Consider the following 138,233-nt stretch of genomic DNA (forward strand, 5'->3'; position numbering starts at 1 on the left):
GAGACCACCTCAGGGATACAGTGGATACCTGATCATGGCATTGTACACCAGAAGCTAAACATTAATGAATGCCAACAATAATTTTATATATATAATGTGATGGTTCAGTATGAGGTCGGAGGGATAGTGGATGGGGTTGGGGGGTTCAAAGTATGAGGGATATAAATGATGAACGTCTAAGTATTACCTTGTTTTGTACACCTGAAACTAATAAATAAATTAATTAATAAAAAAATAAATAAATAAATAAAATAAAAAAAAAATGAGCAGCGGACCGGCCTGCGTGGTGAGCGCGAACCAGGCTGCCGGGCTTCTCCCGTCCGGAGCATCTCCCCGCTGGCCGGCTCCGCCAGGGCCCCGCCTCCCGCCTGCTCCCCCCCTCCTCAAAACGCCGCCTGGGTGGACTGCCTTTTCCTCCTTGCCCGCAGCGAGGCCCCTTCGCGCCATCCGAGACTCCACGGGGCCTCTACCACTTCCCTGGAGGTGGCAGAAGACAGACAGACAGGGGTTGGTAGTTGGGGAGGTGGGGGGACTGACGCACAGGATGGGACACCGACTGGGACAGAGGCACTGAGGCTGAGTTGAAGTGGCGGCTTCCCCACAGGAGTGCGGTGGTGCCCGGGGCTGGGCTCCGTTACGGAGGCAGTGCCCGGGCGCTGGCAGTCACCGTGGGACCCCGGGGCAGGCCTCCAGGGTCCGCGGATCGCCGCCGGGCTCCGAGCCCCGCCCTGGGTCCCGCATGCGGGAGGAGAGGAGCGGCCCCAGGCACCCTCCTCGTGTGGGTTGTGTGCATGTCCGCCTGCCTGCTTTACCCTGTGCTGGTCTCTCCTGGAGCCGGAGGGCACGTGCGCTCCCAACTCCTGCCGGTTTGTCCCTGCTCTTTTGGTGCTGTGGGTGGGGCCACCGAGTTCTGCGGGAACGGAGGGCGCCTGGTGCTCCGGGGAGATGAGAGGGGGGCGGGGAGGGGTCGCGGTGCCGGCCATCAGAGACGGAGCTATCCGGTGGGGTGGGGCTGGTGGCGTTCCCCTTGGTCCGGTGTCGGGCGACACCCGGAGTCTCTGTCTAGGGGCCCAGGGGCAGGCAGAGCGATGGTCGTGCCCTGGGCTGGGTCCCGAGGTGTCAAGCACCAGCACGTCCCTGGCTGGAGAAAGCCGCCCAAGGCCGAGGCAGGCCTGCGCCTGCAGGCAGATCGGGGCTTGGGCCTTGGGGGCGGGGCGAACGGCTGCTGGCAGACGGCTTGCGGGAGGGAAGGGGACTAAGAAGGTGGTGGGGGGGAGGGGGGAGCCCGGGCCGAAGGGCCTGGCGTGGGGCCGGGGCAGCGAGATTGTAGTGCTGTGTGGCGCCACCCATTCCTCTCCCCCTGCCCACTAGCCCCCCCAGCGCCACCCCTGGCCTGGGTTTATTAGGCGGGCTGGGCCACTCCCGAAGGACGAGGGCCGGGGCGGCCGCAAAAGGAGTGGCGGGCGGAAGCAGAGGGCACCCGGTATTCCCGGGCGGTCCCCCATCCAAGTACTGACCAGGCCCGACCCTGCTTAGCTTCCCAGATCAGAGGACATCGGGCGCGTTCAAGGTGCTGTGGCCACAGACGCTGGGAGCAGGCCCCCGCGCCACAACCATAAAATATCTAGAAGAAAATATGGGAAGAAACTTCATGGACATTACCCGGAGTAAGATTTTTACTGATATATCCCCTCGCGCGAGCGAAGTAAGAGAAAAAATAAACATGTGTGATGACATCAAACTGAAAAGTTTTTTCACAGCAAAGGAAACCATCAATAAAACAAAAAGGGATCCTACTGTATGGGAAAAGATATTTGCCAATGATATATCTGATAAGGGATTAATATCACAAATCTATAAAAAACTTACTCAACTCAACTCCAAAAAAACAAACCAGCCAATTAAAAAATGGGCAGAGGACTTGGGGAGACATTTCTCTAAAAAGGACATACAGAAGGCAAGAAGACATATGAAGAAATGCTCAACCTCACTAACCAGCAGAGAAATGCAAATAGAAACCACAATGAGATACCACCTCACTCCAGTCAAAATGGCTATTATCAATAAATCAACAAACAACAAATGCTGGCGCGGATGTGGAGAAAAGGGAACGCTAGTGCACTGTTGGTGGGACTGCAGATTAGTGCAGCCACTATGGAAAACAGTATGGAGGTATCTCAGGAATCTGAAAATGGAACTCCCCTATGATCCAGTAATTCCACTCCTAGGCATCTACCCGGAGAAATCCAAAACTCCAATTCAAAAATCTGTATGCACTCCTATGTTTATTGCAGCACTTTACACAATAGCCAAGATATGGAAACAACCAAAATGCCCATCGGTAGATGACTGGATTAAGAAGCTGTGGTACATTTATACAATGGAGTATTACGCAGCCATGAAGAAGAAAGAAATCTTATCATTTGCAGCAACATGGATGGATCTAGAGAGCATTATGTTAAGTGAAATAAGTCAGAAAGAGAAAGACAAGTACCATATGATCTCACTTATATATGGAATCTAAAGAAAAGACTATGTGAATGAACTAATCAGAGACAGTTTTGGGGAAGCAGACAAAAAACCGAGAGTGGTTAGATGGGTGTGTGGGAGGGGGTTGGGCATAAGGGGAAAGGTGAAGGGATTTGGAAGCAGCTGGTAACCACAAGATGGCCTCAGGGTTTTTTTGAAAATTAATTTGGGGAAGGTATTCTATAATGTTGTAAAGATTTTGTTGGGTATCCGATGGACATGCGTCCTATTTGGGAGACCACCTCAGGGATACAGTGGATACCTGATCATGGCATTGTACACCAGAAGCTAAACATTAATGAATGCCAACAATAATTTTATATATATAATGTGATGGTTCAGTATGAGGTCGGAGGGATAGTGGATGGGGTTGGGGGGTTCAAAGTATGAGGGATATAAATGATGAACGTCTAAGTATTACCTTGTTTTGTACACCTGAAACTAATAAATAAATTAATTAATAAAAAAATAAATAAATAAATAAAATAAAAAAAAAAATGAGCAGCGGACCGGCCTGCGTGGTGAGCGCGAACCAGGCTGCAGGGCTTCTCCCGTCCGGAGCATCTCCCCGCTGGCCGGCTCCGCCAGGGCCCCGCCTCCCGCCTGCTCCCCGCCTCCTCAAAACGCCGCCTGGGTGGACTGCCTTTTCCTCCTTGCCCGCAGCGAGGCCCCTTCGCGCCATCCGAGACTCCACGGGGCCTCTACCACTTCCCTGGAGGTGGCAGAAGACAGACAGACAGGGGTTGGTAGTTGGGGAGGAGGGGGGACTGACGCACAGGATGGGACACCGACTGGGACAGAGGCACTGAGGCTGAGTTGAAGTGGCGGCTTCCCCACAGGAGTGCGGTGGTGCCCGGGGCTGGGCTCCGTTACGGAGGCAGTGCCCGGGCGCTGGCAGTCACCGTGGGACCCCGGGGCAGGCCTCCAGGGTCCGCGGATCGCCGCCGGGCTCCGAGCCCCGCCCTGGGTCCCGCATGCGGGAGGAGAGGAGCGGCCCCAGGCACCCTCCTCGTGTGGGTTGTGTGCATGCCCGCCTGCCTGCTTTACCCTGTGCTGGTCTCTCCTGGAGCCGGAGGGCACGTGTGCTCCCAACTCCTGCCGGTTTGTCCCTGCTCTTTTGGTGCTGTGGGTGGGGCCACCGAGTTCTGCGGGAACGGAGGGCGCCTGGTGCTCCGGGGAGATGAGAGGGGGGCGGGGAGGGGTCGCAGTGCCGGCCATCAGAGACGGAGCTATCCGGTGGGGTGGGGCTGGTGGCGTTCCCCTTGGTCCGGTGTCGGGCGACACCCGGAGTCTCTGTCTAGGGGCCCAGGGGCAGGCAGAGCGATGGTCGTGCCCTGGGCTGGGTCCCGAGGTGTCAAGCACCAGCACGTCCCTGGCTGGAGAAAGCCGCCCAAGGCCGAGGCAGGCCTGCGCCTGCAGGCAGATCGGGGCTTGGGCCTTGGGGGCGGGGCGAACGGCTGCTGGCAGACGGCTTGCGGGAGGGAAGGGGACTAAGAAGGTGGTGGGGGGGAGGGGGGAGCCCGGGCCGAAGGGCCTGGCGTGGGGCCGGGGCAGCGAGATTGTAGTGCTGTGTGGCGCCACCCATTCCTCTCCCCCTGCCCACTAGCCCCCCCAGCGCCACCCCTGGCCTGGGTTTATTAGGCGGGCTGGGCCACTCCCGAAGGACGAGGGCCGGGGCGGCCGCAAAAGGAGTGGCGGGCGGAAGCAGAGGGCACCCGGTATTCCCGGGCGGTCCCCCATCCAAGTACTGACCAGGCCCGACCCTGCTTAGCTTTCCAGATCAGAGGACATCGGGCGCGTTCAAGGTGCTGTGGCCACAGACGCTGGGAGCAGGCCCCCGCGCCAAAACCATAAAATATCTAGAAGAAAATATGGGAAGAAACTTCATGGACATTACCCGGAGTAAGATTTTTACTGATATATCCCCTCGCGCGAGCGAAGTAAGAGAAAAAATAAACATGTGTGATGACATCAAACTGAAAAGTTTTTTCACAGCAAAGGAAACCATCAATAAAACAAAAAGGGATCCTACTGTATGGGAAAAGATATTTGCCAATGATATATCTGATAAGGGATTAATATCACAAATCTATAAAAAACTTACTCAACTCAACTCCAAAAAAACAAACCACCCAATTAAAAAATGGGCAGAGGACTTGGGGAGACATTTCTCTAAAAAGGACATACAGAAGGCAAGAAGACATATGAAGAAATGCTCAACCTCACTAACCAGCAGAGAAATGCAAATAGAAACCACAATGAGATACCACCTCACTCCAGTCAAAATGGCTATTATCAATAAATCAACAAACAACAAATGCTGGCGCGGATGTGGAGAAAAGGGAACGCTAGTGCACTGTTGGTGGGACTGCAGATTAGTGCAGCCACTATGGAAAACAGTATGGAGGTATCTCAGGAATCTGAAAATGGAACTCCCCTATGATCCAGTAATTCCACTCCTAGGCATCTACCCGGAGAAATCCAAAACTCCAATTCAAAAATCTGTATGCACTCCTATGTTTATTGCAGCACTTTACACAATAGCCAAGATATGGAAACAACCAAAATGCCCATCGGTAGATGACTGGATTAAGAAGCTGTGGTACATTTATACAATGGAGTATTACGCAGCCATGAAGAAGAAAGAAATCTTATCATTTGCAGCAACATGGATGGATCTAGAGAGCATTATGTTAAGTGAAATAAGTCAGAAAGAGAAAGACAAGTACCATATGATCTCACTTATATATGGAATCTAAAGAAAAGACTATGTGAATGAACTAATCAGAGACAGTTTTGGGGAAGCAGACAAAAAACCGAGAGTGGTTAGATGGGTGTGTGGGAGGGGGTTGGGCATAAGGGGAAAGGTGAAGGGATTTGGAAGCAGCTGGTAACCACAAGATGGCCTCAGGGTTTTTTTGAAAATTAATTTGGGGAAGGTATTCTATAATGTTGTAAAGATTTTGTTGGGTATCCGATGGACATGCGTCCTATTTGGGAGACCACCTCAGGGATACAGTGGATACCTGATCATGGCATTGTACACCAGAAGCTAAACATTAATGAATGCCAACAATAATTTTATATATATAATGTGATGGTTCAGTATGAGGTCGGAGGGATAGTGGATGGGGTTGGGGGGTTCAAAGTATGAGGGATATAAATGATGAACGTCTAAGTATTACCTTGTTTTGTACACCTGAAACTAATAAATAAATTAATTAATAAAAAAATAAATAAATAAATAAAATAAAAAAAAAATGAGCAGCGGACCGGCCTGCGTGGTGAGCGCGAACCAGGCTGCCGGGCTTCTCCCGTCCGGAGCATCTCCCCGCTGGCCGGCTCCGCCAGGGCCCCGCCTCCCGCCTGCTCCCCCCCTCCTCAAAACGCCGCCTGGGTGGACTGCCTTTTCCTCCTTGCCCGCAGCGAGGCCCCTTCGCGCCATCCGAGACTCCACGGGGCCTCTACCACTTCCCTGGAGGTGGCAGAAGACAGACAGACAGGGGTTGGTAGTTGGGGAGGTGGGGGGACTGACGCACAGGATGGGACACCGACTGGGACAGAGGCACTGAGGCTGAGTTGAAGTGGCGGCTTCCCCACAGGAGTGCGGTGGTGCCCGGGGCTGGGCTCCGTTACGGAGGCAGTGCCCGGGCGCTGGCAGTCACCGTGGGACCCCGGGGCAGGCCTCCAGGGTCCGCGGATCGCCGCCGGGCTCCGAGCCCCGCCCTGGGTCCCGCATGCGGGAGGAGAGGAGCGGCCCCAGGCACCCTCCTCGTGTGGGTTGTGTGCATGTCCGCCTGCCTGCTTTACCCTGTGCTGGTCTCTCCTGGAGCCGGAGGGCACGTGCGCTCCCAACTCCTGCCGGTTTGTCCCTGCTCTTTTGGTGCTGTGGGTGGGGCCACCGAGTTCTGCGGGAACGGAGGGCGCCTGGTGCTCCGGGGAGATGAGAGGGGGGCGGGGAGGGGTCGCGGTGCCGGCCATCAGAGACGGAGCTATCCGGTGGGGTGGGGCTGGTGGCGTTCCCCTTGGTCCGGTGTCGGGCGACACCCGGAGTCTCTGTCTAGGGGCCCAGGGGCAGGCAGAGCGATGGTCGTGCCCTGGGCTGGGTCCCGAGGTGTCAAGCACCAGCACGTCCCTGGCTGGAGAAAGCCGCCCAAGGCCGAGGCAGGCCTGCGCCTGCAGGCAGATCGGGGCTTGGGCCTTGGGGGCGGGGCGAACGGCTGCTGGCAGACGGCTTGCGGGAGGGAAGGGGACTAAGAAGGTGGTGGGGGGGAGGGGGGAGCCCGGGCCGAAGGGCCTGGCGTGGGGCCGGGGCAGCGAGATTGTAGTGCTGTGTGGCGCCACCCATTCCTCTCCCCCTGCCCACTAGCCCCCCCAGCGCCACCCCTGGCCTGGGTTTATTAGGCGGGCTGGGCCACTCCCGAAGGACGAGGGCCGGGGCGGCCGCAAAAGGAGTGGCGGGCGGAAGCAGAGGGCACCCGGTATTCCCGGGCGGTCCCCCATCCAAGTACTGACCAGGCCCGACCCTGCTTAGCTTCCCAGATCAGAGGACATCGGGCGCGTTCAAGGTGCTGTGGCCACAGACGCTGGGAGCAGGCCCCCGCGCCACAACCATAAAATATCTAGAAGAAAATATGGGAAGAAACTTCATGGACATTACCCGGAGTAAGATTTTTACTGATATATCCCCTCGCGCGAGCGAAGTAAGAGAAAAAATAAACATGTGTGATGACATCAAACTGAAAAGTTTTTTCACAGCAAAGGAAACCATCAATAAAACAAAAAGGGATCCTACTGTATGGGAAAAGATATTTGCCAATGATATATCTGATAAGGGATTAATATCACAAATCTATAAAAAACTTACTCAACTCAACTCCAAAAAAACAAACCAGCCAATTAAAAAATGGGCAGAGGACTTGGGGAGACATTTCTCTAAAAAGGACATACAGAAGGCAAGAAGACATATGAAGAAATGCTCAACCTCACTAACCAGCAGAGAAATGCAAATAGAAACCACAATGAGATACCACCTCACTCCAGTCAAAATGGCTATTATCAATAAATCAACAAACAACAAATGCTGGCGCGGATGTGGAGAAAAGGGAACGCTAGTGCACTGTTGGTGGGACTGCAGATTAGTGCAGCCACTATGGAAAACAGTATGGAGGTATCTCAGGAATCTGAAAATGGAACTCCCCTATGATCCAGTAATTCCACTCCTAGGCATCTACCCGGAGAAATCCAAAACTCCAATTCAAAAATCTGTATGCACTCCTATGTTTATTGCAGCACTTTACACAATAGCCAAGATATGGAAACAACCAAAATGCCCATCGGTAGATGACTGGATTAAGAAGCTGTGGTACATTTATACAATGGAGTATTACGCAGCCATGAAGAAGAAAGAAATCTTATCATTTGCAGCAACATGGATGGATCTAGAGAGCATTATGTTAAGTGAAATAAGTCAGAAAGAGAAAGACAAGTACCATATGATCTCACTTATATATGGAATCTAAAGAAAAGACTATGTGAATGAACTAATCAGAGACAGTTTTGGGGAAGCAGACAAAAAACCGAGAGTGGTTAGATGGGTGTGTGGGAGGGGGTTGGCCATAAGGGGAAAGGTGAAGGGATTTGGAAGCAGCTGGTAACCACAAGATGGCCTCAGGGTTTTTTTGAAAATTAATTTGGGGAAGGTATTCTATAATGTTGTAAAGATTTTGTTGGGTATCTGATGGACATGCGTCCTATTTGGGAGACCACCTCAGGGATACAGTGGATACCTGATCATGGCATTGTACACCAGAAGCTAAACATTAATGAATGCCAACAATAATTTTATATATATAATGTGATGGTTCCGTATGAGGTCGGAGGGATAGTGGATGGGGGTGGGGTGTTCACAGTATGAGGGATATAAATGATGAACGTGTAAGTATTACCTTGTTTTGTACACCTGAAACTAATAAATAAATTAATTAATAAATAAATAAATAAATAAATAAAATAAAAAGAATAATGAGCAGCGGACCGGCCTGCGTGGTGAGCGCGAACCAGGCTGCCGGGCTTCTCCCGTCCGGAGCATCTCCCCGCTGGCCGGCTCCGCCAGGGCCCCGCCTCCCGCCAGCTCCCAGCCTCCTCAAAACGCCGCCTGGGTGGACTGCCTTTTCCTCCTTGCCCGCAGCGAGGCCCCTTCGCGCCATCCGAGACTCCACGGGGCCTCTACCACTTCCCTGGAGGTGGCAGAAGACAGACAGACAGGGGTTGGGAGTGGGAGAGGAGGGGGGACTGACGCACAGGATGGGACACCGACTGGGACAGAGGCACTGAGGCTGAGTTGAAGTGGCGGCTTCCCCACAGGAGTGCGGTGGTGCCCGGGGCTGGGCTCCGATACGGAGGCAGTGCCCGGGCGCTGGCAGTCACCGTGGGACCCCGGGGCAGGCCTCCAGGGTCCGCGGATCGCCGCCGGGCTCCGAGCCCCGCCCGGGGTCCCGCATGCGGGAGGAGAGGAGCGGCCCCAGGCACCCTCCTCGTGTGGGTTGTGTGCATGCCCGCCTGCCTGCTTTTCCCCTGTGCTGGTCTCTCCTGGAGCCGGAGGGCACGTGTGCTCCCAACTCCTGCCGTTTTGTCCCTGCTCTTTTGGTGCTGTGGGCGGGGCCACCGAGTTCTGCGGGAACGGAGGGCGCCTGGTGCTCCGGGGAGATGAAAGGGGGGCGGGGAGGGGTCGCGGTGCCGGCCATCAGAGACGGAGCTATCCGGTGGGGTGGGGCTGGTGGCGTTCCCCTTGGTCCGGTGTCGGGCGACACCCGGAGTCTCTGTCTAGGGGCCCAGGGGCAGGCAGAGCGATGGTCGTGCCCTGGGCTGGGTCCCGAGGTGTCAAGCACCAGCACGTCCCTGGCTGGAGAAAGCCGCCCAAGGCCTAGGCAGGCCTGCGCCTGCAGGCAGATCGGGGCTTGGGCCTTGGGGGCGGGGCGAACGGCTGCTGGCAGACGGCTTGCGGGAGGGAAGGGGACTAAGAAGGTGGTGGGGGGGAGGGGGGAGCCCGGGCCGAAGGGCCTGGCGTGGGGCCGGGGCAGCGAGATTGTAGTGCTGTGTGGCGCCACCCATTCCTCTCCCCCTGCCCACTAGCCCCCCCAGCGCCACCCCTGGCCTGGGTTTATTAGGCGGGCTGGGCCACTCCCGAAGGACGAGGGCCGGGGCGGCCGCAAAAGGAGTGGCGGGCGGAAGCAGAGGGCACCCGGTATTCCCGGGCGGTCCCCCATCCAAGTACTGACCAGGCCCGACCCTGCTTAGCTTCCCAGATCAGAGGACATCGGGCGCGTTCAAGGTGCTGTGGCCACAGACGCTGGGAGCAGGCCCCCGCGCCACAACCATAAAATATCTAGAAGAAAATATGGGAAGAAACTTCATGGACATTACCCGGAGTAAGATTTTTACTGATATATCCCCTCGCGGGAGCCAAGTAAGAGAAAAAATAAACATGTGTGATGACATCAAACTGAAAAGTTTTTTCACAGCAAAGGAAACCATCAATAAAACAAAAAGGGATCCTACTGTATGGGAAAAGATATTTGCCAATGATATATCTGATAAGGGATTAATATCACAAATCTATAAAAAACTTACTCAACTCAACTCCAAAAAAACAAACCACCCAATTAAAAAATGGGCAGAGGACTTGGGGAGACATTTCTCTAAAAAGGACATACAGAAGGCAAGAAGACATATGAAGAAATGCTCAACCTCACTAACCAGCAGAGAAATGCAAATAAAAACCACAATGAGATACCACCTCACTCCAGTCAAAATGGCTATTATCAATAAATCAACAAACAACAAATGCTGGCGCGGAAGTGGAGAAAAGGGAACGCTAGTGCACTGTTGGTGGGACTGCAGATTAGTGCAGCCACTATGGAAAACAGTATGGAGGTATCTCAGGAATCTGAAAATGGAACTCCCCTATGATCCAGTAATTCCACTCCTAGGCATCTACCCGGAGAAATCCAAAACTCCAATTCAAAAATCTGTATGCACTCCTATGTTTATTGCAGCACTTTACACAATAGCCAAGATATGGAAACAACCAAAATGCCCATCGGTAGATGACTGGATTAAGAAGCTGTGGTACATTTATTCAATGGAGTATTACGCAGCCATGAAGAAGAAAGAAATCTTATCATTTGCAGCAACATGGATGGATCTAGAGAGCATTATGTTAAGTGAAATAAGTCAGAAAGAGAAAGACAAGTACCATATGATCTCACTTATATATGGAATCTAAAGAAAAGACTATGTGAATGAACTAATCAGAGACAGTTTTGGGGAAGCAGACAAAAAACCGAGAGTGGTTAGATGGGTGTGTGGGAGGGGGTTGGGCATAAGGGGAAAGGTGAAGGGATTTGGAAGCAGCTGGTAACCACAAGATGGCCTCAGGGTTTTTTTGAAAATTAATTTGGGGAAGGTATTCTATAATGTTGTAAAGATTTTGTTGGGTATCTGATGGACATGCGTCCTATTTGGGAGACCACCTCAGGGATACAGTGGATACCTGATCATGGCATTGTACACCAGAAGCTAAACATTAATGAATGCCAACAATAATTTTATATATATAATGTGATGGTTCCGTATGAGGTCGGAGGGATAGTGGATGGGGGTGGGGTGTTCACAGTATGAGGGATATAAATGATGAACGTCTAAGTATTACCTTGTTTTGTACACCTGAAACTAATAAATAAATTAATAAATAAATAAATAAATAAATAAATAAAATAAAAAGAATAATGAGCAGCGGACCGGCCTGCGTGGTGAGCGCGAACCAGGCTGCCGGGCTTCTCCCGTCCGGAGCATCTCCCCGCTGGCCGGCTCCGCCAGGGCCCCGCCTCCCGCCAGCTCCCAGCCTCCTCAAAACGCAGCCTGGGTGGACTGCCTTTTCCTCCTTGCCCGCAGCGAGGCCCCTTCGCGCCAGCCGAGACTCCACGGGGCCTCTACCACTTCCCTGGAGGTGGCAGAAGACAGACAGACAGGGGTTGGGAGTTGGGGAGGAGGGGGGACTGACGCACAGGATGGGACACCGACTGGGACAGAGGCACTGAGGCTGAGTTGAAGTGGCGGCTTCCCCACAGGAGTGCGGTGGTGCCCGGGGCTGGGCTCCGTTACGGAGGCAGTGCCCGGGCGCTGGCAGTCACCGTGGGACCCCGGGGCAGGCCTCCAGGGTCCGCGGATCGCCGCCGGGCTCTGAGCCCCGCCCGGGGTCCCGCATGCGGGAGGAGAGGAGCGGCCCCAGGCACCCTCCTCGTGTGGGTTGTGTGCATGCCCGCCTGCCTGCTTTTCCCCTGTGCTGGTCTCTCCTGGAGCCGGAGGGCACGTGTGCTCCCAACTCCTGCCGTTTTGTCCCTGCTCTTTTGGTGCTGTGGGTGGGGCCACCGAGTTCTGCGGGAACGGAGGGCGCCTGGTGCTCCGGGGAGATGAAAGGTGGGCGGGGAGGGGTCGCGGTGCCGGCCATCAGAGACGGAGCTATCCGGTGGGGTGGGGCTGGTGGCGTTCCCCTTGGTCCGGTGTCGGGCGACACCCGGAGTCTCTGTCTAGGGGCCCAGGGGCAGGCAGAGCGATGGTCGTGCCCTGGGCTGGGTCCCGAGGTGTCAAGCACCAGCACGTCCCTGGCTGGAGAAAGCCGCCCAAGGCCGAGGCAGGCCTGCGCCTGCAGGCAGATCGGGGCTTGGGCCTTGGGGGCGGGGCGAACGGCTGCTGGCAGACGGCTTGCGGGAGGGAAGGGGACTAAGAAGGTGGTGGGGGGGAGGGGGGAGCCCGGGCCGAAGGGCCTGGCGTGGGGCCGGGGCAGCGAGATTGTAGTGCTGTGTGGCGCCACCCATTCCTCTCCCCCTGCCCACTAGCCCCCCCAGCGCCACCCCTGGCCTGGGTTTATTAGGCGGGCTGGGCCACTCCCGAAGGACGAGGGCCGGGGCGGCCGCAAAAGGAGTGGCGGGCGGAAGCAGAGGGCACCCGGTATTCCCGGGCGGTCCCCCATCCAAGTACTGACCAGGCCCGACCCTGCTTAGCTTCCCAGATCAGAGGACATCGGGCGCGTTCAAGGTGCTGTGGCCACAGACGCTGGGAGCAGGCCCCCGCGCCACAACCATAAAATATCTAGAAGAAAATATGGGAAGAAACTTCATGGACATTACCCGGAGTAAGATTTTTACTGATATATCCCCTCGCGGGAGCCAAGTAAGAGAAAAAATAAACATGTGTGATGACATCAAACTGAAAAGTTTTTTCACAGCAAAGGAAACCATCAATAAAACAAAAAGGGATCCTACTGTATGGGAAAAGATATTTGCCAATGATATATCTGATAAGGGATTAATATCACAAATCTATAAAAAACTTACTCAACTCAACTCCAAAAAAACAAACCACCCAATTAAAAAATGGGCAGAGGACTTGGGGAGACATTTCTCTAAAAAGGACATACAGAAGGCAAGAAGACATATGAAGAAATGCTCAACCTCACTAACCAGCAGAGAAATGCAAATAAAAGCCACAATGAGATACCGCCTCACTCCAGTCAAAATGGCTATTATCAATAAATCAACAAACAACAAATGCTGGCGCGGAAGTGGAGAAAAGGGAACGCTAGTGCACTGTTGGTGGGACTGCAGATTAGTGCAGCCACTATGGAAAACAGTATGGAGGTATCTCAGGAATCTGAAAATGGAACTCCCCTATGATCCAGTAATTCCACTCCTAGGCATCTACCCGGAGAAATCCAAAACTCCAATTCAAAAATCTGTATGCACTCTTATGTTTATTGCAGCACTTTACACAATAGCCAAGATATGGAAACAACCAAAATGCCCATCGGTAGATGACTGGATTAAGAAGCTGTGGTACATTTATACAATGGAGTATTACGCAGCCATGAAGAAGAAAGAAATCTTATCATTTGCAGCAACATGGATGGATCTAGAGAGCATTATGTTAAGTGAAATAAGTCAGAAAGAGAAAGACAAGTACCATATGATCTCACTTATATATGGAATCTAAAGAAAAGACTATGTGAATGAACTAATCAGAGACAGTTTTGGGGAAGCAGACAAAAAACCGAGAGTGGTTAGATGGGTGTGTGGGAGGGGGTTGGCCATAAGGGGAAAGGTGAAGGGATTTGGAAGCAGCTGGTAACCACAAGATGGCCTCAGGGTTTTTTTGAAAATTAATTTGGGGAAGGTATTCTATAATGTTGTAAAGATTTTGTTGGGTATCTGATGGACATGCGTCCTATTTGGGAGACCACCTCAGGGATACAGTGGATACCTGATCATGGCATTGTACACCAGAAGCTAAACATTAATGAATGCCAACAATAATTTTATATATATAATGTGATGGTTCCGTATGAGGTCGGAGGGATAGTGGATGGGGGTGGGGTGTTCACAGTATGAGGGATATAAATGATGAACGTCTAAGTATTACCTTGTTTTGTACACCTGAAACTAATAAATAAATTAATAAATAAATAAATAAATAAAATAAAAAGAATAATGAGCAGCGGACCGGCCTGCGTGGTGAGCGCGAACCAGGCTGCCGGGCTTCTCCCGTCCGGAGCATCTCCCCGCTGGCCGGCTCCGCCAGGGCCCCGCCTCCCGCCTGCTCCCCGCCTCCTCAAAACGCAGCCTGGGTGGACTGCCTTTTCCTCCTTGCCCACAGCGAGGCCCCTTCGCGCCAGCCGAGACTCCACGGGGCCTCTACCACTTCCCTGGAGGTGGCAGAAGACAGACAGACAGGGGTTGGGAGTTGGGGAGGAGGGGGGACTGACGCACAGGATGGGACACCGACTGGGACAGAGGCACTGAGGCTGAGTTGAAGTGGCGGCTTCCCCACAGGAGTGCGGTGGTGCCCGGGGCTGGGCTCCGTTACGGAGGCAGTGCCCGGGCGCTGGCAGTCACCGTGGGACCCCGGGGCAGGCCTCCAGGGTCCGCGGATCGCCGCCGGGCTCCGAGCCCCGCCCTGGGTCCCGCATGCGGGAGGAGAGGAGCAGCCCCAGGCACCCTCCTCGTGTGGGTTGTGTGCATGCCCGCCTGCCTGCTTTTCCCCTGTGCTGGTCTCTCCTGGAGCCGGAGGGCACGTGTGCTCCCAACTCCTGCCGTTTTGTCCCTGCTCTTTTGGTGCTGTGGGCGGGGCCACCGAGTTCTGCGGGAACGGAGGGCGCCTGGTGCTCCGGGGAGATGAAAGGGGGGCGGGGAGGGGTCGCGGTGCCGGCCATCAGAGACGGAGCTATCCGGTGGGGTGGGGCTGGTGGCGTTCCCCTTGGTCCGGTGTCGGGCGACACCCGGAGTCTCTGTCTAGGGGCCCAGGGGCAGGCAGAGCGATGGTCGTGCCCTGGGCTGGGTCCCGAGGTGTCAAGCACCAGCACGTCCCTGGCTGGAGAAAGCCGCCCAAGGCCGAGGCAGGCCTGCGCCTGCAGGCAGATCGGGGCTTGGGCCTTGGGGGCGGGGCGAACGGCTGCTGGCAGACGGCTTGCGGGAGGGAAGGGGACTAAGAAGGTGGTGGGGGGGAGGGGGGAGCCCGGGCCGAAGGGCCTGGCGTGGGGCCGGGGCAGCGAGATTGTAGTGCTGTGTGGCGCCACCCATTCCTCTCCCCCTGCCCACTAGCCCCCCCAGCGCCACCCCTGGCCTGGGTTTATTAGGCGGGCTGGGCCACTCCCGAAGGACGAGGGCCGGGGCGGCCGCAAAAGGAGTGGCGGGCGGAAGCAGAGGGCACCCGGTATTCCCGGGCGGTCCCCCATCCAAGTACTGACCAGGCCCAACCCTGCTTAGCTTTCCAGATCAGAGGACATCGGGCGCGTTCAAGGTGCTGTGGCCACAGACGCTGGGAGCAGGCCCCCGCGCCAAAACCATAAAATATCTAGAAGAAAATATGGGAAGAAACTTCATGGACATTACCCGGAGTAAGATTTTTACTGATATATCCCCTCGCGCGAGCGAAGTAAGAGAAAAAATAAACATGTGTGATGACATCAAACTGAAAAGTTTTTTCACAGCAAAGGAAACCATCAATAAAACAAAAAGGGATCCTACTGTATGGGAAAAGATATTTGCCAATGATATATCTGATAAGGGATTAATATCACAAATCTATAAAAAACTTACTCAACTCAACTCCAAAAAAACAAACCACCCAATTAAAAAATGGGCAGAGGACTTGGGGAGACATTTCTCTAAAAAGGACATACAGAAGGCAAGAAGACATATGACGAAATGCTCAACCTCACTAACCAGCAGAGAAATGCAAATAAAAGCCACAATGAGATACCGCCTCACTCCAGTCAAAATGGCTATTATCAATAAATCAACAAACAACAAATGCTGGCGCGGAAGTGGAGAAAAGGGAACGCTAGTGCACTGTTGGTGGGACTGCAGATTAGTGCAGCCACTATGGAAAACAGTATGGAGGTATCTCAGGAATCTGAAAATGGAACTCCCCTATGATCCAGTAATTCCACTCCTAGGCATCTACCCGGAGAAATCCAAAACTCCAATTCAAAAATCTGTATGCACTCTTATGTTTATTGCAGCACTTTACACAATAGCCAAGATATGGAAACAACCAAAATGCCCATCGGTAGATGACTGGATTAAGAAGCTGTGGTACATTTATACAATGGAGTATTACGCAGCCATGAAGAAGAAAGAAATCTTATCATTTGCAGCAACATGGATGGATCTAGAGAGCATTATGTTAAGTGAAATAAGTCAGAAAGAGAAAGACAAGTACCATATGATCTCACTTATATATGGAATCTAAAGAAAAGACTATGTGAATGAACTAATCAGAGACAGTTTTGGGGAAGCAGACAAAAAACCGAGAGTGGTTAGATGGGTGTGTGGGAGGGGGTTGGCCATAAGGGGAAAGGTGAAGGGATTTGGAAGCAGCTGGTAACCACAAGATGGCCTCAGGGTTTTTTTGAAAATTAATTTGGGGAAGGTATTCTATAATGTTGTAAAGATTTTGTTGGGTATCTGATGGACATGCGTCCTATTTGGGAGACCACCTCAGGGATACAGTGGATACCTGATCATGGCATTGTACACCAGAAGCTAAACATTAATGAATGCCAACAATAATTTTATATATATAATGTGATGGTTCCGTATGAGGTCGGAGGGATAGTGGATGGGGGTGGGGTGTTCACAGTATGAGGGATATAAATGATGAACGTCTAAGTATTACCTTGTTTTGTACACCTGAAACTAATAAATAAATTAATAAATAAATAAATAAATAAATAAATAAAATAAAAAGAATAATGAGCAGCGGACCGGCCTGCGTGGTGAGCGCGAACCAGGCTGCCGGGCTTCTCCCGTCCGGAGCATCTCCCCGCTGGCCGGCTCCGCCAGGACCCCGCCTCCCGCCAGCTCCCAGCCTCCTCAAAACGCCGCCTGGGTGGACTGCCTTTTCCTCCTTGCCCGCAGCGAGGCCCCTTCGCGCCATCCGAGACTCCACGGGGCCTCTACCACTTCCCTGGAGGTGGCAGAAGACAGACAGACAGGGGTTGGGAGTTGGGGAGGAGGGGGGACGGACGCACAGGATGGGACACCGACTGGGACAGAGGCACTGAGGCTGAGTTGAAGTGGCGGCTTCCCCACAGGAGTGCGGTGGTGCCCGGGGCTGGGCTCCGTTACGGAGGCAGTGCCCGGGCGCTGGCAGTCACCGTGGGACCCCGGGGCAGGCCTCCAGGGTCCGCGGATCGCCGCCGGGCTCCGAGCCCCGCCCTGGGTCCCGCATGCGGGAGGAGAGGAGCAGCCCCAGGCACCCTCCTCGTGTGGGTTGTGTGCATGCCCGCCTGCCTGCTTTTCCCCTGTGCTGGTCTCTCCTGGAGCCGGAGGGCACGTGTGCTCCCAACTCCTGCCGTTTTGTCCCTGCTCTTTTGGTGCTGTGGGCGGGGCCACCGAGTTCTGCGGGAACGGAGGGCGCCTGGTGCTCCGGGGAGATGAAAGGGGGGCGGGGAGGGGTCGCGGTGCCGGCCATCAGAGACGGAGCTATCCGGTGGGGTGGGGCTGGTGGCGTTCCCCTTGGTCCGGTGTCGGGCGACACCCGGAGTCTCTGTCTAGGGGCCCAGGGGCAGGCAGAGCGATGGTCGTGCCCTGGGCTGGGTCCCGAGGTGTCAAGCACCAGCACGTCCCTGGCTGGAGAAAGCCGCCCAAGGCCGAGGCAGGCCTGCGCCTGCAGGCAGATCGGGGCTTGGGCCTTGGGGGCGGGGCGAACGGCTGCTGGCAGACGGCTTGCGGGAGGGAAGGGGACTAAGAAGGTGGTGGGGGGGAGGGGGGAGCCCGGGCCGAAGGGCCTGGCGTGGGGCCGGGGCAGCGAGATTGTAGTGCTGTGTGGCGCCACCCATTCCTCTCCCCCTGCCCACTAGCCCCCCCAGCGCCACCCCTGGCCTGGGTTTATTAGGCGGGCTGGGCCACTCCCGAAGGACGAGGGCCGGGGCGGCCGCAAAAGGAGTGGCGGGCGGAAGCAGAGGGCACCCGGTATTCCCGGGCGGTCCCCCATCCAAGTACTGACCAGGCCCGACCCTGCTTAGCTTCCCAGATCAGAGGACATCGGGCGCGTTCAAGGTGCTGTGGCCACAGACGCTGGGAGCAGGCCCCCGCGCCACAACCATAAAATATCTAGAAGAAAATATGGGAAGAAACTTCATGGACATTACCCGGAGTAAGATTTTTACTGATATATCCCCTCGCGCGAGCGAAGTAAGAGAAAAAATAAACATGTGTGATGACATCAAACTGAAAAGTTTTTTCACAGCAAAGGAAACCATCAATAAAACAAAAAGGGATCCTACTGTATGGGAAAAGATATTTGCCAATGATATATCTGATAAGGGATTAATATCACAAATCTATAAAAAACTTACTCAACTCAACTCCAAAAAAACAAACCACCCAATTAAAAAATGGGCAGAGGACTTGGGGAGACATTTCTCTAAAAAGGACATACAGAAGGCAAGAAGACATATGAAGAAATGCTCAACCTCACTAACCAGCAGAGAAATGCAAATAAAAGCCACAATGAGATACCGCCTCACTCCAGTCAAAATGGCTATTATCAATAAATCAACAAACAACAAATGCTGGCGCGGATGTGGAGAAAAGGGAACGCTAGTGCACTGTTGGTGGGACTGCAGATTAGTGCAGCCACTATGGAAAACAGTATGGAGGTATCTCAGGAATCTGAAAATGGAACTCCCCTATGATCCAGTAATTCCACTCCTAGGCATCTACCCGGAGAAATCCAAAACTCCAATTCAAAAATCTGTATGCACTCCTATGTTTATTGCAGCACTTTACACAATAGCCAAGATATGGAAACAACCAAAATGCCCATCGGTAGATGACTGGATTAAGAAGCTGTGGTACATTTATACAATGGAGTATTACGCAGCCATGAAGAAGAAAGAAATCTTATCATTTGCAGCAACATGGATGGATCTAGAGAGCATTATGTTAAGTGAAATAAGTCAGAAAGAGAAAGACAAGTACCATATGATCTCACTTATATATGGAATCTAAAGAAAAGACTATGTGAATGAACTAATCAGAGACAGTTTTGGGGACGCAGACAAAAAACCGAGAGTGGTTAGATGGGTGTGTGGGAGGGGGTTGGCCATAAGGGGAAAGGTGAAGGGATTTGGAAGCAGCTGGTAACCACAAGATGGCCTCAGGGTTTTTTTGAAAATTAATTTGGGGAAGGTATTCTATAATGTTGTAAAGATTTTGTTGGGTATCTGATGGACATGCGTCCTATTTGGGAGACCACCTCAGGGATACAGTGGATACCTGATCATGGCATTGTACACCAGAAGCTCAACATTAATGAATGCCAACAATAATTTTATATATATAATGTGATGGTTCCGTATGACGTCGGAGGGATAGTGGATGGGGGTGGGGTATTCACAGTATGAGGGATATAAATGATGAACGTCTAAGTATTACCTTGTTTTGTACACCTGAAACTAATAAATAAATTAATTAATAAAAACATAAATAAATAAATAAAATAAAAAGAATAATGAGCAGCGGACCGGCCTGCGTGGTGAGCGCGAACCAGGCTGCCGGGCTTCTCCCGTCCGGAGCATCTCCCCGCTGGCCGGCTCCGCCAGGACCCCGCCTCCCGCCAGCTCCCAGCCTCCTCAAAACGCAGCCTGGGTGGACTGCCTTTTCCTCCTTGCCCGCAGCGAGGCCCCTTCGCGCCATCCGAGACTCCACGGGGCCTCTACCACTTCCCTGGAGGTGGCAGAAGACAGACAGACAGGGGTTGGGAGTTGGGGAGGAGGGGGGACTGACGCACAGGATGGGACACCGACTGGGACAGAGGCACTGAGGCTGAGTTGAAGTGGCGGCTTCCCCACAGGAGTGCGGTGGTGCCCGGGGCTGGGCTCCGTTACGGAGGCAGTGCCCGGGCGCTGGCAGTCACCGTGGGACCCCGGGGCAGGCCTCCAGGGTCCGCGGATCGCCGCCGGGCTCCGAGCCCCGCCCGGGGTCCCGCATGCGGGAGGAGAGGAGCAGCGCCAGGCACCCTCCTCGTGTGGGTTGTGTGCATGCCCGCCTGCCTGCTTTTCCCCTGTGCTGGTCTCTCCTGGAGTCGGAGGGCACGTGTGCTCCCAACTCCTGCCGTTTTGTCCCTGCTCTTTTGGTGCTGTGGGCGGGGCCACCGAGTTCTGCGGGAACGGAGGGCGCCTGGTGCTCCGGGGAGATGAAAGGGGGGCGGGGAGGGGTCGCGGTGCCGGCCATCAGAGACGGAGCTATCCGGTGGGGTGGGGCTGGTGGCGTTCCCCTTGGTCCGGTGTCGGGCGACACCCGGAGTCTCTGTCTAGGGGCCCGGGGGCAGGCAGAGCGATGGTCGTGCCCTGGGCTGGGTCCCGAGGTGTCAAGCACCAGCACGTCCCTGGCTGGAGAAAGCCGCCCAAGGCCGAGGCAGGCCTGCGCCTGCAGGCAGATCGGGGCTTGGGCCTTGGGGGCAGGGCGAACTGCTGCTGGCAGAAGGCTTGCGGGAGGGAAGGGGACTAAGAAGGTGTTGGGGGGGAGGGGAGAGCCCGGGCCGAAGGGCCTGACGTGGGGCCGGGGCAGCGAGATTGTAGTGCTGTGTGGCGCCACCCATTCCTCTCCCCCTGCCCACTAGCCCCTCCAGCGCCACCCCTGGCCTGGGTTTATTAGGCGGGCTGGGCCACTCCCGAAAGACGAGGGCCGGGGCGGCCGCAAAAGGAGTGGCGGGCGGAAGCAGAGGGCACCCGGTATTCCCGGGCGGTCCCCCATCCAAGTACTGACCAGGCCCGACCCTGCTTAGCTTCCCAGATCAGAGGACATCGGGCGCGTTCAAGGTGCTGTGGCCACAGACGCTGGGAGCAGGCCCCCGCGCCACAACCATAAAATATCTAGAAGAAAATATGGGAAGAAACTTCATGGACATTACCCGGAGTAAGATTTTTACTGATATATCCCCTCGCGCGAGCGAAGTAAGAGAAAAAATAAACATGTGTGATGACATCAAACTGAAAAGTTTTTTCACAGCAAAGGAAACCATCAATAAAACAAAAAGTGATCCTACTGTATGGGAAAAGATATTTGCCAATGATATATCTGATAAGGGATTAATATCACAAATCTATAAAAAACTTACTCAACTCAACTCCAAAAAAACAAACCACCCAATTAAAAAATGGGCAGAGGACTTGGGGAGACATTTCTCTAAAGAGGACATACAGAAGGCAAGAAGACATATGAAGAAATGCTCAACCTCACTAACCAGCAGAGAAATGCAAATAAAAACCACAATGAGATACCACCTCACTCCAGTCAAAATGGCTATTATCAATAAATCAACAAACAACAAATGCTGGCGCGGATGTGGAGAAAAGGGAACGCTAGTGCACTGTTGGTGGGACTGCAGATTAGTGCAGCCACTATGGAAAACAGTATGGAGGTATCTCAGGAATCTGAAAATGGAACTCCCCTATGATCCAGTAATTCCACTCCTAGGCATCTACCCGGAGAAATCCAAAACTCCAATTCAAAAATCTGTATGCACTCCTATGTTTATTGCAGCACTTTACACAATAGCCAAGATATGGAAACAACCAAAATGCCCATCGGTAGATGACTGGATTAAGAAGCTGTGGTACATTTATACAATGGAGTATTACACAGCCATGAAGAAGAAAGAAATCTTATCATTTGCAGCAACATGGATGGATCTAGAGAGCATTATGTTAAGTGAAATAAGTCAGAAAGAGAAAGACAAGTACCATATGATCTCACTTATATATGGAATCTAAAGAAAAGACTATGTGAATGAACTAATCAGAGACAGTTTTGGGGAAGCAGACAAAAAACCGAGAGTGGTTAGATGGGTGTGTGGGAGGGGGTTGGCCATAAGGGGAAAGGTGAAGGGATTTGGAAGCAGCTGGTAACCACAAGATGGCCTCAGGGTTTTTTTGAAAATTAATTTGGGGAAGGTATTCTATAATGTTGTAAAGATTTTGTTGGGTATCTGATGGACATGCGTCCTATTTGGGAGACCACCTCAGGGATACAGTGGATACCTGATCATGGCATTGTACACCAGAAGCTCAACATTAATGAATGCCAACAATAATTATATATATATAATGTGATGGTTCCGTATGAGGTCGGAGGGATAGTGGATGGGGGTGGGGTGTTCACAGTATGAGGGATATAAATGATGAACGTCTAAGTATTACCTTGTTTTGTACACCTGAAACTAATAAATAAATTAATTAATAAAAAAATAAATAAATAAATAAAATAAAAAGAATAATGAGCAGCGGACCGGCCTGCGTGGTGAGTGCGAACCAGGCTGCCGGGCTTCTCCCGTCCAGAGCATCTCCCCGCTGGCCGGCTCCGCCAGGACCCCGCCTCCCGCCAGCTCCCAGCCTCCTCAAAACGCAGCCTGGGTGGACTGCCTTTTCCTCCTTGCCCGCAGCGAGGCCCCTTCGCGCCATCCGAGACTCCACGGGGCCTCTACCACTTCCCTGGAGGTGGCAGAAGACAGACAGACAGGGGTTGGGAGTTGGGGAGGAGGGGGGACTGACGCACAGGATGGGACACCGACTGGGACAGAGGCACTGAGGCTGAGTTGAAGTGGCGGCTTCCCCACAGGAGTGCGGTGGTGCCCGGGGCTGGGCTCCGTTACGGAGGCAGTGCCCGGGCGCTGGCAGTCACCGTGGGACCCCGGGGCAGGCCTCCAGGGTCCGCGGATCGCCGCCGGGCTCCGAGCCCCGCCCGGGGTCCCACATGCGGGAGGAGAGGAGCAGCGCCAGGCACCCTCCTCGTGTGGGTTGTGTGCATGCCCGCCTGCCTGCTTTTCCCCTGTGCTGGTCTCTCCTGGAGCCGGAGGGCACGTGTGCTCCCAACTCCTGCCGTTTTGTCCCTGCTCTTTTGGTGCTGTGGGCGGGGCCACCGAGTTCTGCGGGAACGGAGGGCGCCTGGTGCTCCGGGGAGATGAAAGGGGGGCGGGGAGGGGTCGCGGTGCCGGCCATCAGAGACGGAGCTATCCGGTGGGGTGGGGCTGGTGGCGTTCCCCTTGGTCCGGTGTCGGGCGACACCCGGAGTCTCTGTCTAGGGGCCCAGGGGCAGGCAGAGCGATGGTCGTGCCCTGGGCTGGGTCCCGAGGTGTCAAGCACCAGCACGTCCCTGGCTGGAGAAAGCCGCCCAAGGCCGAGGCAGGCCTGCGCCTGCAGGCAGATCGGGGCTTGGGCCTTGGGGGCGGGGCGAACGGCTGCTGGCAGACGGCTTGCGGGAGGGAAGGGGACTAAGAAGGTGGTGGGGGGGAGGGGGGAGCCCGGGCCGAAGGGCCTGGCGTGGGGCCGGGGCAGCGAGATTGTAGTGCTGTGTGGCGCCACCCATTCCTCTCCCCCTGCCCACTAGCCCCCCCAGCGCCACCCCTGGCCTGGGTTTATTAGGCGGGCTGGGCCACTCCCGAAGGACGAGGGCCGGGGCGGCCGCAAAAGGAGTGGCGGGCGGAAGCAGAGGGCACTCGGTATTCCCGGGCGGTCCCCCATCCAAGTACTGACCAGGCCCGACCCTGCTTAGCTTCCCAGATCAGAGGACATCGGGCGCGTTCAAGGTGCTGTGGCCACAGACGCTGGGAGCAGGCCCCCGCGCCACAACCATAAAATATCTAGAAGAAAATACGGGAAGAAACTTCATGGACATTACCCGGAGTAAGATTTTTACTGATATATCCCCTCGCGCGAGCGAAGTAAGAGAAAAAATAAACATGTGTGATGACATCAAACTGAAAAGTTTTTTCACAGCAAAGGAAACCATCAATAAAACAAAAAGGGATCCTACTGTATGGGAAAAGATATTTGCCAATGATATATCTGATAAGGGATTAATATCACAAATCTATAAAAAACTTACTCAACTCAACTCCAAAAAAACAAACCACCCAATTAAAAAATGGGCAGAGGACTTGGGGAGACATTTCTCTAAAAAGGACATACAGAAGGCAAGAAGACATATGAAGAAATGCTCAACCTCACTAACCAGCAGAGAAATGCAAATAAAAGCCACAATGAGATACCGCCTCACTCCAGTCAAAATGGCTATTATCAATAAATCAACAAACAACAAATGCTGGCGCGGAAGTGGAGAAAAGGGAACGCTAGTGCACTGTTGGTGGGACTGCAGATTAGTGCAGCCACTATGGAAAACAGTATGGAGGTATCTCAGGAATCTGAAAATGGAACTCCCCTATGATCCAGTAATTCCACTCCTAGGCATCTACCCGGAGAAATCCAAAACTCCAATTCAAAAATCTGTATGCACTCTTATGTTTATTGCAGCACTTTACACAATAGCCAAGATATGGAAACAACCAAAATGCCCATCGGTAGATGACTGGATTAAGAAGCTGTGGTACATTTATTCAATGGAGTATTACGCAGCCATGAAGAAGAAAGAAATCTTATCATTTGCAGCAACATGGATGGATCTAGAGAGCATTATGTTAAGTGAAATAAGTCAGAAAGAGAAAGACAAGTACCATATGATCTCACTTATATATGGAATCTAAAGAAAAGACTATGTGAATGAACTAATCAGAGACAGTTTTGGGGAAGCAGACAAAAAACCGAGAGTGGTTAGATGGGTGTGTGGGAGGGGGTTGGCCATAAGGGGAAAGGTGAAGGGATTTGGAAGCAGCTGGTAACCACAAGATGGCCTCAGGGTTTTTTTGAAAATTAATTTGGGGAAGGTATTCTATAATGTTGTAAAGATTTTGTTGGGTATCTGATGGACATGCGTCCTATTTGGGAGACCACCTCAGGGATACAGTGGATACCTGATCATGGCATTGTACACCAGAAGCTAAACATTAATGAATGCCAACAATAATTTTATATATATAATGTGATGGTTCCGTATGAGGTCGGAGGGATAGTGGATGGGGGTGGGGTGTTCACAGTATGAGGGATATAAATGATGAACGTCTAAGTATTACCTTGTTTTGTACACCTGAAACTAATAAATAAATAAATAAATAAATAAATAAATAAATAAATAAATAAAATAAAAAGAATAATGAGCAGCGGACCGGCCTGCGTGGTGAGCGCGAACCAGGCTGCCGGGCTTCTCCCGTCCGGAGCATCTCCCCGCTGGCCGGCTCCGCCAGGACCCCGCCTCCCGCCAGCTCCCAGCCTCCTCAAAACGCAGCCTGGGTGGACTGCCTTTTCCTCCTTGCCCGCAGCGAGGCCCCTTCGCGCCAGCCGAGACTCCACGGGGCCTCTACCACTTCCCTGGAGGTGGCAGAAGACAGACAGACAGGGGTTGGGAGTTGGGGAGGAGGGGGGACTGACGCACAGGATGGGACACCGACTGGGACAGAGGCACTGAGGCTGAGTTGAAGTGGCGGCTTCCCCACAGGAGTGCGGTGGTGCCCGGGGCTGGGCTCCGTTACGGAGGCAGTGCCCGGGCGCTGGCAGTCACCGTGGGACCCCGGGGCAGGCCTCCAGGGTCCGCGGATCGCCGCCGGGCTCCGAGCCCCGCCCTGGGTCCCGCATGCGGGAGGAGAGGAGCAGCCCCAGGCACCCTCCTCGTGTGGGTTGTGTGCATGCCCGCCTGCCTGCTTTTCCCCTGTGCTGGTCTCTCCTGGAGCCGGAGGGCACGTGTGCTCCCAACTCCTGCCGTTTTGTCCCTGCTCTTTTGGTGCTGTGGGTGGGGCCACCGAGTTCTGCGGGAACGGAGGGCGCCTGGTGCTCCGGGGAGATGAAAGGGGGGCGGGGAGGGGTCGCGGTGCCGGCCATCAGAGACGGAGCTATCCGGTGGGGTGGGGCTGGTGGCGTTCCCCTTGGTCCGGTGTCGGGCGACACCCGGAGTCTCTGTCTAGGGGCCCAGGGGCAGGCAGAGCGATGGTCGTGCCCTGGGCTGGGTCCCGAGGTGTCAAGCACCAGCACGTCCCTGGCTGGAGAAAGCCGCCCAAGGCCGAGGCAGGCCTGCGCCTGCAGGCAGATCGGGGCTTGGGCCTTGGGGGCGGGGCGAACGGCTGCTGGCAGAAGGCTTGCGGGAGGGAAGGGGACTAAGAAGGTGGTGGGGGGGAGGGGGGAGCCCGGGCCGAAGGGCCTGGCGTGGGGCCGGGGCAGCGAGATTGTAGTGCTGTGTGGCGCCACCCATTCCTCTCCCCCTGCCCACTAGCCCCCCCAGCGCCACCCCTGGCCTGGGTTTATTAGGCGGGCTGGGCCACTCCCGAAGGACGAGGGCCGGGGCGGCCGCAAAAGGAGTGGCGGGCGGAAGCAGAGGGCACCCGGTATTCCCGGGCGGTCCCCCATCCAAGTACTGACCAGGCCCGACCCTGCTTAGCTTCCCAGATCAGAGGACATCGGGCGCGTTCAAGGTGCTGTGGCCACAGACGCTGGGAGCAGGCCCCCGCGCCACAACCATAAAATATCTAGAAGAAAATATGGGAAGAAACTTCATGGACATTACCCGGAGTAAGATTTTTACTGATATATCCCCTCGCGCGAGCGAAGTAAGAGAAAAAATAAACATGTGTGATGACATCAAACTGAAAAGTTTTTTCACAGCAAAGGAAACCATCAATAAAACAAAAAGGGATCCTACTGTATGGGAAAAGATATTTGCCAATGATATATCTGATAAGGGATTAATATCACAAATCTATAAAAAACTTACTCAACTCAACTCCAAAAAAACAAACCACCCAATTAAAAAATGGGCAGAGGACTTGGGGAGACATTTCTCTAAAAAGGACATACAGAAGGCAAGAAGACATATGAAGAAATGCTCAACCTCACTAACCAGCAGAGAAATGCAAATAAAAGCCACAATGAGATACCGCCTCACTCCAGTCAAAATGGCTATTATCAATAAATCAACAAACAACAAATGCTGGCGCGGAAGTGGAGAAAAGGGAACGCTAGTGCACTGTTGGTGGGACTGCAGATTAGTGCAGCCACTATGGAAAACAGTATGGAGGTATCTCAGGAATCTGAAAATGGAACTCCCCTATGATCCAGTAATTCCACTCCTAGGCATCTACCCGGAGAAATCCAAAACTCCAATTCAAAAATCTGTATGCACTCTTATGTTTATTGCAGCACTTTACACAATAGCCAAGATATGGAAACAACCAAAATGCCCATCGGTAGATGACTGGATTAAGAAGCTGTGGTACATTTATACAATGGAGTATTACGCAGCCATGAAGAAGAAAGAAATCTTATCATTTGCAGCAACATGGATGGATCTAGAGAGCATTATGTTAAGTGAAATAAGTCAGAAAGAGAAAGACAAGTACCATATGATCTCACTTATATATGGAATCTAAAGAAAAGACTATGTGAATGAACTAATCAGAGACAGTTTTGGGGAAGCAGACAAAAAACCGAGAGTGGTTAGATGGGTGTGTGGGAGGGGGTTGGCCATAAGGGGAAAGGTGAAGGGATTTGGAAGCAGCTGGTAACCACAAGATGGCCTCAGGGTTTTTTTGAAAATTAATTTGGGGAAGGTATTCTATAATGTTGTAAAGATTTTGTTGGGTATCTGATGGACATGCGTCCTATTTGGGAGACCACCTCAGGGATACAGTGGATACCTGATCATGGCATTGTACACCAGAAGCTAAACATTAATGAATGCCAACAATAATTTTATATATATAATGTGATGGTTCCGTATGAGGTCGGAGGGATAGTGGATGGGGGTGGGGTGTTCACAGTATGAGGGATATAAATGATGAACGTCTAAGTATTACCTTGTTTTGTACACCTGAAACTAATAAATAAATTAATAAATAAATAAATAAATAAATAAATAAAATAAAAAGAATAATGAGCAGCGGACCGGCCTGCGTGGTGAGCGCGAACCAGGCTGCCGGGCTTCTCCCGTCCGGAGCATCTCCCCGCTGGCCGGCTCCGCCAGGGCCCCGCCTCCCGCCAGCTCCCAGCCTCCTCAAAACGCAGCCTGGGTGGACTGCCTTTTCCTCCTTGCCCGCAGCGAGGCCCCTTCGCGCCAGCCGAGACTCCACGGGGCCTCTACCACTTCCCTGGAGGTGGCAGAAGACAGACAGACAGGGGTTGGGAGTTGGGGAGGAGGGGGGACTGACGCACAGGATGGGACACCGACTGGGACAGAGGCACTGAGGCTGAGTTGAAGTGGCGGCTTCCCCACAGGAGTGCGGTGGTGCCCGGGGCTGGGCTCCGTTACGGAGGCAGTGCCCGGGCGCTGGCAGTCACCGTGGGACCCCGGGGCAGGCCTCCAGGGTCCGCGGATCGCCGCCGGGCTCCGAGCCCCGCCCTGGGTCCCGCATGCGGGAGGAGAGGAGCAGCCCCAGGCACCCTCCTCGTGTGGGTTGTGTGCATGCCCGCCTGCCTGCTTTTCCCCTGTGCTGGTCTCTCCTGGAGACGGAGGGCACGTGTGCTCCCAACTCCTGCCGTTTTGTCCCTGCTCTTTTGGTGCTGTGGGCGGGGCCACCGAGTTCTGCGGGAACGGAGGGCGCCTGGTGCTCCGGGGAGATGAAAGGGGGGCGGGGAGGGGTCGCGGTGCCGGCCATCAGAGACGGAGCTATCCGGTGGGGTGGGGCTGGTGGCGTTCCCCTTGGTCCGGTGTCGGGCGACACCCGGAGTCTCTGTCTAGGGGCCCAGGGGCAGGCAGAGCGATGGTCGTGCCCTGGGCTGGGTCCCGAGGTGTCAAGCACCAGCACGTCCCTGGCTGGAGAAAGCCGCCCAAGGCCGAGGCAGGCCTGCGCCTGCAGGCAGATCGGGGCTTGGGCCTTGGGGGCGGGGCGAACGGCTGCTGGCAGACGGCTTGCGGGAGGGAAGGGGACTAAGAAGGTGGTGGGGGGGAGGGGGGAGCCCGGGCCGAAGGGCCTGGCGTGGGGCCGGGGCAGCGAGATTGTAGTGCTGTGTGGCGCCACCCATTCCTCTCCCCCTGCCCACTAGCCCCCCCAGCGCCACCCCTGGCCTGGGTTTATTAGGCGGGCTGGGCCACTCCCGAAGGACGAGGGCCGGGGCGGCCGCAAAAGGAGTGGCGGGCGGAAGCAGAGGGCACCCGGTATTCCCGGGCGGTCCCCCATCCAAGTACTGACCAGGCCCGACCCTGCTTAGCTTCCCAGATCAGAGGACATCGGGCGCGTTCAAGGTGCTGTGGCCACAGACGCTGGGAGCAGGCCCCCGCGCCACAACCATAAAATATCTAGAAGAAAATATGGGAAGAAACTTCATGGACATTACCCGGAGTAAGATTTTTACTGATATATCCCCTCGCGCGAGCGAAGTAAGAGAAAAAATAAACCTGTGTGATGACATCAAACTGAAAAGTTTTTTCACAGCAAAGGAAACCATCAATAAAACAAAAAGGGATCCTACTGTATGGGAAAAGATATTTGCCAATGATATATGTGATAAGGGATTAATATCACAAATCTATAAAAAACTTACTCAACTCAACTCCAAAAAAACAAACCACCCAATTAAAAAATGGGCAGAGGACTTGGGGAGACATTTCTCTAAAAAGGACATACAGAAGGCAAGAAGACATATGAAGAAATGCTCAACCTCACTAACCAGCAGAGAAATGCAAATAAAAGCCACAATGAGATACCGCCTCACTCCAGTCAAAATGGCTATTATCAATAAATCAACAAACAACAAATGCTGGCGCGGAAGTGGAGAAAAGGGAACGCTAGTGCACTGTTGGTGGGACTGCAGATTAGTGCAGCCACTATGGAAAACAGTATGGAGGTATCTCAGGAATCTGAAAATGGAACTCCCCTATGATCCAGTAATTCCACTCCTAGGCATCTACCCGGAGAAATCCAAAACTCCAATTCAAAAATCTGTATGCACTCTTATGTTTATTGCAGCACTTTACACAATAGCCAAGATATGGAAACAACCAAAATGCCCATCGGTAGATGACTGGATTAAGAAGCTGTGGTACATTTATACAATGGAGTATTACGCAGCCATGAAGAAGAAAGAAATCTTATCATTTGCAGCAACATGGATGGATCTAGAGAGCATTATGTTAAGTGAAATAAGTCAGAAAGAGAAAGACAAGTACCATATGATCTCACTTATATATGGAATCTAAAGAAAAGACTATGTGAATGAACTAATCAGAGACAGTTTTGGGGAAGCAGACAAAAAACCGAGAGTGGTTAGATGGGTGTGTGGGAGGGGGTTGGCCATAAGGGGAAAGGTGAAGGGATTTGGAAGCAGCTGGTAACCACAAGATGGCCTCAGGGTTTTTTTGAAAATTAATTTGGGGAAGGTATTCTATAATGTTGTAAAGATTTTGTTGGGTATCTGATGGACATGCGTCCTATTTGGGAGACCACCTCAGGGATACAGTGGATACCTGATCATGGCATTGTACACCAGAAGCTAAACATTAATGAATGCCAACAATAATTTTATATATATAATGTGATGGTTCCGTATGAGGTCGGAGGGATAGTGGATGGGGGTGGGGTGTTCACAGTATGAGGGATATAAATGATGAACGTCTAAGTATTACCTTGTTTTGTACACCTGAAACTAATAAATAAATTAATAAATAAATAAATAAATAAATAAATAAAATAAAAAGAATAATGAGCAGCGGACCGGCCTGCGTGGTGAGCGCGAACCAGGCTGCCGGGCTTCTCCCGTCCGGAGCATCTCCCCGCTGGCCGGCTCCGCCAGGACCCCGCCTCCCGCCAGCTCCCAGCCTCCTCAAAACGCAGCCTGGGTGGACTGCCTTTTCCTCCTTGCCCGCAGCGAGGCCCCTTCGCGCCAGCCGAGACTCCACGGGGCCTCTACCACTTCCCTGGAGGTGGCAGAAGACAGACAGACAGGGGTTGGGAGTTGGGGAGGAGGGGGGACTGACGCACAGGATGGGACACCGACTGGGACAGAGGCACTGAGGCTGAGTTGAAGTGGCGGCTTCCCCACAGGAGTGCGGTGGTGCCCGGGGCTGGGCTCCGTTACGGAGGCAGTGCCCGGGCGCTGGCAGTCACCGTGGGACCCCGGGGCAGGCCTCCAGGGTCCGCGGATCGCCGCCGGGCTCCGAGCCCCGCCCGGGGTCCCGCATGCGGGAGGAGAGGAGCGGCCCCAGGCACCCTCCTCGTGTGGGTTGTGTGCATGCCCGCCTGCCTGCATTTCCCCTGTGCTGGTCTCTCCTGGAGCCGGAGGGCACGTGTGCTCCCAACTCCTGCCGTTTTGTCCCTGCTCTTTTGGTGCTGTGGGCGGGGCCACCGAGTTCTGCGGGAACGGAGGGCGCCTGGTGCTCCGGGGAGATGAAAGGGGGGCGGGGAGGGGTCGCGGTGCCGGCCATCAGAGACGGAGCTATCCGGTGGGGTGGGGCTGGTGGCGTTCCCCTTGGTCCGGTGTCGGGCGACACCCGGAGTCTCTGTCTAGGGGCCCAGGGGCAGGCAGAGCGATGGTCGTGCCCTGGGCTGGGTCCCGAGGTGTCAAGCACCAGCACGTCCCTGGCTGGAGAAAGCCGCCCAAGGCCGAGGCAGGCCTGCGCCTGCAGGCAGATCGGGGCTTGGGCCTTGGGGGCGGGGCGAACGGCTGCTGGCAGACGGCTTGCGGGAGGGAAGGGGACTAAGAAGGTGGTGGGGGGGAGGGGGGAGCCCGGGCCGAAGGGCCTGGCGTGGGGCCGGGGCAGCGAGATTGTAGTGCTGTGTGGCGCCACCCATTCCTCTCCCCCTGCCCACTAGCCCCCCCAGCGCCACCCCTGGCCTGGGTTTATTAGGCGGGCTGGGCCACTCCCGAAGGACGAGGGCCGGGGCGGCCGCAAAAGGAGTGGCGGGCGGAAGCAGAGGGCACCCGGTATTCCCGGGCGGTCCCCCATCCAAGTACTGACCAGGCCCGACCCTGCTTAGCTTCCCAGATCAGAGGACATCGGGCGCGTTCAAGGTGCTGTGGCCACAGACGCTGGGAGCAGGCCCCCGCGCCACAACCATAAAATATCTAGAAGAAAATATGGGAAGAAACTTCATGGACATTACCCGGAGTAAGATTTTTACTGATATATCCCCTCGCGCGAGCGAAGTAAGAGAAAAAATAAACATGTGTGATGACATCAAACTGAAAAGTTTTTTCACAGCAAAGGAAACCATCAATAAAACAAAAAGGGATCCTACTGTATGGGAAAAGATATTTGCCAATGATATATCTGATAAGGGATTAATATCACAAATCTATAAAAAACTTACTCAACTCAACTCCAAAAAAACAAACCACCCAATTAAAAAATGGGCAGAGGACTTGGGGAGACATTTCTCTAAAAAGGACATACAGAAGGCAAGAAGACATATGAAGAAATGCTCAACCTCACTAACCAGCAGAGAAATGCAAATAAAAGCCACAATGAGATACCGCCTCACTCCAGTCAAAATGGCTATTATCAATAAATCAACAAACAACAAATGCTGGCGCGGAAGTGGAGAAAAGGGAACGCTAGTGCACTGTTGGTGGGACTGCAGATTAGTGCAGCCACTATGGAAAACAGTATGGAGGTATCTCAGGAATCTGAAAATGGAACTCCCCTATGATCCAGTAATTCCACTCCTAGGCATCTACCCGGAGAAATCCAAAACTCCAATTCAAAAATCTGTATGCACTCCTATGTTTATTGCAGCACTTTACACAATAGCCAAGATATGGAAACAACCAAAATGCCCATCGGTAGATGACTGGATTAAGAAGCTGTGGTACATTTATACAATGGAGTATTACGCAGCCATGAAGAAGAAAGAAATCTTATCATTTGCAGCAACATGGATGGATCTAGAGAGCATTATGTTAAGTGAAATAAGTCAGAAAGAGAAAGACAAGTACCATATGATCTCACTTATATATGGAATCTAAAGAAAAGACTATGTGAATGAACTAATCAGAGACAGTTTTGGGGAAGCAGACAAAAAACCGAGAGTGGTTAGATGGGTGTGTGGGAGGGGGTTGGCCATAAGGGGAAAGGTGAAGGGATTTGGAAGCAGCTGGTAACCACAAGATGGCCTCAGGGTTTTTTTGAAAATTAATTTGGGGAAGGTATTCTATAATGTTGTAAAGATTTTGTTGGGTATCTGATGGACATGCGTCCTATTTGGGAGACCACCTCAGGGATACAGTGGATACCTGATCATGGCATTGTACACCAGAAGCTAAACATTAATGAATGCCAACAATAATTTTATATATATAATGTGATGGTTCAGTATGAGGTCGGAGGGATAGTGGATGGGGGTGGGGGGTTCAAAGTATGAGGGATATAAATGATGAACGTCTAAGTATTACCTTGTTTTGTACACCTGAAACTAATAAATAAATTAATAAATAAATAAATAAATAAATAAATAAAATAAAAAAAAAATGAGCAGCGGACCGGCCTGCGTGGTGAGCGCGAACCAGGCTGCCGGGCTTCTCCCGTCCGGAGCATCTCCCCGTTGGCCGGCTCCGCCAGGACCCCGCCTCCCGCCTGCTCCCAGCCTCCTCAAAACGCCGCCTGGGTGGACTGCCTTTTCCTCCTTGCCCGCAGCGAGGCCCCTTCGCGCCATCCGAGACTCCACGGGGCCTCTACCACTTCCCTGGAGGTCGCAGAAGACAGACAGACAGGGGTTGGGAGTTGGGGAGGAGGGGGGACTGACGCACAGGATGGGACACCGACTGGGACAGAGGCACTGAGGCTGAGTTGAAGTGGCGGCTTCCCCACAGGAGTGCGGTGGTGCCCGGGGCTGGGCTCCGTTACGGAGGCAGTGCCCGGGCGCTGGCAGTCACCGTGGGACCCCGGGGCAGGCCTCCAGGGTCCGCGGATCGCCGCCGGGCTCCGAGCCCCGCCCGGGGTCCCGCATGCGGGAGGAGAGGGGCAGCCCCAGGCACCCTCCTCGTGTGGGTTGTGTGCATGCCCGCCTGCCTGCTTTTCCCTGTGCTGGTCTCTCCTGGAGCCGGAGGGCACGTGTGCTCCCAACTCCTGCCGGTTTGTCCCTGCTCTTTTGGTGCTGTGGGTGGGGCCACCGAGTTCTGCGGGAACGGAGGGCGCCTGGTGCTCCGGGGAGATGAAAGGGGGGCGGGGAGGGGTCGCAGTGCCGGCCATCAGAGACGGAGCTATCCGGTGGGGTGGGGCTGGTGGCGTTCCCCTTGGTCCGGTGTCGGGCGACACCCGGAGTCTCTGTCTAGGGGCCCAGGGGCAGGCAGAGCGATGGTCGTGCCCTGGGCTGGGTCCCGAGGTGTCAAGCACCAGCACGTCCTTGGCTAAAGAAAGCCGCCCAAGGCCTAGGCAGGCCTGCGCCTGCAGGCAGATCGGGGCTTGGGCCTTGGGGGCGGGGCGAACGGCTGCTGGCAGATGGCTTGCGGGAGGGAAGGGGACTAAGAAGGTGGTGGGGGGGAGGGGGGAGCCCGGGCCGAAGGGCCTGGCGTGGGGCCGGGGCAGCGAGATTGTAGTGCTGTGTGGCGCCACCCATTCCTCTCCCCCTGCCCACTAGCCCCCCCAGCGCCAACCCTGGCCTGGGTTTATTAGGCGGGCTGGGCCACTCCCGAAGGACGAGGGCCGGGGCGGCCGCAAAAGGAGTGGCGGGCGGAAGCAGAGGGCACCCGGTATTCCCGGGCGGTCCCCCATCCAAGTACTGACCAGGCCCGACCCTGCTTAGCTTCCCAGATCAGAGGACATCGGGCACGTTCAAGGTGCTGTGGCCACAGACGCTGGGAGCAGGCCCCCGCGCCACAACCATAAAATATCTAGAAGAAAATATGGGAAGAAACTTCATGGACATTACCCGGAGTAAGATTTTTACTGATATATCCCCTCGCGCGAGCGAAGTAAGAGAAAAAATAAACATGTGTGATGACATCAAACTGAAAAGTTTTTTCACAGCAAAGGAAACCATCAATAAAACAAAAAGGGATCCTACTGTATGGGAAAAGATATTTGCCAATGATATATCTGATAAGGGATTAATATCACAAATCTATAAAAAACTTACTCAACTCAACTCCAAAAAAACAAACCACCCAATTAAAAAATGGGCAGAGGACTTGGGGAGACATTTCTCTAAAAAGGACATACAGAAGGCAAGAAGACATATGAAGAAATGCTCAACCTCACTAACCAGCAGAGAAATGCAAATAGAAACCACAATGAGATACCACCTCACTCCAGTCAAAATGGCTATTATCAATAAATCAACAAACAACAAATGCTGGCGCGGATGTGGAGAAAAGGGAACGCTAGTGCACTGTTGGTGGGACTGCAGATTAGTGCAGCCACTATGGAAAACAGTATGGAGGTATCTCAGGAATCTGAAAATGGAACTCCCCTATGATCCAGTAATTCCACTCCTAGGCATCTACCCGGAGAAATCCAAAACTCCAATTCAAAAATCTGTATGCACTCCTATGTTTATTGCAGCACTTTACACAATAGCCAAGATATGGAAACAACCAAAATGCCCATCGGTAGATGACTGGATTAAGAAGCTGTGGTACATTTATACAATGGAGTATTACGCAGCCATGAAGAAGAAAGAAATCTTATCATTTGCAGCAACATGGATGGATCTAGAGAGCATTATGTTAAGTGAAATAAGTCAGAAAGAGAAAGACAAGTACCATATGATCTCACTTATATATGGAATCTAAAGAAAAGACTATGTGAATGAACTAATCAGAGACAGTTTTGGGGAAGCAGACAAAAAACCGAGAGTGGTTAGATGGGTGTGTGGGAGGGGGTTGGCCATAAGGGGAAAGGTGAAGGGATTTGGAAGCAGCTGGTAACCACAAGATGGCCTCAGGGTTTTTTTGAAAATTAATTTGGGGAAGGTATTCTATAATGTTGTAAAGATTTTGTTGGGTATCTGATGGACATGCGTCCTATTTGGGAGACCACCTCAGGGATACAGTGGATACCTGATCATGGCATTGTACACCAGAAGCTAAACATTAATGAATGCCAACAATAATTTTATATATATAATGTGATGGTTCCGTATGAGGTCGGAGGGATAGTGGATGGGGGTGGGGTGTTCACAGTATGAGGGATATAAATGATGAACGTCTAAGTATTACCTTGTTTTGTACACCTGAAACTAATAAATAAATTAATTAATAAAAAAATAAATAAATAAATAAATAAAAAGAATAATGAGCAGCGGACCGGCCTGCGTGGTGAGCGCGAACCAGGCTGCCGGGCTTCTCCCGTCCGGAGCATCTCCCCGTTGGCCAGCTCCGCCAGGGCCCCGCCTCCCGCCTGCTCCCAGCCTCCTCAAAACGCCGCCTGGGTGGACTGCCTTTTCCTCCTTGCCCGCAGCGAGGCCCCTTCGCGCCATCCGAGACTCCACGGGGCCTCTACCACTTCCCTGGAGGTGGCAGAAGACAGACAGACAGGGGTTGGGAGTTGGGGAGGAGGGGGGACTGACGCACAGGATGGGACACCGACTGGGACAGAGGCACTGAGGCTGAGTTGAAGTGGCGGCTTCCCCACAGGAGTGCGGTGGTGCCCGGGGCTGGGCTCCGTTACGGAGGCAGTGCCCGGGCGCTGGCAGTCACCGTGGGACCCCGGGGCAGGCCTCCAGGGTCCGCGGATCGCCGCCGGGCTCCGAGCCCCGCCCGGGGTCCCGCATGCGGGAGGAGAGGAGCGGCCCCAGGCACCCTCCTCGTGTGGGTTGTGTGCATGCCCGCCTGCCTGCTTTTCCCCTGTGCTGGTCTCTCCTGGAGCCGGAGGGCACGTGTGCTCCCAACTCCTGCCGTTTTGTCCCTGCTCTTTTGGTGCTGTGGGCGGGGCCACCGAGTTCTGCGGGAACGGAGGGCGCCTGGTGCTCCGGGGAGATGAAAGGGGGGCGGGGAGGGGTCGCGGTGCCGGCCATCAGAGACGGAGCTATCCGGTGGGGTGGGGCTGGTGGCGTTCCCCTTGGTCCGGTGTCGGGCGACACCCGGAGTCTCTGTCTAGGGGCCCAGGGGCAGGCAGAGCGATGGTCGTGCCCTGGGCTGGGTCCCGAGGTGTCAAGCACCAGCACGTCCCTGGCTGGAGAAAGCCGCCCAAGGCCGAGGCAGGCCTGCGCCTGCAGGCAGATCGGGGCTTGGGCCTTGGGGGCGGGGCGAACGGCTGCTGGCAGACGGCTTGCGGGAGGGAAGGGGACTAAGAAGGTGGTGGGGGGGAGGGGGGAGCCCGGGCCGAAGGGCCTGGCGTGGGGCCGGGGCAGCGAGATTGTAGTGCTGTGTGGCGCCACCCATTCCTCTCCCCCTGCCCACTAGCCCCCCCAGCGCCACCCCTGGCCTGGGTTTATTAGGCGGGCTGGGCCACTCCCGAAGGACGAGGGCCGGGGCGGCCGCAAAAGGAGTGGCGGGCGGAAGCAGAGGGCACCCGGTATTCCCGGGCGGTCCCCCATCCAAGTACTGACCAGGCCCGACCCTGCTTAGCTTCCCAGATCAGAGGACATCGGGCGCGTTCAAGGTGCTGTGGCCACAGACGCTGGGAGCAGGCCCCCGCGCCACAACCATAAAATATCTAGAAGAAAATATGGGAAGAAACTTCATGGACATTACCCGGAGTAAGATTTTTACTGATATATCCCCTCGCGCGAGCGAAGTAAGAGAAAAAATAAACATGTGTGATGACATCAAACTGAAAAGTTTTTTCACAGCAAAGGAAACCATCAATAAAACAAAAAGGGATCCTACTGTATGGGAAAAGATATTTGCCAATGATATATCTGATAAGGGATTAATATCACAAATCTATAAAAAACTTACTCAACTCAACTCCAAAAAAACAAACCACCCAATTAAAAAATGGGCAGAGGACTTGGGGAGACATTTCTCTAAAAAGGACATACAGAAGGCAAGAAGACATATGAAGAAATGCTCAACCTCACTAACCAGCAGAGAAATGCAAATAGAAACCACAATGAGATACCACCTCACTCCAGTCAAAATGGCTATTATCAATAAATCAACAAACAACAAATGCTGGCGCGGATGTGGAGAAAAGGGAACGCTAGTGCACTGTTGGTGGGACTGCAGATTAGTGCAGCCACTATGGAAAACAGTATGGAGGTATCTCAGGAATCTGAAAATGGAACTCCCCTATGATCCAGTAATTCCACTCCTAGGCATCTACCCGGAGAAATCCAAAACTCCAATTCAAAAATCTGTATGCACTCCTATGTTTATTGCAGCACTTTACACAATAGCCAAGTTATGGAAATAACCAAAATGCCCATCGGTAGATGACTGGATTAAGAAGCTGTGGTACATTTATTCAATGGAGTATTACGCAGCCATGAAGAAGAAAGAAATCTTATCATTTGCAGCAACATGGATGGATCTAGAGAGCATTATGTTAAGTGAAATAAGTCAGAAAGAGAAAGACAAGTACCATATGATCTCACTTATATATGGAATCTAAAGAAAAGACTATGTGAATGAACTAATCAGAGACAGTTTTGGGGAAGCAGACAAAAAACCGAGAGTGGTTAGATGGGTGTGTGGGAGGGGGTTGGCCATAAGGGGAAAGGTGAAGGGATTTGGAAGCAGCTGGTAACCACAAGATGGCCTCAGGGTTTTTTTGAAAATTAATTTGGGGAAGGTATTCTATAATGTTGTAAAGATTTTGTTGGGTATCCGATGGACATGCGTCCTATTTGGGAGACCACCTCAGGGATACAGTGGATACCTGATCATGGCATTGTACACCAGAAGCTAAACATTAATGAATGCCAACAATAATTTTATATATATAATGTGATGGTTCAGTATGAGGTCGGAGGGATAGTGGATGGGGGTGGGGGGTTCAAAGTATGAGGGATATAAATGATGAACGTCTAAGTATTACCTTGTTTTGTACACCTGAAACTAATAAATAAATTAATTAATAAAAAAATAAATAAATAAATAAAATAAAAAAAAAATGAGCAGCGGACCGGCCTGCGTGGTGAGCGCGAACCAGGCTGCCGGGCTTCTCCCGTCCGGAGCATCTCCCCACTGGCCGGCTCCGCCAGGGCCCCGCCTCCCGCCTGCTCCCCGCCTCCTCAAAACGCAGCCTGGGTGGACTGCCTTTTCCTCCTTGCCCGCAGCGAGGTTCCTTCGCGCCATCCGAGACTCCACGGGGCCTCTACCACTTCCCTGGAGGTGGCAGAAGACAGACAGACAGGGGTTGGGAGTTGGGGAGGAGGGGGGACTGACGCACAGGATGGGACACCGACTGGGACAGAGGCACTGAGGCTGAGTTGAAGTGGCGGCTTCCCCACAGGAGTGCGGTGGTGCCCGGGGCTGGGCTCCGTTACGGAGGCAGTGCCCGGGCGCTGGCAGTCACCGTGGGACCCCGGGGCAGGCGTCCAGGGTCCGCGGATCCCGCCGGGCTCCGAGCCCCGCCCTGGGTCCCGCATGCGGGAGGAGAGGAGCAGCCCCAGGCACCCTCCTCGTGTGGGTTGTGTGCATGCCCGCCTGCCTGCTTTACCCCTGTGCTGGTCTCTCCTGGAGCCGGAGGGCACGTGTGCTCCCAACTCCTGCCGTTTTGTCCCTGCTCTTTTGGTGCTGTGGGTGGGGCCACCGAGTTCTGCGGGAACGGAGGGCGCCTGGTGCTCCGGGGAGATGAAAGGGGGGCGGGGAGGGGTCGTGGTGCAGGCCATCAGAGAAGGAGCTATCCGGTGGGGTGGGGCTGGTGGCGTTCCCCTTGGTCCGGTGTCGGGCGACACCCGGAGTCTCTGTCTAGGGGCCCAAGGGGCAGGCAGAGCGATGGTCGTGCCCTGGGCTGGGTCCCGAGGTGTCAAGCACCAGCACGTCCCTGGCTGGAGAAAGCCGCCCAAGGCCGAGGCAGGCCTGCGCCTGCAGGCAGATCGGGGCTTGGGCCTTGGGGGCGGGGCGAACGGCTGCTGGCAGACGGCTTGCGGGAGGGAAGGGGACTAAGAAGGTGGTGGGGGGGAGGGGGGAGCCCGGGCCGAAGGGCCTGGCGTGGGGCCGGGGCAGCGAGATTGTAGTGCTGTGTGGCGCCACCCATTCCTCTCCCCCTGCCCACTAGCCCCCCCAGCGCCACCCCTGGCCTGGGTTTATTAGGCGGGCTGGGCCACTCCCGAAGGACGAGGGCCGGGGCGGCCGCAAAAGGAGTGGCGGGCGGAAGCAGAGGGCACCCGGTATTCCCGGGCGGTCCCCCATCCAAGTACTGACCAGGCCCGACCCTGCTTAGCTTTCCAGATCAGAGGACATCGGGCGCGTTCAAGGTGCTGTGGCCACAGACGCTGGGAGCAGGCCCCCGCGCCAAAACCATAAAATATCTAGAAGAAAATATGGGAAGAAACTTCATGGACATTACCCGGAGTAAGATTTTTACTGATATATCCCCTCGCGCGAGCGAAGTAAGAGAAAAAATAAACATGTGTGATGACATCAAACTGAAAAGTTTTTTCACAGCAAAGGAAACCATCAATAAAACAAAAAGGGATCCTACTGTATGGGAAAAGATATTTGCCAATGATATATCTGATAAGGGATTAATATCACAAATCTATAAAAAACTTACTCAACTCAACTCCAAAAAAACAAACCACCCAATTAAAAAATGGGCAGAGGACTTGGGGAGACATTTCTCTAAAAAGGACATACAGAAGGCAAGAAGACATATGAAGAAATGCTCAACCTCACTAACCAGCAGAGAAATGCAAATAGAAACCACAATGAGATACCACCTCACTCCAGTCAAAATGGCTATTATCAATAAATCAACAAACAACAAATGCTGGCGCGGATGTGGAGAAAAGGGAACGCTAGTGCACTGTTGGTGGGACTGCAGATTAGTGCAGCCACTATGGAAAACAGTATGGAGGTATCTCAGGAATCTGAAAATGGAACTCCCCTATGATCCAGTAATTCCACTCCTAGGCATCTACCCGGAGAAATCCAAAACTCCAATTCAAAAATCTGTATGCACTCCTATGTTTATTGCAGCACTTTACACAATAGCCAAGTTATGGAAACAACCAAAATGCCCATCGGTAGATGACTGGATTAAGAAGCTGTGGTACATTTATTCAATGGAGTATTACGCAGCCATGAAGAAGAAAGAAATCTTATCATTTGCAGCAACATGGATGGATCTAGAGAGCATTATGTTAAGTGAAATAAGTCAGAAAGAGAAAGACAAGTACCATATGATCTCACTTATATATGGAATCTAAAGAAAAGACTATGTGAATGAACTAATCAGAGACAGTTTTGGGGAAGCAGACAAAAAACCGAGAGTGGTTAGATGGGTGTGTGGGAGGGGGTTGGGCATAAGGGGAAAGGTGAAGGGATTTGGAAGCAGCTGGTAACCACAAGATGGCCTCAGGGTTTTTTTGAAAATTAATTTGGGGAAGGTATTCTATAATGTTGTAAAGATTTTGTTGGGTATCCGATGGACATGCGTCCTATTTGGGAGACCACCTCAGGGATACAGTGGATACCTGATCATGGCATTGTACACCAGAAGCTAAACATTAATGAATGCCAACAATAATTTTATATATATAATGTGATGGTTCAGTATGAGGTCGGAGGGATAGTGGATGGGGTTGGGGGGTTCAAAGTATGAGGGATATAAATGATGAACGTCTAAGTATTACCTTGTTTTGTACACCTGAAACTAATAAATAAATTAATTAATAAAAAAATAAATAAATAAATAAAATAAAAAAAAAAATGAGCAGCGGACCGGCCTGCGTGGTGAGCGCGAACCAGGCTGCAGGGCTTCTCCCGTCCGGAGCATCTCCCCGCTGGCCGGCTCCGCCAGGGCCCCGCCTCCCGCCTGCTCCCCGCCTCCTCAAAACGCCGCCTGGGTGGACTGCCTTTTCCTCCTTGCCCGCAGCGAGGCCCCTTCGCGCCATCCGAGACTCCACGGGGCCTCTACCACTTCCCTGGAGGTGGCAGAAGACAGACAGACAGGGGTTGGTAGTTGGGGAGGAGGGGGGACTGACGCACAGGATGGGACACCGACTGGGACAGAGGCACTGAGGCTGAGTTGAAGTGGCGGCTTCCCCACAGGAGTGCGGTGGTGCCCGGGGCTGGGCTCCGTTACGGAGGCAGTGCCCGGGCGCTGGCAGTCACCGTGGGACCCCGGGGCAGGCCTCCAGGGTCCGCGGATCGCCGCCGGGCTCCGAGCCCCGCCCTGGGTCCCGCATGCGGGAGGAGAGGAGCGGCCCCAGGCACCCTCCTCGTGTGGGTTGTGTGCATGCCCGCCTGCCTGCTTTACCCTGTGCTGGTCTCTCCTGGAGCCGGAGGGCACGTGTGCTCCCAACTCCTGCCGGTTTGTCCCTGCTCTTTTGGTGCTGTGGGTGGGGCCACCGAGTTCTGCGGGAACGGAGGGCGCCTGGTGCTCCGGGGAGATGAGAGGGGGGCGGGGAGGGGTCGCAGTGCCGGCCATCAGAGACGGAGCTATCCGGTGGGGTGGGGCTGGTGGCGTTCCCCTTGGTCCGGTGTCGGGCGACACCCGGAGTCTCTGTCTAGGGGCCCAGGGGCAGGCAGAGCGATGGTCGTGCCCTGGGCTGGGTCCCGAGGTGTCAAGCACCAGCACGTCCCTGGCTGGAGAAAGCCGCCCAAGGCCGAGGCAGGCCTGCGCCTGCAGGCAGATCGGGGCTTGGGCCTTGGGGGCGGGGCGAACGGCTGCTGGCAGACGGCTTGCGGGAGGGAAGGGGACTAAGAAGGTGGTGGGGGGGAGGGGGGAGCCCGGGCCGAAGGGCCTGGCGTGGGGCCGGGGCAGCGAGATTGTAGTGCTGTGTGGCGCCACCCATTCCTCTCCCCCTGCCCACTAGCCCCCCCAGCGCCACCCCTGGCCTGGGTTTATTAGGCGGGCTGGGCCACTCCCGAAGGACGAGGGCCGGGGCGGCCGCAAAAGGAGTGGCGGGCGGAAGCAGAGGGCACCCGGTATTCCCGGGCGGTCCCCCATCCAAGTACTGACCAGGCCCGACCCTGCTTAGCTTCCCAGATCAGAGGACATCGGGCGCGTTCAAGGTGCTGTGGCCACAGACGCTGGGAGCAGGCCCCCGCGCCACAACCATAAAATATCTAGAAGAAAATATGGGAAGAAACTTCATGGACATTACCCGGAGTAAGATTTTTACTGATATATCCCCTCGCGCGAGCGAAGTAAGAGAAAAAATAAACATGTGTGATGACATCAAACTGAAAAGTTTTTTCACAGCAAAGGAAACCATCAATAAAACAAAAAGGGATCCTACTGTATGGGAAAAGATATTTGCCAATGATATATCTGATAAGGGATTAATATCACAAATCTATAAAAAACTTACTCAACTCAACTCCAAAAAAACAAACCAGCCAATTAAAAAATGGGCAGAGGACTTGGGGAGACATTTCTCTAAAAAGGACATACAGAAGGCAAGAAGACATATGAAGAAATGCTCAACCTCACTAACCAGCAGAGAAATGCAAATAGAAACCACAATGAGATACCACCTCACTCCAGTCAAAATGGCTATTATCAATAAATCAACAAACAACAAATGCTGGCGCGGATGTGGAGAAAAGGGAACGCTAGTGCACTGTTGGTGGGACTGCAGATTAGTGCAGCCACTATGGAAAACAGTATGGAGGTATCTCAGGAATCTGAAAATGGAACTCCCCTATGATCCAGTAATTCCACTCCTAGGCATCTACCCGGAGAAATCCAAAACTCCAATTCAAAAATCTGTATGCACTCCTATGTTTATTGCAGCACTTTACACAATAGCCAAGATATGGAAACAACCAAAATGCCCATCGGTAGATGACTGGATTAAGAAGCTGTGGTACATTTATACAATGGAGTATTACGCAGCCATGAAGAAGAAAGAAATCTTATCATTTGCAGCAACATGGATGGATCTAGAGAGCATTATGTTAAGTGAAATAAGTCAGAAAGAGAAAGACAAGTACCATATGATCTCACTTATATATGGAATCTAAAGAAAAGACTATGTGAATGAACTAATCAGAGACAGTTTTGGGGAAGCAGACAAAAAACCGAGAGTGGTTAGATGGGTGTGTGGGAGGGGGTTGGCCATAAGGGGAAAGGTGAAGGGATTTGGAAGCAGCTGGTAACCACAAGATGGCCTCAGGGTTTTTTTGAAAATTAATTTGGGGAAGGTATTCTATAATGTTGTAAAGATTTTGTTGGGTATCTGATGGACATGCGTCCTATTTGGGAGACCACCTCAGGGATACAGTGGATACCTGATCATGGCATTGTACACCAGAAGCTAAACATTAATGAATGCCAACAATAATTTTATATATATAATGTGATGGTTCCGTATGAGGTCGGAGAAATAGTGGATGGGGGTGGGGTGTTCACAGTATGAGGGATATAAATGATGAACGTGTAAGTATTACCTTGTTTTGTACACCTGAAACTAATAAATAAATTAATTAATAAATAAATAAATAAATAAATAAAATAAAAAGAATAATGAGCAGCGGACCGGCCTGCGTGGTGAGCGCGAACCAGGCTGCCGGGCTTCTCCCGTCCGGAGCATCTCCCCGCTGGCCGGCTCCGCCAGGGCCCCGCCTCCCGCCAGCTCCCAGCCTCCTCAAAACGCCGCCTGGGTGGACTGCCTTTTCCTCCTTGCCCGCAGCGAGGCCCCTTCGCGCCATCCGAGACTCCACGGGGCCTCTACCACTTCCCTGGAGGTGGCAGAAGACAGACAGACAGGGGTTGGGAGTGGGAGAGGAGGGGGGACTGACGCACAGGATGGGACACCGACTGGGACAGAGGCACTGAGGCTGAGTTGAAGTGGCGGCTTCCCCACAGGAGTGCGGTGGTGCCCGGGGCTGGGCTCCGATACGGAGGCAGTGCCCGGGCGCTGGCAGTCACCGTGGGACCCCGGGGCAGGCCTCCAGGGTCCGCGGATCGCCGCCGGGCTCCGAGCCCCGCCCGGGGTCCCGCATGCGGGAGGAGAGGAGCGGCCCCAGGCACCCTCCTCGTGTGGGTTGTGTGCATGCCCGCCTGCCTGCTTTTCCCCTGTGCTGGTCTCTCCTGGAGCCGGAGGGCACGTGTGCTCCCACTCCTGCCGTTTTGTCCCTGCTCTTTTGGTGCTGTGGGCGGGGCCACCGAGTTCTGCGGGAACGGAGGGCGCCTGGTGCTCCGGGGAGATGAAAGGGGGGCGGGGAGGGGTCGCGGTGCCGGCCATCAGAGACGGAGCTATCCGGTGGGGTGGGGCTGGTGGCGTTCCCCTTGGTCCGGTGTCGGGCGACACCCGGAGTCTCTGTCTAGGGGCCCAGGGGCAGGCAGAGCGATGGTCGTGCCCTGGGCTGGGTCCCGAGGTGTCAAGCACCAGCACGTCCCTGGCTGGAGAAAGCCGCCCAAGGCCTAGGCAGGCCTGCGCCTGCAGGCAGATCGGGGCTTGGGCCTTGGGGGCGGGGCGAACGGCTGCTGGCAGACGGCTTGCGGGAGGGAAGGGGACTAAGAAGGTGGTGGGGGGGAGGGGGGAGCCCGGGCCGAAGGGCCTGGCGTGGGGCCGGGGCAGCGAGATTGTAGTGCTGTGTGGCGCCACCCATTCCTCTCCCCCTGCCCACTAGCCCCCCCAGCGCCACCCCTGGCCTGGGTTTATTAGGCGGGCTGGGCCACTCCCGAAGGACGAGGGCCGGGGCGGCCGCAAAAGGAGTGGCGGGCGGAAGCAGAGGGCACCCGGTATTCCCGGGCGGTCCCCCATCCAAGTACTGACCAGGCCCGACCCTGCTTAGCTTCCCAGATCAGAGGACATCGGGCGCGTTCAAGGTGCTGTGGCCACAGACGCTGGGAGCAGGCCCCCGCGCCACAACCATAAAATATCTAGAAGAAAATATGGGAAGAAACTTCATGGACATTACCCGGAGTAAGATTTTTACTGATATATCCCCTCGCGGGAGCCAAGTAAGAGAAAAAATAAACATGTGTGATGACATCAAACTGAAAAGTTTTTTCACAGCAAAGGAAACCATCAATAAAACAAAAAGGGATCCTACTGTATGGGAAAAGATATTTGCCAATGATATATCTGATAAGGGATTAATATCACAAATCTATAAAAAACTTACTCAACTCAACTCCAAAAAAACAAACCACCCAATTAAAAAATGGGCAGAGGACTTGGGGAGACATTTCTCTAAAAAGGACATACAGAAGGCAAGAAGACATATGAAGAAATGCTCAACCTCACTAACCAGCAGAGAAATGCAAATAAAAACCACAATGAGATACCACCTCACTCCAGTCAAAATGGCTATTATCAATAAATCAACAAACAACAAATGCTGGCGCGGAAGTGGAGAAAAGGGAACGCTAGTGCACTGTTGGTGGGACTGCAGATTAGTGCAGCCACTATGGAAAACAGTATGGAGGTATCTCAGGAATCTGAAAATGGAACTCCCCTATGATCCAGTAATTCCACTCCTAGGCATCTACCCGGAGAAATCCAAAACTCCAATTCAAAAATCTGTATGCACTCCTATGTTTATTGCAGCACTTTACACAATAGCCAAGATATGGAAACAACCAAAATGCCCATCGGTAGATGACTGGATTAAGAAGCTGTGGTACATTTATTCAATGGAGTATTACGCAGCCATGAAGAAGAAAGAAATCTTATCATTTGCAGCAACATGGATGGATCTAGAGAGCATTATGTTAAGTGAAATAAGTCAGAAAGAGAAAGACAAGTACCATATGATCTCACTTATATATGGAATCTAAAGAAAAGACTATGTGAATGAACTAATCAGAGACAGTTTTGGGGAAGCAGACAAAAAACCGAGAGTGGTTAGATGGGTGTGTGGGAGGGGGTTGGGCATAAGGGGAAAGGTGAAGGGATTTGGAAGCAGCTGGTAACCACAAGATGGCCTCAGGGTTTTTTTGAAAATTAATTTGGGGAAGGTATTCTATAATGTTGTAAAGATTTTGTTGGGTATCCGATGGACATGCGTCCTATTTGGGAGACCACCTCAGGGATACAGTGGATACCTGATCATGGCATTGTACACCAGAAGCTAAACATTAATGAATGCCAACAATAATTTTATATATATAATGTGATAGTTCAGTATGAGGTCGGAGGGATAGTGGATGGGGTTGGGGGGTTCAAAGTATGAGGGATATAAATGATGAACGTCTAAGTATTACCTTGTTTTGTACACCTGAAACTAATAAATAAATTAATTAATAAAAAAATAAATAAATAAATAAAATAAAAAAAAAATGAGCAGCGGACCGGCCTGCGTGGTGAGCGCGAACCAGGCTGCCGGGCTTCTCCCGTCCGGAGCATCTCCCCGCTGGCCGGCTCCGCCAGGGCCCCGCCTCCCGCCTGCTCCCCCCCTCCTCAAAACGCCGCCTGGGTGGACTGCCTTTTCCTCCTTGCCCGCAGCGAGGCCCCTTCGCGCCATCCGAGACTCCACGGGGCCTCTACCACTTCCCTGGAGGTGGCAGAAGACAGACAGACAGGGGTTGGTAGTTGGGGAGGAGGGGGGACTGACGCACAGGATGGGACACCGACTGGGACAGAGGCACTGAGGCTGAGTTGAAGTGGCGGCTTCCCCACAGGAGTGCGGTGGTGCCCGGGGCTGGGCTCCGTTACGGAGGCAGTGCCCGGGCGCTGGCAGTCACCGTGGGACCCCGGGGCAGGCCTCCAGGGTCCGCGGATCGCCGCCGGGCTCCGAGCCCCGCCCTGGGTCCCGCATGCGGGAGGAGAGGAGCGGCCCCAGGCACCCTCCTCGTGTGGGTTGTGTGCATGCCCGCCTGCCTGCTTTTCCCTGTGCTGGTCTCTCCTGGAGCCGGAGGGCACGTGTGCTCCCAACTCCTGCCGTTTTGTCCCTGCTCTTTTGGTGCTGTGGGTGGGGCCACCGAGTTCTGCGGGAACGGAGGGCGCCTGGTGCTCCGGGGAGATGAAAGGGGGGCGGGGAGGGGTCGCGGTGCCGGCCATCAGAGACGGAGCTATCCGGTGGGGTGGGGCTGGTGGCGTTCCCCTTGGTCCGGTGTCGGGCGACACCCGGAGTCTCTGTCTAGGGGCCCAGGGGCAGGCAGAGCGATGGTCGTGCCCTGGGCTGGGTCCCGAGGTGTCAAGCACCAGCACGTCCCTGGCTGGAGAAAGCCGCCCAAGGCCGAGGCAGGCCTGCGCCTGCAGGCAGATCGGGGCTTGGGCCTTGGGGGCGGGGCGAACGGCTGCTGGCAGACGGCTTGCGGGAGGGAAGGGGACTAAGAAGGTGGTGGGGGGGAGGGGGGAGCCCGGGCCGAAGGGCCTGGCGTGGGGCCGGGGCAGCGAGATTGTAGTGCTGTGTGGCGCCACCCATTCCTCTCCCCCTGCCCACTAGCCCCCCCAGCGCCACCCCTGGCCTGGGTTTATTAGGCGGGCTGGGCCACTCCCGAAGGACGAGGGCCGGGGCGGCCGCAAAAGGAGTGGCGGGCGGAAGCAGAGGGCACCCGTTATTCCCGGGCGGTCCCCCATCCAAGTACTGACCAGGCCCGACCCTGCTTAGCTTCCCAGATCAGAGGACATCGGGCGCGTTCAAGGTGCTGTGGCCACAGACGCTGGGAGCAGGCCCCCGCGCCACAACCATAAAATATCTAGAAGAAAATATGGGAAGAAACTTCATGGACATTACCCGGAGTAAGATTTTTACTGATATATCCCCTCGCGCGAGCGAAGTAAGAGAAAAAATAAACATGTGTGATGACATCAAACTGAAAAGTTTTTTCACAGCAAAGGAAACCATCAATAAAACAAAAAGGGATCCTACTGTATGGGAAAAGATATTTGCCAATGATATATCTGATAAGGGATTAATATCACAAATCTATAAAAAACTTACTCAACTCAACTCCAAAAAAACAAACCACCCAATTAAAAAATGGGCAGAGGACTTGGGGAGACATTTCTCTAAAAAGGACATACAGAAGGCAAGAAGACATATGAAGAAATGCTCAACCTCACTAACCAGCAGAGAAATGCAAATAGAAACCACAATGAGATACCACCTCACTCCAGTCAAAATGGCTATTATCAATAAATCAACAAACAACAAATGCTGGCGCGGATGTGGAGAAAAGGGAACGCTAGTGCACTGTTGGTGGGACTGCAGATTAGTGCAGCCACTATGGAAAACAGTATGGAGGTATCTCAGGAATCTGAAAATGGAACTCCCCTATGATCCAGTAATTCCACTCCTAGGCATCTACCCGGAGAAATCCAAAACTCCAATTCAAAAATCTGTATGCACTCCTATGTTTATTGCAGCACTTTACACAATAGCCAAGATATGGAAACAACCAAAATGCCCATCGGTAGATGACTGGATTAAGAAGCTGTGGTACATTTATACAATGGAGTATTACGCAGCCATGAAGAAGAAAGAAATCTTATCATTTGCAGCAACATGGATGGATCTAGAGAGCATTATGTTAAGTGAAATAAGTCAGAAAGAGAAAGACAAGTACCATATGATCTCACTTATATATGGAATCTAAAGAAAAGACTATGTGAATGAACTAATCAGAGACAGTTTTGGGGAAGCAGACAAAAAACCGAGAGTGGTTAGATGGGTGTGTGGGAGGGGGTTGGGCATAAGGGGAAAGGTGAAGGGATTTGGAAGCAGCTGGTAACCACAAGATGGCCTCAGGGTTTTTTTGAAAATTAATTTGGGGAAGGTATTCTATAATGTTGTAAAGATTTTGTTGGGTATCCGATGGACATGCGTCCTATTTGGGAGACCACCTCAGGGATACAGTGGATACCTGATCATGGCATTGTACACCAGAAGCTAAACATTAATGAATGCCAACAATAATTTTATATATATAATGTGATGGTTCAGTATGAGGTCGGAGGGATAGTGGATGGGGTTGGGGGGTTCAAAGTATGAGGGATATAAATGATGAACGTCTAAGTATTACCTTGTTTTGTACACCTGAAACTAATAAATAAATTAATTAATAAAAAAATAAATAAATAAATAAAATAAAAAAAAAAATGAGCAGCGGACCGGCCTGCGTGGTGAGCGCGAACCAGGCTGCAGGGCTTCTCCCGTCCGGAGCATCTCCCCGCTGGCCGGCTCCGCCAGGGCCCCGCCTCCCGCCTGCTCCCCGCCTCCTCAAAACGCCGCCTGGGTGGACTGCCTTTTCCTCCTTGCCCGCAGCGAGGCCCCTTCGCGCCATCCGAGACTCCACGGGGCCTCTACCACTTCCCTGGAGGTGGCAGAAGACAGACAGACAGGGGTTGGTAGTTGGGGAGGAGGGGGGACTGACGCACAGGATGGGACACCGACTGGGACAGAGGCACTGAGGCTGAGTTGAAGTGGCGGCTTCCCCACAGGAGTGCGGTGGTGCCCGGGGCTGGGCTCCGTTACGGAGGCAGTGCCCGGGCGCTGGCAGTCACCGTGGGACCCCGGGGCAGGCCTCCAGGGTCCGCGGATCGCCGCCGGGCTCCGAGCCCCGCCCTGGGTCCCGCATGCGGGAGGAGAGGAGCGGCCCCAGGCACCCTCCTCGTGTGGGTTGTGTGCATGCCCGCCTGCCTGCTTTACCCTGTGCTGGTCTCTCCTGGAGCCGGAGGGCACGTGTGCTCCCAACTCCTGCCGGTTTGTCCCTGCTCTTTTGGTGCTGTGGGTGGGGCCACCGAGTTCTGCGGGAACGGAGGGCGCCTGGTGCTCCGGGGAGATGAGAGGGGGGCGGGGAGGGGTCGCGGTGCCGGCCATCAGAGACGGAGCTATCCGGTGGGGTGGGGCTGGTGGCGTTCCCCTTGGTCCGGTGTCGGGCGACACCCGGAGTCTCTGTCTAGGGGCCCAGGGGCAGGCAGAGCGATGGTCGTGCCCTGGGCTGGGTCCCGAGGTGTCAAGCACCAGCACGTCCCTGGCTGGAGAAAGCCGCCCAAGGCCGAGGCAGGCCTGCGCCTGCAGGCAGATCGGGGCTTGGGCCTTGGGGGCGGGGCGAACGGCTGCTGGCAGACGGCTTGCGGGAGGGAAGGGGACTAAGAAGGTGGTGGGGGGGAGGGGGGAGCCCGGGCCGAAGGGCCTGGCGTGGGGCCGGGGCAGCGAGATTGTAGTGCTGTGTGGCGCCACCCATTCCTCTCCCCCTGCCCACTAGCCCCCCCAGCGCCACCCCTGGCCTGGGTTTATTAGGCGGGCTGGGCCACTCCCGAAGGACGAGGGCCGGGGCGGCCGCAAAAGGAGTGGCGGGCGGAAGCAGAGGGCACCCGGTATTCCCGGGCGGTCCCCCATCCAAGTACTGACCAGGCCCGACCCTGCTTAGCTTTCCAGATCAGAGGACATCGGGCGCGTTCAAGGTGCTGTGGCCACAGACGCTGGGAGCAGGCCCCCGCGCCAAAACCATAAAATATCTAGAAGAAAATATGGGAAGAAACTTCATGGACATTACCCGGAGTAAGATTTTTACTGATATATCCCCTCGCGCGAGCGAAGTAAGAGAAAAAATAAACATGTGTGATGACATCAAACTGAAAAGTTTTTTCACAGCAAAGGAAACCATCAATAAAACAAAAAGGGATCCTACTGTATGGGAAAAGATATTTGCCAATGATATATCTGATAAGGGATTAATATCACAAATCTATAAAAAACTTACTCAACTCAACTCCAAAAAAACAAACCACCCAATTAAAAAATGGGCAGAGGACTTGGGGAGACATTTCTCTAAAAAGGACATACAGAAGGCAAGAAGACATATGAAGAAATGCTCAACCTCACTAACCAGCAGAGAAATGCAAATAGAAACCACAATGAGATACCACCTCACTCCAGTCAAAATGGCTATTATCAATAAATCAACAAACAACAAATGCTGGCGCGGATGTGGAGAAAAGGGAACGCTAGTGCACTGTTGGTGGGACTGCAGATTAGTGCAGCCACTATGGAAAACAGTATGGAGGTATCTCAGGAATCTGAAAATGGAACTCCCCTATGATCCAGTAATTCCACTCCTAGGCATCTACCCGGAGAAATCCAAAACTCCAATTCAAAAATCTGTATGCACTCCTATGTTTATTGCAGCACTTTACACAATAGCCAAGATATGGAAACAACCAAAATGCCCATCGGTAGATGACTGGATTAAGAAGCTGTGGTACATTTATACAATGGAGTATTACGCAGCCATGAAGAAGAAAGAAATCTTATCATTTGCAGCAACATGGATGGATCTAGAGAGCATTATGTTAAGTGAAATAAGTCAGAAAGAGAAAGACAAGTACCATATGATCTCACTTATATATGGAATCTAAAGAAAAGACTATGTGAATGAACTAATCAGAGACAGTTTTGGGGAAGCAGACAAAAAACCGAGAGTGGTTAGATGGGTGTGTGGGAGGGGGTTGGGCATAAGGGGAAAGGTGAAGGGATTTGGAAGCAGCTGGTAACCACAAGATGGCCTCAGGGTTTTTTTGAAAATTAATTTGGGGAAGGTATTCTATAATGTTGTAAAGATTTTGTTGGGTATCCGATGGACATGCGTCCTATTTGGGAGACCACCTCAGGGATACAGTGGATACCTGATCATGGCATTGTACACCAGAAGCTAAACATTAATGAATGCCAACAATAATTTTATATATATAATGTGATGGTTCAGTATGAGGTCGGAGGGATAGTGGATGGGGTTGGGGGGTTCAAAGTATGAGGGATATAAATGATGAACGTCTAAGTATTACCTTGTTTTGTACACCTGAAACTAATAAATAAATTAATTAATAAAAAAATAAATAAATAAATAAAATAAAAAAAAAAATGAGCAGCGGACCGGCCTGCGTGGTGAGCGCGAACCAGGCTGCAGGGCTTCTCCCGTCCGGAGCATCTCCCCGCTGGCCGGCTCCGCCAGGGCCCCGCCTCCCGCCTGCTCCCCGCCTCCTCAAAACGCCGCCTGGGTGGACTGCCTTTTCCTCCTTGCCCGCAGCGAGGCCCCTTCGCGCCATCCGAGACTCCACGGGGCCTCTACCACTTCCCTGGAGGTGGCAGAAGACAGACAGACAGGGGTTGGTAGTTGGGGAGGAGGGGGGACTGACGCACAGGATGGGACACCGACTGGGACAGAGGCACTGAGGCTGAGTTGAAGTGGCGGCTTCCCCACAGGAGTGCGGTGGTGCCCGGGGCTGGGCTCCGTTACGGAGGCAGTGCCCGGGCGCTGGCAGTCACCGTGGGACCCCGGGGCAGGCCTCCAGGGTCCGCGGATCGCCGCCGGGCTCCGAGCCCCGCCCTGGGTCCCGCATGCGGGAGGAGAGGAGCGGCCCCAGGCACCCTCCTCGTGTGGGTTGTGTGCATGCCCGCCTGCCTGCTTTACCCTGTGCTGGTCTCTCCTGGAGCCGGAGGGCACGTGTGCTCCCAACTCCTGCCGGTTTGTCCCTGCTCTTTTGGTGCTGTGGGTGGGGCCACCGAGTTCTGCGGGAACGGAGGGCGCCTGGTGCTCCGGGGAGATGAGAGGGGGGCGGGGAGGGGTCGCGGTGCCGGCCATCAGAGACGGAGCTATCCGGTGGGGTGGGGCTGGTGGCGTTCCCCTTGGTCCGGTGTCGGGCGACACCCGGAGTCTCTGTCTAGGGGCCCAGGGGCAGGCAGAGCGATGGTCGTGCCCTGGGCTGGGTCCCGAGGTGTCAAGCACCAGCACGTCCCTGGCTGGAGAAAGCCGCCCAAGGCCGAGGCAGGCCTGCGCCTGCAGGCAGATCGGGGCTTGGGCCTTGGGGGCGGGGCGAACGGCTGCTGGCAGACGGCTTGCGGGAGGGAAGGGGACTAAGAAGGTGGTGGGGGGGAGGGGGGAGCCCGGGCCGAAGGGCCTGGCGTGGGGCCGGGGCAGCGAGATTGTAGTGCTGTGTGGCGCCACCCATTCCTCTCCCCCTGCCCACTAGCCCCCCCAGCGCCACCCCTGGCCTGGGTTTATTAGGCGGGCTGGGCCACTCCCGAAGGACGAGGGCCGGGGCGGCCGCAAAAGGAGTGGCGGGCGGAAGCAGAGGGCACCCGGTATTCCCGGGCGGTCCCCCATCCAAGTACTGACCAGGCCCGACCCTGCTTAGCTTTCCAGATCAGAGGACATCGGGCGCGTTCAAGGTGCTGTGGCCACAGACGCTGGGAGCAGGCCCCCGCGCCAAAACCATAAAATATCTAGAAGAAAATATGGGAAGAAACTTCATGGACATTACCCGGAGTAAGATTTTTACTGATATATCCCCTCGCGCGAGCGAAGTAAGAGAAAAAATAAACATGTGTGATGACATCAAACTGAAAAGTTTTTTCACAGCAAAGGAAACCATCAATAAAACAAAAAGGGATCCTACTGTATGGGAAAAGATATTTGCCAATGATATATCTGATAAGGGATTAATATCACAAATCTATAAAAAACTTACTCAACTCAACTCCAAAAAAACAAACCACCCAATTAAAAAATGGGCAGAGGACTTGGGGAGACATTTCTCTAAAAAGGACATACAGAAGGCAAGAAGACATATGAAGAAATGCTCAACCTCACTAACCAGCAGAGAAATGCAAATAGAAACCACAATGAGATACCACCTCACTCCAGTCAAAATGGCTATTATCAATAAATCAACAAACAACAAATGCTGGCGCGGATGTGGAGAAAAGGGAACGCTAGTGCACTGTTGGTGGGACTGCAGATTAGTGCAGCCACTATGGAAAACAGTATGGAGGTATCTCAGGAATCTGAAAATGGAACTCCCCTATGATCCAGTAATTCCACTCCTAGGCATCTACCCGGAGAAATCCAAAACTCCAATTCAAAAATCTGTATGCACTCCTATGTTTATTGCAGCACTTTACACAATAGCCAAGATATGGAAACAACCAAAATGCCCATCGGTAGATGACTGGATTAAGAAGCTGTGGTACATTTATACAATGGAGTATTACGCAGCCATGAAGAAGAAAGAAATCTTATCATTTGCAGCAACATGGATGGATCTAGAGAGCATTATGTTAAGTGAAATAAGTCAGAAAGAGAAAGACAAGTACCATATGATCTCACTTATATATGGAATCTAAAGAAAAGACTATGTGAATGAACTAATCAGAGACAGTTTTGGGGAAGCAGACAAAAAACCGAGAGTGGTTAGATGGGTGTGTGGGAGGGGGTTGGCCATAAGGGGAAAGGTGAAGGGATTTGGAAGCAGCTGGTAACCACAAGATGGCCTCAGGGTTTTTTTGAAAATTAATTTGGGGAAGGTATTCTATAATGTTGTAAAGATTTTGTTGGGTATCCGATGGACATGCGTCCTATTTGGGAGACCACCTCAGGGATACAGTGGATACCTGATCATGGCATTGTACACCAGAAGCTAAACATTAATGAATGCCAACAATAATTTTATATATATAATGTGATGGTTCCGTATGAGGTCGGAGGGATAGTGGATGGGGGTGGGGTGTTCACAGTATGAGGGATATAAATGATGAACGTGTAAGTATTACCTTGTTTTGTACACCTGAAACTAATAAATAAATTAATTAATAAATAAATAAATAAATAAATAAATAAAATAAAAAGAATAATGAGCAGCGGACCGGCCTGCGTGGTGAGCGCGAACCAGGCTGCCGGGCTTCTCCCGTCCGGAGCATCTCCCCGCTGGCCGGCTCCGCCAGGGCCCCGCCTCCCGCCAGCTCCCCGCCTCCTCAAAACGCCGCCTGGGTGGACTGCCTTTTCCTCCTTGCCCGCAGCGAGGCCCCTTCGCGCCATCCGAGACTCCACGGGGCCTCTACCACTTCCCTGGAGGTGGCAGAAGACAGAGAGTCAGGGGTTGGGAGTTGGGGAGGAGGGGGGACTGACGCACAGGATGGGACACCGACTGGGACAGAGGCACTGAGGCTGAGTTGAAGTGGCGGCTTCCCCACAGGAGTGCGGTGGTGCCCGGGGCTGGGCTCCGTTACGGAGGCAGTGCCCGGACGCTGGCAGTCACCGTGGGACCCCGGGGCAGGCATCCAGGGTCCGCGGATTGCCGCCGGGCTCCGAGCCCGCACGGGGTCCCGCATGCGGGAGGAGAGGAGCAGTCTTAGACACCCTCCTTGTGTGGGTTGTGTGCATGCCCGCCTGCCTGCTTTTCCCTGTGGTGGTCTCTCCTGGAACCCGAGGGCACGTGCGCTCCCTATTTTCGCCGTTTTGTCCAGCTCTTTTGGTGCTGTGGGCGGGGCCACCGAGGCAGGCGGGAAGGGAGGGCGCCTGGCGCTCCTGGGAGATGAAAGGGGGGCGGGGAGGGGTCGCGGTGCTGTCCAGCGGAGACAGATCTTTCCGGTGGGGTGGGGCGGGTGGCCTTCCCCTTGGTCCGGTGTCCGGCGACACCCCGAGTCTCTGTCTCGGGGCCCAGGTGCAGGCAGAGCGATAGTCGTCCCCTGGGCTGGGTTCCGAGGTGCCAAGCACGTCCTTGGCTGGAGAAAGCCGCCTAAGGCCTAGGCAGGCCTGCGCCTGCAGACAGACCTGGGCTTGGGCTTTGGGGGCGGGACCAAAGGTGGCTGGCAGAGGGCTTGCGGGAGGGAAGGGGACTAAGAAGGGGGTAAGGGAGGGGAGAGCCCGGGCGGAAGGTTCTGGCGTGGGGCCGATGCAGCGAGATTGTAGTGCTGTGTGGCGCCACCTATTCCTCTCCCCCTGCCCTCCAGCCCCCCCAGCGCCACCCCTGGCGTGGGTTTATTAGGCGGGCTAGGCCACTCCCGAAGGACGAGGTGCGGGGCGGCCGCAAAAGAAGTGGCTGGCCAAAGCCTAGGGCACCCGGTATTCCGGGGCGGACCCCATCCAAGTACTAACCAGGCCCGACCCTGCTTCGCTTCCCAGATCAGAGGAGATCGGGCGCGTTCAAGCCGCTGTGGCCATAGACGCTGGGAGTAGGCTCCCGGCGCCACAAGATCGGCGGACCGCCCTGTATGGTGAGCGCGAACCAGGCTGCCGGGCTGCTCCCATCCGGAGCATCTCCCCGCTGGCCGGCTCCGCCAGGGCCCGCCTCCCGCCTGCTCCCCGCCTCGACAAAACGCCGCCTGGATGGACTTCCTTTTATTCCTTGCCCGCAGCGAGGCCCCTTAGCGCCATCTGAGGCTCCACGGGGCCTCTACCACTTCCCTGGAGGTGGCAGAAGACAGACAGACAGGGGTTGGGAGTTGGGGAGGAGGGGGGACGGACGCACTGGAAGGGACACCGACTGGGACAGACGCTCTGAGGCTGAGTTGAAGTGGCAGCTTCCCCACCGGAGTGCGGTGGTGCCCGGGGCTGGGCTCCGATACGGAGGCAGTGCCCGGGCGCTGGCAGTCACCGTTGGACCCCGAAGCAGGCCTCCAGGGTCTGCGGATTGCAGACGGGCTCCGAGCCCCGGGGTCCTGAATGCGGGAGGAGAGGAGCAGTCCCAGGCACCCTCCTAGTGTGGGTTGTGTGCATGCCCGCCTGCCTGCTTTTCCCTGTGGTGGTCTCTCCTGGAACCCGAAGGCACGTGCGCTCCCTATTTTCGCCGTTTTATCCAGCTCTTTTGGTGCTGGGGGCGGGGCCACCGAGGCAGGCGGGAAGGGAGGGCGCATGGCGCTCCTGGGAGATGAAAGGGGGGCGGGGAGGGGTCGCGGTGCTGTCCAGCGGAGACAGATCTTTCCGGTGGGGTGGGGCGGGTGGCCTTCCCCTTGGTCCGGTGTCCGGCGACACCCCGAGTCTCTGTCTCGGGGCCCAGGTGCAGGCAGAGCGATAGTCGTCCCCTGGGCTGGGTCCCGAGGTGCCAAGCACGTCCTTGGCTGGAGAAAGCCGCCCAAGGCCGAGGCAGGCCTGCGCCTGCAGACAAACCAGGGCTTGGGCGTTGGGGGCGGGACGAAAAGCTGCTGGCAGAGGGCTTGCGGGAGGGAAGGGGACTAAGAAGGGGGTGTGGGGGGGGGAGCCCGGGCCGAAGGGCCTGGCGTGGGGCCGATGCAGCGAGATTGTAGTGCTGTGTGGCGCCACCCTTTCCTCTCCCCCTGCCCTCCAGCCCCCCCAGCGCCACCCCTGGCGTCGGTTTATTAGGCGGGCTGGGCCACTCCCGAAGGACGAGGGGTGGGGCGGCCGCAAAAGGAGTTGCGGGCCAAAGCCTAGGGCACCCGGTATTCCGGGGCGGACCCCATCCACGTACTAACCAGGCCCGACCCTGCTTCGCTTCCCAGATCAGAGGAGATCGGGCGCGTTCAAGCCGCTGTGGCCATAGACGCTGGGAGTAGGCTCCCGGCGCCACAAGAGCGGCGCCCGCCCTGTGTGGTGAGCGCGAACCAGGCTTCAGGGCTGCTCCCATCCGGAGCATCTCCCCTCTGGCCGCCTCCGCCAGGGCCCCTCCTCCCGCCTGCTGCCCGCCTCCTCCAAACGTCCCCTGGGTGGACTGCCTTTTACTCCTTGCCCGCAGCGAGGCGCCTTCGCGCCATCTGAGGCTCCACGGGGCCTCTACCACTTCCCTGGAGGTGGCAGAAGACAGACAGACAGGGGTTGGGATTTGGGGAGGAGGGGGGACGGACGCACTGGATGGGACACCGAGTGGGACAGACGCACTGAGGCTGAGTTGAAGTGGCAGCTTCCCCACCGGAGTGCGGTGGTGCCCGGGGCTGGGCTCCGATACGGAGGCAGTGCCCGGGCGCTGGCAGTCACCGTGGGACCCCGAAGCAGGCCTCCAGGGTCCGCGGATTGCAGCGGGGCTCCGAGCCCCGCCCGGGGTCCGGCATGCGGGAGGAGAGGAGCGTCCCCAGATACCCTCCCTGTGTGGGTTGTGTGCATGCCCGCCTGCCCGCTTTTCCCTGTGGTGGTCTCTCCTGGAACCCGAGGGCACGTGCGCTCCCTATTTTCGCCGTTTTGTCCAGCTCTTTTGGTGCTGGGGGCGGGGCCACCGAGGCAGGCGGGAAGGGAGGGCGCCTGGCGCTCCTGGGAGATGAAAGGGGGGCGGGGAGGGGTCGCGGTGCTGTCCAGCGGAGACAGATCTTTCCGGTGGGGTGGGGCGGGTGGCCTTCCCCTTGGTCCGGTGTCCGGCGACACCCCGAGTCTCTGTCTCGGGGCCCAGGTGCAGGCAGAGCGATAGTCGTCCCCTGGGCTGGGTCCCGAGGTGCCAAGGACGTCCTTGGCTGGAGAAAGCCGCCCAAGGCCTAGGTAGGCCTGCGCCTGCAGACAGACCGGGGCTTGGGCGTTGGGGGCGGGACGAAAGGCTGCTGGCAGAGGGCTTGCGGGAGGGAAGGCGACTAAGTAGGGGGTACGGGATGTTTCTCAGAATGCCTAATCATGTCTAAGTTTATTAATTGTATTATGTCTGTATGATCTGTGCTTCTGGGTGTTGGTAAATTCATTTTTATATTTCCCACTCAGTTTTATAATGACAAAAAATGATTAAATACTCAAATATTGGCAAAATAATTGTACAGACAAGTGTGTAGACACTGCCAAAAAATGAACAGTCAGTAGTGTGGTTAGTTATGAACTGATTAACTTAATGCAAACTCACCTTTGGAAAGACAACTGAAGGATTTAAGTGACAAATTTAAAGTGGGTTTTTAAAAAGGTGTTTGAAAATCAAACCGGCTATAATAATACTGGTCCAGTTGTCACAAATTGACAAGTGAATATAATACCAACTAAAGAAAGGATTGGAAATGTGGATCTTTTCTGGCCATTCTAGACTGAATAAATTGGTGAAATCCTGAGGCAAAACAGCAAATTTCCTTTCTTTCTTAACATATATACTGAAAAGAGAAAAAGATTTCTAGTTTCACAGGCCTTATTCAAAAAGCAGATAAGTACAAAGTATACTCCAATTTTTAAAGAAGATTTTTGGGTCTAAGGTGATAGATATTGAGGTTGAAAATAAAACGTTTCAAAATACAAGAGTTTCCCTCACAAAGTGATAAGCCCCCAATGTACTACCCCTGTGGCAGTGTTCATAGCTGTTACAGTACCACTGACTATTCCCTATGCTGTACTCCACATCCTGTGGCTATATATGTGTTAAATTGTGGTTGACATTCAGTATTGTTCAGCCTCGGGTGTACACTGCAGGGGTCGGGCGTCTACACCGTCCGTGGGGCGGTCTGTCTGATGGGACGGGTGCCCGTCTGCCGCTTGCAGGGTTTTCACGGCATTGTTGATTACATTCCCCAAAGTGTCTTTCGTATGTATCCCCGTGGCAATGTTGTGGCTACTGATTTGCACTTTCTGGTCCCCTCGGCTTCTCCCCCACCCCCACCCCCCAGCATCTGGCAACCCTCGGTTTTTCCTCTATATCTCTGAGACTGTTTCTGTTTAGTTTGCTCATTTAGGTTGCCCACTTTAATGATCATTTGAAAACGGAAGTGGCGGGGGATTTCATTGGTTTGTCACCGTGAACGCCGCTGGGGAAAGTGCAGTTGGCGGCGGGCAGGCGTCCCGCGGGTCCTCGGCCGAGGCCACAGGGGGCCCTGTCGCGTCTCCCGAGGAAGGCCGCGCCCAGGCTTCGCAGAGAGGTCCCTGCCCGCGGCCCCGCCCGCGGCCCCGCCTCACGTGTGTGCCCTCTTCTTGGCCCGCAGAGCCCCCCGGCGCGGACCCGGACACGCTGCGAGCCGGCGCGCGGGGCTTCACCGGCTGCCTCTCCGCCGTGCGCTTCGGCCCCGCCACCCCGCTGCAGGCGGCGCTGCTCCCCGGCCGCCCGGGCCCAGTCGCCGTCCGCGGACAGGTGGCCGCGTCCCGCTGTGCCCCGGGGGCGGGGCCCGGAGCCCCGGCGCGCGCGGCGACCCGGCCGCCCGCAGGTGGCGCAGGTGCGTGGCCCTCCGCCCGCGGCCTGCCAGCCGCTCTGCGTCCCGAGGCTCCCCGAAGTCCTCTGTGGGTCCGCCTTCCCCTTCTCTGCCCTTTCCAGTCTCAGTGCCTCGGCTCTCGTTCATTTCTATGGCTGCGATTGTCTGCTTTCAACTGTTTGTGGATTTTCAAAAGTCCGCCTTTCCACCCCCCTGTCGTTCTGCCTTTTTCTACTGTAGGTCGTTCTGGACCGACAGATGGGGGCGAGCCCTGGGTCAGAGCGGACGGACATGGCTCCGCGGTCATTGGAGGTAACAGGCCCGCGAAGGGCACCCTCGGAGGTGCTGTCGCTGTCAGCGGGATCCCCACGGGAGAACCGCGCCACGGAGGCCTCAGAGGCAGGCCACACCCCTGTGACGTGTGGTGCACAGGTGGCCCCCGTGCGGCACGGCTGCCAGGGCCCTAAAACTGCCGTGTTATGCGAAACAAGAGCTCCTACAAAAGGGGTTAGGCTCCAAAAATCAAAAACACAAAGTATCATATTTTTATAATTCAGTGAAATATCTTGATTAAAGCAATTTTCACCCAAAAAAAAAGAAAAAAAAATACAAGAGTTTTCTCTGGGAAATCAAGCTTTTAAATGCTTTTGTGTTTTATAAATCGAAATTAATACATTTCAGTTTTAGGGTACATAAAGGTATTTTTTTCTTCTCTCATTTATGGTTTTTGCTTCCCCCAAGTTCTCTGCCTGTTACATACCTGTTTTCTTAATTCAGGAAATGAAATTTCCTATTTCATTTTGCTCAGACGACCCAGCAGAAGCCTGGGCCAGCGCCCACCGAGGTCCGAATGGAACTCAGCGCTGCCCACAGGCCACCTCTGAAGCTTGAGGCGCCTGGGCCTTGCACGTGGGCTCCGGGTGCCCTTGACCTTGGCCACGGGGCTCTGTGCGCACGCGCAGCCCTCGGCCTCTGCCCCGTGCACCGTTGCTTGGTGACGGCCGTTCTGGGCGGAGAGATTCCAAACCGCCTTGCTGTCCTGCGGGGATACTGTGGCGACTGGAGTTGGCTGCTCTAGAGGCTACTGTTGGCTGGGCGCGGAGAAAACAGGCGTGAGAAGTGCGGAGGAGGTTCTGAAGCCCGTGGCTTGGCCATGAGGAGGTTCATTGGCTTAGGGATTCTGAAGGTCAGGTCCGGCTTGGGTTTCCGAAGGAGACCCCAGAGCGATGGTGGTGGCTGGCAGCCTGAGACCGGAGGTGGGGTCACCTCGGAGTCCGGGTACTGCATCCGAGACAAAGATCTCCAAAAAATCCACAGAGCTGCCTCCAGGGGCGACGTGGCCGGAGTGCAGAAGCTGCTCTCGCTCCATCCAGAGAGACTGAACGACAGAGACCGGCAGAAGAGGTGAGCGGGCCTGGGGGGCCGCTGGGCACGGGCCGGAGGCGGCGGGGGCCTGGGAGAGGGGCCCACCTGCCGGCTCCCCCGGGAGGAGCGCAGCCTGGGCGGGGCCCTTACCTGGGGGCCAGGGCCCAGGCCCACGTGGTGAGCACCAGGACAAACTCTCAAGGTCCCGTCACTCATAATTCCCCTTATAAAGCACTTTACTGACAATGTTAAACCAATTTAACTAAATATCAGTAATAGAAATGAAAAGAAGTATATGCAGCATTTTACTTTTGATGTGCACAGTTTTAGACCACATTGTTAAACACTATAGAAAAGTCCGTAATGAGAAAACTAATTCCCATAATAGAGCGACTTGTGGGCTAAAAGTTCTTCAGCTAAAACCCAGTATCCGTTTTACATCAGTGTCCACCCATGTATGTATGGTGTTTATTGAGGGGCCTTAGAAGGGAAGCTTCCAGTGGAAGATGCCTGTGGTCTTGGCTAGGAAGACTCGTTTTCTCACCGTGTGTGCTCTTCCTCTAGTTATCAGTTTTCCATAAGCCAACTAAACTCTCAGGGTTTTAAAAGTTTTGGGTTGCACATGCTCTTTGATTGTAGTGATAAAATTAAGAATCATTCTGTATAGTAGACGAAGATTTGCCCTTCTAGGTGTCAACGGGTGCTGTATTGCCACAATTTCTTTACTAAGAGCTGAAAAGAGAGATAAATGATTGGAATATAGCAGAAAATGCCCAAACACCCTAATATATGCAGGATGTTAGAGCTTCATAGTGATGACATTTAGGGTTAGTAGAAAATATGAATTACTCATGAATGATGGAAAAATACCTGTTAAGTATTTGGAGAAAATTCGTTAGATTTTCATATCACAAAAATAAGATCCAGATGTACTGTAGATTAAAAACTATAAATACACGAAATGAGGAAAGTACCAGAAGAAAACAGAAATTCCTATTTATACATTTTTTTATGTTGGCGAAGACTTCAAAAAAACCAAGAGTTCAGAAGGTTGGTTGAGCAATATAAGAAATCAATAGTCTCTGTATATCAGATAATAATACTAACAAAGCACAAGAAAAGGTACTTGTAAATTATGTACAGCATACACATATCAGGGAAAAGTGTATCTTTGTTTTATAGAGAAGTGTCTGAAATCAACAGAAAAAAAGCAGTCGAATTTTGAATTTGACCAAGTTCTTTCTGTGTATCTATAAGTGACCAATACTTAGTGTCCTAGGTAAAAAAAAAAAAGGAATTAAAGTTGCAAAAGAAATGAAAACTTCTTTTCCATCCTCAAAGGTTGAGAAGATGAGGAACCATGGTACTTGTACAGCTGCTTCAAATTTAAGTTGCTTCTGACTTTTCAAAGAGGCAGTTTGGTGATAAGTACCACATTTAAAAATGTATATTCCCTTTACCCATCAATTTCAAGCACTAAAATATCTTTATGAAATAATTAGATAAATCACATACAATTTGCTTTTCTCAGCACTGCTTACAATATCAATGTCTTGTGAAAAATTCACATCAGCGGATTTCGTAAATAAATTGCAGTGCGTCTGTAGGGTGGAATTACCTGAGACCATTGAAGGTGGTATGGATAATACATACATGTTTACATGCAAAGATGTACTTTGGTAGATTGGAAAAGGAGAAAGCATTCCTTTGATTATATAGACACACACAGACTATGATGTTATTTTAGCCAAAAATATGTGCAAACTTGATATCTGAGTGTTTGTACTGTGACATTTTCTTTTTTAAAAAATCTGATCTCTACACTGAACATATACAGGAATTCTAGTAACAGCTTGTTATTAATAAAGTAATCCCAGGTAATATTTCATTATTCCCAGGAATATGCATCTTGTACAGATTAAAACAATTTCTCACTTCTATGTCCAAATTTTTTTTTTAAAGATTGGTATTTTCTGGCAACTTTTAGCCTCTTCAAAAGTAAAGGCAGTCTTTTTATCTGTGCTGGTAGAAGTTCATGTATCTATATTTCTGTACACACTTATTTTTTTATTATATAGAGCTTCACTACCTATAATATTAAATGATTTTTGATTCATCATTTTGGTTCTGTCTTTATGGAAATCAAAAATAGCACATATAAGTGATTATTACTATTGCAGAAGTACTGCATTACTATAAACATTTTGTTTAAAAACATTGAACTCTCCAGCTGTAGTTATCCCTTCTTTCAATGCATTTATTCATCAGATATACACTGAATACCTGTTATGGAGCAGACACAGTCTACTCGGGACTCTCAGAATCTATCTCTCAGGCCCTCTTCATCCTTAAAAACTTTATGTTGCCCAGTAGGAGCGAAATGAAAAATTGTAAATGGAAGTATTAGTACCTAATATCCATTGAAGCTTTTCCTCCCTCGTTTCAAACAAAAGGATTTCTCCAGTTAGGACATTGTGAACAGTGACCAAACTTGCTGTTTAGCTAGTGTACAATAGTATTAAATACGAGTATCGATCACTGGAAATCATCCGATTTTCATGTAATCTATGAATCAAAACAGTCAATGAAAGGAGCCATCCCTAGTCACTTGAATGCTGAGTCTCTTTTGGCTTCAGGTTTCTTGAAAATCAAAACAAGAATTTCTTGGTGATGTTAGTCCTCTTTCCCCATGATGCTCTTAAGAATGAACATTTATTTAGATGCCAACTTATGATGAGAACTACGGAGGAAGGTCTGGTGTGTTTCCATTATTTCACTTCACGTTAGGGTGGTAGGATGCCCGTTCTTGTAAATACCAGTAAGAAATTATTTAAATGCTCCAACTATACTTTCAAGGCATTCTGAATTATACATTGCCTTCCAGAGTCAGAGGTGTTAAAATATGAGAAAAGAAGCATCTTAGAATCACTGAAATACAGTGTTCTTTCTTAATCCTTAAAACACAGCTGCAAAGTAGGTGGAATGATATCATTTTACTTAATTGAAATGTTGTCTTTTAAAGTAGTAGTGATGGTAATGATTCTGATAATATTACCAAAGAGTTATTGAGCTGTGTGTTTTGTGCTAGGAACCTAAGTAAACACTTTGCATAGATTCCCATGTAAGCCCACAACAGTGTCCTGTGATGTTAACTACAGTTTTTATCCCCATTTTGTTGATGAGGAAATGGAGGCACACAAAGGCTAAGGGACAGCTAATAAGTGGTCGAGTTAAATTAGGATCAGACCCGAGTTGAGCTGATTCCCCAGGGCATGCTCTCTGTAGTCACATAGGCTGCTCTGTCCTTAGTGTGGCGAGTAACAAGAGCTCGTGAATATTGTACTTTGTGCAGAAGAAAACTCCATGTTGGTTCTGAAGGCATTGGAGTGGCGCGTCATGTTTACAATTGCGTGCAGAGCTGCATGTTTGAGACAGTGCCCTGTAATGTCCTAAATGTCCTCTCACCCTCATAGGACTGCTCTCCATTTGGCCTGCGCCTTTGGCCATGAGGAAGTGGTGACTCTTCTAGCAGAGAAAAAATGCCAGATGAATTTCGGTGACAACAGAAACAAGACAGCTCTAATAAAGGTATGTGGTAGCCAGGTCTGTCAACAGGAGATGGATTTTATTTAACTATTTAGAATAAAAATGAAATAGTTTCAATCAACTATAACTAATTGTGGAAACTTGTGGAATGCTTACTTTGAATTCCCATAATTTACCGTTCATTTAATGACGTATCCTGACAGGCCGTGGAGTGCCAGGAAGAGGAGTGTGCAACAATCCTACTACAGCATGGAGCGGATCCACATGTGAAGGACTTCCGTGACAACACGGCTCTCCACTACGCGGCCATGGGGCACAACACCGCGATAGCTGAACTGCTGCTGCAACACCAGGCAGACATGGAAGCAACCAATGAGGTATAGATCCACAGACTGTATTTACACAATATTTGTAATACATGTGTTTCAGCCACAAGCATTTTATTTCTAGTCGATATATACAGCATGCTGTACACCTGGCCCTGTCGCCATAGAAACAAGTCCAAAGCCAAGTCAGGAAGGGGAAATGGGGTGGCCACAGAAAGGGCCCAGTTCTGTCCTGTAAGAGTCCTGTTACTGCTTAGGAGTCGGTGCCAGGTTCACTCACACCAAGGACTGAAGACCCCGGGGGAGGGAAGTATGTGGGGGTGGCTGCTGCAGGGCAGGGCCTAAGAGATGGGTGTTCCTGGGGGTGGGTGGGAGGAGGAGTGGAGCCTGGGTCCCGCCAGGGAGCTGGGGGTGTGCAGGTAGGGAGGGGAAGCAGCAGGACACTGGCCCTGAGCACCCCAGGCCTCGGGGATTCTGAAGATTAGGGCAGGAAGGCCAGTCACGTTTGGACATCCAGCAAGGGCATCCACCTGCGTTCCTAGCCACTCTGCCAGCCACGGCCCCCCTTGAGGTCTCCACCTCGGAGTGGGGCTCCTGCTCAGCCTTGTGGAGGTGCTGGGCAGGTTTTAGGTGTACAGAGGGAGCAGGTGATGGGGACGCGTTCACCCCTTTTTGTTCCTGGACGTACATCACTGCTCGCCACTGCAACCCCAGCAGGAATGCCCTTGGTTGACAGAGGAAGGGTCAATTTTACATTTTTGGAAGCTCAAGCGTTCCCTGAATGCAAACAGTTGGAACTTAATTTTCTAAAATTTTACTTTACGTGATGATACCTCTAAAGTAGCAGTAGAGGGCACAGCTCTCTTTTATGCACTTACGACAAATTACGTGTGAAAACAAAACTTGTTACAGGCAACACTTCCTTTTTTAAGTGTTTTTTCACGTCCGAGTTGTTTTCCAATTAATGCAAAACAATGTAGGAAGGCAAAATTTGCCTTTGAAATTGGCTTTACCTTAAAACTCAAACAAACAAAAAAGCATTTTACAATATCATAGAAATCTTCCCGCTGTTGACAATTTTTTTTTTTTTTATAAACAAACGATTTATATAAAGCTATTTAGTACTCATTGGCTAAAGCCTAAGAGGGAAAAAGGAAAGGGAAAGGAAATAACCATCAGAAATATGCAGGGCAATTTGGAAATTTGGCTATTGAAGGGAAATAACAAGAAGAGGTTTTTCAAAACCTCATGGACACAGACAGCAGTTCAATATTTGCCAGAGGGTAAAGGGGGGAGGGGAGATAGATGAGGAAAAAGGGGTCAAACATATGGTGGTGGAAGGAGAACTGACTCTGGTGGTGAGCACACAATGCGACATACAGATGCTGTATCATAGAAATGACACTTGTAACCAACGTAATTTTACTAACCAGTGTCACCCCAATAAGTTTAATTAATAAAAAGAGGCTTTTTATTTTTGTTTTTCTTCAGTTTATGTGCTTAGTCAAGGTCCTCTTCAGTTTTGGGGGATAATAATCCTTAGTTTTGAGAGAGAGTTAGTGAGTTTTAAACTTCCCTGAGACCACATCTGGGAAGGCTCCGAATCCACCAGATTGCAGTGAACAGGCGGCAATTAAGTGGGAAAGGAGGGAAGGACAGACAATTAAGTGACATGTCATCTGTTCTGGCAGAAAGAGCCACCTAGGGAAGAGTCTAAACTCTGCTGTGAAATGTAGACTGTCCCATGAGAAGTAAGGGGTTTAGCAATAATGAAATCAAGTTGCATTTTAATTGTTAATCCCGTTTCCACTCCTACCCAGGAAATTAAGTGTGGTTTTCATAAGTGACATGTCTCTTCCACTTTTATTTGGCCTAATCGTCAATGTCAGAGGAAATTGGTGACTTAGGCTAGAGAAGAGACCGAAGGGATCGTCTCCCGGACTACTTCTCGGCTAGAATTCTGCTGGCGAATCACAGTCACCCTAGGAACTTGGAAACCATTTACAAGCTAGGCTCTTCCTGAAGGTTTTGACTATGGAAAGCTAATAAGGCCTGGACATGTGTTGTTTAGAAATATCTCCCTGAGATTCTGATACAACTCTTGGTTAAGAACTACTAGTGCAATGTATCAATTCGCAGATCTCAAATACTTAAGAAATCTCTAGAAGAGGTGGAGTGTGAGAGGTGATTCTCCTTCAGCTCTCTCCTTCCCAACACTCTTCGCCTGACTTTTGAACTGTCTGTACCTCTGGGCTCGAGAAGTGGAAGGAAATATCATTGGCGGTACCTGCTGGCTTAAAGAAGAAAACCTTTTTCCTTTCAGCCATCAGTCATTCACTGGTGCTCAGAGAATCTTTAGAAATTTGCTGATGGGTGGTCTCCTAATGCATAGAATCGGGCCCTTTAAGAGTTTTGCATGTTTGTTTGTGCTCAGGTTGTTAGATCAACAAATGCTTACTGCACGCAGGGTTTTCCTGCAGTAATAGGAAATTGTGAACCTACTTTTTTTGCCTGTTGTTCTGTAAATCTCCAGTTTTCTTTTCTTTGTTTTTAATTAAATTTATTGGGATGACAATGGTTATTGTATTTAAATGGGTTTCAAGTGTACATTTCTATAATGCGTCATCTGTATGTCATAGTATGTGCTCACCATCCAGAGTCAGTTCTCCTGCCTTCACTGTATGTTTGACCCCCCCTTACCCTTCTCTACTATCCACCGTCCCCCCCTTACGTTCTGGTCACCACTGAACTGTTGTCTGTGTCTATCAGTTTTTGTTTCCTTGTCTTGTTCGTCTGTTGCTTTCAGTTTAATATCCCTCATATGAGTGAAGTCGGATGGTCCTCGACTTTTTCTGTCCGATTTGTGTTGCATAGCATAATAATGTCATGGTCCATCCGTGTTGTCCCAAAGGGCAGCATTTTATTTTTTCTATGGCAGAGTAGTATGCCATTGTGTATGCATACCACATCTTTTTTATCCAATCATCTGTTGAAGGACAGTTTGGTTGTCTCCACTCCTTGGCCACCGTAAATGATGCTGCAATGATCGAAAGTGTGTGATAAATTCTCTCAGTATGTCTGTGAAATTCATAGAGCCGTGGCATAATCACGATGGTAGGTTTAAACATGAAATCCCATGAAGTTAGTAGCAATACAGATGGGAAGTGTCAATAATTTAGTGTCAGCAGTCCTATAATGTAATTGTCCATTGGATTAACAATCTGAAAAATGAATACAAATAGATTATGGTTTGAATAAGAATGGGAAAAATTCTTGAAGTGGGTGTAATGAGTCTAAATGACAGTTTTATTGCATGTTGGGGCCCAGTTTTTTAATGAAGCATATGATACTAAAAAACAGAAAGATTTTACATACAAATATTCACATTATACACAAACGTTTGGAAACAGCAGATAAAACATCCCAAGTGGGCCACGGACTAATTATGGCTCCTTGATATGTTTAGTTTACCTCCATATGTTGAGTGAACATCGAAAGTTTTGGAGACTCATGAAGAAATAAGGATGTCAAGCTTCTCCTAAAGAATCAAGCCTGGTCCCCTTGAGCCCTGACTACAGATGGGTGTCCTGTGGCGAGGCTGCGCCTCTTATATGAGACATGTGTTCCCTAGTGTGCTACTGTCCCCACCTGGCTTCTTCACTTACTTGGGTCACCTTCTTTGCCTCCGTAAGCACTGGAGTGTGCGATTCCTGTTTTATAGAATATTTTGATAAACGCTTCAAGATTTTCAAGACAGTCTATATTGATTTATTATACGTATTCTGTATTAATCACCTTAGAATGAGACTGAGTTTTTCAAGCTAGAATTCCTAAGTTGTTTTTCTTTTAAAAAAAAACAAAAAACAAAACACTTCCTTTATCATTATACGTCCTATAAATAATCATACCCATTGAAATGTCTTTAAGTCTTATGAGGTCAATGATGGTTATAGTTGTAGATGTTATGCATAGTCCAGGCAGTATTCTATCATCCTCCTCAACGTGGTTCCTTAAAAATGCAAGTGATTTAGTCACTTTCATGATGCTAAAAATCATCCATATAGATCAGTATTAAAACGTTAACTGATAAGCCATGATGTTTTATTTCGGAGTTATATTTTGCCTGAGCTATAAAATAATTTTAAGTAGCAATTAAAATAGAAACAGAATAAAAAACAGATTTTTTCAAAAAGTAGATAGGCATTGGGGTCCCAAGATTATCCTTGCAACTGAGAATAAAATTTCACATTGAGCTTACCAACAGCCAAGATAAAATCCCATCGTCTTATAATGGGAGAAAACCCATGGACCATTTAGTGATAAGCAATCAAAGGTCATTTGAAGCCTAACTCTTTTTAATTTAGAGTCCATTTCCTTAGTGACCCTTTTGGAGCAGGAGAGCCTGAAGTTGACATCTGGGATCCTGAGAACATGGATAGAAGAGAAGCAAGCAAGTTTGTATAAACTGCAGAAAACCTTCACTTCTGTTGGAAAGCTCTCCAAACTGTATCCCTGAAATTCTATGATACTTCAGATGTTAATGTTTGCCACAGAAAAGTATTGTCAAATCGGGATTAAGCGACCTGAAACACTTCTTTAGTAATAGCCATATAAAGCACAGTTTTATATTTCTCAAATACCGGTGATCTTTCTGGAATATTCCTACTGGGGCACAGTAATTAATTTCTGCTAAAGTACATATTCTTTGGAATATAATGTAACAAACTCTACCCCAGAAATAATTATTTAGGTTATCAATTCAATAAAACGACTTAAAGCATTTACGTCTATGTTTTCGAACTTGGAGATACAGGGATGAAGAATAGCCCCTGCCCTCAGAAAGCTCTGGGTTCAGGTGGGGAACGATAAAATAACTGCAGTATAGTGCGATAGAGATTGTGATGGGAGCAAAGTTCTTGGCACCAGGACTGTCAGTGTTTGAAGGGAGTTCTGGAGAATGAGGTGGAAGTCCATCTGTTAGAGAGGAAGGAGGAGGATATTTTAAAGGGAAGGAGCAGCAGATGACAACACAGAGGGCTACTTTTTATTTACTTTCTCTAGTGTATGTTCAAGTTTAGAGGATCTTTTATGAGTTTTCAAATTCAATTTAGAACTATCTAGCTTTTTAAGCTATAAATTGTTTTCTCTGTTTTACAGTTTGATTTTACACCACTTTTATTTGCTGTGTATAAGGACCGCTGGAAAATGGTGGAATTTTTACTCGAGAGACATGCAAACATACATGCAGTTGATAAGTGGAAAAGGTACATTTGTTTGTTCTTTTTTTTTAACTTAGAACTGTTTTAGAGCGGTAACAGTTACTCAAGTCAGAAAGATTAAATTAAGAAGAAGAGGATTAACCTATAATTTCAAAGTGAAAAATATCAGCACATCGTCAGTTAGGTAGAAAAGCAATTATTCTGCCTGGTGAACAGGAAGAACCGTAGCCTACAGGATTCATATTCATTTATGATATCGACTGATGTCATTTGTCATTGCAGTTTTTGGTCACATGGTATTATATTAGCTAAAGGGTTTTCACAGTAACTTTACTAGTTTTGTATAGTATGGACTCTAACTTAGTTTATGATACAATATTGGATTTAGTCTCTCTGACAGTTTTTTTTAACCTCTACTGTGTATTCAGGTTTCCTTAAAAGATGCACGTTAAACGTAAATAGGAGTTGATTTTGTTGTTTGGATGACTGCTTTAAATTGTTTTCTTCAAGGAATACTGATGTTATAGGGTTTGCCCTAAGTGACTGTGTATTACTACTACCAGATATTCCTCAGTTTTTATCCTTTTTCGTTTCTAGTCTATTTTGATGGTTTTTTTTATCATTTTTAATTGGTATGGGTAGAAGGGAGAAAGACAGCATTAACTGAATAAACTTCTTCTTTAATGAAACAAGTCATGGATGGGTGATTAAAAAAGAGATGGGCTTTCAGTTCACTCAAGACTGGCTTCAATGCTCAGCTTTCCTATGTGTCACGTGTGTGACCATGGGAACATTACTGTCATCACCAAACATGTTTCCCGATGTGGAAACGAGGGAAATAATATCTCCTTCAAGTATGGTCGTGTGTCTTGACCTGGCATGTGATTCAGTGCCCAGCACATGCTTATGAGCACCGTTAACTCAATGATGACAATGTTTACTAGAATTAGTACTAATATTATTGTTTTGAGCCTGCCAAGTAGCTTTAACTTGCCTGACTTCTAGCTGACTTTGGATGTACCATATATAAGACTAAGGAAGAAATGGGAAATTCTTTATTGAAATCTTCACCTACTTCAGATAAGTGACCTCAGCAGAGTTACTTGTCTATTAGAGAACTTTAAATTAGCACCTTCTAGGTAATACCCAAGTGGAGCAAGAGGCTTTTTTTTTGTTGTTGTTTTTATGTCCCTTCATTTTAGACACAATTTGGACATAATTTACAAAGATGAACACTTAAGCATGTAAATGGTCAATTCTATACAGATAAGCAATATATTGAACTTGGTAAAGTCTCTCAATGTTGCTGTTTACGTAATTTAAGTTCCTAAGGGTGAAGTTGTCTCTCCGTTATTTCAGAACAGCCCTCATGCTTGCTGCAAAGAATAAGTCCTCAAATACAGTCCGGCTTCTGCTTCAGGCAGGTGCAGATGTCTTTGCTCAAGATGACATTGGAAGGACTGCTGAAGAATATGCTTTATCTAAGGGTTTGACGGAGTAAGTGTGTACATTGAAATGGTAGTTATCAACAAACTGGGCTTCCAGACACTTTCACTGTTACTTCTTAGGGAACAGGTGAGACGTCCTAACTGGGGTCAGGCAGGGGGGGGATGGCAGTGAGTTAGTAGACATCCTCAGCCAGAAAACAAACAGTCAGACGTGTGAGACGTAGCGAAGGGACAGATTCCTTATCCCAGAACTTTGAAGACCTTTATCTTTAGGGATCCCCACGTTCTCCATTTCATTCCAAGCATAACCCCTGTGTTTCAGGTACCAATAATGTCTCTTCTCTGACTTTTCCAACTAGTTATTTGGGGGTGTAAATTGTACAGTTTAGCAGGAAATTCTCTATTTTCTGGAGGCTATTGGCTATGCTCCCCTCTTGAATTTTTCAAGAAGCCAGAGTGTTCCCTAAGTCCAAGGGGGACCATCCTCTTTCACAAGTTAGATGGAGAGGGAAGGAAGGTCATTCTGGTCATTCATTGGTTTCCATCGATTGTGTTGCTGCACGGTTGCTATAGAAACGGTCCTGTCGTCATGACTCCCTATGCTCCAAGGTTCCCTTGCTGATCCCGAGTCCTCTGTGTCCATGGTTTTCCACACTTGGACTTCAAAGTGGCGATATTTTTAACTTGACATGCAGATGCTCGCTTACATCCTTAGCTCCTATTCCAGAGCACCAGCTCCCTGTCCCGGGAGTCTGGACTTCTAGCTTTAGCCACACACAGCCTTCCCCAACACTGAAAAACTATGCGGGGCCCACATCTTAGCCCAAACCTCATAATGACTTACCCTTTTGAGTGTCTTGTTGTGTCTTCTGCCGGCACATGTTAGTTGGAACTTTCTGAGCTGTCAGAGAGGTGCCAGTAATGCTGCAGGAAAAGATCAGACTTTCCTTTCTCCTGTTACCAGATCTGTACCCCAAGGCCACTTGCTATCCCATGGAGTATCTTTCCTTAGGTCCTGGAAGGTCCCATACGCCTTTCCCAGAGTAGTAGACACTAAGTTGCCTGTGATTCCTTAGTTAAGATGAGGCTCAGTGATCTGTTTTCCAAAATAATGAAAATCTGGCCAGTGACTTGACTCTCCCTCAGGTTTCAGAGTATTTAAAGTTTTGCCTGACACGGAAGCCAGTAAACAGAAAGCTCTGGATCTAAAGGAGGTTACTTGGTGTTAGAATAGCTGCACCCCTTCCACGCCTCATGAGTGTGCATGTGTTCTATCTTCCAAGTCAACTGGGGATGCCTAGGAAGGTTAGAAAGATCTGAGAGGTCAGAGTTTCAGGAGGTAGACATGAGACGGAAGTAGTCCAAGCCAGGTCTTGACTTCTGTGACTTTTCTGCCACTGGTGTGATTAGCTACGATAATAGGGGCAGTTATGTTATCTACCTTATTGAGGTAACATATTTCTAAACGCATTTAATTACAAATTACATAATAGCTGAGATGTACTGAATTACAAACCACAAAGAGAGTAGCTGATAACCAAAATTAAAAACATTTTCTGTAAACTGCAACATTTGAATGTTAAATAGAACCTATGAAAAGCACACATTAGGTTTATTTGGAATTCCAAAATAATTTCAAAAACTAAAGCTCAAAAATACTTATTCCATTGCCTTACCATTTTGCTGTATTACCTATTTGATCCTCTGACAACCTGTAAAATAAGGCAGTGAGATGCTTGGTTTGTAGAGGAAAGCTCTGAGCCTAACAGCGGTGACTTCCCCGAAAACGGATCTTGTGGGCTATAGAACTAGGATTTCTGAGTTCTCAACTCTCGCCCCTGCTAATTCTAATTAACTGACTGAACTATGCTGCCCTCAGCATGACTGGTTCACCTTGCTCTTTTGTCTTCTTTAATCACATGCTTAAGAAACATTTTGTGCAACTTACTATGGGTTTTTTTAACTTAAATTTACAGGGGTGACATAGGGGTTTAACTTAAATTTATAGGGGTGACATAGGGGTGACAATAGGGGTAAAATTACATAGGTTTCAAACGTACAATTCTTTAATATATTGTCTATATATCACATTGTGTGTTGACCACCCAGAGTCAGTTCTCCTTCTGTCACCATATGTTTGACCCCCTTTACCCTTTTCTACTATCCCCTCTTCCACTTACTCTCTGACAACCACTGAACTGTTGTCTGTGTCTATGAGTTTTTGTTTCTTTATTTGTTTGTCTTTAGAACTTACAAAATTGAAGCGTATGGGATAATTCAAGTTTTTATATTAGCTCAGACATTACCTGAAATACTCTAAGAATTCCATGTTTTGATAAATGTTTTCCTGTCAGTATTAAAACAGTAATATTCTCACCTCTTTTATACATAGCAACGCCCAACTAATTTCTGATTATAAAAAGGAAAGGAGATGTAAAACGTCTTCTGACAGTAACAGTCGAGGTAAGACTCTTAATGGTGAAGTATTCTTTGTGGTCCTACCAGACATACAGTAAGACTAAGAAAGTTTTGCTATTGAAAGAGCTGTTAAAAAAATGTGTATATTGCATGTATATTTTTTCTTTGTTAGTTAATGTCTTTCTTCATAGTCTAGTATTCAGAATTATTATAAAAGTTAATTGTAGGTAATTTAAAATCTGAGAGAAAAGAAACTCATTTATCTAGTCATGACCCCTACAATCCCATATGATATTTATGTAAATAAGAAAAATGATTTTTAAATTAGTATGTTGTATGTTGCTTCTATAATCACCTTATAAGTTGGTCAATAAGTTGGACTTGTAAAAATAAATATTTGTTTAAATTTTACAGCAAATGGATTACATGTAGTGATTGAATTCTTGTTATTACATTGTGGTTTGTCTCACCATAATGTAACTAAAACTAGGAACTCAACAATACCTTCCTAGTCCCACAAACAAATGGCAAACAATAAGAGCTGCAAAACTTAGCCAGTGTGAAGGAATCGCAGTGAGACTGTTTTTAAAACGTATCTACTGATACAAGTCAGTAAAGCTGTGCCTTGTTGAGAAGCATGGGTTATTTTCCATGTGGATATGCCAACAAGGTCTCACTATTATCACCTTTTTTCCTCATAAGTCAAAACAGAGTGAGACATGTTGACCTCATTAGAAGATGTTTTCTTCTGTTAGTTGGATAGTTGTCATGACAGTGTAATTTCTCTAGAACAATATGCTCTGTAGCCACTAGTCAAAAGATAATCATAATAAATGTTCCCATAGCCTAACTTAGGACTCAAAAGATTATAATAAAAGTACAGAAAAGTTTCACAATGACAAAAACGCTATTCTACTCACTGAATGTGGCACCTTGTGCACTGTGCAATCTGAAATGCCCGAGGACCCCTTTAACTTAGTAGACCTCTATCAAAGCACTTGTGTCGGTGGTTTTGCAAGTTATAGGAAACACAGAGATGAAACGGAATTTGATCTTTAATGTGCCCCTAAGACTTTAGAGCTGTCCCTGGTTTATTTCTATGGTTTCTTAAAACAGAATTTTCAAGGGCGATCTTTTCATTTATTTATTTATTTGCCTCTGCAGCCATTTGCTGTGTAACCATCAGGTGTCTTTTAGGCACTAAGTGTTATTTTGATGTTGTAGAAGACAAGCATTTTAAAACCACAGTCCCTACCTCCAAGGGCGTGTTCTTATTATTGTCATTTTTATTATTTATTATACTTTACACAGTGCTTACTAGGTGCCAGAGCCCACTGAGAGCTTATAATTATCATTATTGTTTGTTATTCGGTGTGTAGTATCAGATCTGACAATTAAGTTTGAGAACTTGCCACCGTGCGCTTACATTGGCAGCACTGTACAAACAGCTCAGTAAGGTTTCATAACCTTGGTATATCAGTGTCTCAGAGTTGTGTTTGTGTTGATGTGTGGCTGTGTCTTGCTGAGTGGCAGTGTCTTGCTCGTTGTTGTTGCATGTTTTTGTGTGCCATTGCGAGGCTGTCTGAGCTTGAATCAGAGCTATGATCAAACATTAAATTTCTTGTTAAACTTGGCAAGAGTGGAAGTGAAATCAGGAACATGTTAGTCCAGGTTCATGGGGATAATGTCATGAAGAAAACGGCCATGAACAAATGGATTAAACATTTTTCTGAGGGGAAAGATTGTGTCACTGATGAAGAGACGTCATGGTGGCCAGAATTGACCAGAACTGAGGAAAACATTGCAAAAATTCATTGAATTGTGAGTCAAAATCATTGGCTGACTGTGAGAAGCATAGCAGACCAAGTAAACATCGATACAGAAACAGTTAGGAAAATTTTAACTGAAAATCTTGGCATGAGAAAGGTGTGTGCAAAAATAGATCCAAAGGGGCTCACCGATGAACAAAAGCAAAGGAGAGTCAAAGGTTGCCAAGACCTTTTGGAGAGGCAAGACAATGTTTTGAGCCGTGTTTTCACTGGTGATGAAACCTGGGTATACCAATACGATTCTAAAATAAAGCATCAAAGTGCACAATGGACGTCAGCCAATTCTCCATGACCAAAAAAGTTCTTCCAGTCCAAATCAAGAATCAAAACAATTTTGCTAACCTGTTTTGATATCAGAGAGATTATTCATTATAAATTTGTACCAACTGGACAAACAGTTAAGCATGTTTAGTTTTTGGAAGTTCTGAAAAGACTGCATGAAAATGTTAGAAGAAAACAACCTCAACCTTTGGCCCACTATTCATGGCTGTTGCATCACGACAATGCACCAGCTCACACGGCGCTGTCTGTGAGGGAGTGTTTAGCCAGTAAACAAATAACTGTATTGATATACTCACCCTACTCACCTGATCTGGTCCCCAATGACTTCTTTCTTTACCCGAAGATAAAGGAAATACTGAAAGAAAGACATTTTGATGACATTCGGGACATCAAGAGTAATACAACAACAGCTCTGATGGCCATTCCAGAAAAAGAGTTCCAAAATTGCTTTGAAGGGTGGACTAGGCACTAGCATCGATGCACAGCTTCCCAAGGGCAGTACTTAGAATGTGACCATAGTGATATTCAGCAATGAGGTATGCAGCACTTTTTCTAGGATGACTTCGTGAACCTAATTGTCAGATCTCGTGGGCCAGACACTTTATGTCCATGATGATGATTTCGGTTGTAAAAACCTGGGTAGGATTTAAGGGAAGTATGCAGTGTGAGTGGGAGTTGGCCAGATAAAGAGGCAGGACCGTGTTGGGCAGGGGAAACAATAATCAAGATTACAGGTTTGGCAGAAGGAACTGCAGACATAGGCTAAGATACACAGTGAACTTCGCAGGATTTACAAGCAGTTCAGTTTTGATGGTATAAAAAGCGTGCTGTGGGAATGGTTGAGAAGGTGGTGAACACCTAGGTAAGGCGAGCTTAAGAAAGTCTTTAGTTCTAGAGAAAGGAGTTGCTCTTATCCTGTAGGCCTTGGGAAATATATCAGTTAGAATAGTTTAGCTGCAGGTAATAGGTGACCTAATTAACAGTGGTTACAACAGGAGGCACCAGGATGGTTTTGGTGGTTCTGTGATGCCATGAGTTGCCTGTTGTTGTCCCTGTTTCAGTTGTGAGGTTGTCAGTGTTTTGTTTAAGTCTCATTTGCTGGCTGGTTAATTAGCAACGGCTCCAAGCATCATATTCTCACAGGACAATATCCAAAGGCTGAAGGACTGCGTTTCTGTGGTATATAGTTGGCATACCACATTATATCAGTTCAGGTGTACAACATAGTGATTTGACACTGATATACCTTGCGAGGTTATCACCACAATATGTCTAGTAAGCATCTATCACCCTTCAAAGTGACTGTAATATTATTGATATTTTCCCTGTGCTGTTAACTACATCCCTGTGGCTTAGATATTTCATCACTGGAAGTTTGTACTTCTCATTCACTTTCTTTTTCGTTCATCTCTTCAACTCCCTTTCATCTGGGAAAAATCAAGTTGCTTTTTTGTAGCTATGGGTCTGTTTCTGTTTTGTTTGTTTTGCTTTTCTAGGTTCCACATATAAATGAGATCATAAGGTATTTGTCTTTTTCTGTCTTCTTTCACTTAACATAATACCTCTAGGAACTTCCACATTGTTACAAAGGGCAAGATTTCATCTTTTATGGATGAGTTATTATTATATCAGTTATATTAAGGATGAGTTAATTATTCTAATATCAGTTATAGTATTACTGTATACACACACACACACACACACACACCTCACACACATATCAAATCCTCTTTATGCATTCATCTATCGAAGGACGCCTATGTTGCTTCCATATCCTGGCTATTATATATACTGCTGCAGTGAACATAGAGGTGCAGATGTCTTTTCAAATTACTGTTTTGTTTTTTGTTGGACAAATACCCAGAAGTAGAATTGCAAGATCTCATGGCAGTTCTATTTCTGATATTTTGAGGAATCTCCATACTGTTTCCCCCAGTGAATATAACAATTTACAAATCCAAAAACAGTGCAGGCTCTGTTTTTCCTTTCCTCCACTTCCTTGCCGACATTTGTTATATGGTGCCATTTTGATGGTAGCCATCTGAGAGTAATGAGGTGGTATTGCTCTGTGGTTTTGATATCTGTTTCCCTGATAAACGGTGATGTTCAGCTATGTGATTCTTTTAAATAGGAAGAAGACTGAGAGGCTGCCAGTATATCCCTTAACATTTCCAGGCTAGGGTACAGCACATGCTGGTTCCCACAGCAGTTAGGGGTAAAGCAGTCACTGTGATTAGCTTAGTATAATCATTTTTCTTTGTGGAGCTGGAGAGAGGCCATGTTCTTTGTGTATTGGGACAGTAAATATCCACACAGCATTGTGGTTCTCCAGTGAGAATGAAGATGAAGAAATGGCAAGTGGGCAGGGACTCAGCAATGGTTACTGCAGGGATCATGGGAGAGTTTTGAGCAGACTAGGAACAAGATGAGACGGCATTCGGACACTCTGGTTGTGGTATAAAGCAGGGACCAGCAAGCTTATTCTGTAAAGGGCCTGATTTTAGGCCATGTGGTCTCTGTCATACCTACTCAAATCTGCCATCATGGTGTGAAAGCAGTCGTGGGCCAACTGAATAGGCAAGACTGTGCTACAGTAAAGCTTTATTTACAAAAATTGATGGCAGGTTGGAGTTTGCTGGCCCCTCACATAGAGGATAGATTGAAGAAAAGCACATGAAAATAAGTGGCAGACAAAGGAAGCTTTTACTTCCTTGGACTAGTATCAGTCCATTGTGATATTTTTCACCCATCCATTTTGAAAGAAAAAAAAGTCAGGAAGGTTAATTTATTCAATTTAACATGTTGGTCTTTGCTGGCTAATGTCTTTCTCATTTGTTTTGCTGAAAATAAATCCTATTCATTTAGGAAGCAACAATAAGAGTCGGTGGTGTTTCATTTCTTCCCCCTGTGAAAGCCATCTGCTAAGAGCCCCTGTTTGACTAGGGCAGTGGCTGTGGAAAAATAAAGCAGAGCCTGGAGAGTGTTATGGTTAATACAATTTAGTGATGATTGAATGTAAAAAGTTAGTGGGGAGTGAGAAAACTAAGATGATTCCTAGGTTTCCAGAATGTGCACTAGCATTTCAATGGGACATGAGAAGAGTGACTAGGACATTATCAGATGGAGAGAGAAGAACAGCAGGTCAATAGGGAAGACACGTTTTTTTCCTCTGAATGTTGAGTTTCTTGGTATATCCATGGGTAACTCATCCTACATGGATATAATTTTTTGTTTCCTTTTCACATATTCTGTTAACCACTGCTTTTTCATACTAGAGCTATGTTTTTAGTTTTATAAGCAATAAAGAGGTTTAGAAAGCAAAGGAACTCTATAATCAGTGTACATTATTATACTACAAGTGATAGTTATATGTTTTTCTGTAATTATCCCAGTTACTTGATTGATTCATAACTCTTATAAAAAGGACATAAACCCTACCTAGTTGTAGAAAATTGACAGTGTGATCTCTTCATTTGCTATATAGGAACTGATAGAACATGTTGTCATTAGGATGTTTTATTTTTTATTCTGATTAAAATAGGATGGTTGCTTGTTTTACAGTATTTTCTGACATCATTTCATTTATCCTCTTTATGCCTTTATTCAAATATATCTAGCTCTACAGGAATCTGCAAAAGAAGAATAAAAAAAAAACAAATTTAATGATAGGTAATCTGCAAAATCACCTTCTGACCTTAATCATGTAGAAAGCATCAACCCAAAGAATGAAAATTTCATATAATGCCATTTATTAGAGATTCTTAACACCACCCCTAGGTTTGGTTATTCACTAGAGCACTTTACAAGACTCAGCCTATAGCTGTACTAATGCCTGTGATTTATTACAGTGAGAGCAAAATCAGCAAAGAGAAAAGGTGTATGTGACAGTGTCTGACAGGAGGGAACCAGGCGCAAGTTTCTAAGACGCATGTCCTGTGGAGTTAGCAGGATGTGCTTAATTCCCCACTGTTAAATTCTGGCACCACATGTGAAATGCTGTCTAGTGGTACCGGAGTCTCATTAGACTCAGTGCCTTCATGGAGTGCTTTCATGGCACGCCAGTCACATAGGCAGCGTCCCCCTAGCAGGTGCTAACATTCCTGATTCCCAGAAGGAAAGCGAGTGTCCAGCATGAACCACCTTGTTCGTACAAGCATTTCAGGCACGGTGAGCCACACTTAGTTAGGGAATGGTGGGAACCCTCCCCATATGCAGGTTTCCAGATACCAGCCAAGGGCCAGCCATTCAAGCAGGACTTTCAAAGGATAGCAGTCAGGCCTGCTGTATGAAATCTTTTCTGCACAGCAGTTATAGGCATGACTTAATTTTTGGTGTAGCTTAAAATTTTATTTTAATAGCAAGTAATATGGTGACGTGCCTTGGTACTGGTTTTGGTTGTATCATCCATTAAAAATTGCAGTGCTGGTTACTTTTTTGCCTTTTCGTGAGTATTTCAAAGGTATTGTACATACATTACTATGGCAATAACCATGGCAATTACAATCTTTTTGTGTGATTAATGTTTCAATATAGCTTTTGAATAAAATCAGCACAATGATTTTTGATTTACAATGAGAATCAAAGTTGTCCTGTAAGTACAGGGACGATTCCATTTTGATTCACTTGGCATCCCTATTCAGCATGCTAATGCGAGATGTTCAGTCACGTTTATCAGTGATTTTCTTGTGTAAGTATTCCAAAAATCACTTGCTTTGTTTATGGCTTTTCATATGCTTCATTCGGTTGGGTGAATAATCATATTCTGATACTGGATCTTTATATTCATTTTCAAGGTGACTGTATTTTGAAAATAGCATTAATGTGTTCATATCTGGTAATAGCAGGTTCAGTGGAAAACTTTTTTTTTTTTTAATTAGTAAGCCTTCGTTTTTAGAGCAGGTTTAGGTTCAGGGCAAAATTGAGTGGAGAGTAGAGAAAGTTCCCTCAAAACCCATGTCCCCGTCCACACAGAGCCTCCCTCACTGTTGACACCCTGCCCGCGGGTGGTACATTCACGACGACCCATGAACTGCACTGACTCAGCATGACCACTCACAGCACACACTTGACGTTAGAGTTCACTCTTGCTGTGGTCCAATCTGTGGGGTTTGACAAACGTATAATGACAGGTCTCCCCCCTTCCAGTCTCACCCAGACTAGATCCACTACTAGATACCCTCTGTGGCGTTTCCTCAGCCCTCCCTTCTCCCTAACCTCCGGAAGCCACACGTCTTTCTACTGCTTCATAGTTTTGTTTTTTTCTGAATATCATATAGTTGGAATCATACAGTGGCCATCTTTTTGACTGTTTAAAAACTTAAAACTCCAGGGTCATTGAAGGTAGTTATTCAAGATAACCTCTTTGTCTTTTTGGGGGGGGGTGTTTGTTTGTTTGCTGTTATTCATCGGCTTAGGATTTGATGACATATGACTTACAAGGTAAAAAACCATGATTTCTATACACATTTGCCACTATGGGGAGGGATGAGAAAAATGGCATCACACGCTGCTGTACAGCAATAACTCTTTGGACCTTCCTGCTCTATGAGGTGAGCCGGATAGATTCTCCAGCAATGGAGGGAAACAGTCTCAGGGGTTAGACTTGATAAAACTGGAATCGCAAAGTCTTTCATACTTATCCTGCACTGGAGAGAGGGCCAGAAAGAGTCTGTTTCCTGTGTTTTGCCGTGCTGCAAAGCAGACTGCCTTTGACTAAGCTGCTAATGACAGGGTGTTTCATCCTAAACTGAACACCCTTGACTGAAGAGCGGCACAGCGGTACTGTGTCAGAGCAAAACAAGTGGACTCTCTTCTAACTGCTCTTCATGACAGAAGTGCAGAAAAATCATGCTATTTAAATTGGACCGTGTTAGTTTATGATAGTGATTTTACTACTGATACCATTTTCGTTCACTCCGATGGGTTTGGTAAGGATTACAATCATTGTAAGTAGCACTTGACTTGTAGCTATCAAATGATTGCACATCACGTTTATTTTTCTCTCATTAGATATAAATGTATAATACATACAAACATGCATAAGTACATGCATGTACATACATATGTGTACGTATATATGTATGAATATATAAATATGAATATATATACACACATATATATAGGAGAGGAAGTAAAAGTTCTTCATGTATTAATTGCCCACCAGTTGTATCAGTAACATTCACTCTACTATAGTCTTCAGGGGTGTTCCCAAAGAAATATTTTTTCATCACTTCAGTCTGATGCTTTCAAAGTTCTGTGTTTTTCTATTGTGTATTTACAATGTATTTGAATTTTTTTCTTTTAACAGTGGATGAGTGTTCTCAATGCGACCATGCAAGCAGGTAGGATTTTATGGATTTCTAAAATTGCATGTTAACTAAGAGACTGCGGAGAGAAGCCAGTAAGCTTTAATGAGTGTTCTGCTCTGGGCTAGACCCTATACTATGTGCCTAACATTGGTTATCCCAGGTCGTCGGCACAGTAGATTTGCAAAGTAGCTGTGCCGTTCGGCCGTTTTTATTCATTAGAGGAGTATGGTTCCAGGAGGTGGATTAATTTAACCCTGATTCCATAGTTACCAAGTGGCTGACATGTGATGTGACCTTCAGCCTGCTTGGTTTCCCAAGTCCGTTCTCTTGTCCCTCAGCCTATACTGAGAAGTGCCTGGACAGGACTGGATTCAAGATTCAGGTACAAGTCAGGTGGCCTCAGAGAGTCCCGTTTAGTGATGCCTTAGTGCTGATTTAGAAGTTTCCTATCAAGCCCAGTTAGCCCAAGCTCTGTCTTAATGTACTTGACAATTGCAGCAGTCACGAGAACCTTGTTTTCACCATCAGTGTTGAGGGCAGATGTCAGTTCGCTGTGGCCACAGAACCACAGGTTGTACATAAGCAAGACCTAATCAGATAAATGTTTTCAGGGATAATGCGATGTACCCTTCTTGGGACGAATCGTTGTTCTGTAAGTGAAGATCATCTATGTATACACTGTTGTGTTAATTCAGCACAAATTGAGAGGATATTTTTCATTGATTTTTCTACTTACTGACTCCCATTACTGTGTTTCCATTTAAGCTAGTACGCTTCCCTCATTCTAGGAAGTTTTTTCTTTTTTTCTAGTCTTTCTTCCTTCTTCCATGACTTTTCTTGATTTTTTACCTTTTTCTCTGCTTTACTCGGGGTAGTTTTGTTGCTGTTATTTTTTTCCACTTCTGCCAGCTAAGTATTCTCCATTTTTATAGACAGAACCAAAAATACATAGAATTCCAGGTGTTGAAGGAATGTTATCAATTAATTATTGCAAACACCCCTAGTACTTCATGCTGCCATTAATGTTTTGGTCAAGTGGTTGATCACATGAGGAGTTTGAACTCCCAGAGATTGAAGTGACTTATTTGACTACAGTGAGTGATGAAATGAGATTAGTATAGGTTTCTAAGCCCAGTACACTTCCTTCTTTATCATCCTTTGGGTGAGTGTTTTAATTATGGAAAGGTCTAGTGAATGCAATGGAAGAGGCTAAGAATGGAATTAGCAGGGGAATCCACGTTTCAATAGGAACAACACAGGTTGGGATAGGAATAAGGCTCTTAGAGCAGAGATTAGACATCAGATGAGGGAAAAGAGATCAGAATGGTAGGGTATGACAAGGTAAAGAGAAATTACAGGAAGGAAGGACACAGGATGTTGGTAGTTGTCTAAGTAGTTTTGCTTGTTGAATTGGAGGAACCAGGAAAATTTAAGGTTTGTGTGAAAACATATTAAACCTTTGAGCCTTTGGAAACACTCTCTTTATAGCAAGTAGGAATGTGGTATCTTCCACCTGCACCCGGAATTACAGAGGGGGTCCCCTTGAGTCCAAAGGCACTGGAGATTGCTGAACTACATAGATCTATGGCCCACAGCAGGTGTCTCGTCACCTCCACCTCTTTGCCCAACGCGCTGATGTCCTTCCCATGGAGATGGAGGGTTGGGCATTACTGTGAAAACAGTAATGGAGTTGGGTAGGTGGTAACATGCCTGTGTTGGGAGTGGATGACTGAGGCTCCATTTAGCTTGTTTTCCAGGAACAGCGAAATAGAGAACTCCTACTGTGGGTCATTTGAGCCCAACCTTGTTTCAGGAGTCTATGCCTTCGTAGGCTGAAGTTTTCAAGTTTGGAGATTGCCAGCAAGCTGTGCGGACAAGTGATCTGGGAGTGGGGAGGCTAACAACGTACATATTTGTTCTTTGACTTTTGTACATGTAAGCTGCAAACATTTCATGCATTTCAGGGACCTCACTGTAGTGTTTTTGAGTGAAAACAAGGAATGGGGTAAGTTTAGTAACTGCTTTCTATGTTAAAGAAGCAAGACTGCCGTTTTTGACCCACACAGATTAATCTTTGAACCAGGGACAGACCATGGAGAAGGGTTAGTGTATCGTTCTACCTTGATTTAGGTCATTGCTTTTGTCCCAGTTCACGTTCCTATTGTCAGCTATTAATTGCGTTTTCAATTCAGCCTTCAGGACTTTTGGTGAAAACAAGGTACTCTCAGGTGTTGCCAACATGTTTGCTGTCATTCTTTGTTATGGAAACTTAGAGTGTCTCTTCATTAAATATTGCACGAGTTGGGAGTGGTGGAGGCAGCAATAGATAACTGATAGCTTTTCTAGAACATCGTCTAAATTTTAATCATATCAAGAAACTTCATTTCCTATGCAGATAGCTGAATTTTGCTCCCTTTGTGTTTGTTGTTTTTGTAAAGGAATGCACTCACTGTTTTTGTTGTGTATTTTTACCCTAAAGTCTTTCCTGGAAACCTGGCAGGAATGATTCACGGGCTATATCAGACGATGGACTCTTGGATGTTGGTACCAAGGTAAAAGGCTCCTGTGTGAAATTAACTTTTTTACTCTGAATTTAGTTTTGTGTAGCACTTGTAAAATTTAATAGTGTTCCCCCTACCATTGTTTTATGTTTGTAATGGAAAATGTGTCACTGTGAACCATTTTATAATATATCACCACTTGAGGGTTTTTTTCCTTTAAATTAAAGTTTATTGGGGTGCAATTGTTAATAAAGTGACATGGATTTCAGGTGTACAATTCTGTAATATATTATCTATATCTCACATTGTGTGGTCACCAGCCAGCCAGTTCTCTTTCCATCACCCCATTAGACCCCATTTAGCAATAGTCCTATTTCATCTTTACTTACCACCGAATACTATTCCATTATTTATATGTACCACAACTTCTTTATCCATTCATCTATCGAAGGACGTTTTGGTTGTTTCCGTTGTCTTACCCACCGTAAGTAAAGCTGCAATGAACATTGGAGCACACTTGTCTTTATGATTCAAAGTTTTCAGATTATTTGAGTAGATACCCAGGAGAGAGATTGCTGGGTCATGTGGTAATTCTATTTGTAATTTCTTGAGGAACCTCCACACTGCCTTCCATAGCGGCTGCACCAGCCAGCATTCCCCCCAACAGTGTATGAGGGTTCCTTTTTCTCCACAGCCTCTCCAACACTTGTTACTATTTGTCTTGTTGATGATAGCCATTCTGAATGGGGTGAGGTGATAGCTCATTGTGGTTTTTATTTGCATTTCTCTGATGATTAGTAATGTGGAGCATTTTTTCATATGTCTATTTGCCATTTGTAAGTCCTCTTTGGAGAAATGTCTCTTCAGGTCCTCTGCCCATTTTTCAATTGGGTTGTTTGTTTTTTTGTGTGTTGAGTTGCATGAGTTCCTTGTATATTTTGGATATTAGCCCCTTATCGGAGGCACTGTTTGCAAACTTTTTCACCCATTCAGTTGGTTGTCTCTTTATTTTATCGATGGTTTCTTTTGCTGTGCAGAAGCTTTTAAGTTTCATATAGTCCCATTCATTTATTTTAGCATTTACTTCCATTGCCTTTGGAGTCATAAAATTCATAAAATGCTCTTTGAACCCAAGGTCCATAAGTTTAGTAACTATGTTTTCTTCTATGCAGTTTATTATTTCAGGTTTTATGCTTAAGTCTTTGATCCATTTTGAATTAATTTTGGTACACGGTGACAGATTTCAGCCCTGTTTCATTCTTTTGCATGTGGTTTTCCAATTCTACCAGCACCATTTATCGAAGGAGCTGTCTTTTCTCCATTGTATGCTTTTTGCTTCTTTGTCAAAAATTGTCTGTCCATATTTATGTGGGTTTATTTCTGGGATCTCAATTCTATTCCATTGGTCTATGTGTCTGTTTTTCTGCCCATACCATGTTGTTTTGATTATTATTGCCCTTTAGTACAAGCTAAAGTCAGGGAGTGTGATACCTCCAGCATTGTTCTTTTTGCTTAGGATTCCTTTGGCTGTTGATGTCTTTTGTGGTTCGATACAAATCTGATGATTTTTTTGTTCTATTTTTTAAAATGTGCTATTGGGATTTTGATGGAGATTGCATTAAATCTGTATATTGTTTTGGTAATACGGGCATTTTAACTATGTAGCTTGTTCCAATCCATGAGCATGGAATGTCTATCCATTTCTTTGTGTCTTCTTCAATTTCTTTTAAAAATGTCTTATAGTTTTCAGCGTATAAATCCTTCACATCCTTGGTTAAGTTTAATCCTAGGTGTTTTATACTTTTTCTTGCAATTGCAAAAGGAATTGTTCTTTTGCTTTCTTTTTCTGAGATTTCATTGTTAGTATATAGGAATACAATGGACTTTTGTACATTGATTTTGTAGCCGGCAACTTTACTGTATTTGTCGATTGTTTTCAATGGCTTTTTGGTGGAGTTTTAGGGTTTTCTATATATAGCATCATGTCATCTGCAAAGAGTGACAATTTAATTTCTTCATTCCCAATTTGGATGCCTTTTACTTATTTGTCTTGCCTGATTGCTCTGGCGAGGACTTCCAACACTATGCTTAAAAGCAGAGGTGATAGGGGACAGCCCTGCGGTGTTCCTGAACGTAGAGAAAAGGGCTTCAGTTTTTCATCATGAATTATGAGATTAGCTGAGGGTTTGTCATATATGCCCTTTATTATGTTCAAGTATTTTACTTCTATACCTATTTTATTAAGTGATCCAATCATAAATGGATGTTGTATCTTGTCAAATGCTTTTTCTGCATCAATTGATATAATCATATGATTTTTGTCCTTTATTTTGTTTATGGGATGAATCACATTGATGGATTTCTGAATGTTGAGCCATCCTTGTGCACCTGGGATGAATCTGCTTGGTCATGATGAATAATCTTTTTAGCATATTGTTGCATTCGATTTGTTAGCATTTTTCTTAGGATTTTTGCATCTGCATTCATCAGAGATAATAGTCTGTAGTTTTCTTTTTTTGTGTTATCCTTACCAGGTTTTGGTATCGGTAATGTTGGCCTCATAAAATGATTTAGGGAGTATTGTCTCTTCTTCAATTTTTTGGAAGAGTTTGAGTAGGACAGGTATTATATCCTCTTTGTAGATTTGGTGGAATTCACTAGTGAAGCCATCTGGTCGTGGACTTTTGCTTCTGGGAAGGTTTTGGATGACTGATTCAATTTCCTTAGTGGTGATCGATCTATTTAGATTTTCCAGTTCTTTATGATTCAGCCTAGGAAGGCTATATGTTTCCAAGGACCTGTCCATTTCTTCTAGGTTATTGAATTTGGTGGCATGTAGTCCCTCATAGTATTCCTGGATGATGCTTTGTGTTTCGGTGGCGTCCGTGATAACTTCCCTTCTCATTTCTGATTTTATTAGTCTTTTTTTATCTTACTGAGTCTACCAAGGATTTGTCAATTGTATTAATCTTTTCAAAGAACCAGCTCTTTGTCACATTAATTTTTTCTATTCTCTTTTTGTTCTCTGTTTCATTTAGTTCTGCTCTGATTTTTATTGTTTTCTTTCTGCTGCTGACATTCAGTTTCATTTGTTCTTCTTTTTCTAGCTCCATAAGATGTAAAGATGAGGTTATCTATTTGGGATTTTTCTTATTTCTTGAGATAGGCCTGTAATGATATAAATTTCCCTCTTAAAACTGCTTTCGCTGCATCCCCAAAATTTTGGTAGGATGTATTTTCATTTTCCTTTGTTTCTATGTATCTTTTTTTTCTTCTGTAAGATAGTTTTTGTTTTTTTATTTTTTTTTTGAAGCTTTTCATTGTTCCCTTTCCAGTTTACTGTTTTTTTTCTGTTTTTCACATTCTTTTATTCGTTTCCGGTGCACAAAACAATGTAATAGCTAGACATGTATCATTTATATCCCTCACACAGTCATAACCCCCTCCCCCCTCCACTGCCTCTCTGACATCTCACACAGCCATTACATTTCCACTGTCTCTATTCCTAATGCTGTACTCCGCTTCTTGTAACTATATGTAATATATATGTAATATATATATTTATATAAGATATATATATATAGTATGTATATATATATTTTTATATAAAATATGTATATGTATTATATGTACATGTAAATTGTACTTGACATTCATTATTCAGCTTCAGGTGTACAGTGCAGTGATCAGCCATCTACATCATCCCTGAGGTGGTCTCCCTAATGAGACAAGTATCCATTGGATACCCTACAAAATCTTTACGAAATTATTGATTACATTCCCCAAATTGACTCTCGTATCCCCGTGGCACTCTTGTGGTTACCAACTGTTCATTCTGATCCCGTGACTTTCCCCCTTATCCCCACCCCCTCATCTAGCAACCCTCAGTTTTTCCTCTGTGTCTTTGAGACTGTTTCTGATTAGTTCATTCATTTATTATTTTCTTTAGATTCCCCATATGAGATCATATGGTATTTGTCTTTCTCTGTCTGACTTATTTCACTTAATATAATGTTCTCTACGTCCATCCATATTGTTGCATGGTAAGATTTCATTCTTCTTCGTGGCTGTGAAATACTCCATTGTATAACTGTAACGGTTTCTTAATCCAATCGTTTACCAATGGGCATTTCGGTTGTTTCCATGTTTTGGCTATTGTGTATAGTGCTGCAATAAAGATAGGGGTGTATAAATTTTTTTGAATTAGAGTTTTGGATTTCTCCTGATAGATACCTAGGAGTGGAATTGCTGGGTCATAGGGTAGTTCCATTCTCAGATTTTTGAGATACCTCCATACTGTTTTCCATAGTGGCTGCACCAATCTGCAATCCCACCAACAGTGCATAAGCGTTCCCTTTTCTCCACATCCAGGCCAGCACTTGTTGTTTGTTGATTTGTTGATGAAAGCCATTTTGACTTGGGTGAGGTTGTATCTCATTGCGGTTTTTATTTGCATTTCTCTAATGATTAGTGAAGTTGAGCATTTTTTCATATGTCTGTTTCCCATCTGTATGTCCTTTTTAAAAAAATTACTCTCCATGTCCTCTGCACATTTTTTAATTGGGTTGTTTGTTATTTTGGAGTTGAGTTGACTGAGACATTTTATAAATATGGGATATTAACCCCTTATCAGATATATCATTGGCAAATATCTTCTCCATTCAGTAGGATCCCTTTTTGTTTTATTTTTTTTTATTTTTTTATAGTTTTATTTTATTTTATTTTATTTTTACATCCCTCACACCGTGAACCCCCCTCCCCCCATCCACCACCACCCCGACCTCACACCGAGCCATCACATTATACACATAAAATTATAGTTGGCATTCATTAATGTCCAGTCTCTGGTGTACAATGCCATGACCAGGCATCCACAGCATCCCTGAGGTGGTCTCCCAAACAGGACACATGTCCATCGGACACCCAACAAAATCCCCAAACACTATTGAATAAGTTCCCCAAAGTAATTCTCAAAAAACCCTGAGGCCATCCTGTGGTCACCAGCCGCCCCCCAATCCCTTCACCCTTCCCCCCATCCCCAACCCCCTCCCCCCTGCCCATCTAACAACTCTCGGTTTTTTGTGTCCCCAAAACTGTTTCTGATTAGTTCATACACATATTCTTTTCTTTAGATTCTGCATATAAGTGAGATCATATGGTACTTGTCTTTCTCTTTCTGACTTATTTCACTTAACATAATGTTCTCTAGATCCATCCATGTTGTTGCAAATGATAAGATTTCTTTTTTCTTTATGGCTGCGTAGTACTCCATTGTATAAATGTACCACAGCTTCTTAATCCAGTCATCGACCGATGGGCATTTCGGTTGTTTCTGTATCTTGGCTATTGTGTAAAGTGCTGCAATAAACATAGGAGTGCATACAGATTTTTGAATTGGAGCTTTGGATTTCTCCGGGTAGATGCCTAGGAGTGGGATTACTGGATCATAGGGTAGTTCTATCTTCAGATTCCTGAGATACCTCCATACTGTTTTCCATAGTGGCTGCACTAATCTGCAATCCCACCAACAGTGCACTAGCGTTCCCTTTTCTCCACATCCCCGCCCGCATTTGTTGTTTGTTGATTTATTGATGATAGCCATTTTGACTGGGGTGAGGTGGTATCTCATTGTGGTTTTTATTTGCATTTCTCTGATGATTAGTGAGGTTGAGCATTTCTTCATATGTCTTCTTGCCTTCTGTATGTCCTTTTTAGAAAAATGTCTCCTCAAGTCCTCTGCCCATTTTTTAATTGGGTTGTTTGTTTTTTTGGAGTTGAGTTGAGTAAGTTTTTTATAGATTTGTGATATTAATCCCTTATCAGATATATCATTGGCAAATATCTTTTCCCATACAGTAGGATCCCTTTTTGTTTTATTGATGGTTTCCTTTGCTGTGAAAAAACTTTTTAGTTTGATGTGATCCCACATGATTATTTTTTCTCTTACTTCTCTTGGCTGAGAGGATGTATCAGTAAAAATCTTACTCCAGGTAATGTCTATAAAGTTTCTTCCTATATTTTCTTCTAGAAATTTTATGGTTTCAGATCTTACACTTATGTCTTTAATGCATTTTGAATTTATTCTTGTATATCGTGTAAGGAAGTGGTCCAGCTTCATTCTTTTGCATGTGTCTGTCCAGGTTTCGCCAACACCATTTGTTGAATAGACTGTCTTTACCCCACCATAAATTCTTGCTTCCATTGTCATAGATTGAATGACAATATAGGCATGGATTTATTGCTGGGCTCTCTATTGTGTTCCATTGATCAATGTATCTGTTTTTATACCAGTATCGTGGTGTTTTGATTACTGTAGCCTTGTAGTATAATTTGATGTCAGGTATCGTTATACCTCCCACTTTATTCCTATTTCTCAAGATTGCCGAGGCCAACCAGGATCTTTTATGGTTCCATATAAATTTCAGGATTATACGTTCTATTCTTGTGAAAACCATCCTTGGTAATATGATAGAAATTGCGTTGAATTCGTATGTTGCCTTAGGCAGTATGGACATTTTCACTCTATTAATTCTTCTTATCCATGAGCATATTATGTGCTTCCATCTATTTGTATCCTCTTTAATTTCTTTCTTCAGTGTCTTATAATTTTCTGAGTATAGATGTTTTACTTCTTTCATTAAATTTATTCCCAGGTATTTTATAGTCTTTGAAGCAATTGTAAATGGGATTCTTTTCTTAATTTCTCCTGATACTTTATTATTGGTATATACACATGCAACTGATTTCTGAATATTAATTTTGTATCCTGCTACTTTACTAAATACATTTATCAGTTCTAATGGTTTTTTGGTGGAGTCTTTAGGGTTCTCTCTATATAGTATCATGTCATCTGCATATAATAACTATTTTACTTCCTCCTTACCAATTTGGATGCCTTTTATTTATTTTTCTCGTCTGATTGCTGTGGCTAGAAGTTCCAGCACTATGTTGAATAGAAGTGGAGAAAGTGGGAAACCTTGCCTTGTTCCTGATCTTAAGGGGACTATTTTAGCTTTTCCCCGTTGAGTGTGATGTTAGCTGTGGGTTTATCATATATGGTCTCTATTATGTTGAGATATGGTCTCTCTATTCCCATTTTCTTAAGAGTTTTTATCATAAATGGCTGCTGGATTTTGTCCAATGCTTTTTCTGCATCTAATTGATATGATCATATGATTTTTATTTTTTATTTTGTTAATGTGGTGTATCATGTTAATTGATTTGCGGATGTTGAACCACCCTTGCATACCAGGAATGAATCCCCCTTGATCATAGTGTATGATTTTTTTAATGTATTGCATAATTGTGTTCAGTAATATTTTGTTGAGGGTTTTTGCATCTATGTTCTTTAGAGATACAGGCCTATAGTTTTTTGTTTGTTTGTGTGTTTTTTGTAGTGTCTTTGTCTGATTTGGGGATCAGAGTGATAGTGGCCTCGTAAAAAGGTTTTGGGAGCCTTCCCTCCTTCTGAATTTTTTGGAATAGCTTGAGGAGAATAGGTGATAATTCTTTTTTGAATGTTTTGTAAAATTCACCTGTAAAGCCATCTGGTCCAGCACTTTTGTTTGTTGGGAACTTGTTGATTACTGATTCAACTTCCCTGGTGGTAATCAGTCTATTCAGGTTTTCCGTTTCTTCTTGAGTTAGCCTTGGAAGGATGTATGCTTCTAGAAAATTTTCCATTTCTTCCAGATTGTCTAATTTGTTGGCATATAGATGCTGATAGTAATTTCTTAAATATTTTTGTATTTCTGTGGTGTCTGTTGTCACTTCTCCTCTTTCATTTCTGATTTTATTAATTTGGGTCCTCTCTCTCTCTCTTTTTGATAAGTCTGGCTAAAGGTTTGTTGACTTTGTTTATTTTGTCTAAAAAACAACTCTTGGATTCATTGATGTTTTTTATTGTTTTTCTGGTTTCTATTTCATTTATTTCCGCTCTGACCTTTATTATGTCCCTCTTTGTACTCCCTTTGCGGTTATTTTGCTGTTCTTTGTCCTGATCCCTTAAGTGTGAAAATAAACTGTTGATTAGTGATTTTTTTGTTTCTTTAGGTAGGCCTGCAATGCTGTGAATTTCCCTCCTAGGACTGTTTTCGCTGCATCCCATAGATTTGGTTTGTCATGGTTTGATTTTCATTTGTCTCGAGACATGTTTTGATTTCTTCCTTGATCTCATTGTTGATCCATTCGTTATTTAGTAACATGTTATTCAGGCTCCATGAATTTGTCTGTCTTCCAGTTTTTTTCCTGTAGTTGATTTCTGATTTTATAGCGCTGTGGTCAGAGAAGACAATTGGTATGATTTCAATTTTCTTACATTAATCAAGACTTGTTTTCTGGCCTAACACGTGGTGTACCTTGGAAAATGTCCCGTGTGTGCTTGAGAAGAACGTGTATTCTGCAGCTTTGGGGTGAAATTCTCTGAAAATGTTGATTAAATACAAATGGTCCAATGTGTCATTTAAGGCCATTGTTTCCATATTGATTTTCTGTCTGGAATACCTGTCCCTTGTCAGAGGTGTGTTGAAGTCCCCTACTATGATAATATTACTGTTGAGTTCTGTCACTATGTCAGTAAATATCTGTTTTATATATTTAGGTGCTCCTATGTTGGGTGCATAGATGTTTACTAGGGTTATGTACTCTTGTCGGACCAATTCCTTTATTATGTATAGTGCCCATCTTTGTCTTTTAATATATTCTTCAGTTTAAAGTCTATTTTGTCAGATATAAGTATTGCAACTCCAGCTTTTTTCTCATTTCTGTTTGCATGAAATATCTTACTCCAAGCCGTCACTTTCAGCCTGTGTGTGTCTTTTGATCTGAGGTGAGTCTCTTGTATACAGCATATACAAGGGTCTTGCTTTCTTATCCACTCAGCCACCCTATGTCTCTTGATTGGAGCATATAATCCGTTTGCATTTAAAGTGATTATTGATAGGTACATAGTTATTGCCATTTTTAAATTTGTCGTTAGATTGTTTTCATCTTTCTTCTGTTTACAGAAGCCCTTTTAATATTTCCTGCGATGCTGCCTTAGTGGTAATAAATTCCTTTAGCTTATTCTTTTCTGGGAAGCTCTTTATCTCTCCTTCAATTTTAAATGATAGCCTTGCTGGATAAAGCAATCTAGGTTGTAGGCCCTTGTTTTTCATCATTGTGAGTACCTCCTGCCCCTCCCTCCTGGCCTGCAATGTTTCTGTAGAAAAGTCATTTGATAGTCTTACAGGAGTTCCCTTGTATTTAACTTGCTATCTTTCTCTTGCTGCTTTTAGGATTCTGTCTTTGTCTTTAATCTTTACTGTGTTAACTGTAATGTGTCTTGGTGTGGGCCTGTTTGGGTTTATCCTGGTTGGAACTCTCTGCACTTCCTGGAGTTATACGTCGGTTTCCTTCACCAGGTTAGGGAAGTTTTCAGACATTATAACTTCAAATATGTTCTCGATCCCTTGCTTCCTTTCTTCACCTTCTGGTATTCCTGTGATGCGCATGTTGTTGCGCTTGATGTTATCCCAGAGGACTCTTAAGCCATTTTCGTTGTTTTTTACTCTTTTTTCTTTTTGTTGTTCCATGTGGGTGATCTCTGCTGACTTGTCTTCATGTCGCTGATTCGATCCTCTGCTTCATCTAGCCTGCTGTAATTCCTTCAAATGGGTTCTTTATTTCAGTTATTGTATTCCTTAGTTCTAACTGGTTGTTCATTATGATTTCTCCATCCTTCTTTATGTCGTCACTAAACCCCTTCAGTATTCTTATCATCAGTGTTCTGAACTCTGTCTCTGACAGGTTGGTTACCTGTATTTCATTTGGTTCCAATTCTGGAGGTTTCTTCTGTTCTTTTATTTGGGACATGTTTCTTTGTTTCCCCATTCTGGCTGACTCTCTGTGTTTGCTTTGATGTATTAGGTAGGTCCCTTATGGGTCTTTGTTTTTATTGGTTATCTTACGTAGTATGCGTCCTTTATATTTGACTTGCATGACTTCCTTCTTCTCCTCTGCGTGTGCACCAAAGGTGACTCTCGTTTTGTGTATATTGTCCTGTTAAAGTTGATCTTTAATTGCTTTTGGCTGGTCAGTAGGTGGGATTGACTCCTAGGCTGCCTAGTTGTGAATCTTGGCTCTGCCCACAGTGGTAGTTCTGCTGAGTGAGGGTTGACTGCTCACATGAGGCTTGGCCCCTATGGGCTCTTGTGCCTGTAGAGAATTCCTTCTGGGTGTGTCACTTGTAGGTCAAACCCGATAATACTCTAACTTGGTCTGGAGTCGGCCTCAGGGTGTTTTGAATCTTGTGCCTCTTGAGCTGGGCCCTGGTATAGAGCAATTTCAGAACAAAGCAAATCACCCAGCACAACAGCAACACCAACAGCAAAGAAAAAACAAATACACCCATGTAAAAACAACTGATAACCCACACTCAACACCGGCAAAAATATCAAAAATACACAAACAAAACAAAACAAAAAAAGCAGCGTCAGTCTTTGCTTAAGCCTACCAAGTAATCTCCAGGTTGTCCTCTCCTGTACCAAAGAGTCCTCTGCGTCTTGGGCAGGCAGAGACGCTCACCTGGTGCCCAGAGTGACCCTGGGACGGCAGTTTTAGATGTGTGGTGCCATAAATTCTGGATGTCAGTTTTTACAAAGTCAGTGCATTTTCCTCTCTTGCCTGCACATATGCGCACTGAGAGTAACACAGCCAGCCCTGTGCCCAGGTCTCCTGAGTCTTAGGGTACTTCTTCCCTATGTGTGTGTGGAGGGCAGGAGATTTCTGAGTTGATGAAAGCCCAGAGCTGCGTCTGCCGCCTACTGCTGATCCCTGGGAGTGCCTCCGCAGTTGTAATTGCCCTGCCCTAGGCAGGCCAGAAAAGGTGAGAGCTGGAGATGGAGGAGTCTTCTCTCTCCCAACCCAGTAGCGTCACACTCTTCCCAGCCTCTTCCCTGAGTCAGAGCTGCAAACCGGGTCCTCCCAGATCCTGAGTGCTCTGACTCCTCTGTAAACTGACACTGCTCTTCAGCTCAGGGGCCAGCGTGAGTCTCTGGAAAGGCAGGGGTAGGATTGGGAGAGTGGGCGGAGGGGCCCAGGTGTGTTGATCATGTCCTTTGTCCGACCTAGGGCCCAGCTGGAGGTCTCAGCTGAGGTGACTGCCTCAAATGCTGGATATGCTGCTCTCTTGGCAGGAGAGATCAGCTGTGGGATGCAGGGAAAGAGCCTATGTCTTGGCTCTTGTGGTCTCTGTTCTGTCCTGGGATCCTCTGTGTCTCCACAGCCGCAGATGCGGGCTGAGGTCGCCACTCCGCCCCCTTCTGTCTTCCCCTGCTCGCCCAATTTGCCCACCTTCAAGTAATCCTCGAACGAGTCTCTTACCTTTTCTGTGTGATGAGCAGAGTCCATTGACCTGGTCAAAGAAGAAATAAGAGGATAGATCAAAAGATACATAGAAGAGTGCTGCCATTCCTATGATGTCACTCTTCGCTGCTGCCATTCCTATGATGTCACTCTTCGCTGCTGCCATTCCTATGATGTCACTCTTCTGTGTATCTTTTGATCTATCCTCTTATTTCTTCTTTGACCAGGTCGTTCTTTAAAAGTATGTTGTTTAATCTCTATGTATTAGTGGTTTTTCCTGCTTTCTTTTTGCAGTTGATATCCAATTTCAAAGCCTTGTGATCAGAGAATATGTTTGGTATGATTTCAGTCTTCTTAAATTTGCTGAGGCTAGTTTTATGTCCCAATAGATGATTTATCTTTGAGAATGTTCCATGTACACTCGAAAAGAATGTTTAGTCTGATGTTTTAGGATGAAGTGCTCTATAAATGTCAATTATGTCTAGTTCATCTAATGTGTCATTTAGGGCTGCTATTTATTTATTTATTTTGTTTGAATGATCTATCCATAGCTGTCAATGATGTATTTAAGTCCCCTAGTATAATTGTGTTTTGGTCAATTTCTCCCTTTAGTTCTGTTAGTAGTTTCTTGGTATATCTTGGTGCTCCCTGATTGGGGGCAGAAATATTGATGACTGTTATGTCTTCTTGTTGTATAGTCCCCTTCATCACTATGAAATGTCCATCTTTGTCTCTTGTTACCTTTTTTATCCTGAAGTCTGTTTCATCTGATATCAATCAGTATGGTTACACCTGACTTTCTCTGGATACCATTTGCTTGGAGTGTCAATTTCCATCCTTTCACGTTGAGTCTATGTTTGTCCTTGTAGCTGAGATGTGCCTCTTGGAGGCAGCATATGGTTGGGTTTCGTTTTTTGATCCAATCAGCTACTCTGTGCCTTTCTATTGGTGAGTTCAATCCATTTACATTTGGGGTGATTATTGATATGTGAGGATTTCCTATCATTCTATCTTTTCTTTTCTGGTAAGACTGTGTCTCCATTGTTTCTTTGCCTTTTCGTTGTTGTCTCTTATTTCTATGTGGTGGTATTCTATGATTTTTCCCTCTGTTTCTTCTTTTATTACATTATGTATTTCAGTTCTGGATTTTTTTTGAGTGGTTACCATTAAGTTTATGTAAAAGAAAGTTTGATATTTAGAGTATTCCATTTTCTTCAGCATGCTTACTTTCTCCATTCCCATTTTCCGGTTCAGACCTTTACTCTCCCCACTTTTATGTTTTGGTTGCCACAAATTGTCCCTGTTGATGGTGGTCGAATAGCCTCCTTCAGCATTTCTTGTAGTGTAGGTCGTGTATTAGAAAATTCTCTCAGCTTCTGTATGTCTGGAAAGGTCTTTATTTCTCCTTCATATCTAAAAGATGTTTTTGCTGGATATATTATTCTTGGCTCATCATTTCTCTCTTTCAATAGTTTGAATATTTGGTTCCACTCCCTCCTGCCTCGTAGAGTTTCTGCTAAAGAAATCTGATGACAATCTAATGGGCTTTCCTTTGTAGGTTACCATCTTCTTTTCCCTGGCTGCCTTGAGGATTCTTTCTTTGTCATTGATTTTTGACAGCTTCAATATAATGTGCCTTGGAGAAGGCCTGTTGGGGTTGAGATAATTAGGTGTTCCATTTGTTTGTTGGATTTAAGGATCCAGTTCTTTCCATAAGTTTGGGAAGTTCTTATCGACTACTTGTTCGCATATATTCTCTGTTCCCTTCTCTCTTTCTTCCCCTTCTGGTATGCCCATTATTCTTATATTGCTCTTTCTGATGGAGTCAGAAAGTTCTTGTAGAGTTCTTTCATTTCTTTTAAGTCTCAAGTCTCTTTCTTCTTCCATCCCTGTGATTTCCAGATTTCTAGCTTCGATGTCACCGATTCTTTCCTCCATCTGGTCAACTCTACGACCTAAACTGGCTGTTTCATTTGTCATTTCTTTTGATTTCTTAATCTCCAGAAATTCTATTTGGTTCTTTTTTAAAATTTCAGTCTCTTTTGTAAAATACTCATTTTGTTCTTGATTATGTTTCTGAATTCATTAAACTGCCTGTCTGTGTTTTCTTGCATCTCATTGAGTTTTTTCAGAACTGTAATCTTGAATTCTCTGTCATTTAAGTCACATATTTCCATATCTTTAAGTTTATTTTCTGGAGACTTTTCAATTTCTTTCTGAGCTGTGTTGTTGCCATGGCTATTCATGGCAATTGATGATTTATTATTTCTCTTCCTAGACATCTATAGGAGTGGGTTGTGCAACAGGTTGATAGAAAGAGGTCTTTCTTTTGCTTTCCAGTAGGTTTTGGGATAATGTTTTATTTTCTGTGCGACTGCAGCCGTTTGTTCTGTCTCACACTGTAGTGTTATGTTTTCTGTGCGCTATTCCGGCTTCTCACACAGTGGTGGGATTCCCTGGAAGGCGGGCGTCTCCTCTGTGAACAGTTCGCTGGGGTCACAAGGCCCTGCCTCCGTGGGGAAATGCGGAGAACTTCTGAAGTTCCAAAGCTCTTCCTGCACCAGATTCAGAGCCCCTGCATTTCAGCAGTTCTGTTTATTCCTGCAGGGGTCCACCCAGATAGGTGGGGACAGGGGTGGCACCGGTGGGTTGTGAGAGATGGCCCAGAGCAATGGTGGTGACAACCACCTCAGCGGGTCCTGCTTCCACAGCTCCCTCCTCTTTGCTGGAAGTACTTGGGCTGTGAGTCCTTGACTGCAGACCACAGTTCTCAGAACTGCAAATATTCTGTTCTTTTGATCTGACACTGCTACTGTTCTGCTTCTAGCACTGGGCAGGTGGGGGCGGGTCGAGCTCTGGGAGGGTTGGGAGGGGGCAGCTAGTCTCAGTGTCTGAGTCTTCCATTCTTTACTCTGCAGTGAGGGCTTACCACTGTTTTCATCCTTCTTCCCTCAGTCTTTGCTCTGAGGTCTCTGCCATTAACGTTGGGTTCAGCTGTGTTATATGCTGTCCTCTCAGCCCTGTGGGCCATAAGCGGAGCCCTAGTAGCACGAGTTCTTTCCTCTTCTGTAGCTGTACTAGTTCCGGGACTCAGGGAGCTCGGAGCACTAAGCTAGGTCTGGGTCCTGAGCCTGCATGGCCCCGTCTCCGCACTTCTCCCTTCTCTCCTCCACCGCTCGAGCAATTTGTCCACCTGTAGGCTATTGCAGTAGTACGCCCCTTAGTCTAGCCGGTCTGCTGCACAGGGAGTCCTTTGTGGAGTGATAGTTGTTCAACTTGTTGTAAATTCCAGGGAAGATTTCAAGAGGCACACCTCACACTGCCATTTTCACGACATCACTCTTTCTTTTTTCCCCTTAACTTTAGGAAGTATTGAACATGGTGACTGAAAAAAAGAAGGGGCTGGGAAATACATAGTGATAGTTAAATTTTATTGGGAGGTTTCCCACAGTGATGGAGCTATGCAATTTGGTTAAGGGTAAGGAATCTTAATGTGACTTTTACATTACATCAGTGGGTCTTTTATAATACTCGTGCCTACGTGAAATCTGTAATGGATTCATTTACTTATTGTAATAGTCATGAAATCTTCCTGATACATTTCAGTTTTTAAAACTATGTAGCATGTAATATATAGTTTTTATTTTATTACACTTTGTATTTTGGTATCACATAGTTGGTAGGCGTGAGTGTTTTCTCTATGTTTTTTTTTTCTTTTTTTAAGTTATATTCAGTTGACATTCAATATTATTTTATATTAGTTTCAGGTATTCTGGGTTCATCATTTAGACTAAAATAATAGAAACTTTGAAAATTTAGAACTCAAGTTCTCTATCTCAAAACCCATATTACAAAGGGATTCCACTATGTCCTCAATCATTACATTATGAATATATTTAACTGTCTTCATCTAATTGAAGAGTACATGTTTTGCTTAAAATAATAACTAATTTTAGAAGCAGAGGTTCTTAAACCATATACTAAAATGTCAAATTTCAGAAGGTTTTTAGTTTCGCTTCTTAAATGTAAAATTTTTCATTTCTGTTATAGTTGACATTCCATGATGTCAGCCTCAAGTATACAGCATAGTGGGTAGGCATTTATATAATGTGTAAACTGGTACCCCGATTAGTGTGGTATCCCTGACACCGTACTTAGTTATTACAATGTTATTTACTGTATTCTCTGTGCTGTGCTTGACATCTTCATGACTATTTTATAACTGCCACTTTGTACTTCTTAATCCTTTTTCCATTTCAAGCATTCCCCCAACAATTCTCGAACCGGGCAACGATCAGTTAGTTCTCTGCATCTATAAGTTTGTTTCTCTTTTCTATGTTCATTTATTTTTTATTTTTTGCATATCACCAATACGTGAAATCAGGTGGTATTTGTCTTTCTCTATCTGACTTTTATCACTTAGAATAATACCCTCTAGGCCCACACATGTCACAAACGATAAGTACTTATTGTTTATTACAGACAAGTAGTATTTTGTTATATATATGTCCCACTTCTTCTTTATCCAAGATGATGGATCCTTTGGTTACTTTCTTATCTGGACTATTGAAAATAATGCGGCAACAACCATAGAAATGCATATTGCTTTTCAAATTAGTGTTTTGTGTTTCTGTGGAGGAAAACCCAGAAGAGGGACTGCTGTGCCACATGGTACTTCTATTTCTAAATTTTTGAGGAACTTCCATATTGTTTTCCATTGTCTGCTTGGATTTGCAGTCTCACCAACAGTGCACAAGGACTCTTTTCTTCACATCCTCAACAACACTTGTTGCTTGTTGATTCATGGATGATGGCCATTCTGACAGTTGTGAGGTGGTAGCTCATTGTGTTTTTAATTTGCATTGCTCTGATGATTAGTGACACGGAGCATGTTTTCGTATGTTTCTTGGCTATCTGTGTGACCTCTTTGGAGAAAAGTCTATTCAGGTACTCTTCTCATTTTGTAATCGCATTGTTTGTCTTTTGGTGTTAAGGTTTATGAGTTCCTTATATGTTTTGGATGTCAACCCTTTATCAAATATATCATTGGCAAATATCTTCTCCATTCACCCGCTCGTGACTTCATGTTGTTGTTGGTTTCCTTTGCTGTGCAGAAATTTTGTAGTTTGATTGTCGTGTATATGGGTCTTGCATTCTTAACCATTCAGCTACCTTATGTCCTTTCTGGAGCATTTAATCTATTTACATTTAAAGTAATTATTTGTAGGTACATAGTTATTGGCATTTTATTATTCACTTTTCTTCTCCTCCTCCTGCTCTTCCTCCTGCTCTTTTTCCGTCTTCTCCTCCTTCTCTTCCTCCTCCTCCTCCTACTTCTCCTCCTCCTTTTTTTTCTAGTCGTGGTTTTACATTTCTTGTAATAGTGGTTTCCTGGGGCTGAACTGCATCACCTCCTTTTTCTCTGGCAAGCTCTTTACCTCTCGTTTGATTCTAAATGAGAGCCTTGCCGGATACAGTGCTCTTGGTTGTAAATTATTGCGTTTCATCACATTTCTATATTTCTTGCCCATTCCTCTGGCCTTCAGATTTACTTTTGAGAGATCACCTGACAGTCTTATGCGAGCTCCCTTGTATATAACTAACTGCTTTTCTCTTGCTGGTTTTAATATTCTCTCTGTGTCTTTACCTTTTGGCGTTTTAATTCTGGTATGTCTTGGTGTGGGCCTGTTTGACTTTATTTTGTTTGGAACTCTCTGTGTTTCCTACACTTGTGTTTCCTTCAACACGTTAGGGAAGATTTCCGTCATTATTTACTCAAATAGGTTTTCAATTCCTTTCTGTCTCTCTCTTCTCCTTTTGATAGCCCTACGAGTTCTGTTACACTTTATCTTGTCCCAGAAGTCCCTTAAAGTATTCTCTCTCTCTTTTTTTTTTACTCATAATCATTTTTCATATCTTTTTCTTCTGTTCTGATTGTGTGTTTTCTGCTATCTTGTCTTCCAAATCACTGATTTGAACGTCTGCCTCAACCAAATCTGGTGCCGATTCCATCTATTAATTACTCTTTTCAGATGTTGTATTTTTCATAGTTGAGTTTTGTTAATGATTTCCATGTCCATTTTTTATGTTTGCTGTCTCGGTTGAAGTGTTACAACGTTTATCTATTTTTCCCCAAAGTTCACTGAGCGTCCTTAGAAGTAGTATTTTGAACTCTGTGTCTGGTAGATAGCTTGTGTCCATTAGTTCTTGTGTTTAGTTCTTTCTCTAGAGTTTTTTCCTGGTCTTTCGTTAGAGAAATGTTTCTTTCTGTCTTCTTTTTTCACTGCATCTTTATTGTTGTTTCTCTGTATTCTGTAGATTGCTAATTCTCCTCATCTTGACAGTATTGCCTTACATACCAGGTGTCGCATGGGGCCCAGTGGTACAGTCTCCCCGGTCACCTGAGCCGGGTGCTCCAGAAGCTCGTGTGGGTGGTGTGTGCCCTCCTGTTGTACTTGAGCCTTATTGCTGTTGGCACATCTGGGTGTGGAATTGACCCTCAGGACGACTGGCTGTGACTACAGTAGATGAACCTTTGTGTGTGGGCTGACCCCACAGAGTGAGATCGGCTGTAGCAGGGCTCCGGTGTCTGCTCAGTCCATGGCTTGGGCGTGTCATTTGTGAAGCTAATTTGGTGATGTTCTGGTGTCACTTGAAGCTGGTCCAAGGTGTGTTGGATTTGGGGCCTCTTGGGAGGGGCTGTGGGGCAGGCCCAGGTCAGCTGCTGCTTGTGCCCAACCGGGAGCCACCTAGGGGAAGCTACAAAGTGACCTGCTATGGATAGCTGCGTTTGTGAGTTTGTAGGCACCTGCGAGGCGCTATGTTGTGAAGCAAGACAGGCTGATGGATAGGATCCTAGAAAGAAACGGAAGTCCTCAATATCATAAATTGCAGCCCGAGTGGCTGTTGTAAACTAGAATTGTGATGATGCAACACCTCTGCTTCCTGAGTGACTCCCCATTACGTGAGTGTAGAATTCATCTGCTAGCATGACATGCGCCTTCTTTGATTTGGTTCTGATTCTGCAGTTGTCTCTCCATCCCTTTCTCAGAGTTCCAGGCTAACCCCATTCTTCTTCTGCCCTCACCTACAATATGTTATTTTATACGCAGGCTTTTGCGCCCGCTGCCCTTTCTGGACTCTCCTTCATGGTTTCCCTCAGTACCTCGTATGTCTTTCAAGATGCAGCCCTATTTTTGCAGCATCTGGTACAACTGATTGTTGTTTCTTTTGTGCCCGTACTCTACTTTCTTCATCTGAGGTGTAGAACTGGAGAGTGGTACTTTCCTTTCTGATTGTTTTCACGAATTGTAATATATCGACCCCTACTAGAATATAGGACAAAATCTTTCATTTCTATTTCCAGCTTCCCCTGGGTCTATGCCTATGATTCGATGGCTACGATAGCGGTTTGTTGTCTTACTGACAGAAGGACTGAGTGAGCGAGTGAACGAGTAAATGAATATGATGTTTGCTGAAGTTGGGTTTTTCTTTTCTTTTTTTTAATAGAAAGAAGCAACCAAGCCGGCAACTGGAAAAAGAGAAAATGGTGTGGATATTATTGAAAGTGCTCCACAAGAGCAAACAAAAACTGATATCTTGACTTGTGTTGATGGAGCATACCAAAATAATACAAGTGATAATTTAGTGACTATCTATGAATTCTTTCTAGCTTAAGTGCTGCTATACACAAATCTAACACGTGTAGATCCAACTGTGATTTTCATTTCTTATAAGCATTTCTTCCTATCTTTTTTGCAAAAGTATCCCCACTACTAACAACTGCTTCTTCTTGCAAATGCTTCGGCCCCCCGAAATTCTTTTCTGCTATTACTTTTATGGAAATATTTTTGAATGTGTATTTAAAATTCGTAGTGATATATGTTCATATTAATGTTCTGTGACTACATTTTATAGTTAAAATATCAGCATTAAGATTCGGAAAAGGAGCTGTGAAATCATGTTGGGATTCTGAGGTACTGTCATTTTTTATCATTATTATTTTAAATATCACCATTCAGTGATGTTAAAACGTAAAAGGTATGCTTTGACTATACTTTCTCACCTCTGCATTTCCCCACCTAAATTATTTTCTTATGGTTTAGCCTATAATTAATAAAATACATATGTGCTTAATATAATGAGACAGCGTAGTACAATTCTGCTAACTTGCAAGGTTCACTTAAGGCGGTCGGTGTAGAATAGTATAAAACAAGAAGGCTTCCAAGTCATAAGGAATCAGTTGGGTTCTGAAGTTAAGTTCACCTAAAAGCTAAAGCATTATTCCAGCTTGAAGTATGTCCAAATGCATGATTCTGTGGTTTTTATGGTTGTGTAAATGTCCTAATGAGATTCAGAAAGAAAGAATTTGGAATTTAGGGTTTTTTATACCTTGGAACTTGAAAAGATAATGCCTGCTATATGCAAGTATTATTGTATTTGTATTCTGCAATAGATCTGCAAGGAACTTTTCCAGGGAAGGAAGAGCATTGTTAATAGTAATACTATGTAGGATCATACTAACAACAATCGGCCGAGTGCTGCTTTAATACACAACAACTGCCCTGTTCAGTTAAAATAGCATGCATTGAGTATCTTGATGGCAACCATGCTTGTAGTAATAGAAGTACAAAGTAATGATGAGCCAATGTGAGATGACAGCTGTGAAAAGAGAGAGGAGGAGTGTGATCTTCTGATATAGGCAACTGCTGCCTACTGGTGTAGACACTGTGTTTGAAGATAAGAACACACTAGAACCCTGGATAGGTCACTTACTAGCTGTGGGATCTGGGGGAAACTTCTTTTTAATCTGTTGGATGTCAGTGACCTCATTCATCATAAAGGTACTTATGCCTACCTTTCAGGGTGTGAAATGAACTAATGTGGTAACAAATGTGAAAACACTTTGCGAAGTGTAAAGGGAGCTATAGAAATGTAAAATCAATGATCACAGTGGGCGGTAGTGACTTACCAAATGGTGGGGACACTTTTTGTAAACCTGAAGGACAATCAAATGGCAGTAGTGTCAAGAATAGAGTGGAAAAGTTAGAAGGGGCATGTGGATTTCTAATCTGGGGGATGCTAAACTTCAGGAGACTGTGATAGGCGATACCCTGTTGATGTGTAGTGTTTCGGTACTTGAGGCTCTGTTGGTGTGAGCTCAGTGTTTTGACCTGAAGTAAATGTCTGTGTGGGATACTGCCACGTGAAGCATGAGAAGGAGCCAGTCATTTGAAGGTCTAGGAGCGAAACCTGCTGGGCAGGGACAGCAATGGATCGTGTGGGTTCATCATTTTATTCTAGTGTCTTGGAATGGTCAGGAAGCAGGAAGAGGGCTAACCAGCATCAAACCATTTTTATATTTGTTGTTTGTGTGGAAAAGAAATAAACTGTGCATGGCAGATGCCCGGTATATTTGAGATGGTTAGTAAATAAATGTTCTTATCTTTTCCTGATTAGAATTTATTAAACTTTTTTGAAAAGTTGCATAACTATATATAATGTTTTTCCTATTGTTTATTTAAATATAATTTAACAAAAAGCTTTTCTTACAACTTTGTCATTCTATTTAATCATTTTTCCTATCAAAATTTTTATCAAATAAGAGTTTGGTTTTTCCAAGCTCTTGTTGACCTAGATGAAGTAGGTTCTAAAATGTTCTGTTTACACTCAACAGGACATACACCAAGGTTTCTTACCATGTCAAGCAAGTATCTTGTTTTAACACTAAAAAAACAAACAAACAAAAAGAATGTATCATTAGAAATATTTCAAGTTATAGGAAATACACTTTTCAAGGTATTAGTTCGGTGCAAGAGTAATTGCGGTTTACAACGTTTAAAAAAAATTGCACAAACTGCACTATCACTTGTACCAAACTAATATTTGCTTAAATACATATTTTTCAAAAAGTCCTTTTCTTGGAGATTATAACATTAATATTGTTATCCTGAATTGTTAACTAGAGATTGCATGAAGTGTCCATTAGTTACTAATCATGTTGTTTCCTAACCCCTTCAGCCGAGCATTGAAGTGGAAGATCCTGTTCCGTACAAACCTATAGGAATGGACGATGTGCAACCCTTCAGACCAGGTACACTTTGTAATACCAATTTAATTTTGGGAAGGAGTACGCAAGGACATGTGACATGCTTGCAGTCTTCTCTTCCTCATTCCTTTTTTTTTGTTACAAATTTAATGGAAGGATTTGACATAAATAACGTGATGTCATTGTTAGTATCGGTGTTTGATGAAAAGGTATTCACAGGAATAAGAAAATGAGATTTTAAAACGGTGACTTCACTAAGATAGTTCTCCGTTTGTTCGATACCCTAAATGTCCCAGTTTGGAATCCCTGTACTTAATACGGGTTACCAATGATCACACTGGAAGATTTTTCCAGCGTTTTCAAATGGTCATTTGAATTTTAACATTTACCCAAGTAATCTCCAGTTGCTACCATGACAATTCTTTTTAACTTTACTTCCTCTTAGTGTTGTAACACTGATGGTCTTAAAACCAGATGTTCTGCTGAGCAGACACTGGCTATGTGTGTACGTGCGCCTATGGTGTCTTCGATTATTAAAAATGGGAGAAGTAATTAATGGTAATGAATATTTGGTAGACACAATCTTTGAAAATAACAATTCTGAAGCTTTTGTGCCTTGGGATGCTTTTATGCTATTAAAAATTATTGAGAATTCCAAAGAATATTTTTAAGTCGGTAGTCTCCATAGATAGTTACAATATTGGAAATAAAAACTGAACAATTTAAAATAGGAGCACACACAGTCATGCATTCCGTGAGCCATTGGAGCTACGACCCAGTAACCATAGAGCTATGATGTCACCATCAGAGCTGTGATATCACGGCTGTGGAAAGCTCTACTGTACACTTAGAAGAGAATGAGAGTGAAAATGGCAAATGACATTCAGTCTTTCTGTGAAAATAGCTTTGACCTTTTCGGGCCCCTCGACTGACAGACCTTGGGACTTCACGGATTCTCACATGACATTGGAAACCACCGTTTTAAATGATGTACGGGCTTCCTGGATGTGAAGTGATAAAAGAGGCTTTAAAGCTTCACTTCTACAATTGTGTTTTTCTTTCACTTGTCTTAAAAAGTTTTAAGCTGAGAATATTGTTTAAAAAAACAAAAGGAAAATACTTTTGTTATATATTCATTTTCTGTCTCATGGTACCCTGTACTCTTTGGAGCTCATGGGGACCTCGTTTGATCTCATTTTTCCTTGTAAACAATAAGGTCGCCCAGGACTGTAATTTGTCATGTGAATATCTGTTTATCTAAGGCTTAAAAATGAATTCTGAAGATATTGGGGTATTTAGAAAAGACCATTTTCTTGTAATAAGTAGTTTCTTATTTGGAATTGTACCATTCAATGAAAGTTTTTTAAATCCATGTTTGTCACACATATTTAAAATTAAGATAAGCGGTTAGACATAACTTTTGATAATGACAAAAAATGTCACACACAGCACCATGTTAAGTAATAAGAAGAAAAGCTTTAATTGGAACCACATTATATAACAGAAATTGCTGAGTGACAATAGTTAATTCAACTTAACTTACGTGAATGGCAAGTATAGGACACCTAAAATAAAATGAGCTCTGAAGGAGTAGAGTGTTTGGGAGAAAGGAGGACGTGGGACTGCTTCTCTGAAGAAGGAAGTTTTACAATATGGTCAACTTTGTGTTATTTTTACCTCCTCATAAACGAAAATTTTATTTTCAGATTTTTCCAGCTGGGATTCTACTTCTTTGACTTTCAATCATGGAACTTGTCAAATATCCGGGGATTCGAAATTTGGTGATAAAAGGCCATTTGCCACACACTCAATGAGACCTCTGTCAGCACCCACAGAGTTTGGACAGATGCCCGTAATAGACAAACGAAAGACGCAGGTTGTAGGTGTGTTCCTCTTACATAATTCTTCCCTCCATGAATTGTGTGAATCACAGCTACAAGAAAACAGAGAAAGCAAAGAAGGAAATAAAAAAAACAGAAAGAGTTCAACCCTAGCCCACCTCTGTGTAGGTTGATCGTAGTTATGAATTTCCTATAGTCATTTTGTAGCAAAATCTGCTTTATGTTTACGCAACTCACAGCCAAATGGAATAAGTTTTAGCAAGACATTGGCATTCTTCCTCAATCAGAGTAACATAAGGAAATAAGAAAGGGAATAAGGAGAAAGGGTGAATCCATTTAGACTAGTATTTCACGTACCCTGGGGAGTATATATGCATACATGCACACATATATAGGTACATATGTATATATGTGTATATATATATATATATATATATATATATATCTGTGTATATGTGTATGTATATAAATATATAAATATAAATATACACACACACACACACACACAGATATACAGCAGAGGAAGTAAAAGTTCTTCATGTATTAATTGCCCACCAGTTGTATCAGTAACATTCACTCTACTATAGTCTTCAGGGGTGTTCCCAAACAAATATTTTTACATCACTTGAATCTGACGCTTTCAAAGTTCTGTGTTTTTCTATTGTGTATTTACAATGTATTTGAATTTTTTTTCTTTTAACAGTGGATGAGTGTTCTCAATGCGACCCTGCAAGCAGGTAGGATTTTATGGATTTCTAAAATTGCATGTTAACTAAGAGACTGCGGAGAGAAGCCAGTAAGCTTTAATGAGTGTTCTGCTCTGGGCTAGACCCTATACTATGTGCCTAACATTGGTTATCCCAGGTCGTCGGCACAGTAGATTTGCAAAGTAGCTGTGCTGTTCGGCCGTTTTTATTCATTAGAGGAGTGTGGTTCCAGGAGGTGGATTAATTGACACTTGGTTCCATAGTTACCAAGTGGCTGACCCGTGATGTGACCTTCAGCCTGCTTGGCTTCCCAAGTCCGTTCTCTTGTCCCTCAGCCTGTACTGAGAAGTGCCTGGACAGGTCTGGATTCAAGATTCAGGTGCACGTCAGGTGGCCTCAGAGAGTCCCGTTTAGTGATGCCTTAATGCTGATTTAGAAGTTTCCTATCAAGCCCAGTTAGCCCAAGCTCTGTCTTAATGTACTTGACAATTGCAGCAGTCACGAGAACCTTGTTTTCACCATCAGTGTTGAGGGCAGATGTCAGTTCGCTGTGGCCACAGAACCACAGGTTGTACATAAGCAAGACCTAATCAGATAAATGTTTTCAGGTATAATGCGATGTACCCTTCTTGGGACGAATTGTTGTTCTGTAAGTGAAGATCATCTATGTATAGACTGTTGTGCTAATTCAGCACAAATTGAGAGGATATTTCTAATTGACTTCTCTACTTACTGACTCCTCAGACTGTGTTTTCCTTCTGGCTAATACCTTTACCTTGTTCTAGGAAGTTTTTTCTCTTTTTCCAGAGTCTTTCTTCCTTCTTCCATGACTTTTCTTGATTTTTTACCTTTTTCTCTGCTTTACTCGGGGTAGTTTTGTTGCTGTTGTTGTGTTATTTTTTTCCACTTCTGCCAGCTAAGTATTCTCCATTTTTCTTGACAGAATCAAAGGTACATAGAATTCCAGGTGTTGAAGGAATGTCATCAATTAATTATTCAAAACACCCCCTAGTATTTCATGCTGCCATTAATGTTTTGGTCAAGTGGTTGATCACATGAGGAGTTTGAACTGTAAGAGATTGAAGTGACTTCTTTGAGTACAGTGAGTGATGAAATGAGATTAGTATAGGTTTCTAAGCCCAGTACACTTCCTTCTTTATCATCCTTTGGGTGAGTGTTTTAATTATGGAAAGCTCTAGTGAATGCAATGGAAGAGGCTAAGAATGGAATTAGCAGGGGAATCTACATTTCAAGAGGAACAACACAGGTTGGGATAGGAATAAGGCTCTTAGAGCAGAGATTAGATAGAGATCAGATGAGGGAAAAGAGATCAGAATGGGAGGGTATGACAAGGTAAAGAGAAATTACAGGAAGGAAGGACACAGGATGTTGGTAGTTGTCTAAAAAAGCAGATTAAAATAAGGGGCTCAAGGGCGTCCTGCCTGAACAGGTTGCTGCTGTTTTGTTTGTTGAATTGGAGGAACCAGCAAAATTTAAGGTTTGTATGAAAACATATTAAACCTTTGAGCCTCTGGAAACATTCTCTTTATAGCAAGTAGGAATGTGGTATCATCCACCTGCACCCGAAATTACAGAGGGGGTCCCCTTGAGTCCAAAGGCACTGGAGATTGCTGAACTACATAGATCTATGGCCCACGGCAGGTGTCTAGTCACCTCTACCTCTTTGCCCAACGCGCTGATGTCCTTCCCATGGAGATGGAGGGTTGGGCAGAGGGAGGACTGATTGTGAAACCAGTAATGGAGTTGGATAGGTGGTAACATGCCTCTGTTGGGAGTGGATGACTGAGGCTCCATTTAGCTTGTTTTCCAGGAACAGGGAAATAGAGAACTCCTACTGTGGGTCATTTGAGCCCAACCTTGTTTCAGGAGTCTATGCCTTCGTAGGCTGAAGTTTTCAAGGTTGGAGATTGCCAGGAAGCTTTGCGGACAAGTGATCTGGGAGTGGGGAGGCTAACAACGTACATATTTGTTCTTTGACTTTTGTACATGTAAGTTGCAAACATTTCATGCATTTCAGAGACCTCACTGTAGTGTTTTTGAGTGAAAACAAGGAATGGGGTAAGTTTAGTAACTGCTTTCTATGTTAAAGAAGCAAGACTGCCGTTTTTGACCCACACAGATTAATCTTTGAACCAGGGACAGACCGTGGAGAAGGCTCAGTGTATCGTTCTACCTTGATTTAGGTCATTGCTTTTGTCCCAGTTCAGGTTCCTATTGTCAGCTATTAATTGCAATTTCAATTCAGCCTTCAGGACTTTTGGTGAAAACAAGGTACTCTCAGGTGTTGCCAACATGTTTGCTGTCATTCTTTGTTATGGAAACTTAGAGTGTCTCTTCATTAAATATTGCACGAGTTGGGAGTGGTGGAGGCAGCAATAGATAACTGATAGCTTTTCTAGAACATCCTCTAAATTTTAATCATATCAAGAAACTTCATTTCATATGCAGATAGCTGAATTGTACTTTTTTTGTTGTTGTTGTTGCTGCCTTTGTAAAGAAATGAACTCACTTGTGTCTGTTGTGTATCTTTCCCCGGAAGTCTTTCCTGGAAACCTGGCAGTGATGATTCATGGTCTACGTCAGACGATGGACTCTTCGATGTTGGTACCAAGGTAAAAGGCTCCTGTGTGAAATTAACTGTTGTGCTCTTAATATAGTTTTGTGTAGCGCCGAGTTGTAAAATTTAGTAGTGCTCCACCTATCATTGTTTTATGTTTGTTATGGAAAATTGGTCAAGGTGAACCATTTGATAACATATGACCATTTGATGCTTCGTTGTTTTGTTGTTGTTCTTTTAACTTTAGTAAGTATCGAAGTTGGGAGCTGAAAGAAGAAGGGTCTGGGAAATGTATAGTGATAGTAAAATTCTATAGGGAGTTTTCCCACAGTGACGGAGATATGCAATTTGGTTAAAGGTAAGGATTCTTAATGTGACTTTTACGTTATACCAGCCTGACTTTTATCATACTCGTCCCGAAATGAAATCTTTAATGGATCAGGTACTCATTGTAACAGTCATGAATTCTTCCTGATACCTTTCAGTTTTAAAACTATATAGCATATGACATATAGTTTTATTTTTTTACGCTTTGTATGTTGGTAGGGTATACTTGTTAGGAGGGAGTGTTTTCTCCATTATTTTTTCACTTACATCCCGTGGACATTCCATATTATTTTATATTAGTTTCCCATATACCAGGTTCATCATTTAGACTTAAAATAATAGTAGAAGTTTTGAAAGTTTAGAATTCATGTTGTCTATCTCAAAACCCATATTACAAAGGGATTCCACTATGTTCTAAATCATTGCATTGTGAATATTTTAAATGTCTTTATCTAATTGAAGAGTATATGTTTTGTATAAAATAATAACCAATTTGAAAAGCAGAGATTCTTTTTTTTTTCAAGTTTAGTGTTTTAATGGCGTGTTTGATTACATGGTTTTTGATGCGTGGGCCCCTGCGCCCGTATAAGCAAGAGCGACACAGATTTTCATTTAACTGATATGCTGAAATACTCCATAGTCAAATCAACACTTGTTCTGTACCTATTCTGTAACAAGCATGATCTGATTTAATCCTCAGAATAGCTTTGTCAAGGAAGGGAATCCTCATGTTCAGAGATAAGGAAATGGAGTCCAAGGCAATCTAGGCAGCATGTCTTGCAGTAGCCAGGTTTTGATGCAAAATCCACTTGGCTCCAAAGCTGATGATGCTCTTAGCTGCTCCCTATAAAAACATGTCCGTGAGATTTTATGCCCATTGACCATGATGCATTGACCAAAGTAAAGAAAGGAGCCGTGTCTGCAAAAGACAGGATCCTTTCTTTACTCTGGTGAAAAGCAGTGATTCTTAAAAACTACATAATAAAATATCAAATTTCAGAAAGTTTTTAGTTTAAATGTAAAATTTTTCATTTCTGTTACAGTTGACATTCAATGATGTCAGCCTCAGGTGTACAGCATAGTGGTTAGGCATTTCTATAATGTGTAAAGTGGTACCCTGATTAGTGTGGTATACCTGACACCATACTTAGTTATTACAGTGTTATTTACTATATCTTTGTGCTGTACTTGACATCTACATGACTATTTTATAACTGCCAATTTGTACTTCTTAACCCTTTAACCTTTTCAGTTTGTTCCCCGATACTCTTCCCTCTGAGCAACGATCAGTTAGTTCTCTGCACCTATGAGTTTGTTTCTTTTTTCTATGTTCATTTATTTTTTTTTACATATCACCAATAGGTGAAATCATGTGGTGTTTGCCTTTCTCTATCTGACTTTTTTCACTTCGAATAATACCCTCTAGGTCCACGCACATTGTTGCAAATGGTAAGATTTTGTTCTTTGTTTACAGCCAAGTAGTATGTTGTTGTGTATATGTACCACTTCTTCTTTATCCACTACGATGGATACTTCAGTTATTTCTTTATCTGGAGTATTGTAAATTATGTAAATATAACCATACAGATGCATACATGTTTCAAATCAGTGTTTGGGATTTCTGCGGAGAAAAACCCAGAAGTGGGATTGCTATGCCACCTGGTAGTTCTGTTTTCAAATTTTTGAGGAGCTTCCATATTGTTTTCCATTGTGTCTGGTCAGATTTGCAGTCCCACCAACAGTGCACGGGGCTTCCCTTCACATCCTCATCAACATTGGTTGTTTGTTGATTTATTGATGACGGCCATTCGGACAGGTGTGAGGTGGTAGCTCATTGTGCTTTTAATTTGCATCGCTCTGATGATTAGTGGCACTGAGCATGTTTTCGTATGTCTCTTGGCTATCTGTGTGACCTCTTTGGAGAAAAGTCTATTCAAGTACTCTTCTCATTTTGTAATTGCATTGTCTTTTGGTGTTACGAGTGGTGTTATGAGTTCCTTATGTGTTTTGGATATCTTCTCCCATTCATCTGGTCGTGTTTTCATTTTGTTGATGGTTTCTATTACTGTGCAAAAATTTTTGAGTTTGATGTCATATATATGGCTCTTGTAGTCCTATCCATTCTGCCACCTTATGTCTTGACTGAAACATTTAACCTATTTACATTTAAAGTAATTTTTATACGTATGTAATTATTGCCATTTTATTATTCATATTTCTTCTCCTCCTCCTCCTCCTCCTCCTCCTCCTCCTCCTCCTCCTCCTCCTCTTCCTCCTCCTCTTCCTCTTTCTACTTCTACTTCTTTTTTCAAGTCCTCGTTTCACATTTCTTGATACTGGTTTGTTGGTGCTGATGCAATCATCTTTTTCTCTGGCAAGTCTTTACCTCTCCTTTGATTCGAAATGAGAGCCTGGCCGGATGCAGTAATAGTAATCTTGGTTGTAGATTATTGCTTTTCATCACTTTCAATATTTCTTGCCAATCTCTTCTGACCTGCAAATTTTCTCTTGAGAGATCACCTGACAGTCTTATGAGATCTCCACTGTACGTGACTAACTACTTTTCTCTTGATGGTTTTAATATTCTCTCCATGTCCTAACCCTTTGGAATTTTAATTATGATATGTTTTGGTGTGGACCTGTTTGGGTTCATTTTGTTTGGAACTCTTTGTGTTTCCTACGCTTGTGTGTCTATCTCCTTCTCCAGGTTAGGAAAGGTTTCCATCATTGTGTATTCCAATAGGTTTTCAATTCCTGCTCTCTCTCTCTCTTCTCCTTTAGATAGCCTTACGGATGTTGTTACACCTGATATTGTCCCAGACATCCCTTAAAGCACTTTCTGTTTTATTTATTTATTTTTATTTATATTCATTTTTTTTCTGTTCTGATTGGGTGTTTGTGCTACCTTGTCTACCAAATCACTATTGAACCTCTGCTTCACCAAATGTGGTGCTGATTCCATCTATAAATTATTCATTTCAGATATTGTATTTTTCATTTCAGACTTTTTTTAAACGATTTCTATGTCCTTTTTATGTTTGCTGTCTCTCCGTTGAAGTTTTACTTACTTTGTCTATTCTTCCCCTAATTTCATCTGGCATCCCTATAACCAGTATTTTGAACTCTGTATCTGGTATATTGCTTGTCTCCGTTTGGTTTACCTCTTTTTCTAGAGTTTTATCCTGTTCTTTCATTAGAGAAATGTTTCTTTCTCTCTTCTTTTTTCACTGCCTCTCTGTGTTTGTTTTCCTGTATTCTGTAGATCTGCTAATTCTCCTCGTCTTGACAGTATTGCCTTACATACCAGGTGTCGTGTGGGGCCCAGTGGTACAGTCTCCCCGGTCACCTGAGCCGGGTGCTCCAGAAGCTCGTGTGGGTGGTGTGTGCCCTCCTGTTGTACTTGAGCCTTATTGCTGTTGGCACATCTGGGTGTGGAATTGACCCTCAGGACGACTGGCTGTGACTACAGTAGATGAACCCCTGTGTGTGGGCTGACCCCACAGAGTGAGATCGGCTGTAGCAGGGCTCCGGTGTCTGCTCAGTCCATGGCTTGGGCGTGTCATTATGGAGCTATTTTGGTGATGTTCTGGTGTTGCTGAAACTGATCCCCAGGTGTGTTGGATTTGGGGCCTCTTGGGAGGGGCTGTGGGGCAGGCCCAAGCCAGCTGCTGCTTGTGCCCAACCGGGAGCCACCTAGGGGAAGCTACAAAGTGACCTATTGTTGGCAGCTGCCTTTGTGGTTTTGGAGGCACCGGGGAGAGGCTATGCTGTGACACAAGACAGGCTGATGGATAGGATCCTAGAAAGAAACGGAAGTCCTCAATATCATAAATTGCAGCCCGAGTGGCTGTTGTAAACTAGAATTGTGAAGATGCAACACCTCTGCTTCCTGAGTGACTCCCCATTACGTGAGGGTAGAATTCATCTGCTAGCATGACATGTGCCTTCTTTGATTTGGTTCTGATTCTGCAGTTGTCTCTATCCCATTCTCAGAGTTCCAGGCTTACCTCATTCCTTTGCTGCCCTCACTTACAACATGTTGTTTCACACCTCAGGCTTTTGCTCCTGCTGCCCTTGTGGAATCCCCTTCATGCCTTCCCTCAGCACCTTGTATAACTTTCAAGATGCAGCCCTATCTTTGCAGTATCTGCTGAGCTTCCCTGATAAAACGGATTGTCGTCTCTTTTGTGCCCTTACTATACTTTATTCACTTCAGGTGTCGAAGTGCAGAGCGGTACTTTTCTGTTGTTATTTTTCATGTATTATAATATCTCTACTCCTACTAGAATGTAGGACAAAATGTTTCATTTCTATTTCCAGCTTCCCCTGGGTCTGGCTATGACGGCTACAGTAAAGTTTTCTTGTCTTACCTACAGATTGACTGAGTGAGTGAGTCAATGAGTAAATGAATAGGATGTTTTCTGAAGTTGGGTTTTTCTTTTCTTTTTTTTCTTTCTTTTTTTAATAGAAAGAAGCAACCAAGCCAGCAATTCGAAAAAGAGAAAATCGTGTGGATATTATTGAAAGTGCTCCACAAGACCAAGCAAACAATGGTAATTTGACTTGTGTTGATGGAGCACACCAGAATAATATAAGTGGTAATTTAGTGACTATCTATGAATTCTTTCTAGCTTAAGCTCTGCTATAAAGAAATCTAACATGTGTCGATCCAAATGTGATATTCATTTCTTTTAAGCATTTTTTCCTATCTTTTGGGCAAAAGTATCCCCACTACTAACAGCTGCTTCTTCTTGCAAATGCTTCGTTCCCCTGAATTCTTTTCTGCTATTACTTTTATGGAAATAAGCACGACTGAATGTGTACTTAAAATGCATAGTAATATATGTTCACATTAATGTACCTGTGACTACATTTTATAGTTATAAAGTCATCATTAGGATTAGGACAAGATGAAGATGAAGAATCACCTTGGGATTCTGAGGTACTGTCTTACACTATTATTATTATCATTACTATTTTAAATATCACCATTGAGTGATGTTAAAATGAAAAAGGTATGCTTTGACTTTACTTTCTCGCCTCTGCATTTCCTCATACAAATCATTTTTTATGGTTTATCCTATAATGAATAAACTAGCTATGTGCGTAATATAATAAGACAGCGTAGTACAATTCTGCTAACTTGCAAGTGTCACTTAAGGAAGTCAGTGTGGAAAAGCATAAAACACTAAGGCTTCCAAGTCATAAGGAATCAGTTTGGGTTGTGAAGTTAAGTTCACCTAAAAGCTAAAGAATTATTCCCAGTCAACCTATGCCCAAATGCATGACTCTGTGGTTTTTGTAGATGTGCAAATGTCCTAATGAGTCAGAAAGAAAGAAATTGGTTTGTAGGGTGTTTTTTTTTTAATAATTTGGAACTTGAAAAGATAATGCCTGGGACATCAAAGTATTATTATATTTGTAATGTCGAATAGATCTGCAAGAAACCGTTCCAATGAAAAAAGACCATAGTGAATAGTAATAATACGTAGGATTATACTAACAGTAATCAGCTGAGCGCTGTTTTAATACAGGACAACTGTCTTGTTCAGTTAAAATAGCATGCATTGAGTGTCTTGATGGCAACCATACTTGTAGTAATAGAAGTACAAAGTAATGATGAGCTGATGCGAGGTGACAGCTGTGGAAAGAGATAAGAAAGGTGTGATCTTCTGATACAGGCAACTGCAGCCTACTGGTCTAGACACTGTGTTTGAGGAAAGAACAGAATGGAATCCTGGATGGGTAACTCAATAGCTACAGAATCTTGGGAATAGTATAAAACACGTAGGCTTCCAAGTCATAAGGAACCGGTTTGGGTTGTGAAGTTAACTTTACCTAAAAATTAAAGTTATTCCAGTTCGAACTATGCCCAAATGCATGACTTTGTGGTTTTTGTGGATGTGTAAATATCCTAATGAAATTCAGAAAGAATTTGGATAGTAGGGTTTGTTTGTAACTTGGAACTAGGAAACATAATGTCTGGGATATCAAAGTATCATTATATTTGTATTGTCAAATAGGTCCGCAAGGACATTTTCTACAGTAGGAAAAGCCTGGTGAATACTAATAATATGTTGGATTACACTAACAACAATTTGGCTGAGTGCTGCTTTAATATGTAACAACTGTCGTGTTCAGTTAAAATAGCAAGCATTGAGTAACTTGATGGCGACCGTACTCGTAGTACTAGAAGTACAATGTAATGATGAGCCAATGTGAGATGACAGCTATGGAAAGATATAAGAAAGGTGTGATCTTCTGATATAGGCAGCGGCTGCCTACTGGTATAGACACTGTGTTTGACGATAAGAACACACTAGAATCCTGGATCGGTCACTTACTAGCTGTGGGATCTTGGGGAAACTTCTTTTTAACCTGTCGGATGTCAGTGACCTCATTTGTCGTAATGGTACTTATGCCTACCTTTCAGTATGTGGAATGAACTAATGTGGTAACAAATGTGAAAACACTTTGCGAAGTGTAAAGGGAGCTATAGAAATATAAAATCAATGATCACAGTGGGCCGTAGTGACTTACTAAATGGTGAGGACACTTTCTGTAAACCTGAAGGACAATCAAATGGCAGTAGTGTCAAGAATAGAGTGGAAAAGTTAGAAGGGGCATGTGGATTTCCAATCTGGGGGATGCTAAACTTCAGGAGACTGTGATAGGCGATACCCTGTAGATGTGTAGTGTTTCGGTACTTGAGGCTCTGTTGGTGCGAGCTCAGTGTTTCACCTTGAGTAAATTTCTAGTTAGATACCAGCTTTGTGCTGGGCAGTTAGACACTGAATGGGGAAGTTCAGGGGTTCAGCTGTAGCTGTAGGAGCAGAAAAACAAGTGAACAACAGTCCATTGTAAGTCACTATATCTGGGTCATTTAAAGAGAATGGAGAATGCTGGGTTAGAGAATATTGTCATGGGGGGGGCACGGTTGTAGTTGGAATAGGAGTGGGAGTGCAGTTTCGGTGGTCAGGAAAGATCTTTCTGAGGGTGACAAAAACGGCCAAGTGAAGCATGAGAAGGAGCCAGTCATGTGAAGATCTAGGAGCAAAACCTGCTGGGCAGAGACAACAATGGATCACATCTGTTCATCATTTCATTCTAATGTCTTCGAATGGCCACCAAGCAGGAAGTGGGGTAACCATCATCAAACTGTTTTCATATTTGTTGTTTTGGGTGGAAAAGAAATAAAATGTGCATAGTAAGTGTCTGGTACATTTCAGATGACTATAATAAATAAATGTTCTTATTTTTCCCTGATTAGAAATTATTATACTTTTTGGAAAAGTTGCATAACTATATATAACATTTTCCCTATCATTTATTGAAACACAATTTAATGAAAAGTTTTTCTTATCTCTTTGCCACTTGGTTCAATCATGTTTTTCTATCAAATTTTTTGTCCAATAAGAGTTCGGTTTTTCCTAGCTCTTGTTGACATAGATGAAGTAGGTTCTAAAATGTTCTGTCTAAACTCAACTGGACATACACCAAGGGTTCTTACCATGTCAAGCAAGTATCTTGTTTTAACACTAAAAAACAAATCTGTCATTAGAAATATTTAACAGTTATATCAAGTACACTTATCAAAGTATTAGGTTGTTGTGAAAGTAATTGAGGTTTAAAAGGTTAAAAAAAATTGCAAATCTGCAATTACGTTTGCACGAACCTAATATATGCTTAAACACATATTTTTCAAAAAATCCTTTTCTTGGAGGTGATAACTTTAACATTTTCATCCTGAATTATTAACTAGAGATGGTGTGAAGTGTCCATTAATTACTAATCATCTTGCTTCCTAACCCCTTCAGCCGAGCATTGAAGTGGAAGATCCTGTTCCTAACAGAGCTGTAGGAATGGACGATGTGCAACCCTTCAGACCAGGTACACTGTGTAATACCAATTTAATTTTGGGAAGGAGTACGCAAGGACATTTGACATGCTCACAGTCTTCTATTCAGACTTACTTTCCTTTGTTACAAATTTAATTGAAGTATTTCACATAAACAACGTGATGTCATTGTTGGTATCGATGTTTGAGAAAAAAGACATCGACAGGAATAAGAAAACAAGACTTTAAAAGGGTGACTTTACTAAAATGTTTCTCCTCTTGTTTCGATATCCTAAATGTCCCAGTTTGGAACCCCTGTACTTAATAGGGGTTCTCAGAGGTTACTAATCAAACTGGAAGATACTTCCAGCGTTTCAAATGGTCATTTGAATTTTGACGTTTACCCAAGTAAGCCTCAGTTGCTACCATGTCATTTGTGTTTTAACTTTACTTCCTCTTAGTGTTGTGACACTGATGGTCTTAAGCCAACCAGATGTTCTGCTGAGCAGACACTGGCTATGTGTGTGCGTGCACCTATGGTGTCTTTGATTATTAAAAATGGGAGAAGTAATTAATGATAATGAATATTTGGTAGACACAATCTTTGAAAAAAGGCATTCTGAAGCTTTTGTGCCTTGGGATGCTTTTATGCTATTAAAAATTATTGAGAATTCCAAAGAATATTTTTAAGTTGGTAGTCTCCATAGATAGTTACAATATTAGAAATAAAAACTGAACAATTTAAAATACGAGCACACACAGTCATGCATTGCGTGAGCCATTGGAGCTACGACCCAGTAACCATAGAGCTATGATGTCACCATCAGAGCTGTGATATCACGGCTGTGGAAAACTCTACTGTACACTTAGAAGAGAATGAGAGTGAAAATGGCAAATGACATTCAGTATTTCTGTGAAAATAGCTTTGACCTTTTCGGGCCCCTCGACTGACAGACCTTGGGACTTCACAGATTCTCACATGACATTCGAAACCACCGTTTTAAATGATGTACGGCTTCCTGGATGTGAAGTGATAAAAGAGCCTTTAAAGCTTCACTTCTACAGTTGTTGTGGTTTTCTTTCACTTGTCTCATAGATTTAAGCTGAGATTGTGTTTAAAAAGCAAAAGGAAAATGTTTTGTTATGTATTTGTTTTCTGTCTCATGGTGCCCTGTACTCTTTGGAGCTCATGGGGACCTAGTTTGATCCCATTTTTCCTTGGAAACAATAAGGTCGCCCAGGACTGTAATTTGTCATATGAATATCTGTTTATCTAAGGTTTAAAAATGAATTCTGAAGATATTGGAGCATTTAGAAAAGACCATTTTCTTATGATAAATAGTTTCTTATTTGAAGTAGTACGATTCATTAAAAGTTTTTGTAAACCCATGTTTGTCATGCATATTTAAACTTAAGATAAGTGGTTACACATAACTTTTGACAGTAACAAAAAAAATCACACCCTTCACCATCTTAACTATTAAGAAGGAAATATTTAATTGGAAACACATTATGTAATAGAAATTGCTGCGTGACAATAGTTAATTAAACTTACCTATGTAAATGGCAAGTGTAGGACACCTAAAATAAAATGTATTCTGAAGGAATAGTGTGTTTGGGGGAAAAGAGGACGTGTGACTGCTTCTCTGAAAAAGGAAGTTTTACAAGATAGTCAACTTTGTGTTATTTTTACATCCTAATAAATGAAAACTTAATCCCAGAATTCGGATTGGGATTCTACTTCTTTGACCTCCAATCATGAAACTGGTCAAAGATGCAGGGATTGGAAAGTTGGTGATAAAAGGCCATTTGCATCACACTCCATGAGCAAAACTCTGTCAGCATCCACAGAGTTTGGACAGATGACCGTAATAGATAAACTAGAGACTCAGATTGTAGGTGTGTTTCTGTTATGTAATTATAGGCTCCATGACTTGAGTGAATCACAGCTACCAGAAAACAGAGAAAGCAAAGAAGGAAATAAAGAAACAGAAAGTGTTCAACTCTAGCCCACCTCTATGTAGGTTGATCGTAGTTCTGACTTTCCAATAGTCATTTTGTGGCAAAATCTACTTCATGTTTACTCTGTTTATGGAACTTAACAGCCAAACAGAATGACTTTTAGCAAGACATTGGCATTCTTCCGGAACCACAATAACATAGTGAAATAAGAAAGAGAATGAGGTGAAAGCGTGATTTCCTTTAGACTAGTATTTAGCATACTCTGGGGAGTGGGCAGCAGAATTATACTTAGAACATTAGGACCAGATGGGAAAACTTCATAAAGATCTAAAGGTTGCCTAGTGAAACAAAACATAGTTTCTTAGCTTTAGTTTTATATTCTGAATTCAAAAGTATCAGTTAAAACTGTATGTATTGTAAATGAAAAAGCACCTTCCGAAACCAACAATCAAATATTTCTTGGATTTTCTATGGCTTTATATATTTTAGAATTGACTTTCCCAGCAGTGATGGGAATCTCAGCTGTGTCCGCAGTCTGTCTCCTCTTCTCTGTCTTCTTCCTTAAACCCCAGTGCTGAATCCTCAAAGGTGAAAAGAAATTTTCAGAATAGTAGAGGAAAACATTTCAGATATAAGGAAGGGTGTACACTGATAAATGCATCAGAAGTAAGTCATTCTGGAAACAATGAATGACATTGCAGTTGAATCTTAGGGTGTTGTTCAAAAGGTATATTACGAGGTAGAGAACAGAGTATATAGTGCAACTCGATGTGTTTGTACTGCATTTCTAAATTGTAGGGTTTTTTTCTGATTGTTTTTCTATCGATGTTCATTGAATGAATTTGTGGATGAATTTTTGACATGTTTGTATGCCTTTCACTTTGTGACATCTCATATTTCCCAAATGGTTTGTTAGCTAATTAGAAGTGTTAGCTAATTAGAAGTATTTCTTAAGTAAAGTAAATATTCAGGAAAAGATGACGCTTAATTTGAAGTCTCAGTTGATAAGATGTTATTTTCTGTATTTATAAAGATTATAGCTTTTATCTAATTGTTCTAAGTAGTTCGTTTTAACTAATACATAGATTTGTCAGCAGGACAACACCTAGGAATGACATCAGAGGAAGGACAAGCGAGGCTTGATGGAAATGAAAAGAACTACACACATGTATGTGAAATTTAATTTTAAATTTCTAGTATAATATGGTTTTCTGTGCTTTAATAATATAATAGAGTCCAATTGAAATTACCTTCCATGCTAGCCTTTTAGAGTCAAAAGGTCATAACTGAATGATATTTATAACATTTGAACTAGTTACAAAACTTAAAATGTTGTTAGAATCTATAGATATTCATAGCTCAACTTTATCTTTGGATTGAGGCAAAAATAATAATAATAAAGTCCTGAATGTTGTTTGCTTCTTTAATTTTTATAACTCCCTTAAATAAAAAAGAAAGTAACATCAAATACTGAATCACATGATGAGACAGTTGAAATTATGAACCATGTAAAAATGATGGCCACTGATTCAGGCTCACGTGAAAGGAGTCATGATTTTCAGGGGTTCAAAATGTGCAGTTCCGTATGGCTGGTCACTAAGGCCAAGGTTAGAGATGGATTCTTCCTTGTGACCTCTGTGTAATGGACTCTGCGTCTACATTCAGGGAGAGAATGGGGTCATGCACTCAACTCAACTGCTTTTTAAGATAATCACATCTTCTCAGGATGGGACCTTTGGTTGTTAGGACACAAACAGTAACTTTCTAATATCTTTCCTTTCAGTATAGGAAATCAGTAAATATGATTTAATTTTTTGTCTGCTCTTACTAGTGGGTATTGAATAAGTTAGAATTGGATGCAACAGATAATTATATCAATGTATAACACGATGTGTAACACTCATAGTGTATAATGTGAATTAATATTTAGGAATTTACTTCTCTTACTGATTGATGTTAATGATGTGGGCTTCTAATTAAAGTTTGCCTATTCTCCAGTTATTAATCTTTAAAAGATATTCTTAAATTCACTGTAGGGGCTCACTATTTAAGACATGGTGAGGTGAACTATTTTAAATGAGAAAGCCTCTGTGACATTAAAAATCATCTACTGTTTCATTTTTTGGGTGGATTTAACATATAACCAATTGTTTAGTTCAAACAGTGACAAAATTAGTTTGCGGATTCATGTTTTTCTTCTAATTTAGACTAAGGCAAGTTATTTTTCACTTTCTAATTAAAGTCCGATAATTTGGGAGTAAGTAAACGTAGATTAAGATTTTTAACAGTTAAATTTTAGTTATATTCTAATTTTTCTTTGTTCATATTCGATTCTCTAGGTTGTACAAGAGGAAAACAACACTCAGAGGCCACTTTCCCGAGAACAGGACAACAAAATATTACATGACACAGTTCTGACCAATTGCCTTCAACAACAAAAGGAGACAGAAATAAATCTTAAGAAAATGAATTCTGAGGTATTTTGTTTAGTCATTTTCAAATATGTGTGTATGTACATATTTTAAAAACCAATGTTGTACATATGGGAATTGTAGAGGATTTTAAAAGTGTGTGTGTGTGTGTGTATGTGTGTGTATTTTAGGGAGAGTGGCATTTTTGGTCCATTGCAATAAATGATATTCTTGATTGAAATCCTTTTATGTCCAACAGTCAAGTAGTGACGTTCCCAATGTGTCATCTAAAGGGGAGGCTTTCAATACTTTTTACAGGGATCGATGAGCTTTCTACAATCTCAAAACTATCGTTACTAATAACAGAAGTTTCAGTTGGAGGCAGTGGTTTCATCCCCTTGCTGTATTAGTAGAGAGGTTAGTTTTCACTTCCGCTGATTGTAAGCAGTTGAAGTATAGCCAGTGCAGAGACCATCTTTTAGATCTCATTCTCCTACTTTTGAGAAAAGGAACAATTTGTTCCAAGTAGAGTCCTATTTCAGTGCTAGGAACTTTTGAAGAAAATTGTATGCCATGATGCATACTTAGTGATAATTTATTGGTGAGTATTTTATTCAAAGAAGTCAGTGTATTTTCCCCTATTTCACATTTATTTCTCCTTTAAACATTATGAAAAGGAAACAACACTTATGTAGCAGCAAATAATCTCACTACTTTCTAAGAAGAGCTCTATAATTTTTAGCCTATTTACCCTGAGTTTTTTGAAATCTAAGGCTTCTTTTGAATTTATATATTTACACTAGAAGAGCAGCAAGCACCCTATTGTAGAGTCCAAAGTCCTGGGAAAAAATCCTGAACTTGCTCATCTTTTTAATCATTCTATTTGAAATTGTGATAACGAAATGAGTTCATTGATGTATAAAGAACTGCTTAGCGCAATGCCTAGATTTATCAGTGATTAGTAGATTTAATCTTATAAGTGACTCTCAAAATATTAGAAAAGTAAAATATCTTTTGAGTATTCTTGGGAAAAAAATTCTAGGAAATGTAATCAGTCCAAATGTATGCAGAGTGAATACTCTTACTGTGGGATAAGTGTATATTCAGATGGTGACCTTTTAAATTGTAGTCAGACTTCTTAATCTTCTATTTCATGCCTTCTGGGTTTGCTGCCTTTCCAGTTCTGAGGCTCTTAAAATTCCCTTATGATTTTAAAATTCTCTTTTTCACTTTCATGGATTCAGCATCTTATATTAATCTTTTTTTAACTTTGGGGAATTTATGCTTGTATGAAGTTGGAGGTTTGGATTCAACATTGTATGTTTTCAGTGGAATATCCAACTACTGCAACCTTTTCATTATATAAACATTTAGGTTCTTCTTTAATTTCAGAGGATATCATGATATGTCATTTCATTGAGTGCTAGCTACAAGTCTCCTTTGTTTTACTTAGGATTCTGAGAGTTACGAGAAAGACCTGTTGCGTGAAAAGCACGTGTTGCAGGATGAAATCGCCATACTAAGACTGCAAATGGAAACACTCAAAACTCAGAATCAGGAAGTGGAAAATAAATACTTTGAGGACACTGCAAATGTAAAAGAAAAGAAGGACCATCTTCAAAAAACAATAAAACAGAATGACAAAACGCTAACAAAAACAGTATTTGAATATAACAGACAGCTTAATGTCCCAACAGCTGAGAATACAATGCTGAACTCTCAACTGGAGAACGAAAGACAAAGCAAAGAAAGATTGAAAACAGAAGCGGAATCCGACCATCATTATGAGCTTAGTAAGCAATTAAGACACCTACAAAATCCTTTCCAGGGATTAAAAGATGAATGCTTGCATTTCGTGGACAACATCGGGTTTGCTATGTGTAACCTAAAAGAAAACAGTGAGATTCATTCTCAGCAACTTTCTAAACCTGGAAGTAAATCCAATAGCTTAGACACTGAGCTCCCTCAAACAAGATATGCTGTCAGAGAAAGGACATTGGTTGCTGAACCTGTACTGAAAGACCTAAACCAAACTCAGTGTCAAGAGGAGGAAATTGAACACATGAATCAAAGGGAACCAGAAAAATTGAACCCGTATACTGGAAAGCTGGAATCCCTAAAGGAGGAAAGATCTGACCTACAGAGTGGAAACATGCTTTTTCGACGGCAACTGGATGATGCGTTCCACAAAAGTGACAATAATGAAAATTCAGGAATGAATATTGAAGAGCAGCTTCAGGGGCTTAGAAAAGTGCTTCAAGCTGAATGTGAAAAACAAGATGCTGTGTTGAAAGAGAACCATAAGGAGTTAGTCAACAAATTGAATCACTTGAAAGGAAGAATGTGCCAGTATGAAAACGATATATCAGAAAGAGAGGTAAGTATCCAGAAAGGTAGTTTTCAGATTTCCTGAAAGAAAATTCAATGTTCAAATATTTGATGATGGCTAAATGTTGAATCTAGCAGAATATTAAAAATATATAGATTACAAATGTATTTGCTCTAACAGCTTAAAAGCATACATTGTATCCAGCAAACAAAACTTAGACCTGTGAGGTGCTTTACTTTGAGTAAAGGCATTGTGTTGACTATGAAATTTTAAGGTATAAATTGTTATTAGATACATGTTGATATGAATGATTTAGTCTTATACTGCTACAATAATAATTTTCATCTTTCTGTTACCACATTGTAATACCATTATGAAGCAGATAAATGGAAATGCTCCTATGCAAACAGTTTTTAGAGATAAAGGTTCAATTAAGTGGATTACCTAGAAAGTTAATTCTAGATTTCCCACATGAACTGAAGTGTAGATGCTGTCCCTTTCCCTCAGTAGTTTCTTCCACATTTTAGTTGGTATAATTTTGTTTTTATTCATGTCAATTTGATATAAATTGGAACTATTTCAGTCTCAAATAATGTATTCTTAGGACCTGTGACCTCTTTAAAGGCAGCTAATTTTTCATTAAATCATAATTTGGGACAAATGTGAGGAGTTTTATCAAAACTCTACTTGATTTAATCTTCCCACTGCTATGTATAATTGTCCTTGACTATTTTTACAAATTCATTTTTTCTCATCACAAGGCCCATTTCCTATCATTTGGACATAAGTTTATCCATTTCAAAGAGATTTGTAGCGGTCTCTGATTTATTAATTTGGCACTGGGTCTCCATTTTCAGATGAGTGAGGGGAGGCAGGATTCATGTGTAGCAGGAAGGGAGGTCCAGGCCACGTTACCTGGGGCCCTGAAGACCACTGAAATGAGTTCGCTTTTCTTCTAAGATACAAGAATCTATTGGAAGGTTGTGAGCAGTGGACTGCATATGTGAGGACCTGTGAAGTCAATTTAAGCCTGTGATGAAAAAGGGGGAAAAACATTCCACAATGTATACTTGACGACCACTAGTCCCACCGACATACCAATTTCCCATTGAGATGTCAGTAGATTGTTAAGCTTTGCTGCTTCATCAGGGGAAGTGGAGAGTGGGGCTGAATCTGTTGTTCAAGTAACCTTCGTAATAGTGAGTGGGCAGCAGGATAACACCTTCTGTGTCTTACCCAGATTCAGTAGACAGAATTGTGTCCAAAAGAAGAAAAGAAGGTGAACTGATGCATGGGGTGATCTTTTTCGAGTTACATATTATATTAATATGTTAGAGTTAGCAAATTTTAACATAATTTAATAGATGTGATTATAAGATCACTAACAGAATCATCTTCCTAGGTGCTTGGGAGACGATTTCAACAAGAGCTACCTGACTCCACAAAAAAACTGTCTATGTCAGAGGCTTCACTGGAGGATAGATCACGTTACCGTATGAATTCAGAAGCTGAGACACAGGATTTCAAGACATTAGAGCATATCAGGAGTCAGGTATGTGTGAAATGTAACCTGTCAAGAGTTCATCTATAATTGATCAATATAAAGTGTTTTAGGATCCTGATTTTCAAGGCAGCTTTCTTTTGTGTTTTCGTTGTAATTAATTTATTATAATTTTATTATCTTTATAATGCACTTCTTCCTTAAACTCTGGCTTCCATCCTGCTATTTGCATTGTATGTTTTTTCTTATAGTCTATACCCTTGGTAATGTTGAGGAATAGGCAGCATTCCTCATAGAAATCGAGGGACTTTTTTCCTACTACACAACATTGTATAGTGATATGTCCATTACCCGGATGAGGCAGCCATTTAAAATCAGAAGATAATGTTTACTAGAATGAGTCAGAAATTTGTCTTATTTCTTATCATCACTTTTGTAAATGGTTACAGCATTGGTATATATTTCATGGATTTCAGACTAACTTGTACAGAAAGTTCAGTATACAAACCAGTTGAAGTAGGCATTGCCTTCATTTTGTTTTCATTTTAGAAATATTGTAAAAGTTTAGAAATATGTTGATCATTATAGTATGCACACCCACAATAGAGAATTAAGAAAATAATCCAGATTCACTATATTTGTGTGTTTTTTAATCTTCATTGGGATGCAATCCCCATATCATATTTCACCACTTAAAATATACAATTCAATATCTCTTGTTACATTCAGAGAATTGTGGAATTATCACCACAATTATAAAACATTTCCATCACCCCCAAAAGAAACCCCACATCCCTTAGCTGTCACCCTATCTTCCTGTCTCTCCCAGCCTCAGGCAACCACCAATCTACTTTCTGTCTCTGTAGATTTGCCTACTTTGGATATTTCATGTAAATGGAATCACACGATTTGAGGTCCCTTGTGACTCGCTTCTTTCACGTAACATCACGTTTCCAGGGTTCCACCGTGATGTAGCACATATCAATTGTTAGCTATTTCTTCCTGTTGCCCAACGTTGCTTCACCTTGTGGACAAAATACTTACCCATTCATCAGTTGATGGAACTTTGTGTTGTTTCCACTTTTTGGCTGTTAATAATTCTGCTATGAACACGAGTTTACAAGTTATGGTGGGAGCCAGTGTTTTGATTTCCCTGCCCCCGGATTTCTGGCTCCCAATCTGGCTTCTCCGTGAAGCTTTCTCTGACTGTTTGAACTCTCATTGAACTCGTGTTCCTCAGCACTTGTCAGATAGTCTGTGCAGAGCAATCAAGCCCTACATTTGACATAGTTTCAATTTTTCATGAGAGAGAATTCTGTCTTTCTATGTATAAGTTTGTCTAAGGGGAAATAGTATTTGATATGATGGCACCTATCCTTGTATAAATTGAAAATGTTTTCTTCAACAGTTGTTTGGATAAAATTAAATATTTTATACCAAACCAATACTTGCCCTTGGAGACATTGATATAATTAAACTTTTATTCTGAAAGTATTTTTCACAATTATATATAAAACTGAAAGCACGAATCTAATAGAAAATTGTTCAGTGAAATGCTCAATTTCCCCCTCTCCGTGAAAATAAAAATATAAAATAAAAGGGAGCCAGCCCTTCCTGTCTGCAGCTAGCCAGGGTGTACAGGTCGATAGCACGTTCTAACTACAGCTCTGAGGACGGCTTTTCTGATCTGCCAGAGCGTGCTGCTTCCATCTGCTCCTCTGAGTTCTGACACATCCCCACAGAACTAGTTGCTGAAAAGGAATTCATTTGGGAAGTTGGCTTTAGCACTAGAGTCCGTTATTTCCATGTCAGTGGCTTTACCCTGCCTCTCACGGTCATATAAATTGTATGCTCAATCCAGGAGGTGGTATTTGCGTTGTAGTCCATACTCATTACCCACTGAGTGTACAGAGACATAGGAACGTATACATTATTAGAAGCAGAGAAAATGTACTGTTGGCTCTTGGAATTGGGAAAAGGATTTTAGTACTGGGGTTATATTCTAGGCTTAATGCTCCCCATTTGCTGACATTGCCGATAGTTTGATGAATGATTTCAGTGTAACTGGTGTACTCTTACACTGGTTCCACTTCCATTGGCATCCCATCTGTGTAAAATATCAAATTTTATTAGAACATAAAATACAGCAACAATAATAATGCTGACTGCAAACCCTTTGGTTTCACTGTGTGCCATGTCCTTTTCTATTACATATGTTCCCTAATTTAATCTTCCCAATATCCCAGTGAGGTAGATGCCACTCTTGTCTCATTTTATACATGAAGAAACTGAGACCCAAAAAATTTAAGTATTTTGCTCAAGGTCACCCAGCTAATAACTGGTGGACTTGGGATAAAAACCCAGGCATTTTGGCTCTTATTTAGTTACTGCCCCTCAAACTATTCCATGACTATCTGACTGCCCCCAAGAGTAGCCTGTTAACTTTCATAATCACTGGAATAGCCTGGTAATTCACGTATGTGAATATTTAAAATTAGAGTTGATGGGATGCTTGGAATACAGTATGTTTGACTTCTTGGGTCATTTGCACTACAAGGTATGATAATTAAGTGTGAGAACTCATTCAAGAAAAAGTGCTACATACCTAGTTGCTGAATATCACTACGGTCACAAAGCTCCCTTTGGGAAGCTATGCACCAATGCCACCGCCTAATTCACAGTTCAAAGCAATTTTGGAACTCTTTTTCTGGATGGCCATCATTGCTATCATCATATTACCCTTGATGTCCTGAATGTCATCAAATAGCCTTCATTTCCATATTTTCTTTCTCTTTGGGTAATGACATATTTAGTCATTGGGGGCCAGATCAGGTGAGTAAGGAGGGTGTTGCAATGAAGTTATTTGTTTACAGGCTAAAAACTCCCTCACAGACAGTGCCGTGTGAGCTAGTGCATTGTTGTGATACAAGAGCAATGAGTCGTTGGCTAAAAGTTCAGGTCATCTTAACTTTTTCACACAACCTTTTAAGCACTTCCAAAGAGTAAACTTGGTTAACTGTTTGTCCAGTTGGTAGAAATTCATAATGAACAATCCATCATATATATTAAAAAAAGGGGGAGCAACATCATTGCAACAAGTTTACGAACTTAATTGTCCGATGTCATAGATCATCAGTAAACATAACTTTTTCTTTATTTTAGCTGCAAGAAGCAGGAGCTCGACATCCAGAGGATGCACGATGCACTGAGAAGATGCAAGATCACGTGCAAAAGTATAAGTTAAAGCAGCACAGAAAATAACTTGAGTATTTATAAAGCAGATGTGTAGTGTAGTATGACCATTAGATCAGTTATAACATTAAACACGTGAGTGTGAAGCTGGGTCAAAATGGCAGCTTTGAGCTACCTTGAAAAGAATAATTTGTGTACATTATCTCTAATTTTGCACATTATGCAAAATTCACAACTAGAAAAATGGCACAATTGCCAAATCATGTGCTTTTCAAATTGTAAGATTTTATGTAGTTGCACCTTAGATATTTGTTCAGCGATTATGTGGTATGCTTTAAAGTCAATGTGTGAGAATAATTATGTCAAAATATTCACTTTAGGCTTGAAGCTGAAAATATTGACCTAATACCGACAATTCAAAAGCTAGCGGGCATAATCGAACAGCTTCTCAGGCACCTGTCAGGTACAAGTTTGGTAAGTGAATCTCTTCATTTCTGTCATACTGCAAAGGAATTTCTATGTTTGTCATAGTAGCACATAAGGATATTTTAGACAATAAGAACAGTCTCATTAATAAAAGTACTGTATTCATGTTGATACTACTTGCTGGGAGTAATGTAATTTCTCTCTACAGAGAAAGAAATCTCAGTTCACAAAATTAATGATTTTTGTAGTAAGGTTTTTATAGAAAAACATTGTGATAGTCTAAAGGCAACATTTGATATATACCACATTTCATTTATCCTTTCGTTTGTCCAACATTTCAGTTTTTCCAACTGTTGGCTGTTGCTAATTATGCTGCCACAAACATCGGACTACAAATATCTGTTTGAGTCCAGGCATTTGAGTAATGATTTGATCCAGAATTCTGAATTTCCCTTGAAATCTAAACCCTTTAGTGAGATTTGGAGAATGAATTACTTTTTGTTTTTTTAATTAAATTTATTGGGGTGACAATTGTTAGTAAATTTACATAGATTTCAGGTGTAGAATTCTGTACTACATGGTCTATAAATCCCATTGTGTGTTCACCACCCAGAGTCAGTTCTCCTTCCATCACCATATATTTGATCCCCTTTACCCTCATCACCCACCCCCCACCCCCTTACCTTCTGGTAACCACTAAATTATTGTCTGTGTCTATGAGTTTTTGTTTCTCATTTGTTTGTCTTGTTCTTTTTGGTTTATATACCACATATCAGTGAAATCATAGGGTTCTCTGCTTTTTCTGTCTGACTTATTTCACTTAGCATTATACTCTCAAGATCCATCCATGTTGTCACAAATGCTCCTATATCATCTTTCCTTAACGCCGAATAGTATTCCATTGTGTATATGTACCACAACTTCTTTATCCATTCATCTATCGAAGGACATTTAGGTTGTTTCCATGTCTTGGAAATAGAGAACAAAAAGACAATAGAAAGAAATTAATGTGACAAAAAGCTGGTTCTTTGAAAAGATTAACAAAATCGACAAACCCTTGGCTAGACTCACTAAGATAAAAAGAGAGAAGACACTAATTAACAAAATCAGAAATGAAAAAGGGGAAGTTATCACGGACACCACAGAAATACAGTCTGCTACTCTGTGTCTCTTTATTGGTGAGTTCAGTCCATTTACATTTAGGGTGATTATTGATATGTGAGGATTTCCTGTCATTCTGTCTTTAGTTTTCTGGTAAGGCTGTGTCTCCATTGTTTCTTTGCCTTTTTGTTGTTGTCTGTTTTTTCTGTGTGGTGGTATTCTATGATGTTTCCCTCTGTTTCTTCTTTTATTACAGTATATATTTCAGATTTGGATATTTTTTGAGTGGTTACCCTTGAGTTTATGTAAAAGAAAGTTTGAGTATTCCAGTATTTAGAGTATTCCAGTTTCTTCAGCACGCTTACTTTCTCTATTCCCATATTCCAGTTCAGGCCTTTACGCTCCCCCTTTTTATGTTTCGGTTGCCACAAGTTGTCCCTGTTGATGGTGGTCTAATAGCCTCCTTTAGTATTTCTTGTAGTGCAGGTCGTGTATTAGAAAATTCCCTCAGCTTCTGGATATCTGGAAAGGTCTTTATTCCTCCTTCATATCTAAAGGAGATCTTTGCTGGATATATTATTCTTGGCTCATGATTTCTCTTTCGATATTTTGAATATTTGGTTCCATTCCCTCCTAGCTTGTAGAGTTTCTGCTGAAAAATCTGATGATAATCTACTGGGCTTTCCTTTGTAAGTTACCGTCTTCTTTTCCCTGGCTGCCTTGAGGATTCTTTCTTTGTCATTGATTTTAGACAGCTTCAATACAAGTGCCTTGGAGAAGGCCTGTTGGGATTGAGGTAATTAGGTGTTCTATTTGCTTCTTGGATTCGAGGATCCAATTCTTTCCACAAGTTTGGGAAGTTCTCATCGACGATTTGTTTGAATATATTCTCTGTTCCCTTCCCTCTTTCTTCTCCTTCTGGTATGCCCATTATTCTTATATTGCTCTTTCTGATGGAGTCAGAAAGTTCTTGTAGAGTTCTTTCATTTCTTTTAAGTCTCAAGTCTCTTCCTTCTTCCCTCTGTGTAAATTCCAGGTTCCTATCTTCGATGTCACTGATTCTTTCCTTTATCTGGTCAAATCTACTACCTAGGCTGGATATTTTATTGTTAATTTCTTCTATTGAGTTCTTAATCTCCAGAAATTCTATTTGGTTCTTTTTCAAGATTTCAATCTCTTTTGTAAAATGCTCATGGTGTTCTTTGATTGTGTTTCTGAGTTCATTAAATTGCCTTTCTGTGTTTTCTTGCATCTCGTTCAGTTTTTTCAGAATTGCAATCTTGAATTCTCTGTCATTTAAATCACAAAGGTCCATATCTCTAAGTTCCTTTTCTGGAGACTTTTCACTTTCTTTCTGAGCTATCTTGTTGCCTTGGTTATTCATGGCAATCACTGATTTACTATTTCTCTTCCTAGACATCTACAGGAGTGGCTTCTGCAACAGGTTGATAGGTATGCGAAGAGGTTTTGAAGTTCCAAAGCTCTTTCTGCACCAGATTCAGAGCCCGTATGTTTCAGCAGTTCTGTTTACTCCTGCAGGGATCCGCCCAGATAGGTGGGGCCAGGGGCGGGGTGAGTTGTGAGAGGTGGCCCAGAGCAATGGCGGCGACCATCACCACAGCCAGTCCTGCTTCCACAGCTCCCTCCCCTTTGCCGGAACTAGTTGAGCTGCTAATCTGTGTCTGCGGTCCACAGTTTTCAGAGCAGCAAATATTCTGTCCTTTGATCCGACACTGCTACTTTATCGCTTTAGCACCGGGCAGGTGGGGGCAGGGCGAGCTCTGGGAGGGTAGGGAGGGGGCGGCTAGTCTCCGTGTCTAGGGCTTCCGTTCTCCGCTCGGCAGTGAGGGCTTAAACCATCGATTTCAGCCCTCTTCCCTCAGTCTTTGCTCCAAGGTCTGCCGTGAGCGAGCATTGTGTTCAGCGGTTTTGTGTGCTGCCCCCTCAGCCCTGTGGGCCGTAAGCGGAGCCCTAGCAGTCCGAGTCCTTCCCTCTCCCGCAGCTGCGGAAGATCCGGGAGCAGCGGGCTCCGAGCACTGAGCTAGGTCTGCATCCTGCGTCCGCACTTCTCCTCTCCCTCCTCCCCCGCTCGCGCGATTCACCCACCTGGAGGTGAATTCAGTAGTGGGCCTCTTCGTCTTGCCTGTCTGCTGTGCAAGGAGTCCTTTGTGGAGTTATTGTTGTCTGATTCGTTGTAAATTCCAGGGGAGCGTTACAGAGGCTCACCTCACGCCGCCATTTTTTTCGGTCTCGAGAATGAATTACTTTTAATGTTCTAATTTGTTTTCTTCGTCATTCACGAATACTGGATCATTGTGCAAATGTTTCCCGAAAAGAATATACTTTTCTCTTTGTTGGATTTTGAAAAAGAAAAGAGATGCCAGTGTAAAAGTAGAAATGAATGCGCAAGTAAGGCCTTACATAGTAACATAGTGCTTTAGCTTTACAAGTTTAGAAACTAATCTTTTTCCCTTCACTTGAGTTAATCATATGCCTTTAAAGATTTAACAGTTTGATGTCAGAAAAGATTGATGTGTCATCCAGGATGACAATTTCCTGATGGACAGTGAAAACCATATCACTATTTCCTAAGCAGAACAACATTCCCCTGCCATCCTCCTGTCCTCTGTAGGAGAGGCTCCCTAGGATTTCCCATCATAAGATCGCATTGTGACCCGAGGTGGACCATTGACGTAGATGTACTTTCCAGCTGGTGTCTTTCAGTCACAGTAGCCAGGTCTAAGCAATTTCATTAAACAGACATGCCTATCAAGGGAAACAGAAGATTGTGCTGATGGTCCTTCTTGTGGCCAAAGAAACTTTGAAAAAAATTTTTGTCTAGACTTCTTGTCAATTAAGTCACATTATGTTAGCATACTTTTCATAGGAGTGACATGATAATGTGTTGATAAGGAGTCTTACATGAATGTGAGTTCCATGAGTTGTCACATCACAGTTTTATAGAGAAATCTATTATATTAAGGTATCAAAAATTGAAAAATTGGGGATTTGTGGTCAAGATGGCAGAGTAAGTAAATGCCATGCTTGCCTCCTCTCACGACCACATCAAAATTACAACTAAACTACAGAACAATCATCACTGAGCATCACCTGAAGTCTAGCTCAACCAAAGTCGTCCTACTTCTAAGGACATACAGAAGAAGTCACCTCGAGACTGGTAGGAGGGGCAGAAAAACAGAACAAGCTGACGCCAGACCCCTGTGTGACTGTTAAAAGTCTAGAGGGATATCTTGGTTGTGGAGGTCCACCTGGGGTGCGAGGGGACCCAGCTCCACACCAGGCATCCTAACCCAGGATTCCAGTGCTAGAGAGAGATGTCCCTATAGCTTCTGGCTGTGGAAACCACTGGTCATTCTGGCTGGGAGAGATGAAGCGTGGCTAGAGTCCCAGTTGATTCTCTTATAGGGCTTGGAATGGGCTTACTAACTGACAGATTCGTTTGCCCCGAACTCCAACACTGGGCAGTAGTTCAAAAGATGTCAGGGATATAAGGGCAGGAACTAAGTTTTCTGGTTTTAGGGTGATGGCTGGAAGGGAGCTTTCTCCCACACAGAGGTGCTTGTAGAATCCTTTGTTTCTGTACTGCTCCATCACCCATCGCAGTGTGAGACACAGATGGCCGCCATCTCTTGAGTCTACATCAACCTGGCTAACACTGTCCACCCCACCCTGGTGATTCCCTGAGAACCTGCCCCACCCAACTTGAGAGCCAACCCAAGCTGCTTTCAGTGCCTTTTCCAAAAAAAAATCCTGTCTTGGCTCATGCTGCAGGCTTACCTAAAATCTCTCAACGGTTCACAAAACTCAAACAAGCGTTATGTGGCTTCAGCTGTCCTTTACTTCTTGCTGTGCAGACCCAAGATGGCACTAGTGGCAGCTGGCTGTGGTTCGCAACTGGAACTCTTGAGGTACCTCTGAACCCAGTGCAGGTTGCAGCCATCTGTGTCCTGCTTTGTGGTCAAGTTAGTTGGCCCCAGACAGGACACAGGCTGCGGCTGGTCTTGGCCTGTAGCTGGGCCACTGACAGGAGTCCCTAGGGCTAACACAACTGGTGATCATCCTTGAACAGAGCTGGAGCATCACCTGGATGCCACCAAGGAAGACACAACCAAAGTGCACACAGGGCAGACACCAGTGCCCTGCTAAAGCAAATCCTGCTCTATAGAGGCAGCCCGTGCCAAAACAGCTCTTCCACTGTAGTCATGGTCAGTCCACACAACCAATCAGCCTGAGCATCAATACCTCCCATTGACATACAAAGAGCAACAGAGGCTGAACTACAACAGGAGAGCACAGAGAACTCACACAAGGGGCACACCTGCAGCACCCGGCTCTGGTTAACAAGTAGACTGTGCCACGGGGCCCCACAGGACACCTACTATCTAAGGCCACTCAAATAGTCCTGGGAGACACAGCCGTCCTACCTCATACACAGAAACGATCACAAGGAAGAAGCCAACATGGGGAGTCAAAGAAACATGCCAAATAAAAGAACAGAACAAACTTCCAGAAAAATATTGAGCAAGATAGAGACAAGCAATCTATCAGATGCAGAGTTCAAAACACTGGTTATAAGGATGCTCAGTGATCTCAAGGAGAACTTCAACTAAGATATAGGAAACATAAAAATGAAAATAGAA

At 45.6% G+C, this 138,233-nt stretch overlaps 1 protein-coding gene across 3 annotated transcripts; it reads left to right on the forward strand.

The window, feature by feature from the left end:
• Window positions 1–61,733: 61,733 nt before the first annotated feature.
• On the forward strand, window positions 61,734–107,040 carry LOC308495624 (uncharacterized protein). Of its 3 annotated transcripts, XM_081080593.1 has the most exons (9): window positions 61,761–62,131; window positions 65,566–65,680; window positions 65,842–66,015; window positions 71,122–71,228; window positions 72,543–72,680; window positions 75,024–75,094; window positions 83,468–83,501; window positions 85,948–86,020; window positions 104,822–107,040. In XM_081080593.1, exons 1-9 carry the CDS (start codon window positions 61,881–61,883, stop codon window positions 104,987–104,989), a joined length of 1,131 nt encoding a protein of 376 aa, XP_080936719.1. In that variant the 5' UTR covers window positions 61,761–61,880; the 3' UTR covers window positions 104,990–107,040. The 3 variants fall into 3 exon arrangements, 2 of the variants coding, with proteins under 2 accessions (XP_080936719.1, XP_080936720.1); XR_013993017.1 differs by lacking the exon at window positions 75,024–75,094 and having other exon boundaries at window positions 61,734–62,131; window positions 104,822–105,446; XM_081080594.1 differs by lacking the exons at window positions 71,122–71,228; window positions 72,543–72,680; window positions 75,024–75,094 and having other exon boundaries at window positions 104,822–105,457.
• The last annotated feature ends 31,193 nt before the right edge of the window (window positions 107,041–138,233 follow it).

This window comes from Rhinolophus hipposideros, assembly GCF_964194185.1.
Source record: "Rhinolophus hipposideros genome assembly, contig: HAP1_SCAFFOLD_71, whole genome shotgun sequence".
Lineage (NCBI taxonomy): Eukaryota > Metazoa > Chordata > Mammalia > Chiroptera > Rhinolophidae > Rhinolophus > Rhinolophus hipposideros.

Excerpts from the sequence above, each read along its gene's own strand:
- LOC308495624 (XM_081080593.1), top strand. The coding sequence starts at position 61,881 with ATGAGGAGGTTCATTGGCTTAGGGATTCTGAAGGTCAGGTCCGGCTTG. Across the intron at positions 71,229-72,542 it reads GCAGTTGATAAGTGGAAAAG|AACAGCCCTCATGCTTGCTG; the intron begins GTACATTTGTTT and ends CCGTTATTTCAG. Across the intron at positions 83,502-85,947 it reads CAATGCGACCATGCAAGCAG|TCTTTCCTGGAAACCTGGCA; the intron begins GTAGGATTTTAT and ends TTTACCCTAAAG.